This window comes from Rousettus aegyptiacus, unplaced genomic scaffold (genome assembly GCF_014176215.1).
Source record: "Rousettus aegyptiacus isolate mRouAeg1 unplaced genomic scaffold, mRouAeg1.p scaffold_m13_p_14, whole genome shotgun sequence".
NCBI classification, from domain to species: domain Eukaryota; kingdom Metazoa; phylum Chordata; class Mammalia; order Chiroptera; family Pteropodidae; genus Rousettus; species Rousettus aegyptiacus.
Genome location: NW_023416289.1, coordinates 27,168,034 through 27,308,381, shown reverse-complemented (window position 1 = coordinate 27,308,381; position 140,348 = coordinate 27,168,034). Strand labels below are relative to the sequence as shown.

General features: G+C 47.4%; 3 protein-coding genes, 1 long non-coding RNA gene and 1 other non-coding gene across 9 annotated transcripts; 3 read left to right on the top strand and 2 right to left on the bottom strand.

The window, feature by feature from the left end:
- Positions 1-18,912: 18,912 nt before the first annotated feature.
- CIBAR2 (CBY1 interacting BAR domain containing 2) lies at positions 18,913-30,473 on the top strand. Of its 2 annotated transcripts, XM_016165974.2 has the most exons (9): positions 18,915-19,537; positions 21,247-21,481; positions 23,216-23,284; positions 23,377-23,478; positions 23,590-23,595; positions 24,314-24,418; positions 27,261-27,374; positions 28,674-28,775; positions 29,636-30,469. In XM_016165974.2, exons 1-9 carry the CDS (start codon positions 19,518-19,520, stop codon positions 29,777-29,779), a joined length of 897 nt encoding a protein of 298 aa, XP_016021460.1. In that variant the 5' UTR covers positions 18,915-19,517; the 3' UTR covers positions 29,780-30,469. The 2 variants fall into 2 exon arrangements, with proteins under 2 accessions (XP_016021462.1, XP_016021460.1); XM_016165976.2 differs by lacking the exons at positions 23,377-23,478; positions 23,590-23,595 and having other exon boundaries at positions 18,913-19,537; positions 29,636-30,473.
- A 2,239-nt stretch (positions 30,474-32,712) lies between these two features.
- KIAA0513 (KIAA0513 ortholog) lies at positions 32,713-89,961 on the bottom strand. 3 transcript variants are annotated; one of them, XM_036231529.1, is made up of 14 exons: positions 89,836-89,933; positions 87,128-87,185; positions 55,672-56,159; positions 53,453-53,552; positions 52,464-52,537; positions 49,641-49,711; positions 47,769-47,976; positions 46,910-46,950; positions 46,345-46,423; positions 44,346-44,423; positions 43,064-43,093; positions 39,979-40,059; positions 39,448-39,542; positions 32,713-38,365 (listed from the first exon to the last, which is right to left on the bottom strand). In XM_036231529.1, the coding sequence occupies exons 3-14, from the start codon at positions 55,998-56,000 to the stop codon at positions 38,316-38,318; spliced, it is 1,236 nt and encodes a 411-aa protein (XP_036087422.1). In that variant the 5' UTR covers positions 56,001-56,159; positions 87,128-87,185; positions 89,836-89,933; the 3' UTR covers positions 32,713-38,315. The 3 variants fall into 3 exon arrangements, with proteins under 3 accessions (XP_036087422.1, XP_016021408.1, XP_016021409.1); XM_016165922.2 differs by lacking the exon at positions 87,128-87,185 and having other exon boundaries at positions 89,836-89,961; XM_016165923.2 differs by lacking the exons at positions 43,064-43,093; positions 87,128-87,185 and having other exon boundaries at positions 89,836-89,960.
- Positions 89,962-93,742: 3,781 nt separating this feature from the next.
- On the bottom strand, positions 93,743-99,052 carry LOC118611357. The gene is made up of 2 exons (XR_004954255.1): positions 97,475-99,052; positions 93,743-94,203 (listed from the first exon to the last, which is right to left on the bottom strand). It is a non-coding gene; the product is annotated as an uncharacterized LOC118611357 (long non-coding RNA).
- Positions 99,053-99,097: 45 nt separating this feature from the next.
- ZDHHC7 (zinc finger DHHC-type palmitoyltransferase 7) lies at positions 99,098-126,344 on the top strand. 2 transcript variants are annotated; one of them, XM_016165942.2, is made up of 9 exons: positions 99,098-99,333; positions 104,426-104,560; positions 112,490-112,575; positions 115,591-115,922; positions 121,561-121,685; positions 121,921-122,017; positions 122,596-122,677; positions 123,461-123,591; positions 124,211-126,344. In XM_016165942.2, the coding sequence occupies exons 4-9, from the start codon at positions 115,608-115,610 to the stop codon at positions 124,385-124,387; spliced, it is 927 nt and encodes a 308-aa protein (XP_016021428.1). In that variant the 5' UTR covers positions 99,098-99,333; positions 104,426-104,560; positions 112,490-112,575; positions 115,591-115,607; the 3' UTR covers positions 124,388-126,344. The 2 variants fall into 2 exon arrangements, with proteins under 2 accessions (XP_016021428.1, XP_016021430.1); XM_016165944.2 differs by lacking the exon at positions 104,426-104,560.
- On the top strand, positions 122,289-122,407 carry LOC118611617. Its single transcript, XR_004954531.1, has one exon. It is a non-coding gene; the product is annotated as a 5S ribosomal RNA (ribosomal RNA).
- Positions 126,345-140,348: the final 14,004 nt, after the last annotated feature.

Sequence of the window (140,348 nt, the reverse complement as noted above, 5' to 3'; positions counted from 1 at the left end):
GGGGTGCTTATGTGGCCTAACATGGTGGACCAATCAAAATCCTTCCCTGAGATTTTTCTAGCTTCACGGAGGTAGAAGAAAGTGCCTCTCTGGGTGTCAGAACTTGTGAGAAACAACACTGGTAATATGTTCCTGGTCACCTAAACTACTGCACAGACAAGGAGATTGGGAGTCCAGAGCTCACACAGCAAGTTGGTGGTAGGGCAGGAAGGGCTCCAGAGGGCTCTCAGCAGTGATGCTTCTAGTCCCTCTTGGTGGCCCCCACGTTGGCTCCTTAGACAGCATTTGGGTAGAGGAATGGAAGAACCATACTGAGTGGGTGACCCACTGACCTTGAATGTTAGAGCACCATAAAATTGCAGCAAAAATGGAAGGAGGTGTGTGGGCGGCTTCAGCTATGTGCAGGGGTGAGGAGAGGGACTATCCCATGGGGTCCTGCAGGAGGAGGACTGCTTTTACTTGAAAACGTAGCCAACCCAGCCAACTCAGGTCCTGGCAAAGTGGCTAAAGTGACTGGGCAGCAGAGGGGTTAAATGCGGGTAGTCCTGAGCAGCCAGTTTGGGACAGGAAGTGGGGCCAAACTCTGGCCAGACCCTGGAGGAAATGGAGGATTCTTTCCCTCAATCCTCAAACTGACCTTTTGGGATGGCCTGAATCTTTTTCCTTTTTTAAAGATATGTATGAACACCAAAAAGCACTCGATTTCAGAATGATAGCTTATCCACTCCTTGCAACAGCCCTGTGAGGTAGAAACCATGTGTCACTCACTTTCTGGATGAGGAAACTGAGGGTCAGAGTGGTAATGTATCTTCCCAGGAACACAACTGCTAATAATTGGCAGGGCCGAGGCTGAGATCCCACTCTCCCGGCCCCCAGGCAAGGGCTCGTTCCTTGGCAGCACAGTAGCTCCTACCGATAGGGCTTTGCTGGGGGTGGGTGGAAGTGACCCACCTCCAAGCCCTGTGGACCCCCAAGGAGCCATTCCTTCCCTCCCTTTGCCCTTCACTTGTGTAACTCATAAACTCGCCCCACCCCCCATCTCATGGCTTGACCGTGGTCTCTGCCTCCCTTCACCCTTCTCCTTCTGCGCCCTCCTGCCCACAGCCAGGCTCTGCAGAGCCATCTATCCACCAGACATAAATGGTCCCCTACACACACACTCACACACACATTCACACACATATACACACACACCAGGGTCTATTCTGGAGAAACTTTAGAAGGAAGCAACACAACTGTTTCTGGTCTCCCTCGTAAGAACTGCCATTTGGGCCAAGTCCACTTGACTTTCTGGTCCATTCTGGGTATTTTTTGGATGTTGCTGGAACCAGGAGTTGGCAGGGTTGGGAGGCGGGGGTGGTGGGGAATGTTCTCTCCAATTCGAACATGGTCGCGGGCACCTCTACCAGGCGGGAGATTCACGGAGGCAGCCTGAGCGGGAGGGTGAAACTCGCCGAATCCCGGGGTTTACAGCACTTCCGTCCGCAGGGTGTTAGAACGCTTGGACCTTTCCTCTTTGGAGGCAGATTTTGTCCCCAGCCCTCCTGCCCCTGGTTAATTTAGTTGTGCGACCTCATCAAGTTACTCGACCTCTCAGAGCCTCAGTTTCCCCATCTGTGATGTGGGGACAAGGACTTGTCTGTCCGAGGACTGCCGAGCACAGCCTGAGTGAGTGGATGTGGAGAGCATGTGCATACTGGCTATTACTCCCCACCCCCCGAGTGTGACAACTGAGTCAGATGCTCAGAGACATCTGCCTCCCTGTTCTGTCACCTCCTTGGGGGCCGAGGCCTCCAGCCCCATGTCCCTGAGAGGCCGGGGGTGGTGGCGGGCACAAAATGGAGCAGCCCTGCCAGCAGGGTGGGGGCCGGGAAGAGAAGGGGTGGCCACAGGAAAGGTGTGGCCGGAACCCCTGGAGCCAGCAGCTGGAAGGAAGGAGTCGCCAGGTGGGCCCCACCCTCTGCGAGCAAAGCCAGGCAGGCAGAAGGCCAGGGCACTTGGCAGGTCTCGTCCAGCCTCCGGAGACCCCGGGATGTCCTTCAGGACTGAGGGCCAAGCATTGTCCCTGATTACAGGAGGTTCTAGCCAGTGGCTTTCACACGGTTCATTGTGTCCTGAGGCCTGTGGGAACTGGCTCCTGCTTCCTGGGCTTAGCGGGGTTTCAGATTGTGGCCCCTCCATCTGCCACCATCCTTGAGCTCAGCACTGCCAGATATAGACAAGAAGGAGTGAGGGGAGGGGAGTGTGGACTTAGCTTTCATTCATACAATCATTCATTCGATCTGAATTAACGAAGGCCCACTTTGTGCCAGGCCCTGTGCTAGCACTGGGGAGAGAGTGATACCAACTCCATATACGCTTGGCCTCCTCTAGTCCTTCCTTTTTGACCCATCACTGTCCTTTGTCATCAGTGGTTAGAAGCTGGAGTCGAGGGTGGGTGGGGGGGACCAAATCCCAAGCCAGTTAAGCCATGAGATACACCTGGGTGGTACCCAGGCCCTGGAAAGGCAGCCCAAGTTCAAACCTGCTTAGTCATCAGGGCCGCTGTGTTCAGTTGTTTAGGTTGCATACTGCACAAGACGCCACATCCCAGGGGATGCCAATCACACTGTGGACGTCTTCATTATTTAAAAAACATTTTCGTACTTTTATTATAGCTTTATTGATGCTAAAGATGGGCCGTTTGTACATCAATTATGTCAACTTTCTGTCAGATGGCTACAAAGTGGCTCGGTCTTACAAAATCAGTGTAATGCAATTGTCTCAATTATTCCTCATGGCTATTATTAAATTTTTGAAATCCTCATTTTGTGTTCAATAGTTTATACAGAATACCTTGACAATCGGTATACTGTTGTTGTTGAGAAATTAATAAGAGTATAACTCTAAAATATTTATCGGGGAAAGAGGCAGCTGTTTCTAAGGAGCCTGGGCAGACTGTCTGACTGAGAATCAGCCATCTGTCTCGTGGGCCTAATGGCCCGTGCCTTGCAGGGTGAGCTGAGGATGCAGGGAATGAATTAGAAGTCTGTGGTGCACCGTGGGTGCTCGGCAAGTGGTCCTTGTGGTTATTCCCTCCGACACGCAGCTCTTCTGGAGACTTGCCCTGTACAGCGAAGGCACCATGGTGCCTCAATTTACCCACTGAGAAACAGAAGCAGCCCTCCCCCAAAATGACTGACGAAAGAGACTGCTCTGCCTTTGCAGAGTTCTGTTCCGCCGGGGCTGAACTTCCCACCTCTGAGTTTCTCCAAATTTGGTCTTGCCCAGACTCTCGACCCTGTTTCCTGTCCCCCGCCCTCAACACTGCCCCCTCGGTGCTGGCTGTCATTGATGGAGGCCCTCCCTAGAGCCCCCAGAAGCTGCCCGAAGAGGAAATCCTCTTCCTCCTCTTACAGGCTGGAAGCTACAGAATGTTTCTTTTGGAATTTTTTGGCTTCCACGTTGTAGAATGTCCTAGCCTGTCAGCCACGCCCCCACCCCTTTCCTCTCGGCCTGCAATTCTTTGGCCAAAGACGTGCTTGGACCTTACCTCCCATCTCCCCCACTGCCATCCATTCTTATATGTTTGTTGCAAGGGAAACAAAATATGCCAAGGAGCCCAGAAGAACTGACTGGAAATTATCCAAATTTGCCTACAGCTGATGGTTTTCTAGACTAAAGTCTCCGGGGTGGCAGGAACATGCATTTGTGGCCCCAGCATGATGAAGGGAGGGAGGACAGGGGGAAATCCTAAGGGCTAGATCAGATCCTGCCTTGGCCTTTGAAAAGAAAAATCCAGCTCTTTATTCATTTAGCTCCAAACCCTCCCCTCTTGGCAGCAGAATAATTAAATATTCATGCATTTTCTCCTTCTCCTAAAAAAGTGATAAGTCAGATTTCTGTACACACAGAAAAAATGCCCCAAGGCGAAGGGTTGGAGCCCAATTTCAGTTGAAGACAAAGCCTCCACTTCAATTTACGAATGAAAACACCCTTCACCTTTGCTGCTGTGAATTTCCTAGATACACATGGTCAAGACAATCTGAGAATTATGAGGCTCCAGGACCAATTAGGGCTGTTTGTGTTGACGTCAAGTCTGGGGGAATTTTTTTTCTTCCCCTTGCAAGTATTTATGATACTGACAGATGCAACAGGAGAAAAAAAAAAAAAAATCCCAGACCAGGAATAAGACTGTGGGGCCACGTGGATAAGGAATCAATGTGAAAAGCAGTCCCCGGTTTTGTTTAAACTGCCAGACCTGTCTGTGCCCCAGCTCTGCCACTGCCAGCGTGAGGACAGGGAAAAAGAGCAATTACTGAGCACCTACTGTGTGCCAACACGCTCCAAGCATGTTACAAAGAGTAGGCAGTTGAAGCCACACAACACACCTGAGGGCGAGATGTTACCATTTTTTCAGATGAGGATATCGAGGTGATTTTTTCAAGGTGGCAAGGCCAGGGAGTGGGGTCTGAACACTGGCCCTTCCAGCTGCAGAAACTACTACACTGAGCCTCCCCTTCCTACAAGTGGCCACCCTACAGTGGGAGCTAAGGCTGGCAGCCTTGGGATTCCTCTCTCACAAGGAAAGTTGGGGGAAGCAATGGAGGGAGTGAGGGTCTCCCGGTCAGGCTGAGGGTCTGACCACTCCTCACCAGGAGTGGTGTCCCAGCTGCCTCTCCCAAAACTGCTTGGAGAGGGGCAGGGTCACTGGCGAGCTTTACGCACCCACAACCCTCAGACAGGCACGTATTCAGCACCTACTACGTGCACAGGCACAGTGCGCAGTGTGAGACCTCCTCCACCTGGAGCCCTGGACAAGTGGTTGATCCCTCTGCCCTCGGTGTCCCATCCGGAAAATGGAGACGAGAGAAACCCCTAGCAGCTCTGCTGTGCGGGCCCCCCGAGATGAGGCAGCACAGGGTCCCCGTAGGTTTATGCAGCCAGAGGCCTGGGTTCAAAACCTGCCTCTGGCACCCACTGCGTGGTCTCAGGCCTGCAACTTCCCTTCCCCACATCTCAGTTTCCTCATCTGGAAAATGGGATGGTAAGAGTGCTGCTGCACGGGGCTTCTGTGAGGGTTAAAAGTGTTTGTGATTTGTCAGACATCACATATATATTTTATGCAGTTTTCTGTATACACGTTTGCTTCATAAAATATTGCGTGTGATGGGGAAAGAAGCATCGCACACGAAATCCCTTAGCACAGTCTGGGCTGGGCACGGTGACTGGTTAGAAAATGTGAGTGCTATTATTATTATTATTATTATTATTATTATTATTATCATCATCATCATCATCCTGTTGATCAATGGGAGCCATGGAAGTCTCAGAGTGGGGGAGTCACACTCAGCAAAGTTCTGCGTTAGGCATAATAGCGGTAAAGACACAGGAGCCAGACACCTCCCCATGCAATGCCATTGTGTGACAAAAAAATGCGTGACGAAAAATGCCCCGGTTGGGCGATGAAGCCCAGTGCCGGGGCACATGGCTTGTTTGTTGGACAGAGCCAGGTGATCTCACAGAGTGGACAACCCGCCCGACAGCACCCAGCAGCCCTGATTGGGAGAAAAGAATGGCGTGGTTGGTAATCAGTCTCTTCCTCTGCATGTCTTTGCTTCTGTGGCTCAGCTCCCCCAGCCCCTCCGCAGAGCGGGCAGCCCTGTGACTGGAAGCCCACGCAGCAGATGGAAAGGCTCCCCAGCTGGCATGTGTGGGGGTGGGGGGGAGAGGGGGCGGGCGTAGCCATTTCCTGTGCCCCAATCCCAGCTTGCTCATTCTGACCACGTTTTTCCAACTCACTTTTTTCCTTATAATGTGCTCACACGTCTTAAGATCTAGATTTTTTTTTTTTTGTGAATGGAATGTAATGTGAGAGCTGGAACGTCTCGGCGAGGCTGTGCAGATGGAGAAGGTGCCCTCTCCATGTGAAAGGCAAGCCGGGCGGCCCGCAGCCGGCAAGACAGACAAGGCCAGGTGGAGAGGTCACGATGCTGGCAAGGCAGAAACAGGAGAGGCCAGGACATGCCCCCGCACCCCCCGCCCCCGCCCCTGCCCGGCAGAGTTTTCTGGGCTTTGTGCTGATCAACACCAGTGCAAGACCACCCACGAGACCCTGACCTCTGCCCAGGATGGGGCACGCGGGGGCTGTGGCCTCTTCTACAAGGGGTCTGGTGACTTCCAGGGGCCCATCCTGCAGTTTCAGCCCAGTCCTTGTCACTAAGTAGGACTCATTCATTGGTTCAAAAATTATGAATGCGTGCTTTCTATGTGCCGCTGCTGTGGACGAGAGCTGAGCCCCCCGCCCTCATAGGCTGATGCGGAAAAACAGCCAACATGCGGTTCTGAACGCTGACAGGAACTAGGGTTTCTGTGCACGTGTTAAGCACTTTCGCATGTGTTAATCCCTGCAGCAACTCTAGCAGGATATTGTTACTGCCCATCTTACAGATGAGAAAATCAGGGCCTAGAGACATGACAGCGTACACAAGAACAGAGCCAGCAAGGCGGAAAGCAGGTCCTGCTGCTCCCCAGCCTGAGTGGCTATCCACTGCGCTTCTGAAAGCTAAGATCAACTGCAGACAGGCTGCCGGCCCCAGGCGAGGGGCGACCTGGGATGGAGAACTCCCAGCTCCTCCCAGTGGTCGGGCAGGGTCTGCTTTGCAGGAAGCCCTGCTCCTGCCAGAGTTACACCTTTCCCAATGCAACTATAAAAGGAGCGTGAGTTGGGGGAAGCATGAAACGTCCCAAGGCTCAAACTGAGGATAACTGTCACCAAAAGTTGAGTGCGAGGTAAACAAAGTTCATCATAGGTAAAGTTTTGGGCGTATAGTAAATATTCAATTAAGTGTTGCTTGCGCAGTGAACAACCTACCCAACAGTACCTGGCGGTGTCCTCTCCGCTCTCTTTCATTAAGAGGCTATACACTTAAACTGAGAGGGTCTAGCAAGGGCTGGTCTAAAGGGATGAAGGATTTGGATGGCATTTGGAGCAACAAAAAGGTGGCCATCTCAGACCTCCCTGCTGATTCCAACATGCCTGTCTTTGGTGAGCATTTACTGTGCTCAAAATGCACCAGCACCTTCCCCGGACAGCCCAGGCTACGGAAATAACCCCCCAGCAAGAAGATCTTGACGAGGAGGCTACAGTTATTGGCTTCGAAAGCAGAGGAAGTTTTAAAGGAATGAGCATTGCATATACTTTCCAGAACTTTCAGTGAAGAGATCCCTGAAAGAGTGAAAGGCCTCATTTCCTAGCCCTTCTCTCTGCTTCTTAAAAAATGTTGAGATAGGATTCACACACCATAAACTCCACAGTTTTAAAGTGCACAATTCATCAGTTTCTAATATATCCGCAAAGGCGCACAACAATCACCAGTATGTAACTCCAGAACATTCTCATCATCCCCAAAAAGAAACCCTGTGCCGCCCCCATTCTTCTTCCCTTAGCTCCTGGCAACCACTAATTTCCTTTCCGTCTCTGTGAATGTTCCTCTTCTTGACGTTTCCTATACATGGAATCGCACACCACGTGGGTCTTCGGGATTGGTTTCTTTCGTCTAGCATGTTCTCAGTGCTCACTCATGTCATAACCTGAATCGCTGTTCTCGTTCCTTCTTACAGCTCGACAACATCCCACTGTGTGGCTAGAGCACAATTTGTTTTTCCATTCATCAGTAGATGGACATCTGGGTCGTTTCCACTTTTTGGCTCTCGTGAATAATGCTGCTATGAACGTTCGCGTACAAGTTTTTGTGTGGATGTTTTCGTTTCTCTCGGGTGGATAGTTAGGAGTGGAATGACTGAGTCACGTGGTGACTCTATCTTTAACCTTTTGAGGAGCTGCCAAGCTGTTTCCCACAGCGGCCGCCCCGTTTTCCAGTCCCACCAGCAGCGCACGAAGGTCCTGATGTCTCTGGCCAATGCTCGTTCTTGTCCATTGTTTGGTTCTTGCCATCGTGGTGCGGGTGACACAGCTTCTCTCTACTCCTAACTCTCCCTCTTCTACCAGGTCTTCTGGACATAGCCCTTCCCGCTCATGGAACTAACGTGCTCTTGCTTAATTGGGGGCTCCCTCTAGATCGAGACTCGAGGACGGCAGGGTGCCCACCTATCTTGTCCACCGTGGTCCCCTAGGGCTCAGCCCGGAGCCATTGCTCAATAAAGATTGTACTGAATGAATGACTCAATGGCTTTATGACAATCCTAAAGCATCAGCATGAGAACACGAATCCTGACCTCATATTGCTTTGAGTTCTACAGATTATTTTTTTATCGTTTAGCAGTCCAAGGAACCATACCCAAATTGGCATTCTGTGGCAATTTCCAAATTCTCATTAAATTTTTCTCAGGCAACTCGTCGTCACTTTAGGCCTGGGAGGGGCTCTGTCTGGGGGAGGGGGTGACTTAGCAGGCCCCAGGGCTGTAGTTTCCCTTCTGGATGGTGCCCTGGCCTGGTCGGGCCCAACCCCCACGTCTTGGCCTCTGAGGTGGTCATGTCAGCCAAAAGTGGCAGGCTGTCAACTCATCGGAGCGGATGTGCCGATGCGGCCCTCTGAGAGGAAACACGAGCGCTCGGCGCTTATTGTTTAAAGAAAAAAGTCCTGCACAGTCTCGAGGATGATGCCGTGAGGTGTCCTTGTGGAATCAGGGAGCCAGGGAGCCTTTGTTCCCTCTGACAGAGGCGGCTTGGACGACGGCCGGGCTTCAGCAGAACCCTGAAGTCAGCAGAGTTGATCTTGGGTGCCTTCCCACTTTCCTTGCTCATGCTCCCCATCCTCCCCTCTCTGCCAGAGAGCTCCTGCACCAAGGCCAGCCAGTCCTCCTGCTCTAAGACCAGGAATAGAAATAGAACAGCCATCACCTACGGAACCCTTATTATGCGTCAGACCCTGTCAAAGCACTGTGTTCTTGTTTATTCCCATGAGGAAAGAGGCTGTCTTACTATTTCCATTTCACGGATGAGGACGCTGAGGCTTACAGCAGGTCAAAACTGGTCCACAGTTGCACAGCTGCGAGGTGAAGGAGCTAAGATTCAAGCAGGTGGGCTAGGGGTCGGTGAGGACCTAGGTCAGTGTTGTCAGGAGTTCAAAACAGGAGCAAAATAAGGACTCTGAGCATTTAGAATATATCAATCTGAGGGAGTGGCAGCTAACCTCTGTTCTGTGGTCATCTCTCTCTCTCTCTCTCTCTCTCTCTCTCTCTCTCTCTCTCTCTCTCTCTTTTGTGTTACAGAATTCTTTCTTTCAATAAATGCTGTGATAGAGAGACTTCAGTTTAGGGGCATTTAAAAAATGTTTCTGGCTTGGCCAAATAAAAAGTTGTTAAGCCTGTATCAGTTTCTCCCAGGTTACTATTTTCAAATTTTCTTGACAGATGAAATCAGGATGAGGCGTGGAGAGAAGTCCTCGGCTTTCTTACTCAGCTCTAATCTTCTCTGGCATAGAACACAAACCATTTGGTGCCTCAGTTTTCTTATTTGGAGAACTGGGATAAAGGTGCCATGTCCCAGGGGACTGTATCCCTGGACACCCTGAGCACTGCTTTCTCATTTCCTGTGCTGATCTTGAGGGCTCACCTGTCTCCCAGGTGAACCTGCCCCTCCCCCTTGAGACCTGGGGCCCCTGGACAATAAAACAGGCCAGACGGTAAGAAACTCAAACTTCAGATTGGATGGCAGGAGGGAGTCACCAGGACATAACGCAGACCTTGGCCAGTTTCGTCCTCTGTGCGTGCATGAGATGAACCAGATGGTGGTTCCCAGCTTTTAGATGTCATAGGTTATTAATTCTCCTTTTTTCTCAATTTTAGGGACCAACATAAGGTTACCAACTTTTCATCTTGCCAAGGACAGTTCTTAAAACACCACTTACAACTTCTGCCATTTTGCACCAAACAAGACACACGTGACCACCAAAAGCAAAGGAAGTCAATCAACAGTCTTGGGATTTTTGAAAAATGGGATGAGCCTTGCTTTGTGAGAACATTTTTCCATTTCCCATGTTCCTCTTTGTGTGCTCCCTTTGGACTGTAGAAATGTCAGCCAGGCCCACATTTGGGGACTGCTGGGCTGGACTCCCCTGTGGTGGCATCCTCCTCACGGCCAGTGGCCGCTGAGGAGACATGGCAAGAGAAAGCCTGGGACCGCGCTCTGCTGGTTTCCCGCTGGCTGGGGGCTGTCCTGAAGAGTCCATCTCACTGAGGAACTGGGCCCCGAACTGATGGGTAAAAGTCCTCGTAGACACCTCTCCTTTATCCCAAAGGCACCCTTGAGCTCCCAGGCATGGCTTTTGCAGTGATGAAAATTTAGCTTCGCCCGCTGGCCATTAGCTCCTTGCATTTCCGAGGGTCCTGCACTAGATGCCCACAGGGCAAGCATAGAGCTGTTTGCTCCTGGACATGCCCCCCCCCCCCCGTGCCCAGGAGGCTTCGAGGCACAGAGTAGACTCTTGAAGAATACTTGTTTTGTAATTGGACATGTACCAAGTCCAAGTACATGGACTCTCATGGACTATTACACAAGCATTAAAAATAAAGTTAATTTACAATAGTTGGACTTAGGTGGTGGGTATACAAATTGTATTTCCTGTTTTTTTTTTCCCATTGTTCTATATGTTTGAAATCTTTCTTAATGAAAAAGTGGAAAAAAATAGTGGAGATTATACCAGAGTTTATAAGAAACAACATGAGGATGCCTGTGATATATGGAAATTATAAAACCGTAAAAATTGTTTACCAAAGAGATCGTAAAGAAATGTACTCAAATGCTACTCATGGATATCTCTGGACGTAGATTATGGGCTTTTCATTCTGTACTTTCTACTTATGTTCCTGGATTTTCTGTAGAAGAAGAAGAGCTGTCAGGAAAAAATATGAGTCAGATGCGTCTTAGGGTTTCAGTTTCCCCATTTTCCTTCCCTTTCTCTCTTCTCCCGGGGAGCTGCTAATTGTTCCTAAATTGCCCTCTCTTTGCCTAGGACAGATCAAGGCTTTCCTGTCCCGTGGAAATGTTTGTGCTGCCACAAATCTAGCAGGAGAGAAAAGAGAGGAGAGAGGCCCCTTCACGTGGAACTGGGGCCGGGCTTGCAGGAGCCCGGGGCTCCCGGGACAGCACCCAGCCGTGAGCTGAGGCCTCTCTGCTCAACAAAAAGCGACACAGGGTTTAGAGCACAGGGCGCCCCGGGATGTGAGAGAGACCCCCCCCCCCCCCCAGAGCAGCGGAGACGGAGGACACTTGGTCCCACCCTCTCATGAAACAGAAAAGAACATGAGATTCAAAGAGGAAAAGTGACCTGCCCAAGGTCACACAAAAGGCTGTGGCCAGGGAGGGACTTGACCCCAAGCCTGCTGAGCCCTGTGCTTCAGGGCCGGCCTCTCCGTTCTCCAGGGCCTCCTCCCCACTGGGCTCCTGGATTTTTCCCTCTGGTGAACCCGAATAGCAACTACTCCAACCCTTTCCTGACTTCCGGCATCACCGGGTTTTGAGATCATCCCTGAGTTTTCCAAGGAAAATATGTTTTGGTTTTTCTTTCTTTTTTTGTCTGCTCATCTGAGGAAATCCAAGAGCCCTTTCCAATCGTTCGGTTAAGACTACAGACAGTGAGACATGCCGCAAACACAATCCTGAGTCCAGGGAACCCGAGGCCACTACTGGCCTCGAGAAAGATGGGACATCAGACCCGTCGCTGGTGCTTGCTCAGCACAGACGCCCACAGGAACGCGGGGTGTTTGCCACCTTCCCCAGATCCACGACGCTGGGCCCCTATAGGGAGAGACCGAGGGCGTCTACAGGGAGCTGCCCTTGGTGGAGGCTTTAGCTACTATGAGCGCTGAGTCCATGGGGAGATGCTGGATGTGGGCCCTGCCGGAAGTCAGGCCCTGCAGCCCAGGCTGCACTTTCTAAGCTCCTTTGCGGCTGTGAAGTTGCAGGTGTGGCTGTGTGACTAAGTTCTGGTCAACGGGTGTGAGCACAAAGTGCTGTATTCAACTTAAGAAGGGGGCATTCCTTTCTTAGCTTCTCCCTTCTTCTTACTGACTACACGATAGATGTGATGGCTGGAGTTCCAGCAGCCGTTTTGGGCCATGAGGTAACTCTAGGAATAGAAGCCCGTGGGAAAAGATGGGAAGAAACCATGGCCCTGACATCACGCAGGTCAAAAATAGATTTGCATCTTCTTAAAGCCATGGTTATCTGGGGTTTCCCTTTACTTGTGGCCAATAGTATTCCTAAGTAACACGCGATCTTTCAGTTTTGGGTGTGAAGTTGCAGTCATTTCCAGCGGGGCTCTCGGGGACCCGCTATGCGTGAGAGGCTGGGGCAAGCTCTGAGACAGAACGGGTGGTTATTAGCCATAATAATAACTGCGAGATTTATCAGTGTGTTTGTGCACAGCGCTGAGCCCAGGGCCTGGTGCCGAGTGAGAGCCCAGCAAACGCCACAGTGGCTCCCGCTCACCTGCGGTCCGCGTTGCGTGGCTTCAGTCACCCGCGGTCGACCTCGGCCCAAAAACAGTAAGCGGGAAAGTCCAGAAGTAAACAATTCGTAAGTCTTAAACTGTGCGCAGTTCTGAGCAGCGTGGTGACATCTCACGCCATCTGCCACACCCCCCCGGGGTGCGAGTCGCCTCTCTGTCCAGCGCATCCACACTGTGTACACCACCTGCCCTCTAGTCGCTTAGTAGCCTACTGGGTTATCAGATTGACTGTCGCAGTACCACAGTGCTTAATGTTCGAGGAATCCTTATTTTACTTAAAAATGACCCGAAAGCACAAGAATAATGATGCTGACAACTCAGATACACCAAAGAGAAGCTGTAAGCTTTACCATAGTTTAAGATACAGCATATATGGGGTTCAGCACTATCCACGGTTTCAGGCATCCATCCACTGGGGGGCTTGGAACATTCCCCTGTGGACAACTGTATGGGTGCTGAAGCCTCGTACCTTGGTGTGTGGATTACGAAGGCTGTCCAGGGTCAGAGGGAAGAGCCCAGGTGGAGGGGGCATTTGAACATGGCCCTACAGGTGGGAACCAGACTAGACTGGCTAAGCGGTGACATCATTAGGCGCTGTGACAGAGAGCTTCTTGGACATTATTGCACATAATGCTTCACATACTGACCCCAGTAGAGCAAACACATTCCATCTCCCTGTAAGGGTGAGAAAACCAAGCCACCCCCAGCCACCCTGCAGAACCGGATTTGCACTCTGTGCTCCGGCTCCACCATGGCCCTTCCTGAGCATCTGCAGGCTGAGGACTGTAGCTCAGGCAATGGGAAGGGCGGGAGCAAAGGCTGCCAAGAGCACACCAGGGGAGTCTGGAGCTCAGGTCCATGCCCAGAGTGAGAGAGGCCCGCGAGGGAGGTGGGGGTGCCCCAGTGAAGCAGCCCACTGGGCCCCCAGGGTTCGAATTACTTCTGTGTCCTCTGCGGCCAGCCCCAGAGAGGGGATGAATGGCCCAGCTTTGAATTAAAAAGGAGTTTCCTGTGGCTTCTACAGCAAATGAACCCAAACTTAGTGGCTTAAAACAACACACATTTATTACCTCATGTCCTGGGGCACAGAAGTCAGATCAGGAGGCAGTCTGAGGGGGGAAGGGGCAGGCAGGAGGAGACCCTTGCCTTCTGGGGCTGCCCACTGTGTGGAGTGGGGACACTTTGACAATGTGAGGCCCAGGGGTAGGGAAGCACCCTATTCACTTGCTCACGTCCCCCGCCCCTCCAGCTACACCCCTCCCCTGGCTGGCCTAATGCTCCCCAGTGCAGCTCACTGAGGACGAGGACAAAGCCATTCCTGGGGCCAGACCTCCCCGCTGCTTTCACAGACCCAGCTAGGAGCTCTGTGTGACCCCAGTTCCATTGGGTCCTCTCAGCATGTCCCCCAAGCTGGACTCGGAATCAGAAAAAAGACCAGGGCTGATTGTGGGGTCTGTAGCATGGCTGAGTCGAGCCCCTGCCTGAGTTCATGTACTGGCCTGCCAGCGCAGTGTGATCTGCTGGTAAAAGCAAACCTAACTTCAAATTTGGCTGCATTCAAAAGGTCAGGAGCTGGATACTGGGCGGGAAGAGCTCCCAAGCCCGGCATTGTGAGACCCACGTGGGACTGGGCACTGGTAGGCCCTCCGCCCGTTGGCCCTTTCAGCCCCATCCCACCCAGAGGCACTGTAGCCGGACACCGAGGGGGCCCTTCCCAGCACCATCACATTTCCTTCCTGAGGTGACTCCATAAGTGTAGACAATCACTGTTCCCACCACAGATGAGGAAACCGAGACTCAGAGGAGTCCTGGCTTGCCCAGGGCCCAGCTGGGGGCGGGAGCTGGACTCAGCCTCCTGAGCAGAAAACTCCAGGCAGCAGGGACCTGCCAGCCCGCAGAGGGCCGTGTCCCCCAGCAGCCCAGGACCGGGGTGGAGGAGACGCTCAGCAAACATCTCATGGTAGGTGGAGAATGGACTGAGCCCAGACATTCTTCAGAGGGGGCAGGTAGAGACAGGGCTGGAAATGGCGAGGGTAGGGGGTTGCTTAACCTGGGAGGAAGACAGTCTTAAAACAGGTGCAGGACCCAGGACCACCTCTGAGTGCTCCTGCCTAAGTGTTAAACCTGAATCAATGTTCTAGGAAACAGCAAACCTAAATGGAGGGATATTCTCCAATGCAACTGGCCCAGAGTCCACAAAAACATCAGCCGTGTGCCAGCTGAAGGCAGCAGATGACCCTGGACAGGATGCTGGACCAGGAGAAAACTGTTCATTTACTAAAATGACATTAGTGGGGCAAGAGTGAAGTCTGAAAATCTGAATAAAATCTGTAGATTAGGTAATAGAATACACAAATATATACCAGTGTTCATTGTCTGATTTGATATTTGTACTGTGGCAATGTAAGAGATGGGTCCTGCTCTAAGGAAATGAATGAAATATTTGGGTAAAAGTGCACGGGCTCCCCGACTGCTCAGAAGATAAACTACACAGACAGAAAGAAAGAGAGAATGATAAAGAGGACTATATTAACAATTGGGGAATTTGAGTGAAGGAGTTCTTGTCTTATTTCCATACAACTGAGATTCTTTCAAAATAAAAAGTTACATAGAAAGGAAAGTCAATGTGCTGGGGGAAAAAAAGCTGGGGAGCAGTTCCCAGTTCAAGGATCCATTGACACAATGCATCCCGACAACTGACCAGCTGTCAGTGACATTAGTGGGACAGCCGGGGAAACGTGATTTGGGAGAGAGGAAGGGCATCTGCATCTGCGTTAAGTTTCTGAGCGCGACGGTCACATTAGGCCTTGCAGGAGAATGTCCTTGCTCTTCTGAGGTGCACACTAGATTCTGGGCAAAAGGTCAGGATGTCTGCAACCCTCTCTCAAGTGATTCGGCAAAAATACATTTATAGGAAAGAGAGAATGAGAAAGCCCCTGTACTCTAATCGCGGAGTACACAGAAACTCAGGCAGTTTTTCTCAAGGACACGGACCTGCTCGCCCCTGCAGCCAGGGGTGGTGAAGGGGTCTGAGGTGGGCGAGGCGGCTGGGAAGGGGCCTCCCTCTCCCCACCCCCAGCCTCTGCATCCTCCGGTTCTGTTGCTTTCTCTGTCTGGCCACAAGATGTCTCTATGGGGCCCTACCAGAAGGCAGTTTTCATTTGTTTGAGTTCCTTACAGTTGATAAGATGTGAATTAAACTGTTGCCCTTTCTCTCTGACTTGCTGCTCTTCTTACATCCTGTGTGGAGACAGATTTTCCTCACATGTGCTTCCTCGGGTATGATTGTTTCCTGGGGGCTCGTCCATTCCACCTTTCCCCTCCACCCCGGAATCCCTCATTAGGAGGTCTCTGCTGCCCTCTGGTGGCCATTGCCTATAACAGGGACCACCACCCTCCCTGAGTGGCAGAAACCTGAAAAGGCTTTGCAGCTTCTCCTTGTCCTAGAAGAGTTGGGGTCTCTGGAGAAACAGAACCAATCAGATACACGAGATTTATTTTAAGAAATAGGCTCATATGTTTTGGGGGGCTGGTAAGTTTGAAATCCATAGAGTGGGCTGGAACCTCGCTGACCTACAATTTCTTCCTCTCTAGAAAACCTCAGTTTTGCTTTTAAGACTGTCTACTGATTAGGTGAGGCCCACCCCATTATCAAGGGTCACCTCCTCTTAAAGCCAACTACTGATTGTAGGTGTGACCACGCCTGCCAGATGCCTTCACGGAGACTCAGATTCGTGTCGGATGAACTGATCGGGTGCTATAACATAGCAGAGTCGACACGGAAAACTGATCATCGCAGTCGGTTAACTGAAAAGATGACATTTTAGAGGGGAATTTCATGGATCCAGTTATGCTTTTCTGCTGATTTCCAACTCCTGCTTTAAAAAAAAAAAAATCTTTGCTAAAAAAAGGAGCCTGTCGTCGCTCCTGAGTGTGAGGAGTGAAGGAGGACACAGACAAGCAAGGCTCTCATGGGGCTGTCACAGGGCTGTCGGGAGCCTGGCCCCGTAGATGTTAGTAATTATTGTCATTATAATGGAAATTACTGTGCGAGTTGTTAATGAAGTTGGAGAAAGGGAGAAACAGGGGGAGGGAGGGAGAGCCGTACATGTACATTCGGGATAGAATCGAGGCTGGGGGTCACATTATTGCTTTTCTCCAAATAGGCAGGAAGCGAGGAACACAACGTATGAGGACCGCTGTTTAAGCTCTGGCGTGAGCAGGGATGTAACGGTGAGGCGAGGGGAAATGGAGCCGAGCGTGTTCGGGGCCCCTTGCTGATGCTAAATTCCACTTCTGGTTTTCAGGCCTGCGAGGGTCCTGGTGGCCTGTCCGGCAGGCAGTGAGCATTTGCAGAGAGGCCCGGGGAACTGTGATCTGGGAGAGGGCAGCACCTCTACCCCCTGTAGGACGGGGAAGAGAGGGCTCAAGAAGGTGTGACTGGCCTAGATGCTGGGGTGGGGAGGGAGCAGGACTGAGAAGGGGCGTGGATTTAGCCCCTGGAGATGGCGTGGTGACTCTAGAGGCAGTGGATGGAAAAGCAAATGGGAGGGAAGAGAGAGCGAGGAGAGCAAAGGGCCCACATTTGCAAAGTTCTTGTTGGAACTTTGGGGAAGGGGCGTAGAGAGGAGGAGGGATGAGGGAATTTGGGGGGAGAATTTCTCCCTGGGAGGTTGCTTATGTTGAATCTGCCGTGAGGAGCGGGTAGGAACGAAGAGACCTAGCAGAGATATTTGTTGGAGCAAGGACCTGAGATGGTGCCAGGGGTGAGATCCGGAACCCCCGCCCCAAGCGGCAGGGCACCTCCTTGTTATTGGAGGAGACTCGGCGAGGCTTGCGCATGAGGAATTATTCAACCAACGGGGTAATCAGCAGTATAAGGCACAATCCTTTCTCTCCAGGAGCTAGCCTTTGAATCGGGAAATTAGAACACCACCCTCGAGGAAGGACAAGGGAAGCCCGGCGGAGTGTTTCTGGTAAGTGGGCACAGGGGAGGGATGGGGTGCGGGAAGCTGAGGCATTGGAGGAGAGCGGGAGAGGAGAGGGCGTGGGTGGGCAGTCTGAGGGCTGGGAGGAGGAGGGCGGGGCGGCCCCCCGCGGGGAGAGTACAAAGTGCAGGGAGAACATCATGGAGCGTGGGCAGTCTGCTCCCTTTGAGCCCTGCGTGGGTGTCCTGGGGCTGCCACAACAAATTGCCACGAACTGGAGTTTTAAAACAGCAGAGACTTCTCCTCTCCCAGTTCTGGAGGACAGCAATTTAAAATCCAGGTGTGGGCAGAGTCGTGTTCCCTCTGAGGGCTCTAGGGGAAGATGCTTCCTGCCTCCTCCAACTCCTAGGGGATCCAGGTGTCCCTTGGCTTGTGGCCACATCCCTCCAGCCTCTGCCCTTGTCATCACATGGCCATCCTCCATGTGTCTGCGTCCTCCTCCGTAAGGGCCCCATTGGACTAGCGCTCTTCCTACTCCCATATGACTCAGCTCAGCTAATCACATCTACAAAGACCCCATTTCCAAATTAGGTAGCTTTCTGAGGTGGACATGTATTTGGGGGATACAGCCGAGAACATGAGAAGGGTTTGACTGGAGGCAGGAACAGGGCGCTGCACAGAACAGGGCACAGGAGCCTCTCCCCGTGACACGGGAAGAGCCGCGGAATGACCGGCAGACCCTCAGGGGGCCGGGGCTGATCAGGGCCACCCTGTGGGAAGGCAGGGGAGGTGGCATGCCCCAAACAAAGCCACGGCAGCAGGAAGAAGCTGAGTTATGTCTATACATTATTCAGTGCCTGTGGGGAGCACCAGGTGCAGAGAACTGTGGGGATGGGGACCGGCAACCAGCACAGGACGGTGAAGCACCTGGGACCAGCCACTGGGGAGCCGCCACCCCCACCCTGGGTCCACGTGCAGGGAATAGCAGTGCCGTCTGGCCCCTGCCCTGTCCTTTTACCCTCACACCAGGGACTTATTTCTCCTAACAACAAGGCAAGTAGATATTGCCATGATGCCATTTATAGGAGAAGACTAATGCCCAGAGAGGCCAAGTGACTTACCCAAGGTCACACAGCAGGGCTAAGGTCTGGGATTCGAACCCGTGTTTATCTGACTCTAAAGTCTTTGCTTTTCTATATGCTTAAAATAAGAGGCTCTTCATTATAAAAACCTCCAGACATACGCGGAGTGAACAGAAGCGTAGAGTCCCACGCAGCAACGGTCACTACCTTCCTGCTCTTCTTGTCTCCCCCACCCAGCCCCTCCTCCCTCAATCTCCTATCATTGTTGCGGTTATTAGTTTCTTATTTCTTTAAGTAAAATGTAGATACACAGAAATGCATAAATCTTGCAATTAGTAAAACTTATACAGTTTTATATGTGTTACAGTTTTTGTTTTTTGTTATTATTTTCTTACTTTTCTAACAATGAGCAGGTGTTTTTATAACAAGGAGGAAAAAACATTAAAATGATGATTTAAATGTTTAAGATGGTCCTTTGGGCTGGTGCTCTGTCCCCTCCATTCAGCTATAAGGCTTCCAGACCTCCCAAATAAGCACTCTATGCTTTTTCACACAACTCTCCTAAGTAACCAGGTCTCCTAGGACCCTGCTAGCCTGCCCCAGACCCCTGGGGAAGGCCTGGTGGCCTGCCCGCAGGAGGAGAGACCCCAGCACACACACAACTCACAAATACAGCTGGGCCCCGGTCAAGTTGCTCTAAATCCAATCCCTGTTACATCCTGGGGAACTACAACATTACCCCGTTCCACAAGAACCTCCACTTTCAAGAGGAGAGTGGGAGCCTCTCTGGGATTCTCCAGAGCTAATGCAAGGCTGGACAGGCCCTCCTAACCCTCTGGGAGAGGCTGGCCTGGGGAGAGGTTGCCAGGCAACCAGCTGAGGCTCCTCCCAGGGTGGCTGTGGGTGGCATGTTGCCGGGCAACCAGGTGGCAGCGTCCCTTGAGCCAGGACCAGGCAGCTGCGCCCAGCCCTGTGTGGCTTCTGCTGGGCCTGCAGGACCCCTGGGGCCCTGTCCTTATTCCTTAAGACCAGGGTAGCTGGTATCTCTGGTCACAATGAACATTGTTCTCTTCAGGTGAGTGCCCGAGGCTGGGAGGGAGGGGCGAGCCAGGTTCTCAGGGCCTGATGCACCAAGACAGGGGCAGCCGCACCTGCTGGGTGGGGGTTGGAGTGATGAGGGTGAGCTCCCTCCCATAATGCACCCACTTACGGTCAAAAGAAGACGGGCCTCAGGACCACAGAGGCTTCCAGAATCCGGCCTCTGCTTCTCCAGCATTATCGCCCACAGCTCTGGCGTAGCCAAATTACCGAGGTCCACTTTTAATTTCCCTCACTCGCTTCTACATAGAAAACCCCTCTTCACGCGTCAGAGCCCCAGCTGGCGTCACCCCTGCTGCGGGATCGTCCTGACCGCACTGCCTCCAGGCTCTTTCTAGGACTGCTCTCCCGCAACTCGCTGGGCTAGGCCCTCACCGGGCTCTTTCTAAGCCTGGTTCCTCTGAGGGTGGCAAACTCAAGGGTGTCTCTGCAGCCCCTGGGCCTGGCTCACCGGGATTCTGGGTCACACGTCTGGGCCGGGGGCCCGGGAAATTGCATGCTTAACTTGTGCTGCAAGTGATTCTTCTGGGGGGAAATCCTAAGACCCCCACCTGGAGGAACTGATACTACAGGTGGCTGCGTGACCTTGAGCAAGATGCTTCCCTTCTCTGGTCCTGTTTACTTGTTTTAAAATGGTGAGAGGAACAGAGTCTTACTTACCAGGCAATAAATGTGGAATATTTTGCGAACTGGACAAAGCACCCTCCTCAGAGCTTTAGGGATGTGACTGGAGGGTCATATAGGGGACTTTGCAAATGGAGAAACGCAGGGAGGGAGGCAGGAGCCGGTGCAGAGAGGGCCCCGGAGGGGGTGAGCGCCCGAGGCTGTTGAGGGCAGACTAAATCCAGCAGGTCCTCCTCTCCCTCCGCACTGGACCAGCACAGGCTGGCCGCACAGAAAGGTGAAGGAAGACGCTCTCACTCCAGGACGCGGAGGGCGACAGGAAGTGATGAGGGCCATCCATGCAAGGAGGACAAACTGGAACTTCGGGGTTGGGAGGAGGGATGAATGGGCGGAGCGCAGGATTTGGGGGGCAGTGAAACTGCTCCGTATGACCCTGTGGCAGGGGGTACGGGGCACCAGGCTTTTGTCGAAACTCGCAGCATGTGCAGCACCAAGTGAAACCCTCGGTATTGGCCCATCTTTTGTCACAAATGTCCCCAGGGAATGCAAGGTGTTACTCGCCGGGCAGTGTGTGCTCAGGGAGGGGCACGTGGGCACTCTCTCTCTGCACAGCACACTCAGTTTTCTGTAAACCTAAAACTGGCCCCCAGAAAGTTCGTTAATTTGAAAAAAAGCTGAGGGGGGAAGCTTCAGGGTTCGGACAAGGGAGGGAATTTTGACAGTCCGGGGAAAAGCTAGAATCAGGGGAATGTCAAAGAGGCCACAGCAGTGAGAGAATGAAGAATAACTAACTGCCAGGGAGACAAATGCCCCTTGGAAGGGCTCCAGCGGGGAGAAGGCCGGCTTTGGGGCCACACCCCTGCTGGCATTCTGGCCTGGCCACCGGCCAGCTCTGTGACCTGGCTGGTCTCCCGCACCTGCTCTGATGGGCTGACACCCAACCTTGAGTTTGGTCTTAGGGGCCAGATGCCCAGCATGGTGCTTGCCGCCTAGGAGGACGGCAGTGGGCAGGTGAGCCCCATGTCACTGTCTGGACAACCCCTGAGGCCCCCACCTCCCCAGGGACAGCCGGGTGAGGGTGATGGAGACCACGGTGACCAATGCCGAGAAGTACTTCGGCCAGTTCTGCTCGCTGCTGGCTGCCTACACCCGCAAGACGGCCCGGCTACGGGACAAGGCTGACCAGCTGGTCAAGCAGCTCATCGACTTTGCCAACACCGAGAACCCCGAGATGCGGGCTGCCATGAGGAACTTCGCTGAGGACCTGGCCAAAGTACAGGATTACCGGCAGGCCCAGGTGCGTGGGGCTGCCGGGGCCTCAGGCCCATCGCCGGGGGCGGATCCGAGGGCTGGAGCTGCCCACAGGGGCCACGGCCAATGGACATCTCCTCCCAGGTGCCCCCCCCCCCGAGGCTGGATACTTACACACTCCCTCCCTGGGTGTGTGTGTTGGGGGGTGGGGTCATACCTCCATTTACAGGACTGAAAGCCAGAAGGGTTTGCAGAGTTGGAGGGGTGGGCAAGGCAAGGAGACCCAGAAAGCCAGTCCTGAGGGCTGCTCCTGTGGGCTCCCCACGGCCCCGGCAGGGGGCACATTCCCAGGGTTCAGAGGACCTGTAGAAGGGACAGACATCTTAGGAGGCTGCAGCATGTTAGGAAATAGTTAAAAATTAAAATCTCCTGCCAGCCCAGAAACCTCTCAATGACTGTGGAAAAGAGCCAAGCGGCTTTTCTGCTGAATGAACATTAAACCAGACCATCATGCGTGTTGCAGGTGATCTGATTAGTGATGGCAAAGACAGACAGAAACCTCACTCCCTAAACAGCCAGGCCGAGAGAACCCCCCACATGCACGTTCTCCAGACGGGTGGTAACTTGTCCTTAAGTAAGGAGACAGCACCGTCTGTCACGCTGGACTTGGCAGCCACCTATATTAGCTAATCATCTTTATCCAAAGGAAAAGTAAAATTTCTCACATCTCTGTGACAAGCAGGTGGTTATAGCTTGGAGCCAGGCGCCGGGGTGAAGCTCCGGAGACACCGTTACCTTGATCTTTACCTTTCAAAAACACGAGTGCCATTCCTGGGTCGTAAAACTGGCAAGAGGTTTCTTTAGCTTTTAAAAAGGTTTCGATGCATCTAGAGAATAGATAGACACACAGTGGCAAGTTTTCTAAAAGAAATGCTTTAAGGGAGGGAGGGAAAGGTCCCTTTCCCTTCTGGCGCCTGGGAAAATGAACTATTTTTAGATCTATGTTCACCTTTCAAGGGTCATAAGCCTTGAGGAAGGAGAAAGGACTGGCCAGGTGGGGTGTGCGGCTCCCCTGGCCCGTCTGGTGAGTCAGATTTCGGGGGGCCCATCCTCCAGGCATGAGCCTCACCTGGGAACTTGTTAGAAATGCAAATTTGGGGGCCATACCTCGGACCTGCTGAGTTACAACCTCTCGGGTGGCACCCCCACAATCAGGGTTTTCAGGAGCTCTTGGGCGGCACCCCAACGCCTCCTCTCATGTGACACGTTCTGAATAGTGCTGGGTGAGGGGTAAGCACTCGCTCAATGTTAGCTTTAATTGTGATTGTTATTACTATTACTGGCATTGTTTATTGGAGTGTCTAGTATTAGGCTTGGCGCGTAGGCACTGTCTCAGGGGTGTGAGGTGTCCCCTTCACCCCCTGCTGCGAATCCCAGGCTGTTCCATGCTCTAAGCGGGTCTATCTAGCCTCCCAGTGAGATCCTAAGGCAGTCTGGAGAACCGAAATAGTGATGCATCCCATGGACCTGTCATGATCCCTGGGTGGGCACAGGCATTTTACAGGTGAGAAAACAAGGCTCATCAAGATGAAACCTATTGCCCAAGCCGCTAGGAGGCAGAGCCCTGAGCTCGGCTGGCACTGTCTACCCTAAGGGGTGAGGGAGGGTGTTCGGGGCCCCCCGCCCAGCCTCTGCAGACTCCTGCCGTCCAGCTCTGCGGGCTCCAGGCATCTCCCGGGCTGTGTCCACTCTGATTCTCTGTGTGTCTGTGCTCCCCCAGGTTGAGAGGCTGGAGACCAAGGTCATCAACCCTCTGAAGCTCTATGGGACGCAGATAAAGCAGACGCGGGTGAGTGGGCGTGCTGTGCGGTGTGGCGCGGTGGGCCGTGTCTGCGGCCGGCCGCGCTGGATCCCCAGGAAACGGCCCCCTGCTTCCTTTAGGCCGAGATCAAGAAATTCAAACGTGTCCGGAATAACGAGATCAAACAACTGGAAAAGCTGGAGAAAATGAGGCAGAAGTCGCCTTTGGATAGGCAAATGATTGTATCCTTCCTCGAAGCTGGGCCTAAGGCTGCTGAACCAGGGTGGCCCTTTGTCACGGGCACCCTCTGGTGGGGGGGGGCTAGTTTACTTGACTCCTTAACAGCACCTCAGTCCCAGGTGAGGGCCACATGTCTGTCTGGGGAAGGTAGAATTGCATGCAGGTAATGAATGACCTCCGTTGGGGGCCAGGAACCCTGGGTTCTGTTCCACCATTGACACTATTTGACAGGTCAGCATTCACCTCCACTCCTTCTCAGGTTACCTATGTAACATCACACCAGGTAGGCACTTCTAGATAAGGAAACCCAGGCTAAGGAAGGTGACTTGCCCAAGGCCACACAGGGAGTTAACAGGGCAAACCTGGAACTCAGCCGAGGTCATCCGACTCTAAAAGTCAGGTTTCAGTGTGCCTGTGTAAAGTCGGGTCATACTGATGTCGATCAAAGGAACGAAGAAATTAATTACCTAAGAACATTCCACATGCTGGAATGAATTATTGTCTAATGTAGAGCACCTGTTATAATAATAGCTCAGCAGGTGCCCATTGTTTAATTGTTACAACCCTATAAAGCAGGTCTTATTATTGTCCCCTGTTTACAGTCAGGGAAGTTGAGGCTCAGAGAGGTTAAGTGATTTGCTCCTAGTCACACAGCTAGCAAGCAAGTCTGTCTAAGCAGCACCTGCCCCTTTAGCCATGGTCCAATTGGCCATTCCTTTGATGTCCAAATTGGCAAAAGAAACCCAAGAGTAAGGAGAACTGGCCCACAGGCAGGGCGAGGAGACAGAGAATGATCCAGAATGGATGCACTCCTGACACTTTCTATCTCCGGGGCAGGCAGAGACCAGCGTGCAGAGGGCCTCGGTGGACGCCAGCCACACCACCCAGCAGCTAGAGGAGACAGTCGACGCCTTCCAGAAGCAGAAGCTAAAGGACCTGCAGGTAGGGGCGGTGGGCCCTGTGTGAGAGGTACTGGGGGCCACCTCGTACATGCCTGTGTGTGTGTGCACTTGTGTGTGAGTGCATGTGTGCCTCCTGCATGAGGGTGTGTGCGTGTGCATGTGACTGTGCATCTGAGCTTGTACCTTCTCCGCTCCTGGCACAGTTAATCCCGGCCTAACCCTGGCCACGGGGGTAAGAGGCCGGCTGCTCGGGGCAGCTGCCCGCTCAGCTGGCGTCCTGCGAATCTAGCACTCGGCGGCCCTGCCCTCTCAACACCCAGGCCCAGCTCCCCACCAGGAGAACTTGGCAGTTTGTTTCCCCAGCCCCCTTCCTTTCCACACAAGGAACCCACAGGACTTGCCCTGACTTCCCACGTCCTCCCTCCTCCATGAAGCTCCAAATGCACGGGCCCCTCCCACCTTCTAGCCAGACACCACCCCAACACAGCCCAGGGCCCTGGGCCCAGAGCCCAGCTCTTAAGAGAGGGCCTCAGCGCATTGGGGTCTTGAAAAACAAGCTGATCTCACAGACCCCTACACCCACACGATCCCCCATCTAGTCCACTTTCCAAATTATAGCCCCAAGGATCTCATAAAAGGCGGCTCCAATATGTCACTCCTGAGTTTCGCACACTCCCATGGCTTTAGTACCAAGGATAAAGGCCAAAGTCCTCCTCAAGCCTCCCAAAACTCCAGATCAGCCCTCCAGCCTCATTGTGGACGTGCCACTCCAAGCTCAAGTGCCCCTTGGTACCTCCGGGCCTTTGCACAGGCTGTGCCTTCTGCCAGGAAGGCTCCTTGGTACCTCCGGGCCTTTGCACAGGCTGTGCCTTCTGCCAGGAAGGCTCCTTGGTACCTCCGGGCCTTTGCACAGGCTGTGCCTTCTGCCAGGAAGGCTCTGCCCTTACTTTATATTGCGTTAACACCCTTCATCCCTCACGTGGACCCCCAGACCGGTCAAGCCCCATTGTTGATACAATCTTCTCTCTTCCCTCTGGGGGCAGTTGTATCTTTAACTCACTTGTTAATCTAACAAATGTTGACTATACACCTACTATGTGCCAGGAGCTATGCCTGAGGCCGAGAACATCACAGCCCGCAAGGCAAGCTCCCTATCAAGGAGTTGACCCCTCAAGGAGCTGCCACAGGCCCCTGCCATGCTGTCCGCCATTTGTCAGGGCATGAGGAGCTCGCTGTTCCATGGTTGCCTCCCACACTGCACGTCCACAGGGCAGGCACCCTGCCTGTCATGTCCCCTGCTAGGTCCTGGGCACCAGGTCCAGGGCCTGGCACTTAACGAACTCAGTAAATATTTGGGAAATGCACAAATAACTGAAGAAATGCACCAGTGAGCGAGACAGTGGTAATCAGTACGCGAGCATCTGTGCTGCAGGCAGGATCCACAACCACCAGGTGACTTTTATTAAGCACCTGACGCTTATGAGGCCGGAATGCAGGGCTCTGTGGGGTGCCAGCAAGAAAGAGCATGCGAGATTTTCAGCCTCTCCATGGTCAGGGTCCAGCAGAAGCACGCCGTTTAAAGTGGGCATCTTTTCAACTTCTGGGGTTAACTCTGTAAGAGACACTTATCCAAACCATCCCTAAAAAGCCCTTCGAATTTTAAGCGATAAAAACCATAACTTAAAATAATGATTACCACCATATTGGTTTTAGGTCACACTTCTAATAAAATGATCGTATTTCCAAAATAGTTCCATAAAAGAATGCAAATAATGCTTTTATACCGGGGTTCACCCAGCTGAGCTTGCATCAGAAGTCACCCTGGAGGGCTCTTTAACATGCAGATTGATGGGCCTGCCCTGGATTCCCATTTGGCAGGTCTGGGTGGGCTGGAGAATTGGCATTTCTGACAAGCTCCTGGGTGGGGCTGGTGCTGATGCAGGGAGCACAGACCGAGAGCTAACTGAATCTTGTGGGGCTCTGAACTGGGGCCACCTGTCCCTCTGGTGCAGATGAATAAATTGAGGCTGAAGACGATAAGTCATTCCTCAGGCCCTGTGCCAGTAATGGCAGGATGAGGCCTTTGACCCCACCTCCGGACTCACAGCTGCTCTCACCGGCCCTGCCCCCCAGGCGCAGCAGAGGGGGAGGCTGAAGGCCAGTGTTCCTTCAGTCTTGGGCCATTCTCCTCTTTCTTCTCCCAGGCTGCCTGTGGCCCACCTCCCCCAGGTGCTTCTCATTTACCTGAAGTAGTGTGTTTTCAAACTGCAAGCTCCTCCCCCGAAACTGAGCCTGTGTAGTACCACACCTCTGCACACAGTAGTAGCTTGTGCTAGCCACCCCCCTCCCACACACACACAGTAGGAGCCCCCACTGGGGCCGAACATGCAGCTTTATGAGCCAAGCCTAAACATCTGATCAATAGAAGCCAACATCTCTGTCACTAATTACGTTTTGACAAGCTAACTCATCAGGATGCAGGGCCTCTCAGCAGAGCGATGTCCACCAACGGCAACCCCTCCCTCTCTCAGAAGAGTCACTCACAGCCCGTGGGTGACAGAGGCTGAAGGTTTGTAGCCATCAACCTGCAAACACCTGCAGACATTCCTCCAAATGAAAGAAGTGAAGGCTGCGTGGATGAGAAAGTCCTTGCTGAAAAACAAATCTGCGTTTCTGGAACAATCCCTGGGCAAAACAGCTTTTGAATGGAAATGTATTATCTGTTCAAATAGATATAAATTAAAAATAAGATATTGACCTAGGACCTGTCCCCATAAGGACAGCTGAGCCTCTCACCCGGCCCCCTAATTTGTCCTCATGGGAGGTGACCCCAGGACTCTCCTTCTGACAGTGTTATGTGCTTCGGGCTTCTCTCCATACAGAAAATTTTTTCGGACTTTGTAACCATTGAGATGGTCTTCCACGCCAAAGCAGTGGAGGTGTATTCTAGTGCCTTCCAGACCCTGGAGAACTACGACCTGGAAGGAGACCTGGAGGTAGGTCACAAACGCCCCTTCTTCTGTTTGGTGCTGACGTGGGGCCGAATTCGATTAAGGTTCTGTCTTGATAGAAGCAGTTTTTGTTGGCAACATTTTGCAATTTTTATAATGTTGAAGTCTCATTCCGATGCGCCATTTTAAACATCTGTCCCTGGGTGCCTAACCCAGAGCTGGGGAATTTCTGAACACTATCTCTGTGTCTATGATCACTCTGGTGTTTAAAAACAAACAAATGAATCAACAACCACAACAGGCCTCCCCAGGCTGATGTTTGCTACTGTTTGGTTGTAGACCAGGTGCTTGTTACGCCATCTGAGCTGATGAAATTCTAGCGTGCATCGAGTGACCTCTAACACAGTGCCACACCTAGTGGTGCAATACACCAGTAACTTGTCCCAATTACCTTTTGTGGCTCTGGAGTTGATAGGATCAGCTGCATGGTCCTCCCTCGGGTCTTTGATTGGTTTTCGGTGAGCCAGTAGCTGGGGCTGGCTTCCTCACTTTTGCAGATGATGGCTGTCATTTAGGTACAGCACAGGCCATGCGATCTGCAGAGCTCAGTGTAAAGTGAAAATGAGGGCCCACTGTTCAGCAGTTATCAAGAATTTCACGACAGCGACAGAGGGTTCCTTTTGAACTCGGAGCCCTGGACAACTGCAGGAAGAGACACACGCCCACAAAGCCCACCCTCGGTGGAGTCGGCAGCCCAAATACCTACCCGTGGCCTCTCTGTGTGGCATGGGCCGCCTCACAGAATGTCTGCTGGTCCGAGAGGGAGCATCTGAGACAGAGCCAGGCAGAAACGGTATCACCTTTTCTGACCTAACCTTAGAAGTAACTCAGTGTCATTGCTTCTACTGCATTCTATGGAATGTACACTAAGGCTACACTCAAGGGGAGGAGTATATTCCAGCTCCTGATGAGAAAAGTGTCAAAGAATTTGTAGATAAACTTTAAAGCTACCATACAGCGTTAGAGGCAGATGGGATGGGCTCCTGGGCATTCACTCATCTTTGTGATATTCCTTTAGGGTTAAGAGTGGTCTCTAATTTTCCTGTGTAACTATAGACGTGTTACCTTGCCTCATTGGGCCTCAGTTTCCCTATCTGTAAACAGGACGATAATGCCTACTTACTGTGCTGTTAAAAAGAACAGGAGCCTCCCAGGTAGGTCGGTGCAGGTGGAGGCTCCGGCAGTGTGAGCTCAACACGGGCCTGCTTGTCCCTCCATCTTCCCTTCCCACTCCTAGTTTTGTTTCCCGATTGACTCTAACCCACCTGAATCTCTTTTCGTCAGGATTTTAGAGCCAAGATGCGTGGAGTTTATGGGCATTACGAGGCTCGGCCCCTCACTGATACCACCCCCTCCACGGCTCTCCCATGGTCTCTCCCCTACCAGGTGAGCACTGGGAGTGGGGCCTCCAAATCTGTGGCAAAGTGAAGTGAGCCCGGGGGAGGGCATCAAGAGCATGGCTTTGAGAGGAGACGCTGAGAAGGCGGCGCTGCCAGGGGAGTGTGGAGGGCTGCTGGCGAGTCTGACCTGGACTCTCCCGGAAGAGCGTTCAGTAAACCTCGGAACGCAGCGGTGCGGCCGCCGTGTGTCCCGAGCGCCCCCTAGAGGAATCCTGCAGTATGTCCACTAGAGAAGCCAGGGCTCTGCCCCTCGCTCTCCTGCCTTCCAGCCCTCTTCCAGTGGGTTTCAGAAGTCAACATTCCTGACTTTAGGAAAATAATACGGTCTTTATACTACATGTGACCTCATGAGCCCAGCGAGGCCTGTGATCAGGCACATTTATATTTCCGCAGGGAAAACTCTGAGTATTTAATCAAGTAGCATAAATAAAGATTCTAAGCAGTCTCATGTCAATAGGATGGGTACGTCAGCCATTGGGGGTGGGAAAGGGGGGACCTTGCCCCACAGTGTGTGAAGGGGGCAGGGAGTGTCTCTTAGCTTTCTGAATAATTCTCTCTAAAGGCAGCAGAGGAAGTATGACCCCCCCAGCCAGGCTGCCTGAGTCCAAACCCACTGCTCCCAAGCTGGGTGACCTTGGGAAAATTCCTTAATCTCTCTGTGCCTTAGATTCCTCACCTGCAAAGCGGGGTTAGTAACAGTACCCCCCTCATGGGGTTGTGGTGAGTATTAGGTGAACAGATCTACACGAAACACTTAGAAAATGCTCAATACTTATGGCTGTTATTATTATCACTGATATCGTTGCTATGATGATGATGATAATAATGATGATAATGATTATTTAGAGTGCTCAGAGCACCATACGGAGCCAGAGGAAAGAAGAGGAGGCGAGTGAGGACGATTCTGCTGAAGAGGACCCCGTGGAGGACCTCAGGAGACAGGGCAGGGACTCCAGCAATAGGATGAGAACTGCCCAGTCAGAAAAATAGGAGCCGACCTTATACACTCAGGGGTCTCCGCTGTGTATCCCCAGAAATCACATGTCCTTTGAGCCTCAGTTTTCTCACCTGTACAACAGGGACTATATCACTCACCTCCCAGGTTCCTCTGGGGATCAACGTGCCTACAACGGTGTCTGGTACATAATCGGTGCTCAATAAACATGGGGCTGTACCCCAACTTGACTTGCGCTGGCTCTCACTTCCTACCTGTGACACTCAGGTGTTTAAACCCCGTGTGCATGTCAGTATCCAAATTCTCTCTTTTCATTAGGACATCAGCCCCGTTGGTGTTGGGATCTACCCTATCCAGTACAACCCATCCTAACTGATTACATTTGCAAAGACTCTATTTCTAAATAAAGCCACGTTCTAAGGCCCTGGGAGTTAGGACTTCAACATATAAGTCTGGCAGAGGGGCATGATTCACACCATAACACATGATATTCAGGGATGACCTTGGGAACAGGGACACATTATAGACATCCAGGGAGGTGAAGGGGTGATGCAGGTGAAGGAAAGGGTGGGTACATCATTTTCTGAACAGCAAAGTGAAGAACACAAAACTTTCCTCATGGGACCATGGTAGGATTAATGTCCTCACCACAGTGATTTTTATTACCCCAAATCCAGCTCCATGGCACCTCCTCAGGCAAGCCCACCCTGATTCCACCTGGGAGGACACTCCAAAAATAACTAAAACATTCTATATTTTCCGTAATAATAACATAATAACATAAAGGAACATATTCATAAATCGCCTTATATATTAGTCACATTTTAAACTATTTTCTTATACTTTAAACTGTAGGCATATATAGGTATATGTGCACACGCGTGCGTGCACACACACACACAATGTACTACTTTTTTAAAACCTCAGCTATATCCCAACCCCATTGCTAGTTCCTAAAGGAAAATGACCTTATTCTTCTGGTGGTCCTGGAGCATGCTGATGCCTGGCACATAGTAGGTGCTCATTAAATGTAAGTTAACTGCAAATGTAAGTTGACTCCCTTTCTCTTCTGGCCCCAGTGTACCCAGAGACCAATTGTTCCTAGGTACAGAGTTGGACAGTTGGCCAAGAGCCTTCTTTATCACTCTCTCCTTGGGGAGGGGGGAGGGGTGGGAGTGGGCGGTCACTTGAAAAGTGGTAACGAAGTTTCTAACTTCTCTCTTTTCGGCCCCCGGGCAGGAGGTGGGGTAGGCAGGGATGGAGGGAGCATGACTTTCAGTCTCTCTGAGCCATTGGATTGATGGTCTTCCTCCCTGTGCATCCCTTGCTTTTGCCCTCATAGTTCCTGAGGGCGAACTCACCCCACTGCTCCCCGAGCAATCTGTGCAGATACCTAAATACGGGAGAAAAGAGAGCGTCACAGTCCCTTCTCGTGATGTTAAAAAAATGGCTTAACGAGTAAGAAGACCCTTGTCCCAAATATGAGAAGAGGTGAGATGCTTTAGGGGATCAGGGCATTTCTGGCACTGTGGCAGGAGAGCGCCTAGTGGCACGTTACAGACAGGAGTGTGCAGCAAATTTAAGGGGAAAAATCGTCACTCAGGGTATTCCAGAAGTATTCGTGCAATTTTAAGCTTTGATGAGGCCAGAAGAGGTTGTACAACTTGCAGAGAAACGCCATTTAAAAGCTTATTTAAATTTCTTTTATATTGAGTGAATTTCAAATAATATTTAAAATTTGTTCCTGTAAAATTTAAAAGGAAAACTTAGGTTCTTTCTCTTTTTTCTTTAATGGGTAGGACCCTTCCTATGGGTACATGTCTCTGAGTTTATTCCTCATCTGGAAAATGAGAGAATGGACAGTGATAAGCACATCTCTGCCATTTGCAAAGTCCGTCTGCATATATTGTATTTGATTCTCACAGGAGCCATCTAGGGTAGGGGATGATTTCCTTCCCATTTTACAGATGAAAAAACTGAGGCTCAGAACATGATTTGGTGAAAGGCATACATACAGTCAGTGATGAGGGAGGCAGAACCCCCTGCACCGCAATGTTTCACTGCCCATCGGAGGGGTCCTCCCCTCTTCCTTGAGTTGCCTCTGAATCTAGTCCTGGGCTGCTAGTGAGATCCTCCTAGCACCAGAGAAACTGTCCAGATGTGACGTCCCAGAGCTGGGGGCGCCCTTCCTTGTTTGGGTCCTCAAACTAGGTGGGAAAGCTGGAGACTTGGAGGTCGGGCCCCCACCCCACTGAGCACAGAGTGTGGATCAGCCCATCTCAGGCAGCGGGGGTGGGAGGCGGGTGGTACCCTGCATGCATCTTCCTTCCCGCCTGCTGCTCGGGGCCTGAGGACTCTTTTTCCAGGCCCTTCACTGCTCCTCAGCTTCACCTTCCAGATCTGTTTAGGCCACAGTATTAGAATGTGGCTACTGACTTATAATCAGGAAAAGAGAAAGCCTAAACATTTTATAAAATGCGTCTGTCGAACCAAGTTGGAAAGGACTGATAAAGGCATCCTGTTTGTATTAGGTAGAAGCTGTAATCAATTTCCACCTCACTCCCATACCCCCAAATGCAAGAAGTGAGCAGCTTGGGTTCAGAGGAAAAGTAGGATCAGGATTCCAGCTGGAAGTGGTTCAAGGCGTCCTGGAGGCCAGGGCTGAAATCCAGTCCTGGGTGGGGACCACTCCATTCACTAAGACGTACTTCCCAGTGCCAAAACCAACAGTTCTGGGCTCCCGACTCCTTACCATTCAGAGGAATGCTCCCTTTCTTAGCATTTCCCAAGACAGACAGACACACACACACACGCACACACCCTGGACAAGACCCAAACACTCACCCTAAATGGCAAAAACGTCTATTTGACCCCAGAAAATTTTCTTCTGAAAAGCCACTGATGTCACCGAAAAGATGGCAAATTCCATAAAAAGTTTTCACAGATATGTGAAAACAAAGAGACTGACTTTTTTTCTTTAAAGATAATTTATTTCAGTTTCCACCTTCTGACAATCTGAGGTGTGATATACAGACGTTTGTTTTTCTTCACAGAAAACAGCTTGATTTTAGCACTGTTCTGAGATCCTCAACCTTGAAACTTTCTCAACCTTAAAATATAGTTTGTAGAATATCACCTAGTGGGACACAAAATTACATAACTGTAACACACAGAAGACCTGCACCACTGAACTCTACTTTTGGGCTACTAAAGGTGACGTCTGGATGTGGCGATGGCAAGTTTAGGTCTGAGATGAGCTGGGGTGAAAGGGAAACGGAATGCACGCAAGTAAACCATCCCCGAAAACCCTGACAGGGGCCACAGTTCATTAAAAAAGAAAGGCAGCTGACTGACCATGTTCCATGTATTTTAAGGGGATCTACGTCTGTTTGAATTTCTGGCATTTTTCCTAGTGTTCAAATGTTTGGCTTGTCTTTCTCAAGGCATCCATGGGAAGTGAGAGCCCCAGGCTTGTTTACAACCTCACGGGCAGGGGCACCCTAAGCCTCGGTCTCCATCCAGCCTGGGAGAGATCGGGCCCCCACCGGGTCGGGACTCCGTGTGGAGATGGTGTCTGATGTGCGCTTCCCTCTTCTCTTTTCAGGAGCACATGGCCCCAGGAGAGAACAGGCACAGTCCCCCATTTGAGGACTGACCCATAGGTCAAAGGTGATTTGCCAGCAGGAGTTCTCTTTCTAGTTAAAGTGCAAACACTGCTCAGGGAACTCTAGATGGCAGTGGGCTCCAGCCTGACTTCGCTTTGTCAAAGCCTGGAGTCTGCAGGTCAAGCCAGGATCCAGGTTCTCCCTTGTGGCACCAAAGTCCTGCGGGAGCTGTGTGTGAAAGCAACCAGAAGATGGGCAAATCCAGACCATCCTGACTCTCTCTCCTGGAAATGGTGAGACTCCCCCTTTCCAACAGTAACCAAGGCACTGGGAGCCCTGCCCCAGATGAACCCTGGGGACCTAGCTAGGGCTGGGGTTCCACTCCCCAGCTCTCCATTCATCTCACTGCTCAGAGCTCAGACTGGCCAACTTGGGAACACAGCCTAATGCCAGGTGCCCAGAGGATGAAGCAGGCTGGCCCTCGAGGTGTTCCCTCCATCCCTCCCCAGGGGCATAAGACACATGAGCCCAGGGATAGCAAGAGAGACCCAGGTCCAGAATGAGGTGCCCCCCCAGAGCCTGCCTTGGTCATAGCATTGAGTATATTCACTGGATGTGAACAATCTGGAAATGCTTTATCCATTTGTTATCTGGAGAACCTATTCCTGCCATGTGGTGACAAGGACGGCTGGGATGTATGGCCATGTGGCTTGAGTAAGCCCTAGTCCTGTCCGGGGTCTGAACATTGCACATTAGTCAGTCAGGGGCACTTCCAGCCAATACAATTTCCCTTTACTGTGACACTTGGCTGAAAACTTTTCAAGTAAAACTCATCCCCAAGAATCATAAAAAGGAATAAATGATTTATAGGAAAGCAGGCCGAGATGGTTGAGTCGTAAGAGCAATGATTTAGGAGAACTAAAAGAACTTAAAAAATGGGGGTGGGGAGGGAGCAAGAGCAACCCTCGGAGCGAAGGGGCTCAGGGGACCCTCACCCAGCGGCTTCGACAGTTGAGGAAGACGAGAGGACACGAGCCTGAGGCCGGGCTGGGCATGGCGGGAGGGGGCTCACTGCACCCTTCTCCAGAGGTTGGGGCTGGGGCTGGAGCCCTCCTGCCTTCTCCCCCCACCCCCCTTTCCAAGCCCCCACATTTTGGGCACAGGACTCAGCCCCGTCGTACAGCTGTCTGAAATTTTAGGTAATTTGGCAACCAAGCTGACCTAACCATGGGTCTTCCAGGATTCTCCCTAATTAAAAAGCCAAAAGTTAGGGTGCTGTCACGCTCAAGAAGGCCAGGCTTGCAGCCTGTGGCCCTGACTTCTGGTTATGGTCGCCTGGCTTAGTCAAAAGCTCTTACAAACTCCTCTGCAGAGTGAACGCTGAACTTCTCACGACAGGAGGCTGGAACACCAGGCGCTCTGGGAGATCACACACACACAACAGTCCGCGGAAGAGCAAACCGCAGCCTGTTGCCTTGTTGCCAGGACAATAAACCCATTGTCCCCCTGGGCCTGGAGAGGTGAGAACAGGATCCACTGGCACAGGTGCCTCTGCTTATCGCCCTGGCCTCTGTCCTAAACCCAGCACCGTGGGCTCGCAGCGTTAACCCGAGCACCCCAGGTTTTCATTGGGGTACAGGATTCAGGAAGTGGATTCTTGTTCTAATCCTCCTTTCGATAAGTCCTAATAGGCCCACTCTTTTCTTTTGGCAATAGGAAGATCATAGTCTACTCCATCTCACCGTACAAATAACTCACGATATCAGAATTTGGTTCTCCTGCCTTTGGTTGAATGCACACATGCACACACACATAGCAGATGCAGTGTGAATACTAACATGGCCCCTCTTAAACATCCATCGATATTGCTAAAATTACAACGAAGGCGAAAATCATACAAGGCCACATCTCAGCATCATCCTGTTTTTCTAAGCAGGAGACTTTTTCACTTGAGAGAATTAACTGTCTTTTGGCTCACTATGATTCACATAGCCCTGAGGGACAGACAACATAAAGTCTAAAATGCCACTGCCAGTGACAGGCCTTCAAAGCTCCTGGTTTGGAACACTCTACCTGCTGGGACTGGAAGCGCTCTTCTTGGACACGATCTGTCACTTCCTGCACTGAGTCTAAGATTCCTGAGTTGACAGGAAGGGCTACCAGAGCTCTCTTTGCCCAGTGTCCTGTGTGTCCGCCAGGGTCAGACAGCTCCACACGCTGGGACCTCTGAGAGTGCGTTCTGTGTCTGCCACCACCAGAGCCCACTCACGTCGGCTCTGGCCACGTCCCAGAGGGAAGAGGCTACGTCACAGGGAGGAGACAGGAAGTATCAGTGAGGCAAGCTTCCAGGGACACCATGCTCCTCCAGGTGACACTGGCCAGAGGCACTCTAAAGTGAAATGCTCAGCCAAAGGCAGCTGTCGACAGGAGACAGGGTGGCCTCCGATCCCCTTGGCACCAGTCTCAGCAAGGTGGGCTCGTCTCTGCCAGGATCCCCTTGTGGGGCTGAGCATGACAGGCAGCCGCCCTGGGGTCAGACTTACTCCACTCTGAGGAGCTGGGTCTATGAGAACAAGGAGCGAGGGGAAAAACCAAAGCGACCCTCGCTTCCACCAACTGCTATCTCGAGGCCTATTAAAAAAAAAGTCTCCAGGTCACTGGTGAAGTTAAAGTGCTTGGAAAAGCCCAAAGAAGTTGAAGCTGCATCTCCTTCCAAAGGCTGTGTGCTCCTGCCCCCCAGAAAGTCTCTGAATCCACTTTTCTTTCTCTAGGAATCAGACCGAACCAAAACTTCTACACAAAAAATCTTATATATACGAGGATAGATCTTTCGGGCACCTTGAAGTCTTAATGCATTTCAACTAACTACTAAGAAATGACTAAGGAAGCCGCCGAGGGCAAGGCAAAGGCAGGGCCTCCACGGCAGCCCTGCGGGAGCCTCCGACAAGCCACTCGGTGTGGCCGATTCTACAGAAGGGGAAAGGGAGCCAGCGCATCCGGGGGCGTGGCTGAATGTTTAAGGGGGTGCATTATCTGAAGGAGGCATCGGAAAAGGGGGTGCCCAAAGACCCGTTGATTTGACATTGTTTCTCTGAAATGCACTCAGTAGAGAGACATGCACCCTCACTGGGGCTCAACAATGGGGTTGGGGGCACACTACAGCCTGTGTGACGGGTCCTGGCACGCGGCAAGCAGACCGGCAACACAGCCGTGCTTTGTTTATTGTGACATCGCCACATAGCCTGACGTGTCTCTCTCTCTCTCTCTCTCTCTCTCTCTCTCTCACACACACACACACACACACACACTCTCTCACTGTCATCGAAAAACGAACAGGGTTTCCGAAGCCCCGCTCCACAGCTCTCCTGCTGACAACAGTTCACACCGTGCACTGAGGCTGCACCGTTTCATGGCGCCTCCCTTGACTGCTCAGATGGGCACTCAGTGGCTCAACCAACACCTGTTCTTCTCTGGAACATTCCAGGGAGGCAGTCCACCAGGGAACCCTTTCAAGCACTGGTTGGATAAGTGACTATCAGGCATGTATTTGCTATGCTCAAGAGGAGACAGTAATGTAATGTGATTGCAAGTTGGAGAAGGGGAAACAGGGCGGGAGAATGAAGGAAGAAGAGAGCCCCACGGGCCTATTTCAAGGTCAGCGCCCAAGAGCATGGGCGATGGGCGGGAGGCAGAGGGAACCAGGTGAAATATTCATACCAGAGGAGCCAGCATGCTGGATGCTTGGGGATCAGACTTCAGTGCCCTGGGGGCTGGTCTCCCTGGTAACAAATCAGGGAGAAAAGCCAGGCCTCCCAGGCACCGGATGAGAGACAAGGGGGTATCTGTGGAGTCTGCAGTAAAGAGCTCAAAGGGCTTGGGCTGTGGAAGGTAAAGGTGTCATCCTGAGGCTGCTGGGTGGTGGAGGCCCAAAGCCACTCCGCTAAAGAGCCTCGCACAACTGCCACCAGAAGCCACCTGTGCCCAGCTGTCTATAATACCGGCACAGATTTTTCTGTCTTTTTCAAAATAAAGAGCAGCACTGTTTGCTTTGCAAAAGGACGGTTGTCCTGCAGCTACTGAAGAAACTTCTTTTCTGTGCTGCTTCCGGGGATACCCAGCCCGATGCTACTCCCAGGGAATGAGTGGTGGGAATTTTTCTGCTTCAGGAGGAAGCTTCCAGCTGACTAGGAACATTTCAGAGGGTCTGACAGAGACACCTCGGTGCCCGATGTGACTCTAATACAGAGATGTCTTCAGGGCATGCCACACCCAACTGCGGCCAGGCCTTCTGCCTCCAGGGAGGAATGTCCTCTGTGCCAGTCTCCTTCCCTAAAATAGGAGGCATCTCTCCTCCTCAAGGTTCCTGTGACTCCAGTTCCTGTCACATGGAGGTGGGGAGCCAGGAAAAAGCCAGCACCAGCCGTGGACCAACACCGAGAGGGCCACCGCCACCTCTGCACACCGCCACTCAGCAGGAGCCCCGACTGTGGGAGTCTGCCCGTCCCGAGCCTGAAGCAGAGGGCCCCAAATCATCACCCGCGACTGCCTGTGTCATCGACGTGTGCCCTTATCTACATTCTCATGAGCACACCGCCCTCTCTCTCCTGCGGGAGGCTGTGGGCAGATGGTGCCCTGAGCCCACCCTGGCCGGGGCCTCCTTCCCCCTTTCCCTTCAGTCCCATGTCACAGGCCTGATACTTGGGGGTATGGACAGTCACCTCATTTTAGCCATGTAATCCCAGGGACACTTTGGCATGTGGATGGGGGAGCAGACACAGGCAGAGGGGAGATGGGGAGAAAAGGCAACCGGAGTCTTCTAACTGCTAGTTCTGAGGCAGCGTGGAGAGGCTCTAGGTGCTGCCGGTGTCATGCAGGGTCATCGGGTGGGGTCGCGGCCAATCGCTGGTGAAGGAGAGCTGCGTGCACCCTCGGTCCTCCATGGGGTGCCTCAGGCGCCCTCCCGTGCCTACTCAGTGGCCATCTGCTCGATGTGGTCGCTCAGCAGCTTGTATTGCTCTGGAAGAGAGAGCAAGGCTAGGTCAGGGAAGAAAGGTGGCGGCATGGACCGGCAGCTCCTGCTCTGAGACAATGACAAGTCAGGACTTCATCAGGGCCAGCGGCTGCGGTGTGTGATGAGGACACGGAGCCCTTGGCCACCAGCACGCTGTGTGTCATGCACAAATGTGCACCCAGAAGTGGGCTCCTTAGAACTGGGGAGCCTCTTCCCAAGGAAGTGATGCTCTGCGGGCGGGGCAGGGGGCGGGGGGTCCCGACCCTGCAGGCAGGCCCTATGGGAAGACCGCACGAGGCACAGGGTTGGCAGAGCCCGGGTCCTGGAGACTGCACAGGAGCCACGGGGCGCGAGAGGGGACAGCGTCCCTGCCCTTGCTAGCGTGGTGGGGCTGGTGACCACATGTGAGATCATCTAGCGGCGCCTCTAACTCTCTCTCCCCTCCCGAGGCCACTCGTCTGCGGCTCCTTTAATGTGGAGCAGAATGAGGTTTTTAAAAAAAGAACACTGGTCAGTCCAAACACACACTGAAGTGGAGGGCGGCGGGGGCTGTGAGGAAGAGCTGCGTGCGGCAGGCGGGCAACGCGGGAAGGTGGGCCCGGCCAGCGATCAGGGGAGCGGACGCGGCAACTCAGTTTCTTCTGTTAAAGAAGCCGGAACCTCTGAAAGAACCTCCAGACCCCCTCTCCACCCACCCTGTCACCCCCGTACCTCTCATGGCAGTGAGTTTCAAGAAACGAAGGGAGGCCACACGGTGGCCGTTTAGGAGAGGCAGATCGTGGCCAGCATTTGACCATCCTCTAGCCCTGAGCACCACGTTACGGCTTCACCTTTGGCCCTGACTGTGAACACGGAGCTGGCAGGCCTCCCCCGCTGCCAGCAAGCCCTGCCTAGCAGAAGGGGATTTCCAACTGGAATGAGAAGCATCCCATCCATTTAGGTAGACAGAAACAGGAGGGGTGACAACCAGATAGTTTAAGTACTTCTCATTAAAATGGGGCTCATCCTTCCAGCCCGGTGGGAAATTCTCGTCTGCAGAGCATCTGATCCTAACACTCCAGCCCGTCCCGCCTCTGGCGTGACTCACCTTCGTCCAGGTTGCCGATCACCGCCTGCTTCTTCAGGAAGTCATTGCACAGCTTCTTGTTCAGACCAAATGCCAGCATGTTGTGGGTGAACGTGCTGGAGGGAAAAACACCCATGAGCCAGCACCCCTCCCGCCTCCCCGGGGAGAGGGCCCTGGGCCCTGGGCCCTTCTCTCCTGGAGGCCAAACATCCAGGCCACCTGGAATTGGCAGACAAAAGTAAAAATAAATCGTTCCTTTGTCAGCCAGCCAACAAAGCTGCGAAGCTGCCCGCCACCAGGTGTGCTGACAGGATGGATTAGGAGCTGGAATCCAGGCCAAACCTAATGAATCATAAGCTTTTGAGCTGTTAAAGACCGAGGTGTTGCACTGACATTGTGTCATGGGCGTGTGACACCGTGAGGAGGGGCGCTCCCCTCCAGACCCCCCAGGCTGACGTGTCCCAGGGGGCCCCCTCCTCGCCGGTCTGGCCCCTGACTCGCCCCTCCCTCTAGGTCAGCGGTGGCGGGGGCTTCAGCCCCCAGCGCGCTTACCCCAGCTGCCCGAAGGTGATGTTCTCGTTGAATCGCAGGCTGTCGTCACGCTCCTCCTGGGTCATGTGGCACCACTTCTCCCTGCAAGCACAGGAGGTGACAGGAGAGGGTGTTCAGAGTGCTGCTGCGCCCCCAGCCACTCGCCCCTCCTCTGCCCGGACCTAGAGGTGTCGGCGGCACCCAAGCACGGCCTCCCTGACAGAGGAGCTGCTCGCTTTGCTTTCACACGGAGCCCGCCAGAGTCCCGACACTCTGCCTGGGGGCCCCAAATACAAACTGACTTAAATCGTCCTTCCTAAGATGAGATCCAAAGCTCATGTGCTACTGACCGGGGATGGCACATGCCTGGTGGTTGCCTAGAACATTCTCTAGGAGACAAGAATGCCATCCCCCATGTCCTCTCTCTGTTCAAGAACGGCCCCAATTCATGGGCAGAGAGACCTGCAGAGGAAAGGACCCCACCAGCATCCCGACCCCGGCCAGGAGGCTCTTGGACTCGAGCTACGTCCCCAGACCTCACCAGCTTTGGTGGCTCTACTCTGTCAGTGAGGGCATGGGCCACTGGGGAAGCCCGGGGAGCAGGGAGGCTGAAGGGCTCTGCTGCCCCCGCTGTCTGGTCAGGCAGCCTTGTCTCTGCTAAAAGTCGTTTTTTCCCCTTGGCTTTCTCAGAGCCGATGCTGACTCTGCGCCCCTCCCAGGGCATGTGGACCAGACCCAAGTTCTTCCCTTGGGCCCCTTAGGACATATGGTGACCTGTGTCCACCATGAAGGTGGTACAGAGCCTCTAGCACAAAATGCAAAACCTCGATGAGAAAGGACGTCGGTCTGTGTGTGGCTTCACAAGTGGGACTGAAGACTCTGCCCGCCAGTTCTTTGTGGAGAAACAGTAGCGAGCACAGGGCTTGGGGAGGCGAGTGATTCTCTGTCCCCGTGTGAAGCCATCTCGCCCTCCCCTCGCTGCAGAGCACCCTTGTCCCAAGGGGAGGGGGGACCGTCCCGCTCCCGCATTCTTCCACCCCAACGTGTCCCCCAGGGGGTAAAGGGCAGACAGTGTCTGTCTAGAAGTGTAGACGGTGAGGATAAGCGCGTTTTGGCCTATTTCCCCTTAAAAATTAAACTCTGGATAATGAGTCTGACTAAAACAAGGTTAAGAGAAAGATCAAAGAAAAGGGCGAGAGGAGGCAGTATGAGGGACGAGGGGTCGGGATAATGGAGAAGCCAGAGAAAGAGAAACAGAACCAAGGACATCAACATTTCGCCTCCCCACCCTCCTGGCCCAGCTGCGGCAGCTCAGTGGGAGGCCGCAGTCCGCAGGGGCGGACAGAGGCGAGGGGAAGTGCGGCTCCGGCTCCTCGTGCCGATGACAGGACACCCGGGAAGTGCCTCCCAGGACACGCTTCCAGCTGCTATGTCGATCCCGTCCCACTGTGCTTCCCTCCCTCCTCCTCCCACCGGCCACCCTCGGGCTTGTCCGGGCACGCAGGTCCCCACACCACCACCAGGCCTGCACTCCGCACATCCCCGGATCACGTGGGAACGGCTCCCTTAGAGTCGTGAAGCGCAGCAGCCCCGACCTCCCCTCTTCCTGACTCCTGGCTAGGAGTAGAACTGGGACCTTTAACCTGATCTCTGAAGAAAGACGCTGAAGGTCATTAGCAATCAGAAGATCAGGTGATGCCTAAGAGGAAACTGATTTCTTTAAACTGAGTCCAACACCCAGTACCAGGTGAGATCTGACACTGCACCAAGGGTGGAACGTGCGTCTGGCTTGCTGCGGCGGGAATCTGGATGTGACCTACGGCCTGCAGAATGGGAGGCCTCTGCAAAGGAGCCAGGCCTGCCTCTGAGAAGAGAGGATGCTAACGGCGTTGTCAGCAGAGTTTACCAAAGAGGAGAAATGACGTTGGCGGCACGAGGTCGCCCCTATTCACAGCAAACCCTCCTGCCCTGAATCTCAAAGCAACACCTGCTCCTCCTTCTGGGTGAGGCCTGGGCACGTTTGGGTGTCCCAGGGGGCAGGTCCAAGATGTGCATGGTCATAACACATCTGCTCTGGTGGGAAGGCCTCTGCTCGTGGGCTCGGCACCGACCGCTGGGAGGCCACGATGCTCCCGCCCTCTTGGGCTTTGGCTGTGGTGTTAAGTAGCATTGCCCCAGGAATTCTGGGTAATCACACTCACCCAGAGAGACTGTGGGAACTCCGGGGCTTTCTATTAAAGGAGATAGCGGTTATGCCGAAATACTCCTTTTAGAGCCATCATAAGGCTGCATAAGAAACAAAATTTCTCATAAAACAATAGGCACTAAAAATACATCACTGAATAAAGGAAGCGTGCTTTGGGAAATTTCCATGGGGGAAAAAAATCATATCAGAATTGATATGTTGAATAGACAGGGCTTTAACTCTAAAAATATATCACAAAAGATGTCTAACAAATACAAAGTTCAAACAATTAGAATCAGACCCCACTGTGGGCTCAAAGGAAACAGCCTCATTCGAGGCCTTTCTCTTCAGGGGACCTCCGCACACCACAGGGCCCCCATCAGGCTGGGAAAGAGAGAGCAGTCGTCACTTCTCTATAACGCCTCAAATCTGCTGAAATGGGAGAGGGTCTGGCAGACCCCTGCGCACCTCTGAGTGTGTGACCGCAGGCAGACAGATCCGGTGACCCACCCATGACTTCTAACCCGGGATTCCGAGCGTGACGCGAGTGAAGCCGCAGGTGTGGTTTCAAGGTCTCCCTGGAGGGGACTGGAGCCCCCAGTGGAGAGCTCGACTGGCTCAGAATCGAAGCCGACTTTCTGGGCTTCGCTGCTCTCTCCTCTCTGAACTCCTGCGGGGCCTTCTGAGAGGTCTTAGGGTGTCTTATTTGCTGCCTAACTATTTCGAGGTACTCTGTCCTTGGCAAGCTCTCACCCGTCACCGGCCTGTCCCAGCGCTGGGCTTGCCTCCCAGGAACGCCCTTGCCACCAGCAACTGGTGCTGAGTTGCACCTGTGTCTGGGCTCGGCCCTCCCCCGCCCTGAGGTGGCTCTGGAAGGGACCCCCAGCACTGTAACATGAACAAAGTCACGTGGACACACACCTCTTCTTCTCCTCCTCTCCAGCATCCCCTCTGGAGCGGCAGCAGAAACAGGTCAACAGAGGAACATGTCAAAGTCATGCAAGATATGTGAATGGAAAAAGAGAACAAGCGAAAGAAGGAGGGTTATTACAGGCAGAAATGGAGAAGGACAGAGAGAGACAGGTACTCGAGGAAAATCCGTTTCCTAGGAGTTTGAGCGCTAAGCAACAAGAGGAACCCATTCACCTGTGAGCATCTAAGCATTTCTCAGTTTCGTCTCCTGGCAGAGCATAGAGTCCTCTCTCTAGAGTCCTTGGGAAGAGTGTCAGTGTCCCCTCCCACCAGGTGCTCCCTCTGCCTCCCCAGGAAACGCAGACACAGTAGACTGCTGCGGGGTACAGGCAGACCATCTTGTCCCCATTAGGGTTTAGCTGTCCCCCAATAGAAAGATTCCACCTAAGATTCACCCACGTGCTAGTGGACTGAAGTCTTATACAGCAGGATCTGCTCTCTGTCCTGCCAGGGACAAAGGTTAAGGGGTCTCTCCAGTGTTAGAGAAGAGGGGATTCGTTTTGTTAATGAGGAGAGGTTCAGAGGCTTCACAGTCCCAGGACTGGTGGGGCCAGCGCGGGGGGCCCAGGACTGGAAGGGCTGCTGTCCTCGTCCTGCCCAGTGCTGAGGGCAGCGGGCAGCAACCTTCGCCTGCTGTGGCCAGAGAGAGAACTGAGCACCAGCCCCACAGCATCAGCACCAGCCGCTCGCCGCCACGTGCTCTGTGGAACGGTTTACCGAAGGGGTCTTCGGAAGTGGCAAGTTCACCCTCAGCGAAGCTGCAGAGCTAAGTTCAGGCTGCAGCCAGAGGAGTAAGTTGAAAGCAGCAATTGCATTTCTCTGATGTGAGAGCAAAGTCTAGGCGTGACGGCCAACCCTGCACCCCAGGATCCTGCACCAGTGGTTCGTGCTCAGGATTCTGACTCGGTACGGCCAATAGGCAGAGTGGCTCTGAGGGGGGCCTGACGGTTTCATTCAGTGGGAGTCTGCATTTCTTAGGAGGGTCAGACCAAGTCATGCCAGAGCCCCAGGACAGGAAGCGCTCATGCAAGCCGAGTACCCCCGCCCACCCATGAAGCTGTGCACCCCAGACCCTTCAGGCAGCTTGCAGGGCACTGAGCCACACAGGGTTGAAGGAGGAACACAGACGCCTGGACTCAGCCATTCTTCTGTACTCCTCTTCAGAAACGGGAAAAGAAAGTGCTCCCAGGTCCTCTTCCCCGAGGAGAGCAGGCCCAGACTTTGCCCCTACCTGGTTGTGGGGGACCGCTTTCTCCTCTCACAGTGGACAGCATCGAAAAAGGCTGCGTTCCAGAACCTCAGCGTGTGCCTGCGAGACAGAGACATGCATCAGCTCTCTCCACGCGAGACTGGGGAGGCGGCTCCCGGCCCACTCCAAGAACGAGGAAGCGGAGTTTCCTGCCTCCTCTGGATGAGCTTCTGAAAGTCTCAGGGAGGTAACGCTTGGAAGAGAAAATGCAATAAATATGCCTTTATCCTAAATCAGGTGTCTCCCTGGGGCTCCCGGCCAAGCATCATGAACATATCTGAACATTCCTCTCAAGGTGAAAAAGCGTCACAGGTTAAGATTCAGGAAGGTGAGGTGGAGCAGGTAACCCTGGATTTGTCAGGTCAAAGCTGAAGCCGGCAGGGCAGGATGTAGACGGAGGCCATTTCCCACGTTTCCCATTGAGGCTCCTGAGAGGAAGCGGGGGGTTCGGGGAGACGTGCTTTTCTAGAATAGGTGCTAGTAACATAAATGGGAGCGTGGCAAGGACAGGCCATGTGCAGAGAGCAAACGTTTACAGGGACGCACAGTAAGAAACACTTGAAGAAGACCAGGGGTCTGCAAAGTACCGATTTGGTGGGTGGGCCAAATCCAGCAGCTGCCTGTTTGTGTCCATCGAGGTTTATGGGCACACAGCCCTGCCCATTCACTTACATATTGTTTAATAGCAGAGTCGAATAGTTGCCTGCAAAACCTACAATATCCATCACCCAGCCCTTAAGGGCTGTTGCCCTGTTGCAGAGGATAGGACAGCCCCCAAGTCGAGGCCCAGAGGGGCTGAGCGAATATCACTGGACAGGTGTGACCAGGGCCGGTCAGCTTCCCTCTTCGCTCTTTCCTCTTGGACCTGCCCCAGCTCAGGTGGGGCCTCCCCACAGAGGCTTCTGAATGCTCCAGTTCAGCCTCTTCTGACCACATTCCTCACATGGGCATTGTTCTGTTGTGGCCAAGTCGCCCCAGGGCTAGACCATAATCTGGAGAGAGGGACAGTTTGACACCTTTTGGGTTCCAGGTGCTGGTACACTGCCGACCGTGAGTGAAAAAAATGTGGCGATGGAGAGGCCTTGGAGGCCTAAGAGCAGCACATGCGGCCAGCCACAGAGCAAGGCAGAGGGCGGGACTTTCCCTGACCACTGGCCTCTCACTTCAACCACGACCTTCATATATAGAATATGGTTTACTGGGATATAATTCATATAACCATAAAATTCACTCTTTTAAAGTATGCAATTCAGTGGTTTTTAGTATATTCACAGAGTTGTGCAACTATTACCACTATTTCCAAAACACTCTTATCACCCCATAGAGACACCCCATACCCCCTGGCAGTCACCCCTCATTCCCCATCGCCCCAGCCCCTGGCAGCCACTAACTGATTTTGTCACCAGGGATTCGCCTATCCCGAACGTTTCATATGGAATCATGGAATCGCCCTGTGTGGTGGTCTTTGGTCTGCTTCTTTCCCTGAGTTAAACATGTTCCAGGCTCACCCGTGCCGCAACGGGTCTCGGTGCCTCGTTCCTGTATGTGACGGATGCTATTCCATGGCATGGATCTATTGCATTGTGTGTCCATACGTCCAATGTCCATGTAGACGGATATTGGAGTTGTTTCTACCTTTGGCTGTGATGAATAATGCTATTATGAACATACATGCACAAGCTTTTGCTCAAGTACCTATTTCCAATTGTTCTGAGTACATTTGTAGGAGTAGAATTGCTGGGTCATAAGTAACTCTCTGTTTAACTTTCTGAGGAACAGCCAGACTGTTTTCCCAAGTGGCTGCCCCCTTCGACAACCCCACCAGCAGTGTGTGAGGGTTCCGATTTCCCCACATCCACACAACCCTTGCTCTCGTTCATCTGTTTTATTTTGGCTATCCTGGTGGGTGTGAGTGACCTTTGTCTCCGATGCAGATGACGGTGCAGCGACTGCTGCCCCACAGGTAGGAGGGTGGCCTTACCAGATGGGCTGCTGCTTCAGGTGTGTGTACAGGTAGATCTTCTCCCCCTTCCTCTCCTCCTCTGGGCTGCACACGGTCACTGTGGGAGGGTGAGAGAGGCTGAGCGTGGCTCTGGTTACACCCACGTGTGGGCAAACCCCATGGCGACGCTCCTGACAGCCACTGCATCTCCCCAGAGGCCACAGAAATATCTTCACAGTTGAAATTGCATGACAGCTCGTGTCCTGCTCACAATGACACCCTTCACACCTGGCAATGAGGACCTCTTCTAAGGGGGGGTTCCCTGAGAGGATCCCACACCCCTGCAATACTTCCATTACCTTCTCTGGGATAAGGAGCTTGGTCCTGTGCCCTCCCCCAAGAGAAGGAAGCTCAGTAGAGAACAGCCTGGGGCTGAGAGCAACTGGGGAGTCATCTGTGGCAGTGCCTTGTACCACAGAGGCTGTGAGGCTCCAGGATGGTTAGGGACCTGACCCGCTTGCTGGTGCTGCTAGTTAAGGTGGGCTGGTCTAAGTTCCCCGCGAGGACCTGGGTCACCAGGGCTGGAGAGCTGGGAGGCACTCACCAGTCTTCTGCGGCTTGTCCTTGGGCTTGCTCTCATCCTCCCTGGGGGAGAGAAACCACAGCAGTGACGATGTGACCCCCATACTCTTTCAAAGAAACCATTTTACACTGCTGACACGGGATTCGGTCTCATAAGCAATGTGTACATTTAATGTGGCTTTCTCTAAAAAATGTGTTAAATCGCTACATTTGTCACTTGCTGGTCTTTGAAAATTAAGGCTTCTTTGTGCCATTTTCTCTACTTCTGAACTATATGGACCAGAAGAAGAATAAAGCCAAGTCAGCTGGTTGTAACCAAGCCATCGGAGGTGACCTCAGGATGGCTGGCACTGGCACTGGGCCCAGGGCTCCTTTGCTGACACGTCCCCTCTCTTCGCAGAAGTTTTAGCTTCTGCACGCCTGTTACAAGGTTCCCGAGTTTCAGCGGGGGAACTGCTATCCTGGGGCCAGTGGTGTCTCCTGAGCCTACTTCGTGCCTTCAATACAAACTCTTGCCGCAGTTAGGCGAGGAAGGAGAAGGGAGGGTTTGTAATTTCCCTCCTGTTAACTGACAACTTCCATATGTTCTTCCTCTGTCCTAGAAAACATGGACCCTCAGGGGACATCCCCGCACCTCAGCAAACAGAACGGCATTTGGAAACCCTAGAAAACTCTGGGGGGCATGGGGTCAAGCTGCGCTGGCAGCTGTGCTTTCTGGGAACGGCTCTTGGGCCCCAAAGATCGCCGGGGTGAACAGATTCTTCTGTTCCCAGGCAAAGGCCTCCTCGTCATTCCAGGCTTAATGTGGCCTCTGCCATTTGTCATACCTGTGTGCCTGGCCCTCCCCAGTCAGACAGGAATGCACACCAGATGACACTTACTCATTTTTCTTGACCATGGGTCCCTTCAGCTTGGTCTCCAGCCCCCCAAAGAAACCCTTGACGTTCTCCGTCTTGGCCGATGTGTTCTTCAGCAGCCGCTCGGCAATGTCCTTCTTCTCCGCCAACCAGCTGTTGGCAGACTTCAAGTAGGAGTCGATGCTCCCTGCGGGCTTCTCCTTGGATTCTGAGGGGAGCAGGTGTGGTTTACCTACAGACAGAGAGAAGAGAGAGCTGGAATAAGAGCCGTACTGTGTAGTAGCAACAACAGAGGGCAGAAAGGAACTCCTTTAAACTCCTGGAGCTGCTGGGGTCGTGGGAAGATCTCCTTTTGCAATAGCTGGACATGGCGGTGAGAAGTGAAAGGCTTAGAGGTCCCCAGGAGAAGACAGGGGCCTGGGCACCTCCTCCCTCTAGGCAGTCACTAAGCACTGATTGTATGCAAGAAGTCAGCCGGGTGTCACGGGGGGCTAAAGAAGAAACAGGCAAGGATCTAGCCCCAAAGAAGCACACAGTCCAGAAAGGAGGTGAGCAATGTGTATACACACAGAGCAAGAGCATAAGACAGAAGAAAGCAATAACGTGGTGGTGAGGCCAAGGGCTGGGGGACGACAGGTTGTGGGAGGCATGCGGATTCCAGACAGGCTTGATGGCACCTGGGCGGGACCTGAAACACAGGATGTTGGACACGGGGGATGGCAGGAAGAGGGCGCCCTGAGAGGAGGGGGAGTGTGAGCGGAGGCGGCGCAAGGGGTGAACCTTTCTAAGGGCAGCGTACAGACCTTCAGGCCAAGACACTCCTACAGGCCAAGGAGCTCTCTATAGGTCAGGTCACCTCCTTATTGGTCAAGGCACCTGCTGCAGATCAAAGGTGCCCTCCTCAGGCAAGATGCCCCCTACAGGTGGAAGGGCTCTCTATAGGTGAAGGTGCTGAGAGTCTCCTACTAATTTAAGCTGCTCTGCACACACATCTGACGCAGATGAGCAGCGCTGAGCTGTTCTTTGAGAAGGCAGAGCTGCGGGTTGGACGAGGGGTTCCCAGCTGACCCAAAGGCAGCCAGTGAGTGGCCTGGCATTGAGGACCTGCCCAGTGGTGGCCCGGCCAAGCTAAGGCCGTCAAAACAGCTACTGCCAAGAGAACTGAGGGGTGTGAAGAGGGTGGGCTGCTGGGAGTGAGGGGAGGCCAAAGCCGAGTTGCAGGGCTGGGGACACACCGCCAAGAGCAAACCTGTGGATCACAGAAAGGGTGGACAGGGAGGCTAGTGCGGGCCCCACCCCGACCCTGCTCAAGGCCATGTGCAGGCCCCCAGCAGCCTTCTCCTCATGGATACCCGAAGGGGATGGCTGTAACAGCTTAACGCAGGGAGCCCTCAAGCTCCAATGTACCAGAAAGTTCCACTGGAATGAGCCAGAAGAGCTGTCAGAGCCTCAGCATAGAGAACAATCTGCACTCCTCATGAAGCCTCTCCAGCCCATACCCGGGAACGCGCTCCCGCCTGAGACCTCACTGCTCCTCACGCCTCCCTTCAGCAGCCAGCCCCGTGTCATGTTCTGCTAAAACCTCAAACTGATGTCCTCACGTCTAGCAGCTCCTGTCTATGAAACGTCCTGCTGGATGCGCTTATCGTCTTACTTTCCGGCAGCTGGGTGGCTTCCTCTGTACCGTGCCTTCTCCTGTTTTAGGAATCTCCCTCCTTGCTCATTCCCTCCCTAACATCGGTTTTCATTGTTTCCTGGAAGCCTCACAATTTTGCCTTTAATTGGGAGGAAATCCTCATTGGATGCCATGTCAGAAGTTGACGAGTCTTGAGTTTTCAAGTTTGCCTTCCACAGGCGGCACCCACCCCCTACCACCACCACCGCCCCTTGTCTTACCAATGTGGTAGTAAGTGAAGCACATGGTCATGAGGTTCTTGGCAGGCCCAAAGTCATCCATCTGATGACACCTGAAATAAGAAGCAAGGTCGATCGGCTAAAGAATGGTTCCACTCAAATTTCTCACTGCCTGTTCATGAAACTAGACCAAAATACTTTACGAACATGTCTAAATTAATACCTCACTCCCCAGATGCTACGCAGGAGAAGCAACAAAAGTGATCCCCCTTGTTTCAATTAGGTGAGGGACCCACAAGCATACGGCGAGGATTGGGTCTCATTCTGGGCAGAAAGCAGTTCACGTCCGTCAGTCTGGCCTCCTTCGCTTTTAAGGTAGAACAGCCCAGGCCTCAGATGCTCAACCCTATGCACAGGAGTGTCTTAGGTCGAAGCCAGTGGCCCTCTCGCCCCTACTTCTCAGGAATTAATGAGTTAGATGCTACACTCCAGTCAGTGGTCCTTGGACTTGAGCAGCATCAGAATCACCTTGAGGGCATGGTGAGAGGGGGATTGCTGGGCCCACCCCAGGGTCTGTGGTTTGGTAGGCCTGAGAATGTTCATTTCTAACAAACTCCCTTGTGAAGCCAATGCTTGGATGCTCCTGGCCCAGGGATGGTACTCTAAAAACCACCAGGAATATGTAGACCTTCCTACCCTATGTCACTTGCTGAAGATCAAAGTATTGCATACCAGAACCTTTAATACACTAAAAAAAGTTCTAGAAATGTAAAGAATTATACTGACTATCTTACATCATATTTTCGATATTAAGATTATGAGACACTCATAGATCCATTCAACTTAGCTAACAAAAAAAGAGGGGGAAACTTCAAAAATAGGGCCTGTCTGCCACCAGGAATTTGTACTGTTATAGACACAAACGCTATAATGATATCTACTGCAGCACGATGAATTAGAGAAGAAAATGAAGGGCAATAACCTAAACGCCATCGAAAGGGCATGAGTCAAATAAATTATGGTACACGGATGTTTCAGAATACTACACAGCCATTACACATGCAGAATTGTATGTAAATGTAATTTTTTTTTGAAAAAAATATATATTTGCTGATATGTGCATCATTAACAGTAGTTTTCACTGGGAGATGGATCCAGTGTGAGAGAAAAGGGTGTGTGAAAAAGGCTTTCCTTTTCGTTTCAGGCTTCTGTACTTTTGCATCCTGTCCCTTTTTGCATTTTTCTCTCCTATTTAGTTTTTAACCTTGGACAAACATTACTTAAAGACAAAAGTCAAACAGACATGATCTAGATAGTAGATTAGGGCCATTTTTGTTTACCTTTTAAAATAAAGATGATTTAATACATTAAAGAACTAAACTATTAATAAAACCCTAAAAGACTAAATCAAAGTAAAAGCTAAAATTACTAATCAACTAAAAATGATAAAACTCATGTTTTAAAAATTAATGACTTTCAAAATATTTACAAAGTTTTCTTTTTTTGCGAGCCATCAAAAATACGTATGCTCACAAAGTAATGGGAAGATTTTGTGTTTTGGCAGGGTCAAAACTTGAATTTAATTTTTCTCCCAATTTTATTTACCTAAGGAAAAAAATCAAAGAAAAATTGAGAATTAGATAAGTTATATTACCACGGGGGACAAGCGCGATCTACACAAACGACCTGCGCAGATGAAAATTCCTGCAGATGTGGCTGCGCAGAAGCTGGAGGAACTTCAGGGCCCGAGAGCGTCTTGCGCGTAAGACAACCTGGGGGCTGCTTTACGTGGGCTCCCGAAGTGCTCCCGGCAGAGGGGGCACACCCAGATCCCCCCATTGTGAGTGTATCCTGAACTTGGGATAATCTGAGCGAGTGCAGGGCACACACTGATTTTCTGTTCTTTTGGTCACTTTCCTCCAGTACGTGCCCCAGGTTCGTGGCAGGCTTGAGAAAGGTTAGGAGACACCGAGACACAGAGGCATTAAAACTGAAGGGAAGAGCTACATTTCTGTTGGGATAAGAAGGGGAAGGACAAAACGGACACAGGGACGGTGGGCACGTCCATGGCATACGCCATGGGACGAGGGCCTGCTTTGAGGCTACACTGAGGAGGTGGGGCAAGGGGGGCGCAGTGACGGTCGGATCGGGGCTTCCCTCCGCACCTTCTTTTCTCACCCACGATCTGCCCCCTCTCCTGGATCATTAAAGCCACTGCTTGGTTCCCCCCAAGCAAAGATGTGTCCCCTAGATTCATATCTGGAGGACATGTCACCCACTCTGATGCAAGCTAGAGACGTCTGAAGCGGGTCTGGCAGTCCTACAGCCACAGGGCGTCTGGCGGAGAGCCCCATGACTCCCATGGCCTGCCTCCCACGGCCACACGGGGCAGAGGGGCCCCATCCACCACCCCACTTTATCTGTGAATGCCTGTGTGATGAAGGGCTCCAGTAGTGCCAAGTTTGTACTCAGGGCAGGCTACGCCATCCAATCATGTCATTAAGTGGGCGGTTACTTAGTTTGAAGTACTTCACAACAGGAAATCAAGACAACTCCAGATCTCTGCTGGAGGAGGGTAAGGCCGACCGTGTATAATCACAGCCTGTCCCGGGAACCTGAGTGGAGGAATTTACTCACACCCAGCTGTGTTCCTCTAATCGCTAGGCGCGGGAAGGACCGCTTGCTAACTCCCTTCCGTGAGATGCTGGTCACGACTTCTCCCTTTAGCTACTGCCGGGTGTATCACAGCAACTGCGAGCTGATGACTCGTGCTGGCTGTTACTCACAACCAGGTTATTGTGGGGCAGGGGAGGGAGGGAAGACAAGCTCCACAGGACGAAAGCTTTGAGCAACAGCATTACTTACTCAAACAGGACCACTGCAAAAGACTGCACCAGGCGGTAGAAGGTCGGCTCTGAGACACACTTGGAATTGCAGCGCTGTCCAGGAAGAGAGCAGACACGTCACCGGGGCAACCAGGTGGCAGAGGGATGCTGCGGCTCAGAGAGGCCGTGGGCTTACCACGCCGAGCATCTCCCAACAGCTGGGATGCGAGCTCAGGACCGTAGCAGCCTCCCCTGCTCTACAGAAACCAGGACCCCAGCAGGGTGCTGGCACCTGGCACACAACCCTCACTTGGCAGAGCACAGGCAGACATTTTCCTGCGTCTCGAGATTTTAAAAACCAGGAACTTCTCACTCTCACCCACACATGGAACTGTATGGAGGGACAAAACCCCAAGATGACAACACTGGCTATTTCTGGATTGTGGATTTATGAGTAGTTTTTCTATTTTTGCTATCTGCATTTTCTAATTTTTCCTTGAAGAATAAATTGTGACAAAAATACTTTAAAAACTAGGAATTTAAGCCACTTTATAGAAAAAAAAATCAACTGGATATTTATAAAACAATTCTTTTCTGAACTTACATGGCTGTCATCTTCAATACATTATCTTTACAAAAACTGAACATTGTGGGTTATTTAATAAAAATGTGCATGGATATAGCCCACAGGTTCACCTTTAAAAAAAACCTAACTTTTCTGGAACTTCATGTGATCGACAGGCCAGTTTGCTCACTTATTCTTTTCCAGTGGGGCATACAAATAAACTCCTTCCCACTTCCCACTATTCTAAGTAGGCCTTTTCAGAACATCTTTAGATAAGTGTTATTTTTTTTCTACCGGGTCACTGCCCTTGACTTTTTCTCCAGAGTGGAGTAATTAAAGAGGGAGAAAGGATGCAACTTGTCACGAGCCCATCCCCGTTACCTGGGCAAGCCTATCCACCCTTACCTGGGTACTCCCCCATCACCTCCCTTTACCTGAGCATTTCTCCCAGCACCTGCCCTTACCTGGGCGCTCACATATCGAGCAAACCACTCCCGGCCTTTGCCACTCTCACTGCTGCAATACTCGCCAAACTTGGCTTTCTCCTCCTGGTCCAAGTCCTCCCTGAACGAAAGAACAAGGGGGTTAGACAACAACTTTCAATCTTCTGCAACTAAAAAGGTTACAGTAGGGGGAAGAGGAAAGAGGAGAACTAATAGGAATTGTACCCCAGCCAAGTACAGAGCCTGACTTACATCAGCTCAGCTCACCCTCTCGACAACACCATGAAGAAACAGTTATTACTTCTATTTCGTAGATAAGGAGACAAGCTCAGAGGGGCAGATACAGCTGGGGAGCTGCGAATGAGGACTCAGTCCAGACTTCCTGGCTCCAGAGCCCACGTTCCTTCCCCTTTGTCCTCCAGCCTCCAGTGAAGTTCCAGAACTAGTAAGAGTGACAAAACCTAACCCTCTAAACCCCTGGGGGTTTGGTTCTCCCGGTTGTCCAACTCTCACTAATCTGCACTTGCTGCAGGCAGCATGGATCTTCCCACTGAATTCAAGTCAGCTGGACACACAGCTCTGGCGACACCTCCCACTAATCAGGAGGGCATGGCTGCTTATTCCTCTGAGTTTGTGAAAATCCAGTCTGCTCATCTAATCTCGCTGTGTGTGTGAGGGGTAGAGACGGGGGACCCCAGAAGGTCACCACCTCCAGGGTGGACAAAGTGCTCACTGGTCTCAAACCGCTTCTGATCACTCTTCGTGGGGGGCACTACTCTACTCCAAATTCAATGATGACAAAAATGGAGCAAGGCGCTTAAGATTGATTGGCTCATGCAATATTTCATTTATTTAATGTTCTGTAGAAAACATGTTGGTTTCATTTATCTGCAAATACCAACACCAGATGAAATATGAGAATTTGACAGCCGTTCACAGTGATTTTTTGGAATGCTCTTGGAAATGCATTCGATTCAGCTGTCCGTGTTCCATACTGCCAACAGTCTGCTGCAAATATGGACCTGCCTTCCTGGCAAATTAGCAAGCTTCTGGGCTTTGTCCCCTCTTCATTAACTGTGTGTGCTCAAAGAAAGCTGACTAATTTCAGTGTTAGTCAAACAAAATAAGTAGGAAGCTCCATCTACTGCTCCCCCAGAATGCATTCAAAATCAAACATAAACACATGTTTTGGACAAATATTTGGCTTATCATTGAACTTATCCTTTTTTTAACTTCATAGAAAATTGAGGCACACCTGAAAAAGGCAGACACTAACCTTGCCAGTTTACAAACGAGAGACCTAAATCATGATAGAAAATAATGTACTGTGCAAAGTAACAAAAGTCAGAAATTCTTATTGCTTTAATGAAATTATAACATTTCCCCTTCATCTAGAGTGCCTCGGATCGTGTGTGCAAAGAGTCTAGAGGCCTTATTAAAAGACAAATTCAGACTCACTGGGGCGGGATGGGGCCCAAGACTGTATTTCTAACAAGCACCCTGTAATGCTGATGTGTCGGGCCCACAGACGATGGTCTGAGCAGCAAGACCTACAACCTGAACGTGCTGCTGTGAATGACGCAAGGCCACCAGTCAACAGCTACACCCAGGAATTAGGGTTTGCTCCCCTCCCCTTGCCCCTGTTGAGATATTAACACATGAGGACAGAAGAGCTAGAAGCCTGTCCACAGATTCCCTGCTTCTCTATCTACACTCTAACACCCACTTCTGCTTCCTGTTGCTCCAATTGTAACTGCTCCTTACCTACCCCTTCAAGAACTGTGAAAGAAAGACAGGAAGAGCTGAGAGGAAGGGTCCCCATCCTGGCAGCTGCTTAAGGCCCGTCTTCCCGTGAGAATCACGAGGAGCATGGGTCACTGAAACCTCGTCTCATATTGCACCTAAATTTAATGTCAGCTGGTAATTGTGGCCCCCTAGTGAAGTATGGCCCTGACATCGAACGCCAGCGAGGAGCGAACCTGAGAGTGCTCACATACTGGGAAAGCAAAACTAGTGTCCTCTTGGATTCTGCCACGGGGAGGGCAGGGTGTCAGTGCAGTGGTCGATGCACTGGGTGGGAGGGACGAAGGGGTGGAATTCCCCAAGTGGTCCTATCTGCAGCCCAGGATGGGGTCGAAAGCCACCAGGGAGGCCCATCGCTGGCTGCTGAGGGACTGGAGGCCCTGGCCTTGGAACAGCCTGCTCAGGGACAGAGCTGAGAGCAGGGCCCAGGGGCTCACCCCCCGGAGAAGATCTTCTCCACGTAGCTGCGCATGAACTCCCTGAGCTCCAGGGCCTCCTCGTCCTTGGCTGACTCAGTGCTCTGGTTGGAGGAGAAGGACTCGTTGGAGGAGGAGCGGCGGTACTGGCTCCAGGACGGGTGTGAGGGCGACTCGCCCATGTCGTTCTCACTGTCTGCTGACTCCGTGGTCTCACTCTCCGAAGCACCGTCTCCCTGGGAGCTGTCCCCATCCTGCAGCTTTGGTGGCAGCGTCTCCAGAGGTGAGGAGGCAGATGGCTCGGTCCCGAAGTCAATCAGCGAGCCCACGGGGACCTCCGGGGCCTCCATGGCTTGGGCGGGCTGCCGAGGAGGACGCCAGGTGGGGAGGCTGGTGGACTGGGCTCCCAGGAGCGTCAGTGAGAGCCCACCCAGCACATGTGAGTTGCTTGGCAGCTGCTGGCCACCAGGAGTGTATCCTCTGAGGCAGCTCACGTGGCCCTAAGGCATCTAGGACAGAAGCACATAAACAGATCAGCAGGAGAGCAACTCCTTGTATAAAAGGAATTCAGCACCAAGAATCCAGACTTAAAAGAATGAATTAGGTCTCCAAATCTTCCAGAGTTTGGGACATCTCTACACTGCCATCATTCTCCTCCTCTCCGCTGTACTGTTAAGACACCTGGTATGTACTGGTGGGCACTCGATAAATATTTGTTGAGTAAAAGAACAAATAAACACCAACAATCAGGATTCCTCCAAACTAAGCAAATAGATTTCAAGAAGGTGGCATCTGCCAGCCGTCTCCCAACTCTGGCCTACCAGACTGAGGCCAGTAAGTAAAAAGGCTGCCTGCAGGCTGGAATCGGAAAATCGCCAGAGACACACCTGCCATATGCTGTCGGGATCAACAGCTTTGGAAGTTGAGCGTCAGGAGGTGTTTCAGGAAAAGCAGCTTCTGCTAAGCATACAGGCCCCTCACCTCCTGGGATCACATCTCTTCCTTCTTAGGCTCCTTCTTTTTAACATTTTTCCACTCAAGACCCAGAACCTTCCCAGGCTTCAGACATGTGTTCTTTCTCACCGTTCCTCCCAAAACCTCTGAAGGTTTCTAAGCAGCACTGGCGGCTTGGACCGAGCCTCTCCATCCTGGACGACAGCTGCCCCGGATGACAGCATTCCGGTGCCTGCTCCTTCTGCTCCTTAGGCTGGGCGGTGCTATCTGTGCTCGTCCCCACCTGGGAATCTCTCCATCCCTCAAGGCTTGGCTTAGTACCAGGCCTGAGAAACTTCCCTCCACTCCTATTCAAAACAATTTACCGAGTCCTCCATGGCCCCTGGTATTAATTTACACTCACTTATAATTCTGCTTATTTGAAGGGTAGATATTAGTATTGCTGTTTATCCTACCAAAGTATAACCCCTGGAGGCTAGGCCATGCCTTAGCCACCTTCGGAGCAATCCGGGTGCCCAGTGCACAGTCTTGACTAAATAGGTGTGCACTGTATGTTTACTGAATGATAAACGGACCTGATCGTGAACGCGCCCTAAGAGTCGGGGAGTCGGCGATGCAGGGTACACAGCAGCAGAGCTGGGAACAGAACCTTCATTTCTAAACCAGGTCTCCTGTCAGCCAGTTCAGGAGTCACCTGCCGGTTCTGAGGCCCTTCCTTCTTAGGGACGAGTGGCAGACAGTGAAGCAGGAAGGAGAAGCCCTCTGGACGCTTTGGCTCCTCCAGGCTGGAGCACATCCAGAGCCTGAGCCATGTCCCTCTCTTCCCCTGTTATAGATCCAAATATCTAGGACAACACCTGGCACATTGTGGCCGCCGATATCGATAAACTTATGCATCTTCCAAGGGTAATTCAATATCAAATCTGTATCTAGTGCCTGTTAAGAGGTTAATGTTCACGAATCGATGATGGGTTCCTCCAAATTCTCCTTCCCAGGGTTATTTTTAAGTGCCCAAAGTCAGAAATATGGAATGGCTGGCTCTTTGTCAATGGAGCGGCAACGGCACACCTCCAGTGGAGTCCTACGAAGCTTGCCTTGGGCCAAAAAAGCATAAACCTTGGCACAAAAGAACTTTCCAGGCCTGGAGAGCATCAGGGGCTGGGACAGCTATACACTGCCACTCAGAGGGCTCGAATTTAAGGAGTGGTGGGCCAGCCTGGGGCAGCCCTGGCCACCCCCTCGCCGGCTGAGGCAGTGAGCAGTGGCTTCTGCTCTCTGGGCCGGGGTCGCCCTGTCTGAGAAATCAAGGTCAGGTTAGATCTCTAAGGTCCTTCTGGCAATCATGTTCTCAGACTCCCCAAAGAAGAGAACGTCACACCTGTAATAACAAATCTGACAGTAAAATGGAAAATTACATACTAGAAAAATGTTTGCAGTCACTATGATAGGAAAATTGAGTCAGTTAATTCAGATTATAAATTCACCCAATCTACTTAAAACTCTATATTCTAATAGATATGCAAACTACTCAGATAGGTAAGGCACACAAGAAGAAATGCCATTATTTAATGCTTAGACAATTCTTTGACCCATACTAATAACCACACAAAGAGATGGGCAAATTAAAAACAATTAGGTACCATCTTATACTACTAAATTAGCAAAACTTTAAAAATTATAATCCAAATGCTGATGAGGTTATGGTAAAACTAATATTCTCAAACAATCTTGATAATAGGGATAAATAAGACATTAGAAAGCAATTTCTGCAATTCTTATTTTTCTCTCTCTGATCCAGGGATTTATATGCTTAGAATTCATCCTAAGAAAATAATTCAAAACACTCAAAAACAGTCATGTGGAGAGAAATGCTTATTGCAATAGTATTTCTAATCCTGATAAATTGGGAAGAATATCTAAATATAGTAAAATGGCAAATAAATTCTAACAATTTGATGCAATAATAATCAGTGTATATGTAATTAGAAAAGTTAGAACATCAGTGAATGATATTCACTTACAGTTAAGTAAACAAAGTATTCTACGGCCAACAAATAATTACTAATCCTACTGCATGCCATCCTCTGTTCTGGGTGCCGGGAATACCAAAGTTAATGAATTTTAATTTTATTATAATTACGATTATGTATACATATTGAAAAAGGACTACAAAATAGAAGTGTATTATAGGGCTAGCACTGAAGTAATTTCCTTTTAAATTTTGTTCTTTACTATAACAATGCAGTTTGTATTAAATAAAAATTCAGAGGGAAAAAGAAACAAGTATCTCGAAACATTTCAAGTGTTTGGAAGGGCTATATCTATTTACCAAAGCAGAACCCCCACAGCACAGGAGGTTCAAGATCAGACCAAATTATTATGGCTATTTCTGGTTTAGCCTGAGGCTGGAAATTCTGAGAGGACATGAGTCATCCCTTCCCAGAATCCTCCTCCCTAAACTCAGGAAGGAGGGGACAATGTGACAGGGAGAAGTACAAAGCAAAGGCCCAGCCCTGGGCAGTGTGCAGTGTGGGCTGCAGTGTGCGGCCCAGGGCACCTGTGCACTGTCATCTCATGCCACTGCCCATGTCCCACATCCCACCCTCGGGGCCGCCTCAGCCCAGGGATCTTGTCTCTCAGGAGAGAAGGCCGGGGCGCCAAGCCAATTCATGGGACAAACAGCAAGGTGAAGAAGCCGTTTGTGCTGGGGGCCTGGGAGAAATGTAATTACAGGCCTCTGTGCAGGTCAGGGCTAGCACGCCAGGATCACACACCTCACGTGGCTACCTGTGTTGGGCCAGCCAGAGGACACAGATGAAGTGGGCCCAGCAGGGACTGAATTCACTGTTCCTGCTGAGGACCAGCCAGGTGTTGCCATGTAGGATCTTGGGCCCAGCAGTATCAGGTCTAAAGAGCTTTCCAAAGAATGCGGAAATCTGCAACATAAAATCTTCCAGTTTCTTGAACACTGGCAACTATAAATTTATTTCAAAATACACTGTGGGCCAAAGAAAACATATCTGTAGACTGCGCCCCAATCCATTTGCTTTGTTTTGCACACAAGGAGGCTCCCAGACCCACTGTAGATCCAGACTCCGAGACTCGCGGTTTTAAATCACAGCAAAATTTTTGCAACTACAGAGCATGAATATTAAAAATGCTTTTCTAAAGACCCAAAGCAGAGCAACCTTCCCACAATTGCACTTCTACAATTCATTTCCTAAACCGATGGTAGAAGTTTCTACTAATCAAATTAGGCTAAAATTCTAAGTCAACCTATAACTTCCAACGTCAGTCAGCAAATAATTTTTGAGCAGCTACTTTGCATCAAGTACTATGCAAAGAGCTAGGGATACAGCCATAAATAAGGCTGTATAAAGCATCTGATCGCACGTGTGCGTGTGTGTGTGTGTGTTGGATGGCAGCGGAAGAGTAAGAGACAGTTCATAAAATGAAAACCTAGAGACGTATCAAGGCGACGTATCTGAGCACTGAGTTGGGGCTTCTTTGGACTCAGGGGTCAGGGAGGCAGACATCTCAGCTGAGACAGAAGGAAGATTCGAGGGTTTGCTGAGCAGAGTATGATGCTCTGGGCCGAGGCAACAGCCTGCACACAGGCCCTAAGCAATGATAACTTTGGAAAGTTCAGGAACTGGGAAAGCTAACAAAGTGGAGAGCAGCTGCTCCAGATGGGGCTGGCTGCGTGGGATGGGCCAGTTGTGCAGGGAGGGCTTGTCGGCCACGGTTGGAGCCTGGAATGTGTTCTAGGCGTGCTGGGCGGCCACAGGAAGAGAGCAGGTGGCCTTGGAGAACAGGATGAGAGCAAAGGAGCCAGTGGTCATGTTCTAGTGGGAGGTTTCCTGACCTCCTGCAGCCACCTCCTTCCCCCCAGCCTTTTCCCGCCACAGTAGCCTGGCTGCTGAAGGAACGGGGAAGGCAATCGCCTTCCTGTGGCTGTTCAGCCACATCCCCACGGGTTTTGCTCAAACTCTGATTTCTCCAACACCCCAGAGCAACCAGAGGTAGGACTTCGCTAGCAAGCTGACATTGAGCAATTAGACGAGGTTCCCTGGGGAGAATCCGGAACTTTCTGTAACTCTGCCCCTTGCCATAGACCTCAGGCAGCTCTCTCTTTTTTACTGTCCCCAAAAACTATTAGACATGTTTCTCCTCCCACAAAAAGAGACTGGAAAACCTTGCTGGACCAGCACACATAACATGCATGGCTCACGTTCATGCCCACCTAGCTCGTCTGTCATCTCACACCAGTAAACCTGGGATTGGAGAGGTTCAGCAGGGCGCCCTGCACTCAGCTGGGAGGTGATGAATCACAGAATGCGAAAGCAGGTCACCTTGCAAAGCCCATGCTGTTCCTACAGCCACCTCCCTCTTGCTCCCCAGAGGACACATTACTAGAAGTGGAGTTGCTGGGTCAGAGGTTTTTGCACACTATGAAGGCTTTGATGATATTGCCAAATTACCTTCCCCAGAGTCTGTACCGTGGAGATCTATACTTTGTGGGTTCTATATCTGTACAGTTTGTTTCAACTGTAAGGTCAAAACACCACCTAACCTCAAATTCAGAACTCTGATCTGTTTGTTTCGCTCTCAGTTTAAGTGTAGGGCACTGAACAAGGAGGGGCAGGTTCAGTTTGCAGATGAAGGAACTGGGATCTGTGAGGCCTGCCGTGTCTCTGGGGGGCCAGAATACCCTCTCACCCCCAGCCTTTGTCCAAGGGATCTGGTGTGATTACTTTGCCTGATAACCAGTCCAAACAAAGAAAAACTAGCCTCTTTTTCCTTGAAATTCAGCTCCACTCAGTCAGCCAGGGAACATCATTTCAATCCATATCAGTTTCCTATTTTGGAAAACATGAATTTGAATTTGTCTGCCCTAATCATTTGGATTATTACTAAGATAAATGAGATCACGCACAGCACGTCTTAGAAGCAGCACCACAGGGAGATGTGCTGGCCCCTTTCGGCTCGTGGTGGGGAAGCTGAAGAAGACCCCCTGGGACAACGAGAGACAGCTGAGAAAAGAAATCAAGGATGATATTATCAGAGCAGTTGATACTTTGCAAGGCACAAGAATATGTAAAAATCGAGGTTCATTCTTGACCAGTCCATCAAGCTGCTGGGGCAGTATTGCGTTTTTACCTCCACTTTGGAGGTGAGAAGGCTGGAGCTGGAGGAGGGAGGTGTGTGGCTATGTGGGGGTCACCTGGTAGGTGGGTGCAGAGCATGACCACCTACTGTTTGGGACTAACGGGCAAAGGTCCCTTTAGATGCTGCCTGAGCTTCTACAATATTTTGACCTCTCTCTGACCACAACTTGAAAGTCATCTGCTGGAGCCTCAGTAGAGCAGTGAGTTAACCTCCCCATAGAAAACCCACCTTATTTTGCCTAAATGTGGTAGAGGGCCAGTGAAAACTACGAAGCAGGATGGCATGTAGATTATACTAAAAGACCCTCTACTCTGAGACCCCAGTTCATAAGACTGTCAACCCTGCCTGCCCCGTGCAAAGGTTTTGTCTGAACAGAGAGAAGGTGAGAGTCTTGGGTAGGAAACAGTATTAATAAGTTTCCCCCCAACAGTCACCAGACTTATGCTAACACTGGGATTTAACCCTTGAAGGATGGCTTACTCCCTAGATGTGGGCACCCTACTTCATTCATGTCGCTTTCTTGGACTAAAGTAGTTACTGGTCGATTGAGTGCCCTCCCACAGCTTTTCAATAAATGTCCTTCCGGAAACATGCCCAAAGAACCCTGTGTGCTTGTGATCAGAGGGCGTCCCGAAGAGACCGACTCTGCATGACCTGTGATGGAAGGGAAGGGTCAGTGCGACTAGCTAAGGAGGCCGATGAGCCTTAGCCCACCCAGGAATGGGGCCGGAGCTCAGTCAGGAACAGACTTCAGGTCTGATGACACCTTCTCAGCTTGACATCTTAGCTGGATGCAGCTCAGGACTAGAGGAGACAGCCTGGCCAAGGGGGAACGCCCAATTCTAACCAAATATGGCCCGGCCCAAGGAGCTAAGTGGGCATGCTTTGCACCCCTGACCCCTGAGCAAAGTCACAGGGATACCGTGGAATATTTCAATTTTTGAGCGAAACACAGGAATAATTTGATACCTGCCGGACACAAAGCAAACTACTAATTTGAAGTAGTTCAGTTTCTCCATTAGATCACACTATATTCCTGTCAATGACATATCTTTGTGAAGCCAGATATTCAGCAGTTTACCGTGATGCACAAACATCAACGTGGGACATGAAAAGAGAGTGGTCACGTCCAATCTTATCCCAAGCATTAGAAGTTGTGCTGAACCCAACAGGTGCGCATGTTCTGTTAGTAAGTAATTGTGGCTGTTTAGGAATGAAATTAAAAATATTTTTTTCAAATGGTGTGGTAGGCTGAATAGTACCCCTTCACAAATGTCCAGGTCCTAAGACTGTCACTTTACATGGCAAAAGGGACTTTGCAGATATGATTAAGCTCAGTTCCTTGAGATGGGGAGATGATCCTGGATCATCTAGGTGGATTGACATAATCACAAGGGTCCTTAGAAGAGGGAAGCAGGAGGATCAGAATGGGGGTGGGGGTGGCGGCGCCAATGCTTTGAAGGTGGAGGGAGGGGCACAGCCCAAGGATGTGGGTGGCCCCTAAAAGGTGGAAAAGGCAAGGGGATGAGATTCTCCCCTTGGGGCCTTCAGAAGGAATCAGCCCTACTGACACCCTGACTTTAGCTCAGTAAGACTGATTTTGAACTTCTGCCCTCCAGAACTGTAAGACAGTAAATATGTTCTAAACCACTGAGTTTATGGTAATGTGTTAAAGGAGCCACAGGAAATGAATACAAACAGACAGTAGTAAGCTGTTAGGACATAAATTCTTAAGTTGTTCAGACTATTAGGTATTTGTTTTAGCCTAGGATGCCAGGAAAAAATGACCAAGACACTAAGGTGCTGTGAAAGTTTGGGAACCTCTGACCTAGAAGGGAGGTCCGGGGCCCATGGCCAACAAGTCTCTTCTCTGCCACTTATGCATCCAACCTGATGTAGGTTCTCACATTGATTCATGTCAAACGGATTCTTCTCAGCACTCAGTCAAGCTTGTGGAGATCATTTAGTTTTTATTTCCTTTTATTATAAACATGTCATCAGAGGAAGGCTTAGAAATAGAAAACAAGAGGAAAAACCTCTTGATCCCGTAATTCCTCTAGTCTTTGCCAAGAGGCAAACTTTTTTTTAACCATTTCAATTCCAAGAGAAATCTGAGTGTTTGCTTTGCATCTAGCCAGTGGCTACTCCTCTTGTGACATCTACAAACATGCAGGTGACCCACTAAATGGTGTTCTCTGGTTCTCAGAAGAGTATTATATTTCAAACTGACCTAATATTGGTCTACAGTCAGACTGGGTTTGGCTGTAGTTATTAAGGGAGACAGACCCCTGGCTTAGATTTCTGGCCTCTGAGGCTGTCTTGAGATAAGTGAACTTGATCCATTATTAGATTACTGTTATCTGCTTTTGTTCAGCGATTAAGTGACATGATAATGAAGGTTTTCAGGAAAATCATGCCTCACTGAAACAGCTGGAGGAGAGGAGAGGGAAAAGAAGGAAGAGACTTTCAACACACTGCTACGTGCAAATCACGGGGTCAGGAAACTGCTGTGAACACAATGAAAACGTAAATCGTCGAGGTACCGCAGAACCCTCCTCCGCTGCCCTGCGCACCAGTCTCTGCCCTGGCGCAGCCTCGAATCACAGGGCATGAGCATTCCACCTTCCCAGCCCCCTCCCTCCCCTCCCAGCCAGCAGGCTACAAATAACTGGCCTCAGCAACAGTGGCAGCAGCTCCGCCTGCAATTGTTTAACACAGCTGCTCCCTCAGGTGCCCCTCTCCCTTTGCAGTCACAAATCAGAGGGCTCCAGTGGCCTGGCCTGGGCAGGCTATAGGGAGGGCGCCCCAAGATCCCCACTGCACAGCTGGCCTCTTCAGCACCTCGGCCAGACCGCAGCTGCGAGGCCTCGTAAAAACACGCTTCCTGTTGCTCAGAACCTCGCACACTCTGAGACCACAAGGACTTCCATCTGCCTCTGCCAGGGGCTGAAGAGCTCCTAAAGCTTTTGACAAATAAATGTGCTCATCATCTTCCGGCTGGCTAATGACTGACTTTGCCTTGGAATCTGAAGAGACTTTTGGGCAGTTGGGGCCATGCAGGCATAGTTGTTCCGATGAATGAATACATGTCAAATAAGAAGAACTGTCACTGATGTCTTTTTAGCTGTTCAGACATAGATTTATATGCAGTCAGTGTGGATCTAGGGCTACTTACAGGCCAGCGGAATCAAAGAAACCCATTACTGCAATTGGGCGATAAATATGGTGGCATCTGCTGGCAGTCAGAGCAAACACGGGAATCATACTGGGTCATGAAATTCTTTTCATTCTGACAAATTCATCTGTAGGGTAACTTTTTCCAGAAACTGAATTTAAAAATGAACTTGTCAATAAGGTCCTGATATGAAAAGATACTAATGATTATAATGAAAGTCTCTAACAAGGTCCTATAAAAGATACAGAGATGTTGGAACATACATTTTTAAAAATAATTCTCCAAAAATCTGAAGGCATCCATTAAATTAATTCATTACAGGTATTTGGCTGGAACGTGCTGCTAGGTGAAGATAAGATCTCCCTGGTAATATAGGGATGGAGCGCCACACACCTGGAGACGTCATATTTAACATGCCCATGAGGGTCTCTCTCCCTCAAATACCAGATGTCCCTAAGGGCTGTTGGCAAGCACTGGAGCACAAACTGTTCGTGGCTGATTTCTCTGAGGAGCGCCTGAAGTGCCAACATTCTGATTTAATAATCAAAACAGGATCTATGTGCAGACGTTCCCAGCAGGAAAGGACTGCCATTCTGCTGTGAACCTTGAAGAGGCTGACTTATTCCCCAGGATACAGACAGAAGCAGCCTCTGAGGCAGCTGCAGGGGTACTCTTGTGGGGAGTGTTGCCCAGTGAGGATGAGGACAGTGGCAGCTCCACCCTAGTCCTCCACAGCCCTGTGCAGGCACACCTGGGACCCCCAGAACGACCTACCTACTGGCAGCTGGCTTGACAGAGTGACCCTCTACAAGGGAGCACGTCTGAAATGGTGACTGACAGGAGGACTCTACTCCGAAGTGTCGGGGCTGCTCTCCAGTTGGTTGCACCTCTTTATGGCCTAGGATTAATGACCCTAGGACTGTGCTCCCCCAACAGGAGTTCCCTGGGAGTCAGTAGCCTTGCCTGTTTCCTCCACTATGGGATTCTCACAGTCGGAACAGTGCCAGGCACATAAGAGTTACCTGTTGTTCAACACTCACAGCTCAGGGTTCAAAGGTGATCTGCGTGGCCACAGGCTGCTTCCCCCACCCAGCATTAGTGTGTAAAGTGGCTGGCCCGCCCTGGCCTAATCACCACCACACACTTCCTCCCACTGCTCTTTCACTCCAAGAGGGAGAAAGCGGCTTAAGAAAGACTGTCAGGAAAATGCCATGCTGCCGATGTATTTATAGCCAAACAGAAAAAGCTACAAGATCACTTCTTGATCTTTCAGTTCGTGAAGGTTATAAGCCCTGCCACGAAGCCATTCTGCTAGGCTGCATGAGAAACCACCACACAATTCCTGACCTAAATGGGCTCCCAATATAGCCCACAAGAAAAAAAGAAAAATCGTTCAACAATTCGACTGAAACACAAACCTGTTTTTGGCACAGGTGCTTTGCGAAGCACTATAGATCCAATCTTTAAAAAGCGCACACCTAGTAAGAAGAATAAGACAAGTAAGTGAGTAATTGTGCGATCAGGCAGAGGGCACCAGCAAACAAGGTACCAGTGCTGGAGGAGATGGTGGCTCAGAAAATGCAAGATCACACCCACAGGCAAGGAAATTGTCAGGGAAGACTGCCTGAGCTACATCTCTCTGAAGGCTGGGTCAATTCCTGCTAAGTCAGGGCCGGAAGGAAGAGAGGCACCCTCAGAGAGTGGCCCGTGTCAACAAAGTCCGGACATTTCCCACAAGGTGGGCTGTGAAACGGCCTGCATCTCACTTTGGTTTGTGGAATGTAATGAGCTACCACTGCAGTGTGGCCGTGGGATAACGTTATTATTCTGTCTCCAATCAGGGAGACATTTAAAAAGATTTCTGACAGCATTTAAAATGTTGAGAAGTGGTCCCAGCAATGGGCTTTTCTAATGTGTCTCTGACCAGAAGAAGCCCAGGATGGGAGGTTGGTGGCGGGACCAGGTGCCTGTGGAAGTTCAGGATCCACATTCAGGACCCTCATGCCATCCATCGCAACATTCCCTAGCTCCCTGAGTTCAAGGTGCCTGCTGGGACATACTTGCACGTGGACAGGTGAAGCCAATTAGCCATAGCTCCCAAGATAGACCAGGTTAACACGGATTTGGACATCATGAACCAGAAGCATATGCTAAACACAGGACCACTTAGAGGGCAGAGAAGGGTTAAACTACACTGTTAATAGTGAGAGCTAGGGAAGCAAGGAAGGGACACAGGTCAGTGTGGGAATTACAGGGAAGCTGCTCTCAGGAGAGTGAGCACAGATCACCCCAAATCCCTGCACACAGGCACCGCGCTGGGGGTTTGAACAGGGCAGAGAGCCCCAGCCGGTCAAAGAGACGAACTGAGCACAGAGCTGCTGCAGCGATCGAGAATTAAGAAAGACCCACAGCTTTGACAGGGGAAGTCTCCGAATCACTGTCTCTCATCTCTGAGGAAGCGAAGATAACAGGTGGGGAGAAGTGAGAAAGGGTAAACCTCATTTCAAAGAGGAAGACAGCAGACTCTGTGCAGTTGATTGAGGGAGATAGCCATGTCAGGGAATCCCTAGAAAGAGGTTACTAGCAGGATGGCTCTGAGGGCACCACGGAAGGTAGCGGTGAGGACTGAGGTCAGAACGTGATGCCAAACTATATTCTAGCTCTGCCGTGTGTTTCTTACAGACTCATATATCAAGGGACACTGTGGAAGGAATGCACTGGTGTTAGCGCGGTACTCCACAAATGCATTACAGCTTTGAGGACAAGACACAAAAATTTGGCCCTGCATGTTGTATAATTAGGTAGATTTATAGAGACTGGATTTCTTTATACTATAGTATACTTTTCTGTGTCCCCACCCCCACCCCGCGCCTCCCCCCTCCGCTTTTTTTTTTTTTGCATTTTAAGATCTCTAAAATCAAATGTGTTTTATCATTGTTTTTAGCCAGGCCCATTATGATACAGTAGTCATTGTCTGGAGACAAGAGTGGACCCTATTTTCTTTTTAAAGCCATCAAAAAATGAGTTCAAAAGTACATAAATCATAATTATATTGCTGAATGAATTCCCTTGAAGTGACTTTCCCACGAACCACCTCCCACCTCGGGGAGCAGAACATGCCCCTCCCTCTGGGCCCAGCTCCTAGTGCTCCCCTCCTCCCCAAAGGGAAATGGATGGAGCACTCTATAAAGAGCATGTTGATGGCAGAGCAGATGGTATTTTATAGAAATCCATGGACTTTCATGGCTCTGGGACAACTTCAAAAGAACGGGCTTCTGAACATGGACAAGTTTTAGAAATCCTTGAACTGATTTATTTTGCTAATACTTTATTATGGACAAGGCTGATGCTTGATAATAATCTATGTCTAAGTAATTCTAAAGAAGTTCTTTCAGTAAGGACAGAATAAAAATTCTAAGCGAAAACAAAGCATTGTGTGATAGTTTAAATGGCGGTGTTTTAATCTTTCTTCATAGTGCATAAAATAATAGCCAATCTTACAACTGGTGAGGTCTTCAATTCGATGAAATGTGGTGATTGAGCCACTTTATCCAATCGACTTAGAAAGATATCTCTGTCGCTAATGGGCGAAGGACTCCAGTCCAGGCTCTATCCTACATCTTCATTAATTACTCAGATCTCAATGCAAATAACATGTTAATGAAGAACGTGGGGGACATAGAGCCAGAGGGATAGTTAACTCAGAGATTGATACAGCTGGGACCCAAAGAGATTTTGGCAGACTTCAGTGGTGGGCTCAGTCTAAAAGATGCCTCCTCAAAACCACAATGAGATATCACTTCACATCTATTAGCATGGCTATTATCGAGAAGACAAGAGATAACAAATATTGGCAAGGATATACCGAAAAGGGAACCCTGTACACTGTTGGTGGGAATGTAAACTGGTGCAGCCGCTACGGAAAACAGTATGGAGGTCTCTCAAAAGATTAAAAATAGAACTACCATATGACCCAGCAATTCCAATTCTGGGTATTTATCCAAAGGAAATGAAATCACTATTTTGAAGGGTTATCTTCACCCCGTGTTCACTGCAGCATTGTTTAAAATAGCCAAGACATGAAAACAACCTATGTGTCCACTGACTGATAAATGGATAAAGAAAATGTGGCACGTGTACGCACACACATGTGTGCGCACACACCCACACACATACATAATGGAACATTATTCGGCCATAAAAAAAATCCTGCCATTTGTGACATGGATAAAACTTGAGGGCATTATACTAAGTGAAATAAATCAAATAGAGAAAAACAAATACCGTATGATTATATGCGGAATCTAAAAAACCAAAGTCATAGAAACAGAGATCGAATTTGTGGTTGCCAGAGGCAGGGTGTGGGGTAAATGGGTGAAAGCGGTAAAAAGGTAGAAACTTCCAGCTATAAGATTAATAATAAGTTCTGAAGATGCACAGCCTAGTGACTAATTTCGTGTTGTATATTCGAAAGTTGCTAAAGAGTAGATCTTAAAAGCTCTCATTTCAAAACAAAAAGATTTGTAACTATGTAAGATGGATGTTAACTTGTGTGATCATTTCACAAAATATACATATGTCAAATCATTATGTTGTACACCTTAAATGTACACAATGTTCTACATCACTATCTCATAAAACTGAAAAAATTAAAGGCACCTCTTCATAGGAAACTCATTTATTCACGGGACGTTTGTTGAGGGACTTCTGTGTGCGGGGCATTTGTGGGAGCAAAGAGGTGATGACAATATGGTTTCTGCCTTCGAATAACTCATAAATTATTAGTGAGAGAGTCTGACATTTTGACCTAAAATTATACAAGTCCAATACCGAGAGGCAATTCATTAGTTGACAGTATGTGCTCTGAGTCAATGCGTTTGATGCGAACAACAACAAAAGACTCTAAACTCTAAGCTGCACTGACAAAAGCTCCCGATCCAAAACAGGAGCCACGGTGTCACTCAACTCTGCTTCTGCCAGTCAGGCTGCTCCTAGCACATCCTGTCCAATCCACACCGTGAAAGGAACGATCGGCCTCTCTTGTGACATGTAAACACATGTGAGAACCCACGTGCACTGTCGTCCTCAACCGTTAAGTCCAAAGCAATCCATTGGGATGTATCATTTTGGAAAAAATAATAAATATTAAATTAAAAAATAATAAGGGGGAAGGCATTTTAATTTAATAAATGATCGTAAGACTTAAAAAAAAGAAAAATGAGAGAGCAATTGTGAATTTGAAAAGCATGCAATAAAATAAACATAAAAGCAAAAGCCAACATTATAATGGTGTCATCTGAGCAACGGTGAGAAAGTCAAGGACATTTACCATGGGGGTTAGCAACTTGGGACATAAGACGGTGGTCTTTGAATTTGCAAGGAGCGGCCACGTGACAGAGGGAGGACCGAGCCTAAGGGCGGAGCCCTGGCAGGGCAGCAGTCTCCACGCACCACACAGCCCCTCCCAAATCCCCTCTTCCGGGAAGCTGGAAGTGGAAGGTGGACATTTGCTGTTAGCAGGTTAGTAGCAGGAGAAGCTGTCAGACCTCTAGGGCTTCATGCGGTGTCCACCCCGAGATAACATCTTACGGTGCTCAATGAGGGCTTCTCTGCACTGCAGCTGTCATAATGGTTATACCCAACAATAATTCCTATATTATGACCTCCAGGAAGAAGGAAACATCTAAAATGTTCACAGTGCACAGGAAAAAGATAATGGACCATTTGCGGGTTCCCCAACACAGTGAGACAACAAGACAGCATAATTCTCCACAGACTTCCTAACAACACCATGACTTCACTGGGTCAATAGACGCTGGGACAGGGCCGAGCAAGAGACAAACTCCCTGCCTCACGGAGCATGCGGTCTGGTGACCCTGCCTCCCTTGGTTCAGCAACAGTGTGGAAGGCTCCAGAACAAACCCCAATGTACCACGGTGCCAAAAACCATACAGTCCGGAAGGTCAGGCAGCCTCCAGTGGATTAGAGAAGGAAAAATGATCTCTGATTACATGCCAACGGCTCCTCCACAATCCAAGCCTTTGAGGTTTCTCAGTTCTTCCCAAGTTGTACTAAGTCCCAACTCAAAAGCCACATCCCACAGGCACCTGGATGTACGCTTTACCCTTCACTAATATTTAACTCATCCTAGGAAATTCCTCAGGCAGACTGGTGGGCCCTCCAGTTCACAGCAACAAGGAGGGATTTACTGACAGTTATTTTCGTTTGTTTTATTAATTTTTGTTATTAACTTATCGAGTTGGTTCCCCTATAAGCAAATGTTAGAATTTACTACCAGCCATGCCCTGCTCTTTTGGTGAGCAGCTGTACCTCTTTAATAATAGAAGGACACAGCTAGCAATTCAGGGACAGCTGTGTTCAGTTTAGATATAGACCCCTTTCGCCTTCCATTCTTTTGAGTAATTTGGTAAACTAAGTGCATATTGCCCCAACCCCTGGCATGGAGATAGTGATACTCAATTATTGGATTGGATTAAGCTCCCTAAAGATCTGAGACTTGGTCCTTGGCCAAAGAATCCAATGGAAGGTAGGTTTGGGGCTCAACGAACGTCTATCCTCTTCCAGCTTGGTGCTTTGCTCCTGTTGGTCCAATAAAGGGCTAAAGCAAAGAGCTGTGCGCCCTGGATATCTGTGTCTCTGTGGGAGAAAAAGCTCTGGACGAATCCTCCTGGACGTGGGGATCACCTGGCAGCCTGTAATAAGCACTCTGCTTAAAAACTGGCAGCGTTCATCACCGTTTAGTCATGACACCCGTCATCTCTGGCTGGTGGTCAAGGTGCTCTGCAATCTGGAGGTGCTTGAGGCGGCCCACGCAGCTCTCCAAGGGCCACACACAGAGGTGAATGCTGCCACTATCCAAAAGCAACCTTACATAAGCATTTGGTTGTCGTTTCTTCAATACAGCACTTCTGCTTTAATCAGGCTAGTTTCCCCTCTCTCGGGTGCTCTCTCTCTTTCTGCCTTTGCTAATGCTTTCTTCATTTCCCTGTACACACTACCTGTACCTCCCTCTGACTAAATCTCTTAGCACATCCAAAGCCTGCTCAGCATGGAGAAATCTGAAAATTGTGATTGTGTTACCCTGGTGTTTTGTATAGGTTATTTGTGGTCTTTTGAAATCCCCCCTCATGCCAAAACATGTTTAACAATATTTTCAAAGTCTATTTAACCTGCCTTAAAGAAATAAGCCAAAACATGGCCAAAAAAAAACCTATATGCAGCATTATTTATAACAACAAAAGTTGAAAATAATCTAAATGCTCAAAAAGAAAATTATGTAAATTCTGTTACATTAATTATGGCACTTCACTGAAATATTATAGAGCAATAATAACATGGCTTCATGAAAACGCTTATGTTAAGTGAAAATGAAATGAAAAAATGAACAAACCAAGATGGGAAATTATACTTTCCACATTTACAACAATGTAAAAATAATAAAGGATAATGCCACAGCTATCCCGTGTATCTTACACTGTTGATACAAGGATCAAATGAGCTGATAAAGCAAAAAACGACGACAACAACAAAAAACTGTTAAATGGCTAAAGTAGTATACAAATTCCAAACAGTAATCACAGTAGGCATCTGAAGAATGTCCAGTACATGAATCAACAGGGCAAGAGAGACTTTAAAGATCACATCAGTATCAGGGGCCCTGGAGGAAGTGGCCACTTCAATCGTTCTGCTTTACGATGTCTAGATAGTCTTTGTTCTCATCCTGTCGACATGTGTCGATGGAAATTCAATGACAGATAGCGGTATCAGTGTTTCACTCATTCAGAAAGTCTTTTAACAAAGCAAGAGTTACTCCTGCAATAAAGGTGAATGAGTGAATGAGAGTAAGAGAGAGAAAGAGAAATCTACTCTAAGAGATTAACTTCTTTATCAAGCCCAGATCAGATTCTGCAGCATAAGCTATACACATCTGTGCCTACCTGGATATAAATACTAGATATCCTAGATTAAAGACTCTATTCTCAGAGACTCTTTCTCCACTTCTCTCTGTATACTTTCCCTAATGTTCCTGATAGACAGAAATAAAGCTCATTTGCTTACAGTCAAATAATTCGCTTCAACCCGGTGGCCTGAGTGGGTGCTGAGGAACTCCCCACTCTGCAAGGGCAGGTAAATAAAGATGAGGACGAGGAAATTTCAAGGGAAAGGATTTCATACATCCTTTAACCCCCGAGCCTAGGACCCTGGTCCGTGGCCAGTTAGGAACAGGGACGCACAGTAGGAAGGGAGCGGTGGGCAAGCGAGTGAAGCTTCATCTGTATTTGCAGACGCTCCCCAGTGCTAGCATCTCCGCCTCAGCTCCACTTCAGATCATCATCAGGCATTAGATTCTCATAGGGGCACCGGTCCCTGGTGCCAAAAAGGTTGGGGACCCCTGCTTTATGTGACCCTGCATAATAGGTATTTCTATCAACATCTACCTAATTTTTCAACTTTAATTTTCCTCTTTCCCTACACAAATCACAATATTCCTGAGCCAGATACATCCTGACTTCCTCATTTCTTCATTGAATGTCTCTGAAACACATGTCTTCTGGCTTCCTTGTGGCTCTGAGGAAGATGGAATGAGAACACTCCACCCTGTCCCACCCATTGAATGTGGCTATAAAACCTGGACACAATAAACAGAGCGGCTATTAAAGGTCTCAGAAAAGTAAACAGTAGCAGGTAGGTGAGGGAAGACAAATAGAACTTGAAGCACTAACAGAGTGGCGGTGATTTGCCATCTCCCCGCTCTAGGACCCCAGCCTGGACTACACACAACCTGATGCCAGACGCGAGCATCAGTGTGGATAGCAGAGCACTGAGAAAAGCACCCAGTCCTGGCTTGTGGAGCAGGAAAGATGTTGCCTAATTCTCAGAGACAGTGGCCAAATCCCAGGGTTTTTTCCTTTTTTTTTTTTAGGTCTCTGTCTTCTCAGCTCTCTCATTCTCAGTCCCCAGTGCTTTTGCATCAGCAGAGGGATCCACGGGCGCCCGAAACTCTGAGGGAGGAAATTTTCCTTTGCAGTTGGAGATACTGTGGTCTGATGAGGGTGAAAACTCATTGGATTTTCTCTCAATCCCCTTCTTGCTTAGTCATGGATGTGAGCTAAGGAAGAGTGTAGCAGAGCATACCCAAAGCCAGAGGGATAGTTAACTCAGAGAATGACACAACTGGGACCCAAAGAGATTTTGGCAGACTTCAGCAGTGGGCTGAGTTTAAAAGATGCCTCTTCAAAACCACAATGAGATATCACTTCACATCTATTAGAATGGCTATTATCCAGAAGACAAGTGATAACAAACACTGGCGAGGAATAAAGCTCCTGCTTTCTGGCTGAAGTACCAAAGACAGGAGGCCCCATGAACTGGAAAGTACTTTGGAGATTGCAAAAAGGGAAGAGCTCAAGAAAACAACCCCATTAAGCTGTTTATGAGCTCCTGGGCTCATCCCTGAGCTGAGCATATGCAGATATAATCCTAAATAGCATACTGTAGGCTCTCAAGTTCAGGAGAGACCAGTGCCCAGGACCTGCATGGCTATGGAGTGGCCCACGAGGGGCATGTCTGAAGAGCACTGTGAAGACCCTGAAAACGCAACTGGTACTGAAACCACAGAGGCTGGTAGGGACTTAGAATCCAAACTCAAATTGATCAAACTCATAACGTAATATTCAAAATGTTTAGAAGCAATCCAAGATTAGCCCCCCCCGCCCCCCCGCCACACACACACACACACACACACACACACACACACGTACACACGTAATCAGGAAAATCCTCAACTTGCACGGGAGAAGATACTCAATAGATGCCGGGGCTAAGATGACACGCGATTGGAATTAGCTAAGACTTCAGAGCGGTTATTATAAAAAATCCTCCATGAAGTAAGAGGAAACATTCTTGAAATGAAGGGGAAGATTTTAAAAGTCTCAACAAAGAAGAAGATAGAAAGAAGAATCAAATGGAAAATTTAGAACTAAAAAACAATCACTACATACGCTCAATAGCAAAATGAATATGACAAAGGAAAAAGTCAGTGAACATGAAAACAACAAGTGATAAATAAAAACAATCTAATCGAAATAATAGAGGGGGAAAAAAAGATTTAAAAAAATGAACAGAGCCTTAGAGGCCTGTGACTGAAACTGCTCAAGTTGGGGAAGGATATAAACCTACAGATTTGAAAGCTCAGTGAATATGAAAGAAGGATAGATCCAAAGAAATCCACACCCACACACCCATTGTAATAAAATTGCTGAAAACAAAAGACAACAATTTGAAAGCAACCAGAGGAAAATGATGCATTACTCATAGGGAAACAAAAATCCAACGATTGTAGATTTTTCAACATTTGTGGCCGACAGAAGGAAGTGAAATGACATTTTTTAAGGGCCAAAAGAAAAGAACTGATAGTCTCAAAATTTATATCTAGCAAAAAAAATTCCTTCAGGAATGAAAGGTAAAAACATTCTCAAGAGAATTTGTTGCTAGTAGGCCTGCTCTTTAAGAAGTTATAAAGAAATTTTTTTATATACAGAAGGCAAATAATACCAAAAAGAAACATGAAACATCGAGAATGAAATGAAGTATAAAAAAAAAGAGAAAAATCTGGGTAAACATAATAAACTATCCTCCTCTTCTTGAATCCTTTAAAATGTTAGATAGTTGAAAGCAAAAATCATAATAGTGGCTGATGAGGTTTTCAATGTAAATAGATATGATACATATGAAAACTACAACATAAAGAAGAGAGAATAAAGGGACCCGTAAGGTGGTAAGGCTTCTACTTTCCACTAGAAAATATTTGTAGCAAAATACTGACTCTAAGTAAACTGTAAAAAGTTAAGGGTGCATACTGTAATCCCTAGAGCAAACATTAAAAACAAAAACAAGAACAAAAAAAACTGCACATAAAGTAAAAACTCAATAGATCAATTAAAATGGAATGCTAAAACATATTTAAATAGTCCTAAAGAATACAGGAAAAGGGACACAGAGGAAAGAAAAATTGAGTGAATAAACAGAAAACAAAGAATATTCTTTTTAAGTGCATATGGAATATTCACCAAGACAATCCATATCATGGCTTGTAAAACAAACCTTTGAAAATTTAGAACAATTGAAATCACAAAAGTATCTTCTATGACCATAATGGAATTAGACTAGAAATCAATAACAGAAGTATATCTGGAAAATCTCCAAACATTTGGAAATTAAACAATAGTCACTGTTCTTGCCTCTCACATACTCGCAGGAGACATTCTGTCACACCTGAGTGTTGCCATGGTTCTTGGTGTTACACACTGTGTAGAAGGTCAAAGTCATTGCTTCCTACAGCTGCTTCTGTTCATGACAATGGTATGGGAAAGCATGATGGTTTGGGCTGTTCTTTTACACAACGCTAACCAATACTTTTAATAACCTAATGGTCAAAAAAGAAGTCTCAAGGAAAATTAGAAAATATATTGAACTGAATGAAACTAAAAATACAACATATTAAATCTTGTGAGATGCTACTAAACCAGTGCCTACAGAAATGCTTATATTAAAACAAAGGTCTTAAATTAATAATTTAAGCTTCCACCTTAAAAACTAGAAAAAAAGAGCAAAATAACCCAAAACAAGAAGGAACGAAATAATAAGCAGCAGAAATCAATGAGATTGAAAAACAGAAACAATAAAGAAAACTGATAAAACCAAAAACGTTCTTCAAGAAGACTATCAAACTTGATAAACCTCTAGCAAGACAGATCAAGAAAAAAAGACGATACAAATACTCAATATAAGGAAGAAAGAGGGGGATATCACTAGAGATCCTGTAGACATTAAAAGGATGATGAGGACAAACTACAGACAACTCCATACACATAAAGCCGACAAGTTAAATAAAATGGACCACTTTTTTGAAAATCACAAACTACCTAACCTCATCCAACACAAAATGGATAATCTAAATAATAACTATTAAATAAATTAACTTCATAGTTTAAAACCTTCCAAAAAGGAAGTCTACAGGCCTAGATGGATTCATGGGCAAATTCTATCAAACCTTTAAAGAAGAAATAATACTAATTCTACAAATTTCTTCTTGAAAATTTGATAGGATATAACATTTTCCAATTCGTTTTATGAGGCCAGTATTACTCTCTACCAAATCAAAGACAGTACAAGAAAATTACAAGCCAATATCCTTCATGAACGTAGGTGCAAATATCTTAAATATTAGAAAATAAACTACAGTAACACAGAAGAAGAATAATATACCATGAACATGTGGAGTTTATCCTGGGAGTGTACAGCAAAAAACAAACAATGTCACCTACTGTAACAACAGTCTAAAGAAGAAAAAACATGATCAAATCAATTGATGCAACAACAATGAAAAAGCGTGTGGCAAAATTCAATTCCCATTAAGGATGAAAGTGCAGAGCAAACTAGCAATAGAAGGGAACTTCCTCTGTCTGATAAAGAGCATCTGCAAAAACTCTATATCGAACATCACACTTAATGATGAAAGACTGAATACTTTTCCTGTAAGATTGGGGAGAAGGCAAGGATATCCTCTCTCACTACTCCTATTTAACATAGTATTGGAAGTCTTAGTTAGTGCAATAAGGCAAGAGAAAGATATTAAAAAACATTGGGAAAAAATATTGGAAGGCAGTCCACGGCCATCCCACCTTGAATGTGCCTAATCTCCTCTGATCTCAGAAGCTAAGCAGGGTTAGGCCTTGGATGGGAGACCACCTAGGAAGACCAGGTGTTATAGGCATTAAATATATATTAGAAAGAAGAAAATAAACCTGTTTCTAGTCACAGAATTTTATTGTCATAGCAAAATCCCAAGGAACCTTCTTTTAAAAATCCCTGGAACTAATAGATGACTTTAGCAAGAGTGCAAGATACAAGGTTAACAAAAAATTCAACCATATTTCCATATACCAGCAATGAACATTTATAAACTAAAGTTAAAAACTAAATGCCATTTACAATAACTTGAAAAAGTGAATATGTATAAATATGTATGTATAGGTATAAATCTAACAAAATATACATAGTATTTATATGCTGACGACTCGAAAACATTTATGAAACAAACAAAAAGACTTAATAAACGAGTTACATACCACTGTGTTTGAAGATTAAAAGACTCGACACAACAAAGACATCAATTCTCCCCAAACTGATCTACAGATTTTATGTAATTCCTATCCTAGAAGAATGTTTTAATAGATATAAACAAGTGTGTCCCAAAATTTATATGGAAAGACAAAGAAACTAGAACAGCTAAAACAAATGTGAAAGTGAAGAACAGAGTTGGGGGTCATATTTTCTGATTTTAAGACTTACTATATTAGCTATGGTAATCAAGATACTATGATATTGGTGGGTGACAGACACACAGATCAATGAAAAAGGACAGAGTCCAGAAATAGCCCTACACAAGTCTAGCCAACTGATTTTTGACAAATATCCAAAAGCAATTCAATGGAGCAATGATAGTCATTTCAATAACAGATGGTGTTGGAATAACTGGACATCTGCAGACAAATAAAAAATAGACAAAAAGAACCTTGATCTAACCATCACACCTTATACAAAAATTAACTCAAATGGATCAGACCAAATGTAAGACATAAAACTATATAACTTTTACACTAAAACAAGGCAAAGAATTCTTAGATATGGCATTAAAAGCACTACCTATAAAAGAAAAAGATATACTGGACTTAATAAAACTAAAATCTTTTGCTTTGAAAAATATTAAGGGAATAAAATGACAAGTTATATATATCAGATATCCAAGAATGGACTTGTATCCAGAATAAGGAAAGAACTCTTGAAACATAACAATTACAAAAAAGCCAACTTAACAATTGGAAAAAGAACAGACACACCACCAAAATGATATGAATGGTGAAGTAAGTACATAAAAAGATGCTCAACCTCATTACCCATTAGAGAAAGCACATGGAAGGAGATAGAGTGACAAAGAGACAGAGAGAGACAGTGACTGCTAAAGAGACACAGAGAGAGGGAAACAGAGAAAGACAGAGACACAGAGAGACACGCACCGACTCGTTGCTGGACAAGGGATCATCGATTCTACAAAGCGGTCTGAGATGTGAAATGAGGTCTTTTTATCAAACATTTTAAAGATTTTTATGTCGCCCATTATAGAAATTATATACGATCACATTTTCCTAATTTTTTCCCTCCTTGCAAATTCATATTTGAAAAAAAGGATGGCATTTTCAGACATCTCATAGCAGTCACACGTGACGTTCCGTCACACCGGGCTGCTGTTGTGGTCCCTGGTGTTAACACGCTCTGCAGAAGGTCAAAGCCACTGCTTCCGATTGTTGCTTCCGTGGCCGACAATGGTGTGAGAAAGCCACGAGCGATTGGGCAGCTCTTTTACACAATGGTAACTATTACTATGATTTAATATTTTTTGATAATCGAATGATAATTACAATTTTCATTGTATGTTCGCTGCACACCAGGCAGAGCTCATGCTCTCTCTATATTGATAACCTGATTTAATTCTCTAGCCATATCAGAGCTGGGTCTTTTCTTGTCCTCATTTTATGGCTGAAGAAACTTTAAGGCTTAGCTAGGTGCGATAGCTGTCTAAAGCCTTCTAGAAAAAGGAAGAGTCTAGATAAACACCCAGAGTCTGACTCCACAGCCTTGATATAATGCGAACAGGTAATTGCTTGCTAATTCAGGGTGTGGATAGACACTCCAAAGAGTTGTATAGACTGGTGTGGATTAATACTCCCTTACCAATCTCTACAGGAGAAGATTCCATTTTTATAGGTCTTCCCATTTGCAAGTGATGCAGGCAACACCTGACTTGGCAATTTAATATTTACTCCAAAGTATTTAAAAGTTTTCTAATTCCCATCTAGTAAAGATTGGTAAACAAGGAAGGCTTAGCACTTTTCACTCACAGATGCCAGGTTTTCATAGACTTTACTTGGTGCCTAAAAGAAAACACCGAATGATTTAAATATAATAATGAAAAATAAAAGAGATGCTTGCAAAGGAGTGGTAACAAAACAGCTTTGCACTAAGTAGTTCTAGACTTCATTTTACTCAAATAAAATTCTAGGGTCAGAAGAGACCGTAGATTTCTGGAAAATGGTGGGGCGGGGGAGGTTAGCAGACAGATAACACTGGGAGAAAGGGGTGGAAGTTCAAGGGGAAGACAAAAGACTCAAGGAAATAGCTTCAAGATGGGAAATTGAGATGCAGAGAAGTGAAGTGACAGGAATGACATTACGTGAACAAAGTCACAGGGTAGTCCACACAGAGCTGCGTCTAGAACCCACGATTTCTGTCCACATTGTCACCAACTGGTTAAAACAGAGAACTAGGGAAACTGCAAAGCCACTCTTGTCCCTAGATTGTCTGTCATGTCTCCGCTCAGTGTGAAGTTCTGGAACTTTACCACCTGAGGCCAAACAAAATCGCTGCTGCTTCTCTGATGGAGATAGCACCAGTGTAGGCAGATACAAGGTGCTATTCTGTAGAGCTCAGGTCATTTGTTTGACAAAGATTTATTAAGCCCTGACCATGTACTGGGAACTATGATAAGCCCTGGGGATACGAAAATGAATAAAATATGGGCCTTCTTTGCCAAATACAATCTAGGGAGAGATAGATATCTGTAAACAATTTTAGCAATGTGACAAGTGCTAATGATTCCAGGATAGGAAGTAAGAGTTCTCAGTTCCGCATGAGGAGACTTTAAAGGTGGTCTTCTTTGGGTGGAATCTGGCAGAAGCCTGCCAATCAGATATGGAAAGATATTGCAGACAGAGAAAACAACACAAAGTCTCAGCTGTGAAATAGTTTGCTATCCCCTCCCACACACACTAATTCAGACTTATTCAGATCTAGTTGGAGTTCAGAAGGATAAAAAACACCCTCAAGTCTAGCAAAACCTCAGTTTATATTTGAAAGTATTCCCCATAATCTTAAGATTGAAACATATATAATCGATCACTTTTCTATCCACAATAAGATAAAGAATCTTATATGACAAATAACAATGAAGAATAATATGATAAATTCTCTCATTTTGGGGGTCTCGATAGATAGCAATAATTAAAATACACATAATTCTGCACTCCAATCTTGCTTTGGAGTATAAACATGTGTTTTAAAGGCACAGTTGGTAGATGTTTACTAGCACAAAAGTGTGAAAAAATGGGTTTCTGCTGTTGCTTTGCTTTAAAAGAATCTAAGTAGCATCAGGGGGCTGCCTAAAGTGTATCGATCCAGTTCTCAGGCACAGTCTTCTCCAGATGTCTTCTCTGCAGAATTCTAATTCATGGTTTAAAAGTGGAGCCAATTTTCTTTCATTTCAAATGCTTTAGCTGGAGGCAGCTCTGGTTTGGTCTATCGTTTTAGGAAGAGAAACGATAGGTAGGAGGGTTTAAGCTGAGAGAGAGAAAAAGAAATGAAAAGATGAGCCTGGACACAACCTGTCAAGTTTCTGGATTCTAATAACCTTGCTGAGGTTTTCAGAGGCAATTCAGAAACGCAACAAATGGGAAGCCACGCTGATCTACACTTAGGCTGGATAACTCTTTGCAGTGTCGCTGTCCTGTGTGTGCGTCGTAAGATGCTTAGCAGCATTCCTGGCCCCTACCCACTAGATGACGGATGCTCCCCTCCGCCAGTCATGACAACCAAAAATGTCTCTAGATGTTGTCTCCAGTTGAAATCCCTGATCTAGATTAGCTCTGACCAGCAACCACGTTAAAGAATCTCAATCCTGTTAACTGCTTCCTATTGAAAACTCTTCTTTCATTTAGTATCATTGTCACCTCAAAAATTAACCCAATAAAGAGTAATCACAATGGCCCTTTGACAATGCACAAGTCCCTACCTTAAATAGTTAATATTTTTGGTCGCAGGGAAACTTGTGCATTGAATTCCTCTGATTAAAAAATTCCTCTGCTCCAAATGGCACTGGGCACTGGGCACTCAGTTGCCTCTGGAGTGGCAAGAGGATGGTTGTGCGCTTCATGTGTTCATTCTATCATTCAACAAACATTCTTGGGCATTTAGAGTGTGCCAGGTGTTGATCCAGGTAAACAAGAGAAGCAAAAGCCCAGCCCTCAGGAAGTTTATGTTCTAGTTAGAGAACAAAGAGGTAAACAACGCATCATTAGATTCCTTCCTAAGCGCTGTGAATAAAATAAAAACAGCTTCAGAGCTTCACAGTCCAGTACAGCAGTCAGTTGCCTGCGGCAAATGAGCCATGAAACGGACGCGTTCAGATTGAGACATGGTGAGCACATCGAATTTCCGACTCAGCGCAAAAAGAGATTATAAAATGTCTCTTTAATAATTTTTATATTGATTAGATGTGGAAACGATAATATTTTGGATATACTGGGTTAAATAAACTCTTCAATCAAAAAAATTGTGCCTGTTTCCTTTACTTGTTCAGTGTGGCCGCTAGAAACTTAAGGTGACGCATGTGGCTTACTACTGGCCAATGCTGGTCAGAGGAACCAGATGGAGGCAGGAGCTCCTTCAGCGTGAAACACGAGAGAAGGTCATTCCACTATCCAGAAGCCTGGCATCCCAGCTCAAGGAAACGGCAAATTCACAGGCTCTGCTGCGGGAATGACCCTGGCCGCTCGGAGCCACCGACAGGCACTGTGGCTCAGTGAGGGAAGCGAATGACGACAGGGAAGGAGCTGAGGCTGGCAGGGCCGCAGGCCACAGGCCAGGCATTTGTCAGGGCTCTAGAGGCCAAGTTTAGGAGTCGGGATTCTATCCCAGGAGCAACGGGAGAGCACTGGAGGGATGCGTCAGGGCAACACCATGATCTGATTTAGATTTTGCAAAGATGTTGCACACTGGCCGCCACGTGGAGAGAGGACTGGCATGCGAGCACAGAAGCAGGGCCCCGGGACAGGAGGCGTCAACCTCACGGGACACCTCCCAACAACCCCCAGCTTTTGGCTACTCCTGGTGACCTCAGAAGACATAGGAGACAAAGTCAGGGATGCTACCACTTCTCTCCCGCAGGATCCTGAGTCTTGTTAATTCACTTCACATTCAAATTTTGATTGTGCAGACTGCCTCTTTCCTCACAAGAGCAGACAAAGGAAATATTTATTATCCAAATTAAGCCTGCGATTCTGAGAGTGATCCTGCTGCTTCCTGAAGTTCCGCTTAATCTGCCTCCTCAGAGCAGACGGGGTATTAAACCAGCTTTCCTTTACTAACTGTTTCCTATTTCCTTTCTTCCACCATCACCACGCTAAGTTAAAGAAATGAAGGGGAGCGGTCATAGGTTTGTCGTTTTGACCTCATTTAATTCTTTTACATCAATGTTGCTATTTACAATTAACTCAAAAATTTGGTTTTCTTCTCTCACGAGGTTTCCACCCCTTCATACTGGGCCCTATTTTTGTATCTTAGCTTCCTGGGTTCGCCCTCAAACCCCCCTAACTCAAGTATGTCAGCTGAACAGCAGCCTTCTAAGCTCATTTATTCTAGCATTTTCCATTTACCATTTGCTCTGCTGTTTCTAGATTCTCATTTTCTCCCTAGCTCGTCGGTCATTTTTGCCACTGGTGAGTCATTTGCTCTGAGTCATGCTTGGCTGCGAGGCAAAGGCCAGGGAAATGCCTCAGAACACACCTGGTTTACAAAAGGATGTCACACAGGAATATGGTCTGCACCTAAGCATTCAGTAAATAGGAGGAAAAAAATAACCCCCTTTTCTTTTTTTTCCTCCAAAGTTACAATTTCTCTCGGTATTTGTTGGGGATTAGTCCTATGCTGGAATGAGACTTAGCCATTTGTTTAGGACTTTTCAGAAGCAGGAGCATGTTTCTGGAATGAGCTCAGAAGCCCCTGAGGATGAAAGCAGGCCTTCTTACATAAGGTTCTTTCTCCATTGTATGACGTGGACCTTCACGCACAGGCTACATTTGGCTCACTCTTCCTTTTGAGAGCTATGAAGATAGGATTTTACACAGGGACCACCCAACTATACACAAATCAGGGGGAAAAAACTGTCCCTGACCAGAGGAGACTGGGAAGATGACAAGTGAATGCAGTGTGGTACCCGGCCTGGATCCTGGAACAGAAAGACAAGCTGCCTAGGTCCGTGTGCCAGCTCTGCCCTTAACAGCTGTGTGACAGAAAGCAAATTACTCTGCTACTCCATGCCTCAGTTTTCTCACCTGTGAAACGCGGATGGTAACACTGTCCTCCCCATAATGTTTTTGTGAGGGTTCAAGTGACAACCTATAGAGCACATAGCACATTGCCGGGTGTGGCAGAGTAAACCCAGGAAGTGTGAGCTACAGTACCCCCCGACAGCCTTATCCGCTCCAGAACGTAACATCCACTGCCTTCCCACCTTCTTCCATGAGAGCTCTGTGCTTGCCTCCTTGTCAGGGCTAACCCTGAAGTTCAAGGAACTTGACCCTGAATACCGTCCCACAAATAAAAGCTCCTTCCACACAGTCTTGCCTCAAGGCCTCAGATCTTACCATTACAGACGCATTTTTTTCTGAGCACCTTCCTTCCAAAGATAAAACTCTTGGCAGAGACGCTGTCACCAGCTCTTGCCATGCAGGGACAAACCAGCCTGTCAGGTCGCCACAGAAAGGAGTTTGAAGAGGCAGGAGGAAGAATGGAAAATTGGGATGGAAGCACAGCTTTCATGGGGTGGGGGTGGCATTAAAGGACGTCAGGAAGAAGACACTAGAGAATGGCAGTGATCATGCCACTGGAGAGACAGCTGGGAAGCTGGAGGGGAAAGGAAGGCAGGGCCAGAAGTGACTTTTCCCTGGACATGTTTTTATATCATCTGACTCTTGTATCATCTGCATGTACATTATCACCTAGTAAAAATTAATCAAGTTAAATAAGGGAGGGGCATATTGGGTATCTGGGTAAGATAGAGCCAGAAATAAAAAGGTTTCTAATGGCGAAGGTGCGAGTCGTTTTGCTGGCGGCCGCCTTGCTCTCATCCACTCCCCTACTACCCTTCCCCCACCCAATCTCCTAATGAGAAAAGTTACTCTGTGAACTCTTAGATGGTTCAGTCTTAAAATATCAGTAATACTTATTTGGGGTAAAAATCAGAGACGATGAAACCCAGAACCCTCAAAAGCTTATGAGAAAACCCTTCGGAATCACTGGAAAAGCTCCACAAGGGAAAATGCAGCTTCTAATATCGTCTTCCATCAAAGCCTCTGTGTGAGGTCTAGCGCTGGAGCATCATGTTCGGCTATACCATTTGACATCAATGAGCTATTCTTCTACCACAAAGGCAGGGTCAGACAAAATAAGGAAATATTAAAGGAAATAATCCCCCTCCCCGGACCTCTGTGGAGCCATAAAAGAAACCCCACATCCCACCTTGGGCTTGTGCCACTAGTAAGACCAGCTCACCAGCAGGTGGGGAAGCGTATGAAGGCCTCTGGCTTTTTAATCAACATCCCTGCACTACCTTGGGCAAGTCACTCACTTGTCCTTCACCTTCCTCGTCCGTGACTCCTACAAGCTACTTACCACTTACCTTGCAAGTTGTAAAGATCATGGATGCTTTATGTGCAAATATCCAAATCCATGTTATTATCCCTAAAAATAACCCAGCACCTCCTGCCAGTTTTCTCTTTTAAAATGACAATCCTGCAGCTGGAAGGTGTTACACATTGAGTTGTGTCCACCTAAAAAGGTAATTGAAGTCCTAACTCCCGGAACCTATGAATGTGACATTTGGAAACAGGGTCTTTGCAGGTGTAATTAGTTAAATTAAGACAAAGTCCTAATGGAGTAGGGTACCCCCTAAGTCTAATTTGACTGGAATCCTTATATATACAGAGGGAAGGAAATGTAAAGGCACAAACGTGAGCCTGTGTAGGAGAAGGTCACGTGACCACAGTGGCAGAGACAGAAGCAATGCAGCTGACAGCCAAGGAAAACCAAAGATCGTTGGAAACCGAGCGGCTGGGAGAGAGGCATGAGCAGTTTCTCCCGCTGAGCCCCCAAGAAGGAACAAACTCTGCCGACACCCTGGAGATGGATTTCTGCTCACCCTAACTGTAAGAGCATAAATTTCCATTGTTTTAAGCCACCCAGTTTGTGGTACTTTGTTAGAGCAACTCCAAGAAACTAGCCAGCTTATGTATGGCTGTCTCTAATAAAACAAAAAAATAAAACAACAAAAAACCACAGTATCTACCGAGGAAGTAATCCTTCCCATCCATGAAAAGGTATGTTATAAATGTCAGTCAGTCAACAAAAATTTATTGAGCACCTACTATACGCTAGGTACTGTTTGGGGGCACTGTTGATCTACAGTGATAAATGGGGAGCAGGCAATAAAATCATTCTCAAAGAGGATCATTTCTGATATTATTATAAAGAAAATAAAGCAATGTAACAGGATAAAGTGAATGGGGTTCGAACCAGGAAGAAATTATTTTGATTATTAGTGAAGATCTCACTAAGGATGTGATATTAGAGCAGTGACTTAAATGACAGGGAGCCAGCTATGAGGAAATCTGGCAGGAGGAACAGCCAGTGCAAAGGCCGCGAGGCAGAGAAAACTAGGCATGCTCAAAGTACAGAAAGAAGGTGGGACCTCTGTGGGTGAGTGAGTGGTCACTGATAAAGCTGGAGAAACAAGCAAGGTCAGTTAGTACTCACAAACACCTCAGTAGACCAAGGTAATAATCTTTAATTTGATCCCATGAATACTGGGGAGAGACATGATTTGAGTCATAGTTTTTAAAAGATCACTCTGGCATAGTAAAGTTCTTAAAACTGAAGTCTTTCTCACTATAACTTATATCCTTTGGTTCTTGGGATCTTGAGTCCCTACAGAACAAGTTTAATAAATGACAGATCTGAACCTCTGTAACCCTGACTCCCCAGATCCTCCTGGCTTACCAGCTCTAAATCATTCACTGCTGTAGCAATTTCCAATAAATATGCTTGATTTTTTTTTCTATGTCCTTCATTAACTGTCATGTCCAGAAAAGAACACAATATTCTAAGTGTGGAGCAGATTGGAACTATCATCTTTCTCATTCCAGATCTATATTTCTATTGATGTACCCAAGATTGTCTTGGCTTTCAATTCTGTTTTGTACCACTGACCTGCTGAAATATATTTCCAATATCCTGCTGATGAAGTCCTTTTTTTTGATGCTTAGATCTAAAAAAAAGGAATTAAAGCTCATTATTCCCTGATACAAGCAGCTGTGCCATAGCTCAAACAATGACAAACACCATTACTCAAACAATGACACGTATTAAAAAACTGAATAAAATAAAACCACGGGGTTAACTCCTGCGGTTTCACAACCAGTGCATTTCTTTTCCGGATGGAGAACAGGGAAAACTATTATGGCAATTTTCCTTACAATTGCTTTGGTCTCTTGCATCACACAACTGAAGACATCTAGACTATTTGGAAACACTAAGCACTTGAGCAAAAGGCACTCCCGAAAATCATACTTCCTACTAGATTTCTTAAAGACTTACAAATAAATCTGAGTAGATGCAGACTATCTCAAGCTTGAGGTAGGGGGAAGTGGTGAAGGCACATCTACACCAGCAAGCTCAGCTAAGTTAGTCAGCAGGGCAAATAGTGGGAGAGAAGGATGCTCTGCTAATGAATGCTGGGAAAGCCCTGGGCCCCCGAGCATGTGCATATCATTTGCCTGGATCCTTCCTACATCCACTCCATATCTGGTGTCAGAGAGCTAGGTTTAATACTCTGCGCCACCCCTAGTACTTATGTGACCTTGAGCAAGTCACTTAACCTCAGTTTCCTCATCTTTGGCATGTGAGAACACCACCTATCACTCCAGTTTATTGTCAAGATCAAGTAAGATTTTGCATAGGAAAGTCCTTTGTAAAGTACTGTCATGTAAAAGTGAGGGGTTATTACCGGGGATAGGATTTTCACTCCTCCCATTTGCAGCTCTTTCTTGCTGCCAGCTGACTTTTCATGACTTTAAAAAAAAAAAAAATCTTCCAAGACTGCTTTTGATGTTTCTTTTAACCTGATTATTTTCTTTTTGGAGGGAGTGGGGAGAGTGGGAGAGAGAGGTTTAAAAGGAGAAAAGGAGAGAGAGAGAAAGAGAAGAGGCATGCAGCATAACTCGTCTCGCCTTAAACCTTTCCTCAATAGTGTCCTAAAAGAACTCCCTTCAGAGCCATTTGGGGTCACTATAATGCAATTTACTTCCGAAGAAGCAGTTATTGTCATGAAAAGAGAACCACGTCTACTTGCTGTGGTTATTCTCCACTTTGGAATTCTGTAGCAAGTTTAAAAGGTTGGTGATTTACTCAAGTCACTGAGCAGCTTTTCATTATCTTTAGTTGTTGCATTCTCAAATAATACAAACTATCTTTACATTAACTGACATGTCATACAAAAGATAAACACTGCAAAAAAAAAAAAAAAAAGAGTGCCTCTGTGTGCATCCTCAGCAGTCTTCATTTCTTTAATGGAAAAAGAAAACCTCATGAGTCAACTTTTTCATTGTGAGCCGATCCCAATAGCCTATCACCCTGCACTTCAAATACGTAAGCAGTCCTATTTCCGAACAAAGTGGAAATAAAAATGAGTGACCGCCGAAAGGAAGATTAAACAATGGGAAAACATACACTTCCAAAGAGAAACAGGAAAAGATGGGAAGGAGCACTCACACATAATACAATCTAAACCTCTTTTTTTTCTTTAATTCAGTGTTAAGCATCTTAGCTGCCCTGGCTTAGCTTTAGGGAGGGAGTGCCTCTAATGAAATGAATCTGAAACATTAGCATTAGGTGACAAGGGCCTGGATGGCAGCCTGGCTAAAGCAGCCTTGTCCCTGACAGCTGTCAGCTTGCCTTGAATACTGACTCACCACAGTGGCAACCTCCACGTCAGGGTGCCTCACCTGTGCCAGCTCAGAGGCAAGTTCCTGCTCATTCTGCAGGTCGGCACCCCTACCTAGCACTTGACCAGAGTTGGAAGAGTTGGCCAGTGCCCACTGCAAAGTCTTTTTCCTCCTCCCGGTTTCCCTCTCTGAAATCCAATTAACGTGCAACCTAGGGAAGCACGAACTCTATACAAGGGGGAAACGCTCCCAGCTCCAGGACCACATCCTGTCCTCTCAAAGACCTTGGACACTGGTTTAGTCCACCCCAAAACAGCGGTCCAACAATGAGCGTCTATCACTGCGTTTCTACTGCTGTGCCTCTGCAAACCTCCTCCTTGCTTACTGACACGTCCGGAGGAGAGGGGAGCCCCGGGAAGACACCGGCAGAGTTGACACGGCAGGAACCGTGCGTGTCCAGAGCCTTTTCTCCCTTGACCCCAAACCTCAGCCGTCTGCCACCCCAGGAGAAGAGAAGCAGTAAACTTAAAACCAAACACACTCGCACGACTTGGCAAACGTCTTTCCCATCGCGGTCCCAAGAACCCCCTCCTCAGCATGCCTTTCCAGGAGTCTGGGGGTTCTTCTTTCCCCCATGAGTGATGAATCGGCTTCGTCCCAAAGCCACCTGGCGACACCATCTGCCACCGGGACTGGAGACACCTTGTCCAGTTCTCCACACCATGGGATCCCCTTCCTATTTCCTCACCGCCCCCCCCACCCGCCCGCCCGCCCAGCATGCGCGGACCCTGCAGGAACCCCCGAGGCCCGAGGCCCCCGGCCCCGCGTCATCCCACTGCCCTTTCCGCCGGCCCCCGGAGAAGCCGGTGCCGTCGCTTCAGGCGCTCCAGCTGTCGCCCATCGGAGAGCACCTGCGCCGCCTGGAGACCCCGGGGTTCGCCCTCCCCCCACGGGCGCCAGCGGGGCCCCTCTCACCGCGGCGGGCGCCGGCCGGGGGGAGGGCTGGGTAGCGAGTGGGCGCCGGTGCGATCCACCGTGCGCGGCCCCTGGGCTGGCGGGAGAGCCGGGTCCTTCCGAGGCGCCGGCCGTGCCCGCCCCCGGTCCGGTCTGCGCAGGCGCCGGGGAGGCCCGCGAGAGGCGTCACTTGACGCGGCGGAGCTGCTACTATCGCCCGGCGCTCCCGAGGGTCTCCGCTCGGTCGGGGACGCTCCGGGCTTAGGTTGTCCGCGGCTCCAGGGAGCACGTTCGGAGACCTCCCATGGGTCGCTATTACGGAAGGTCCCGGGATCCTCGGTTCCTAGACCTGTTCAAAACTAGGGTGTTCTCTGAGGCGGTTAGATTTGGGTGGGGCAGGTCGTTCTGCGTCCAGACAAGTGGGCGATTTGGTGATTTTAGTAGTGGTGGTGGTGGGGAGCTCCGGCAGGGATCCTGGAACTATGGCCTGGTTCTGGTTGCTTCCCCGCCCTGAGTGTCCCCACCCTTAAAAGAGGGATGCCATTTGCTATTTCCTGCCCTCATTAACCAACGTACTTTTAAGTCAGGGCATTAACGAATATACTTTTAAAATAAGCCAGGCAAGGATGCATGGTATAGAAAGGCATTTTGAAGCCGATTTATTTTTTAAAAAGGGTCATCTTAAAGGCTGATGAGATACCAACTCATGCTCCAAAAGTTCTAGGCCAGGCTGCATCTTTTTTAGCAAATACAATGATATTACACAACTTCGAAGCCATCCTGTTCCACATCGCTTCAATTAAAAAGAACAAAAAAGTAAAAAATAGAAGTGTTTCCTATGGAAGCTTTTTACAGTTCTAGAGGAAGGAAATATAGAAACATAAACGGACACCCCTTCCCAATACATTTGGAATTATATGAAACTTGATTCCAGCGCCTAGCAAAATAATCCGATTCCAGAGTGTGGGCTCTGATACCTCAAGCTCTAAAGACATTTCCACCGCTACACAGCACAACTATAGCGCTCCTTCTGGTGGTTGCAGTGGGATCTGAAATAGGTCTGAATGTCAATATCAGAAAAATTGAATTCCCTGAAGTTCTACAAGTTTTGCAGGAGGAACTGGAGTTCTGCCACCTAGAAGAAAAAATGAATTCTGCATTGATGATCAAGTATTTTTCCCATGCCCCAAGCCTGGAGCTGTTGGTCCCTAGGAAGATGACCAACTGAACTTCAGACTTGCTGGAAAAAGTATAAGGGAACAACATGAAGGAAAAAAAGCTGGGATCTGCAGTCTCATAAGAGTTATGGAGCCTTCGGTGCCATAGCTACTTCAGATTTGCCTGACCAGCTCAGTGTGACCATCATGTGTGAGAAGCTGAATCTCTTGGGTCTTTCAAGCTTGGTTTGAACTCAGAAGGGAAGGAGTGTAAGGCAGCCTTCATCCCCACATGTATACACTACAGATAGGTGGGCATGCTGTTGGTCCTTGTAAGGTTCTGCCCTGTGTCCAGCAGAATATGAGCCCATTTTGAATAGTTGATGGGAACAGAGAATTGTATCTGCAACTGGAGGAAGTTTTCCTGTGGTTCAATGAATGAAACTAGCATAAGACCCCACCTCATGCACCCCTGACCTAATTCTGGTGATACTAACTATTCGGGGAAATCGAAAAGCATGAGCTCAAATCAGGGTCAGATTCCATTTGGGAAAATGTCATTTCTCTTCAAGAGATTCATATGGAACCTGTCTCTCCCTATCTCATAAGAGTTCTTACCTTGCCAGAGAGTTGAAGAAAGGCAGATGACATAGCCATTTAAAAAAAGGGGAAGAAAGCAAGTTCTACAAACCACAGATCAGTGAAGTTGACATTGGGCCTGGAATATATTCAAAACAGATTACTCACAAAAAAATATTTGTGCACCTCAGAAGAGGAAGCACCAATGAAAAGATCAAGTCATGCTAGGTTAGCCTTATTTCTGTTGTGAAATGTATAGACTGGTAAATCAAGGAAATATAGTAGAAGTAATATATCTGGACCTGGAAGGTGTATTTACTGGGCTTCTTTCAGTTGTAAATGACAGAACTTGATTCATACTGGTTTTTGAACAAGAGGGAATATATTGGCTCCCATAACTAAAAAGTTCTAGGATTGGCCCAGCAGGATCTAGGGGCTCAAATGATGTCTTCAGAAATTAGCCTCTTTCCCCTACCTGACTGCTTCCCTCTGAGGTGATTTTACACTCAGATTAGGTTCTTTCTGTAGAATGGTCTCTAGCAGCAACAGGCTTATATTCTCTCAACTTAGCATCCTCAGTGGAAAAAAAGTATTTTCGCTTTCAACATTTCCAGCAAAAGTCCCAGGATTTGGTCTGAGTGGACCAACATATCATGTGCTCACCCCCTTGAACCAATCTCTGAGGCCAGGTTGTTGAGATAAATAGATTGGCCACATCTGGATAGGAGTGAGGATCGGCCCCACCCAGCTACTTGGGTAGAGGGCAAGGGAAGGGTGGGACCCCAAAGAAAATTGAGGCGCTCTTGTGAACAGAAGGGAGACAGATTCTGGGGAAGCAACAGATATCTAGGCAAAGCATTTGCTAAGATATTTCATGATATTGTCTGTCTGAAGGGCAGGAAGAAAAGGAGGGAGAAATAATAAATTTACTGATGACTGAATTGATATTCAAAAATACTTTGATTAGAGAATGAGTCTAAAAAATAATTATACAAGATAAAGCTGGTGGTGTGATCTAGCATCAGTTCTGTTTTTGGTTGTCCGCTATGCTTACTTTCTCCTCCCTCTTTATAACATATTATCACAAACTTAGGGGCTTAAAATGATATGTATTTATTATCTTACAGTTTTGGAGGTTGTGTCCTAAAATTGAAGCATCAGCAGGGTTGATTCTTTCTGGAGGCTCTGAGAAAGAAGCATATCCTTGCCTTTTCCAGCTTCTAGAGGTCTCCTGATTCCTTGGCTCAAGGCCCCTTCTTCCTCCATTTTCAAATAGTTTAATCTGGAATAGTTCCCAGCTTTTCTTTGTCTTTCAAGACACTAATAGATATTAAGAGTACGGGCCAGTCGTTTTGCAGAATGTCTCTGTTTAGATTTCTCTGATTGCTTCCACACATTTTACACAGGAGTACTATATAACTGATGCGTGTCCTCAGTGCATTGCATCTGGAGGCACAACACATCAGTTTGTCTCATTATTGCTGATACTGTGTTTGACCAATGATTGAGATGGTCATATATTTCTCCATTATAAAAGGTCCTTTTTTTTTTTTTTTTTTTTTTTACTTCGTAAGTAATTAGTAATCTGTGGGGAAGATACTTTAAGACTATCTTAATATCCTATTTTCTAATGAACTTTCACCAGGTGGTTCAGCCTCCATTATTGATAATAATATGGTGGTTGCAAAATGTTGAGTGTTCTAATTCAATCGCTCCACTGATATTTATTAGTTGACTTTTCCCTGCATTTATCCTTGCCCTTCTCCAATATGTTCTCCGCAAAGCAGCTGGAATGACCTTCAAAACCCACAAATGTGATCACATCCTCCAGTGGCTTCCCACTGCCCCTCATATTCTGCCAGAATCCCTCACCTGGGTGTTAAGGCCCTGCACGAGGCCCCTTCCAAGCTCTCCAGGCTGGGCTCAAGCCACTCCCCTTTTGCCCTCTACACACTGGCCCCTTACAGAACTTCAATCCATGCTGCTTTCTACCAAACGGCCTCCACACCTACCGCTTTGCCTGGAACCCTCTCCCTCTACCCCCTGCACCTATTGCTTATCAAATACCCACGGGTCCTTTACATGTCACATCCTAAAGGAATCCCTCCATGTGACCCCCAGACTTTAACAGATTCCTGGGTATACCCTCTCACCACACAATGTCTTTTTCTTTTATAGAAACCCACAGTTTATTATTTTGCACTTATTTATTTGTTCGATTAGTCTCTGAGCTAATTAACAGGCAGGAACTTTGTCTGGTTTTGCTTACTCGTGTGTCTACAGCACCTAGCATAGTGCCAAGCACAGAGTAAATCATTAAATATTTGTTGAATGAACCAATATGAGTCTAAGACAAGGATGGGGGAGGGAGGAGGATGACAAGAGCACTGAGTTATTGGTTAGAAACTTGCTTCGAGGAGACTTGGTGGATCAGGTCGTGGTAGCAGGAATAGAGGAGCCATGTCACAGTCCAGCCCTCAGAGCTTGGTATAGAGCAGCACTGGTATAGAGCATAGCCTCCAGCTCCTCAGAGGGGTAGTGTGGTACAGTATAAAGAGCAGGATCTTCACAGCCAGACAGGAGGTTTGCAGGTGAGCTGCGCTTCTCCGCTTCTTCTGGGCAATCATTTAACTCTGAGCCTCGGTTTCCTCAGCTGTACAAAGAGATCATACGAATGTGAGGATGAAGTGAGTCTGTGAGGCAATATGACAGCAGCGAAAAGCAAGACATCTGGGTGTGAATCCTGGCTCTCCACTCCCAGTGACTTTGAGCAAACTGCTTAACCTCACTGGGCTTATTTCTCCATCTATGAAAGAGACCAACCATAGTGTGATCATTCATTCAGTGGCATTATTATTGAATGCCTACTTTTTGACAGGCACTGGGGAGACAATAGGAGACAAGACTAATAAAACTTCCTGTCTTTTGTGAGAATTGCACTGCAGTGAGGGATAGACAATGGGATAACAAAGTGAAAGATATAGGAAGTTAGCTGAGCTGTGACAAGGAGGAGCAAAGCTGGGAAAGGGGAAGTGAAATACTGCAAGAATGGATGGGAGAAATTTTAGAGGGGGGTTCCAGGGAGAAAGATGCCTTCCAAATCATGTGCCAAAGGTATTAGAGAACGAGCTTGGAATATCCAAGAGACACAGAGCATCAAACCCAGAACCTGACACTTAGCTCCATTCATGCTCACTAGCCATACATCCTCCCACCAGCAGGCTCTACCCACAGCTGGCAGTGCGGTGGCCCAGTGAAAAGGAATTCAGGAACATATCATACCACTCTGGGTTCTTTAGATTTCTTGGGTCTTGTCCAACACCAGGGGTAGTGGAGTTTCAGCCTTCTGGCTTCCCTAGTATGGCCATTGCATTAAAAACCACAAACTCAGAGGGAAAACTAAGAACCTAAAACACCCTTCTGGAACAAACCTGATTTTCTGCTGTACAACCTTTGTGACTCTCTCTCTTTCCCACTGTTTACTTGAAGTAGAGCATACAAATTGTAAGTGTGCATGGCTGGATGAATTTTTCCCAAGTGAGCACCCATAGAACCAGCACTCAGATCAAGAAATATTACTGGTACCCTAACATCCTCCCTCAATGGTAACCACTACCCTGCCCTGTCTTCCTATACCAAAGATCAGGTTTGCCTGACTTTGAACTTATTTTTATGTGAGCATATAGCATGCTCCCTTTTGTGTCTTGCTTCTTTTACTCAACACCATATTTGCGAGATTGATCTATATTGTTGTATTGTATACTTTCTTTCTGTATAGTATTTCATTGTATGACTATACTACAATTTATTTACTCATCCTGTGGTTCATGGACTTTCAGGTTGTTTCCAGTTTGGGGCTGTTATAGTGCTGTGTGAACATTCTAGCACACATCTTTTGGTGAACCTAGGTATGGCATGCTCAGCTTCAACAGATACTCCTAGCAGTTGCCCAAGGTGGTTTAACGATGACAAGTCCACCAGCAGTGTATGGAACTTCTAGGTGCTCCAATGCTTACCAACACTTGGTGTTTTGCATGTGAGCCATGCTGGTGGGTATTTCCTTGTGGTTTAAGTTTGCATTTCCCTAATGACTAATGAAAATGAGCACTTTTTCATGTTTTGGAAAGTCTCTTTGTGAAGTACTTGTTCAAGTGATCTGCCAATCGTTCTATTGGGTTGTCTCATTTACTTTTAATTACCTTTTTGTATATTTAAAAGTGAATGTGTGGTTAAAAATATAACAAATTACAGACTTGTTTCTTGTATATTTTTCCAGGAATATTCTATGTACATAAAAATATTCTCTACTCTTCTTTTTCATACAAATACACTGTTTTACACAAAAGACAATATATCTGGAGGGCCATCCATATTAACAAATAAAAATCTGCCTCATTCTCTTTTTATAATCACATAGCACAGTATTCCATTTATGTATACAACATACTTTATTTAATATATTGATGGGCACATAGGTTATGCCAGGTTTTTGCTTCTGCACACATGCTTTTGTAAATACTTGAGTACAAACATCCTTGTGCACATAGGTGAATCCATCTGTAGGATAAATTCCTAAGAGGGGAATTGCTGCGTCAAAGGGTATGTACACTTAAATTTTTGTGATTTGTATTGATATCTTGCTCTGCAAAGAGCTGAACAAATTCATGGCTGTATCAATTTGGTCTGCCTTGCCAACAGAGTATTAAAAAGCTTTTATCTTTATCAATCTATTAGATGAAAAATGGGATCTCCTCGTACTTTAAATTTGTATTCATTCCTTTTACTTTGCATGAGGCTGAGCATCTTTTCACATATTTGAATAGAGCCTCAACTTTAAAAAGTCCTGTTTCCTGGGAGTATTGGTTAGCTGGAAACTAGCTCCTGAGAAATAAAAAGAACTACCCCTGGAGATGAGATGTTATCACTCCTGCAAAGGCCACAAATGTTGGGAGGTTTTCTGCTCCCAAGGCCTCTGTAAAATTAGGGAGAGAAGAAAAGTTCTGTGTTGAACCACAGTCCTAAAACAGGAAGAAACCTTAGAAATCTAATCTCATGGTTTAGAGATTAAAAAAAAAAAAAAAAAAAAAGGCTGAAGCTTGGAGGAGGGAAATGACTTGCAGATCACATATCAATGCTGTTAAGAGATGAAAATCCTTGATAAGAGTTGAATTGTTTTTGTAATCTGCTGCCATCCCTGTTAAATATTTTCATGATACTATTATGCTATTTCCTTTAGCAAGGGTACAATTTTAAAGTTACAATAAACAATCTATACTAGTAATTAATAACAGGCAACATAAACAACTATGGGGGTCAGGAGACTCACGGAGTGAAAATCCCTCCCTCTGCATTTTTTGTGAAAGGATTTGAAATGAGTTGAAAAACTTATTGGGTGTCTTCAATGAACAACTAGGTGTCGTCTGGTATGCCCTTCTGTTATCTGGTTCTATGAGGTTTTTCCTTTTAAGATTTTATAACTCTATGGGTTGTAGAGAACTGATAGCAATGCAAGTGATCTTACCCACAGATACCAGACATACAAATGAATCTTTTTTTTTTTCACGAATAAATCTTGTAAAAGCTCAACTGACTTTTCTCCCTCACTGTAGAAAAAGCTAGTAGTGCATCTATTAAGCAAATTCATCTCCGCATTCCTAACTGCCTATATATGCGTCTGCCTTTTGGATTCATCTCTCAAATATTTGTCATCTTACCTACTTCCTCATTAATTAGTGAGCTAAATGGAATCTTTTACATGTATTTATATGTGTGTGAAAGTCAAGATTTAACCTTTTTTTAAAAAAAAATTATTTTAACATTGCTTGTAGTTTGTCTCAAGTACAGCAGGCACTTGGTGTTATAAAAGATAACCATCCTTTCTTTCAGCCTATGTGTAAAGAATTGACCATTAATTGGAAGCCTACCTCACTTTTCTTCTTTGCAGAAACAAAGATGCCAGGTGATAGGAGGCTGTAAGGAGTGACTGAATGCGTACAATGAACACAGAGGTACAAGATACTGTGGATGAAAACAAGGACCACTTACTAAATCTGAAAAGCTCAGGGGAGGCCAGCATGGTAGGCCCTACAAACTCAGAGACTGAAATAACAAGGAATGGTCTGGACATAAAAAATTCCTAACTAAAAGCAGGTCATGGCAGGTAGTCATGTCCCAGGACTGTGGCTTCCTTGACGAAGGTCCATCTTGTCTTAAATAAGACTTTTGTATTTTTGCATCTAAGATAATAAAATTTTTAAATGGCAGAGTAATCTTCTTTTCCAGACCCCTCAGGGCACAACCTCCCAGCAGAGCACAAGACTACTGAATGCTTCTTTGTTATCTTGTTCCCCACAGACCATCTCTTTGTGCTGTAAATGTTAATTATTAATTATCCTGTAGTCACTAATGTAAAAGAAATGTCTCATTATTTTTTTTTATCCAATCCCAGAGATTTCTCCGCTTTGCTTTCTCCCACTCTCTCAATCTAGTACCAATGGATTTCACATAACTCGCCTTCAGTCTCCTACTTTGATTCTAGTGTATAAAATAAGCTGCAAAACCGCCATTCTCTGGAGCATTTTCTCAATCCGTTGATACTTTGCTTTCTGGTCATTGCCATCAGTTTAGCTCAAATAAACTCAAAAATTCTGTACAGGTTTCAAAAATACACTACTAAAATTTTTAAAACCATTAAAGCTGAAATTCTGAAGATTAATACAATGTACACCTTACTTCCAAAAGTTTAGCTGGAATGTTTCTGGGAACAAGAATGATAAATAGTGACAAAGTGGCTTGTAGACGATGAGAGTCTGACGGATTCCGTAGCTGTAATTACGGCTTTCATCAATCTTAAAATTTAGTGACTACTCACCAATTTAGCAACAAAACAGTGAGCACCTACTTCCCAGCCCTGAGGAAGTGGTCCCGAGTATTATAGGAAACACAAATAACAAACAAAAAAAGTCTACCTTCCAAAAAAATACAGAACTTCTCGTCTGAAAGGAATCGTTGGGATCCTCTGATATCCAGGTCCCTCATAGAGGGAGATCGGAAGCTCAGCAGACCCCAAGAATAAGTACTGCAATCTCCAGTCCAGTACGCTTCCCCCTTTCCCCATGTGCTTCTGCCTCCGCCGTTTTCACTCCCGTCGTTTCCATTTCCCCATTTTCTGAGTTCTCATTCCCGTACACCGTACAAGCCACAGCTAAGGCGGACAGTTCCTTGAGAAGTCGCCGCGGCCTCAATCACCTAGGTAAGAATCTTCCATCGGGTGTGACAGCCAAACGGCGCGGCTTGAACCCCGCGGCAGCCCTTACCCCTATTCTTCCCATCCGGATCTCAGTTTGGAGGGATCCCTTTACTTCGGCGAGGGGAGCTTGTGACTAGAACCTGCCTTTCTCAAGGAACAGTCAGTCAGTCCTTACGAGACTGCGTTCCAGAGGAAGCCTAGCCAACAAGTCCCTATAAACTGCCTCACGCGCTCCTCTCGCCGCCAGCGGGGGCGGCCGGAACTGCGCAAGCGCAGCGCTGCTGACCTTGTGGGGTTCACTTCCGGGGGTCGCACCGCTCCGTTCCCCACGCAGGGCTCTGGGCTCCCGTGTGTGCGCGGCATCCACCTCCCTCCGATCGGCCCGGCGGGACCGAGCCGAGCCACGGGGCCCGCTCCGGCCCGGCCATGAGCGCAGCCGCATGATGCGTTCCTGCCTCGGCCGCTGCAGTCGCCGCCGCCGCCGCCGCCGGTCAGGAGGAGCCGCAGCGCCGGGCGACCCCGCCCGGGCCTCGGGTGAGTGGGGCTGGTTGGGCCGGGCTGGCTTCTCACTCCCAGGTTTCCCGGCCACTCCCTGCCCCCTGCTCTCTCTCCTCTACACTGCCGCGTATCTGCGACCTTCCCGAATTTCTTGGGGGGCACTTCTGTGCCTGCACCTGACTTTCCCAGGTGTCTTCTTGTCACTCCTTAGTTGATCTTTAGGGATAGGGCCCGAATAGTAGCCCTAGCTTTTTTCCTGACCTTGGGCGTGACAGCTCTCCTAGCCACTGTTTTCTTCTCTAATAACAGGGTGGTTGTTAGGGCTAGAAGAGAGGGTGGCTGTAAACCCTTCTGTAAAGTTGTTTATAGGCATATATTACAATAGGCTTTCTCCCACATTGTTCTTGGCTTCTTGAATGCTCTCGTTCGTCCCTTATAAGTCTTTTACTTTTCTCTTTTATTCTTTGCACATCTTTCTCATTCATTATCGACCCATAACCCTGTTAATGATCTTTGGGGGATTTCCTGACAGTCATTTGGTACAATCAGGTCAGCCTTCAGGGCAGTCAATGCCAGTATCTTTTCTTAGTGCAGCCAAGGCTCATCTCTCTTGAGGAGTCATTGCTGCTGGAACTGAGTCTCTTTTTGCTGAGTCTCTTTTAGCTCACCTGAGCCTTGGAGTTCAGAGTCTTTATTGGAGTTTCATTACATAGGCTTGATTGATTGATGGACGCCTTTCACTTAAGGGCAACCAGTTTATTATGCTAGTTAAACTAGAGTGTTAAGAACTGTTGATGCAGCTGCCTTGTAACTTCTTTTGCTGTCCAGATTGTATACGGTGCTCTCCAAGGTGATGCTACAGTGTTACATTTGCAATGTGCTTAGTGTATGTACTTAATGCACATATATTTATCTATTTTACTCTTACTGTCTCAGAAATTTAGCTCAGTATATTTTTCTTCTTAAATTCTTCACCTCACAGATGATGAATTTAAATTTTTTTGATATTGTCTTAAAACGTTTACTTATCTAAAGTCACCTTTTACAAAGTCACCTTGTTAAATTTGCTTGTCAAGAAGTTACAGCTTGGTTAAAGTGAATGGGTTATTTTAAACACAAGTGATAAACTTCATTTCTTGAACACTGGAAAATAGAAGGGTTAGATTTGAAGTTATTTGGATAATGTACTTTTTGGAGTCAGACTAGTAGGTTCACATTGACTTCAGTTGAGAGATGGAGAACAAGACCATCCGAAAGGTAATTTCCTAAGGAATTCATAATACAATAATTGGAACTCTTTGTGCAAATGTCTCATATCAAGGCAAAGTGGATAAATGTGTACAGAAGTGTTCTATTACCAATGACTCAGAGCCTGCCTCAGGTTGCAATGAGTGAACTGGAACTTTATAGCCAACCTAATCAATGCACTATGAAAGCAGAAATCCTCTTCTAGAGGACAAGTAGTCATGAGCCGCTTAACAGTGGGGATATGTTCTGAAAATGTGTTGTTAGACGATTCGATTGTGTGAACATCATATAGTGTGCTTATGCACACCTAGATAGTACAACCTACTCCACACCTAGGCTATGTGGTATAGCTATTGCTTCTAGACTACAAGCCGGTAGACCACGTTTATTGTACAAAACAACACAAGATTAAAAGCACAAGAGAAAGTAATGCAATCAAGAGACACGGTAAACGAGATTATATGAGGCTGCTGCCAATGTAACACAGCTTACTGTTTTAAAGCAAACTTTTTTTATAAGTAGAAAGAATGCACTCTAATGACAAGAATTATAGTAAATACATAAAGCAGTTGTTTATCATTATCAAGTATCAAATGTGTTATAATTTACATGCCTGACAGTGCAGCAGGATTGTTTACACCGTCATCACCAGAAGCTAAGTTGCACTAAGACATCATAGGCAATAGGACTTCTTCAGCTCCGTTTTAATGTTATAGGACCATCTATATATGCGGTCCATTTTTGACTGAAATGTCGTTATGTAGCATGTGACTATATTGGCATGTATAGAATGGCCCTCTCAGTGAGAGTCCTCAAAGGAACTTAATATAAGAACAGGCTTGATTCAGTAAAAAGTGTGGACATACTTTTACATTCTTTCTAAAACTTACTGTAGTCTTGGACTCTGGTGATATAAGTAATATAATCTTTTTCAATTTGAGGAAATGGGACTAGAAATAAGTTCACATATGAAGTTAACATTTGGGACAAATTAAGAAATACTTTTCCTGACGATTCTATAACTTCCCTGTTCCAGTTCATGCTGAACAGCTCTATGATTTTTTTTTGAAGCAGCTTTTTGCAGATAAACATAGTACATGCTTGCTTTATAAAAAATTCGAACACTGGAGCACAGCATAAAGTCTAAAACAGTCATTCTTACTCCTTCTTGTCCCAAAGCCAGTGTCCAGGGTCAGTGTTAACTTACTGTGTGACCCTTTAGCTGTAGTGCCTCAGAAGAGTTTAGGCCAACTGTGATAGTCAACTGCAAAGTTTAGAGGGAACGGTCCACACAAGACCACCTTCACTTCTGAATCCAGCTGCAATGTTTGGGTTTCCCCAAACCACCTAATGTTCAGATAGTAGCTAGAAGGACTCATAGCTCTCACTGAAAGCTATTATACTCACAGTTATGGTTTATTACAGGGAAGGGAAGATGCTCTTAGGACAGAGTCCAGGGAAGTATCAGAGGCGGGTCTTCCATTGTCCTCTTTCCATGGAGTCGGAACATGTTACTTTCCCAGCATTGATCGAAACAGTATGCACGGGGTATTGCCAACCAGGTTAGCTCACCTGAACCTTGGAGTTCAGAGTCTTTATTGGAGTTTCATTACATAGGCTTGATTGATTGATTGATCATGTGATTGATCTCAGTTTCCAGGTCAGCTCATATGGTATGACCCAAAGATCCACCCTGAATCGTATTGTCAGTCTTTCTGGTATGACCAGCCCCTACCCTAAGCCATTATCACCTGTGGACAAAGGCCAGACCTTCTGTGTAAAGTTAAATTCTTTACTACATAGCATTCTTCCTTTTCTCATGGTTTCTTCTTTCAAAATATACTTTTCTTTTGCTTTACCATTGACAAATAACTCCATTCTGGATCATGGAAGAGACAAAGGCCACCGAGAAAGTTCTTTCAAAGGTGATTCCTTCTTAGGTAAAATATCTCTGAATATCTATTAGTCTTTTTCTTTCACTTGCCTCTGAGGAAGAGAGAATCCCTCTTTCCCAATGTTAACTCCTATCTGTCCTTTAGTGCACCTGTTATGGACAGACATTTCGTCGTTTACTCTCACTTGCCCCTTTGATTGTCTTTTTCTCTGACTTCTTTGCCTCTTTCTACAAACATGTTCTTGTCTGGCTAATCTTAGCTTTGCTTATACTTCATTACATTCTTGAAAAACCTTCAGTAGAATCCTCTTGTCTTATAAAACCCAGACTCCTTATGGAGCCAAGATATTGCCTTATATTGGTACAGCACAGTATAGTTTTGAAAACACTTATGTTATCTTATAGTGCCTGGTATGTGGTGGGTGCTCGGTAAATGTTAGATTAATGAATAATTGGCTAGGCAGAGAATGAGAGTCTTCTAATTGGAGGGAACAGCAGGAGTAAAAGCACCAGGGTGCGAAAGGGCATGGCAAGGGGAGCCAGAAGGAGCACTGAGCCCAGAAAGGTAGGGAGAGCAGAGTCAGGGGAGCATTGAACGCCATGGCCCCGAGGTTTTGGACTGGCTTATGCTGTGATTTTGATGGTAATTCCTGCAGCCACATAGAGGGTGGTCGGAACCTGGCAACCCTTTGAGGTTAGGATACTTTAGAGGTTCAGACCAGAAGTGAGGGTGCCTGAACTTGGGTTGTGGGAAAGGTGAGAAGGAAAGGACCAGTTGGCGGGGAAAAGTGTCATCAGCATGGAGGAATGAAGGAGGAGGAGGAGTTGTGTGCCTAGAGATTAAAAGGTGTCTAATAAACACTGGTTGTGTGAGGAGTGTTGTCAGTAAAAGGAAGGAGAGGCCAGCTCTGTTAAGTTGGTGGTTTGGTTCATTCTGGGAAATGGTATCATTTATTTGCTGCACCCACTAAGCAGGGGCAGTTAGAAGAGAAGCTTCCAGTTTCTCTTGAGACAGGCTGTTACAGTATCATTTCTGTAAAATGTTTTGAATTCTTAGAGTTTCATGTTTCCAAAATTTAATTTTTTCATTACAGAAATGCATTTTCTAAAACCAAGTACTCTAGGAGGCAGTATATTTTAATGGAAGAACATAGGCTTTGGAGTCAGAACGGTCCTCCACCCTTTACTGGCTGTGAACTTGAGCAAGTTACTTCAGTTCTAAGGCTTAATGTCCTCTTCCCTAAAATGAGCTAATAATAGCACCTAGCTTTTAGGCTGGTGGCAGGGGTACATGTGGTAAGGTACATAATAAAGCTTCTGACACACAGCAGATGTTCAGTAGTAATGTACTGGCAGTCCCTTTAGCCTAATTTCTTACGTTGTCATTAACTTGCAACGGAGAGTTAAACCTACTGTTAGCATGTCAAATGTTCATGGTATTTTGGATTTGGGTGAGTCTGATGTTATAAAAATTCACTTAATATTAAACAAGGAAGCTCTGTTTAGGAAAACACAGAAAGAGGTTGGGATTCATCGACCTTATTCAGGTTCAGCTATTCCCTGGGATAGAAGGTGTAAAGAGGTTTAGAACTCTGGGGCTATTTATTTCTGGATTTAGAATTCTTGAGGGTTTACTTGCCATGTTGGGATTTTTAAAAATCACTGCTTCATTTGACATTCAGAGTCAGGCTGTGGCTCTGGTTTTGTGATAAAGGTGAAACCTTCAGTATGTGTGTGAGCATGCCTTTGAGACTGCCTCATCCAGCCTTCGTGCCCCAGGAAAACCCCTGCTAGTATGGGTTTTTCTCTTCCTTCCCTTCTCCCTCTCTCCCCTTAACCTTTGCACATTTCTCTCCTTCTCCTTGTCTCCAAGGCCCCCCACCTTGTGAGCTTCCTCCCCATGCCAGATCTGCCACTTGGATCCTTTTTCATATTCCTTTCATATTCCCATGAGCTTCATTTCTACTTTTTCTTGTCTTCCTCAAGCATGCTCCATGATTGTCTCATTCATTCACTGAACAAATATCTGTGGAGTGTGCCATGGGCGTGCTGGGGCTATTACGAGGAACATTCCGTTGACGTGGTGACAAAGGAAGAAGACATCCAGCAAGGGGGAATAAGGTAAGAGGTGAGGTCACCAGGCTCCAGGATGGGTAGGATTTTATAAGCCACAGGGAGGTCTCTGGTTTGCAGAGGCAGCCATGGGATGGTTTTAAGTGAGGGACTGACTCCATCTGATTTCCATCTGTAAAAACTTACTTTGGGTGCTGAATGGTGATGGATGGTAGAGGCAATGAGTGTAGAAACAGCATTGATTAGGAGGCGATCCGAGTCTGCCCAGGTGAGGGCTCGTGTGCCTTTATCTGGCTGAGTGGGAAGGTAGAAGAGAGGGTCAGATTTGGGTCGCTTTGGAGGTAGAGCCTACAAGACTCGATGATGGTTAGATGTGGAGGTGGCGGAAAGAGTCAAATGAAGGATGAGTCTTGTGTTTTAACCTTGGTAGCTAGATGATGGTGCCATTTATTGAGATGGGAAAAATGGGGTCATAACAGTTTGGGGTGCGTGTGTGTGTGTGTGTGTGTGTGTGTGTGTGTGTATTGGGGGGGATGTTTCTGTGGAGTTGTCGAGGATTCAGTTGGATATATTCAGTGATGCATTGTTAGTTTGAGACTTTCCCAGATAAACATTTTTAACTACATTGGACTGAGATCCTGAGACAATTTAGAGCAGCAGTCCCCAGCCTCTTTGGCACCAGGGATGGGTGCTCCTATGAGAATCTAAGGCTAGCTGATCTGAGGTGCAGCTGAGGTGGTGATGCTGGCGCTGGGGAGCAGCTGCAAACAGATGAAGCTTTGCTTGCCTACTGCTTACCTCCTATATGACCCGGTTCCTGACAGGCCGTGGACCGGTACCAGTTCACCGCCCAGGGGTTGGGGGCCCCTGATATAGATAAAGGGGAACACCCAGGACTGAGCCAGGGCACTCTCAATATTTAAGTGTCTACGGAGGGGAGGGACCTAGTAAGAGACCAAAGTGTGGCTGATGAGAAAAGAGAAAAACTCAGTGTTGTCTCTACCCCGCCCCCAACTTTCGTCTCCTAGGCCCGTGGCTTCTTGGTGTGTTTCCCAGTTTGCCATCTTTTTGATCTGCAGTGTCTGAGTGCTGTTTTGGAGCGATTAAGTATTTTGGTATAAAAGATCTTTCTAGAAAGATTAAGGAACTTTTCTGTTCACAGTAAGGTTAATGTGCCAGCATATTTTTGAAACCTGTCTTTAGTTAGCTTAATATTCTGTTTTTGTTCTGTTCTTTAGAGTCAGTAATTTGAGGAAAAAAAGTTTCAGTAGGGTTCGAAAGCACAAACTACATATTTCATGGTTGTAAACTGATGGAAAGAACATTTAGAACATGATTGCAGTAAATACATTGTAGTAGATTACCTGAATGCTCCATTCTTTTACCAGGTTCAGTGAGGATTCTGACTTGCTTGGTAGTGTAACCTCCCCTAACTCAGGCCCCATCCTGGTTCACTTATCATTCAAGTTGTCAGCATACCTGGAGCATAAGTGCTTGAAATTCTGCCTTCAATCCCCTTCTGTGTAGTAACCTGTTTGCATGGCTGCATATGAGATCTTATCCTTATCCTGAATGGTGCCACCTCTGAATTCTTTATTTTTTTAATCACCTAAGAGCTTGTTAAAATACAGGCTTTGGTTCCGCAGGCCTGAAGTAGGGCCTGAGACTCTACATTTCTAAGCAGCTCTCAAGTGAAGCCTATACCGCTGGTCCTGGGACCACACTCTGAGGTGCAAGGCCATCATGGGCCTCTGTGAGAATTCATTATAGGTTGCTGCGTCACAGGATATGCGCTGATCCGATCTGATAAATATTGCCCATCTGCTCTCCAGTCTGGCTACACCACCTTTCCCCATATAGCAGAGGAGAGTGGAAGGTGTGTATTTCTGCGGAGAAGGGATCCTCTGAATTCTTAAAATTCACTCTGCCGACCCAGCCTCATCCCACCCTGGTTACCTTGTCACTTCCTCCAAACCTAATTCTCAGCATCGCCAGGACCTCCAGTTCCTTGATGTTTTCTGTTACCTGGCTTATTAGGCCTTCACCCTACATTCCGTGGTTAATCATTTAAGCCCAAGTCTTGCCTTTGATACCCTGGTTTTCTATCGTCCTCTTTGCTAATCTCCGACCCCACAGAAGCCTTTGTAGTGCTGGGCCAGACTTTTGAGAAAAGGGTTCGTCGTTCCCATCACTTGATCAGAAACTGGAAGTTTCCAGCACTGTCTGCACTCACAGTGTCGCGTTTCAGTCCTTTTTTGTCCCCAGCTTCTTTTTTCCAGTTTCAATAGCTATGCTTAAGTTTTCACCATTTCTTTTTTTTTCCTTTTTCTTTTCCTTTCGTTTTTAATACCCAAAGCCTACCTCCTTCCTATTTGTTCAGAAAACAGCGTTATGGAATGTGAACCTCTTTAGCTTCGGTCCGTTTTCTCTGTAGCCTACCCTCATCCTCTAGGGAAGAAGGGTCATTCTGCTTTGTCAGCTGTCATCTCCTTGAGTTTGCAAATTTGGACCCCCATTCTTTAAAAAAAGGGGGGGCCTATATTGCTTTTATAGTTGCAAGAAAAGTTTAAATAGTACAACATGAAAAATAAAAAAGAAATGAGAATAAACATGGCAGGACCTCTCAGCTTATTTTCTCTTCTTAGTCAGATAGCCTAATCAGCTTTCCTAGGCATATATTCCTCATTCTCTTTACATTCTGTTGTTTTGGGGGCTATTCTAGGCTTTTTTAAAGTGTAGCATGGTCAGATCAAGACGCAGCACGGAGTCCCAGGGACTATGACTTTGGGTGGATACTTAAACCCTGTGGGTCCAAGGTAAAATGGGGAAACCAAGTACTTCTTTAAAATCACCATAGCTTCAAGTGAGATAATATGTAAGAGGAGAAATTAAAAAAAAAAAATTCTTCCACTTTTACTTCTAGCTACATATGTCCTTCACTTAACTGCATTTTAAAAAAATTTTGCTTCTTTAATTTTCTCACCACCCTCTCTCTGAACTCTTGGCTCTGCACTGAAACCGAATCTGCTTGGCCTCTCCTGGCACCCCGTCCGGTGTGTTCACCGTTCCCGCCTTCCTTCCTGGCTTCCGTTCCTGGCTCTTTTCACCTCTTTCTCTCCTTTCATGCCCGTGTTCCCGTGGTTTAGCCTCATACTTTTGTGGCCTTTTGGCTGATCACATCCATTCCCACTTCACTGGTTTCTTCTCTGCTGGAGTCTCATTCTGTATCTCTAGGTTGAGGGCTGGAGGTCAGATACTAATTGTCTGCTGATCAGCTCTGCCGGCTCATCCTTCAGGCACCTCAGATTCATTGAGCCCAAATCTCAGCGCTCTCTCCCCGAGTCTGCCGCTTCCCTGTTCCAAGGGCGGGTCAGCCATGGCAGTCATGCCTCCGAGTCCCTTTTATTTTCCAGTACTGTGCCCTGTCCATTCCGTCCTGTTGGTCCCTGCTATGCTTTTTCTTGTTGTGACTGTCTCTCAGACAGCCGCCTTCAGGCCCCTGCTCCCCTCTTGGCCTCCATCATTCCTGCTCCGGGGCACAGCAGCAGCCTGCTGGTTGCCTGTCTTCCTTCTTCCATCTTCTCACTTTGTTGCGTCTTTTTAAAACATCTGTTTACCTAAATTCTGATGCTCCCCATTCCACCAGAGTGGACGTGCAGACTCCAGACTCCTCAGCGTGGCATTTAGAGTGCTCTGCTTTGGACTCCAGTCTGTCCTTGGACACATTTCCCTTCCCTCCTTTGCCCTGAGCGTGAGGCCCTTGGGCACACTGTACTCCCTTTCCTTTCTCTGTGCCTTCTCACACTGTTTCCTCCTGTCCTTATCTTGCTTGTCCATCAGGGCCCACCATGCTGTCTTCTTTACTGACACTTTCCGGTCTCTCCAGACAGAATTAGCTGTTGTCATCTCTCGCTGTCATCACACTTTGCTCCTAATTTGGGGATGACACTTAGCACATTATTTACAAGGCTGATTCCCAACTCTGCCTGTTTGTGAGCTCCTGTGAGAAGAAGGTCATGTCTGTGGTCGCACATCCTCGGGCCTTGCAGAGTATGGTGCTTGGAGTGCCCTTGCCCCCATGTTTGAATTAAATGGATCTCACACAGCTAGTGTTTGCTTCATATGCTGCCTCTGTGCCTGAAGCAGAGATTTGCTGATTTCTGTGTTTTATAGGCCATCACTGGGTGTGTGAATAGTAAAACAACGATGAGTTTAACCAGTACTTCAATATAAACACGAATACCAGACTCTAGGGTAGACTCTCTTTTCATTGTCATAGTGAAATAATTGTATCTTGATTCTTTTTTGTAGTAACTGTTCACCAAAGAGAGAATACAGACGTCTTTTTGTTTACTTACTTGTTTTCAGTTTGTGAGAAATACATTTTCTGTTTATAGCCAAGGAAAAGGTAAAGGGAAGAGATTAAGACACTTAACCGAAGATACAGTTAAAAGTAAATTGAAGGCAGGGCCTTGACTCCTGAATGCAGTTCCTCTAGGAAAGAAGCCGTTTGAGCAGCTTAGGCTTTCACACCTGCCACACGGACTTGTGCTGGTTATTTTTTCTCTGATTCATTTTGTTGTTGTTGTTGAGGCTTCATTATACAATGAAGCGCACAATTTTAAGTGTGTAGTTCATTGCTTTGTTTTTTTTTTTTTAAAAAAACAGCACATTGAACTTTGCTTTGACAAACGCACATATGCCTGTATAGCCCACTTTCCCATCTGGATATAGGGCATTTCCATCAATTCAGAAAGTACCTTGGGCTCTTGTCACTTATTCCTCCTTGTGTTCAAAATCCTGTTCTGTTTCTTTGAAAACAGTTTTGCCTGGTTTAGGGTGCCACATACGTGCATTCATACTGCACATCTTCTGCATCTGGTTTCTGTTGCTTAGCATATCTTTGTGATTTATCTATGTTATTGCATGTATTGGTAATTTTTTTTTTTTTTGCCATTTTTTTGCTGAGAAGTGTGCCATTGTATGAATATACCATAGTTTGTTTATTCATCTCCTGGTGATGGATATTTGGGTTTCTGGTTTGGGGACTATTATGAATAGAGCTTCCGTGATCAGTTTTATACTTGTGTTGTGTTCATATTCATTTTTCTTGTGTAAATACCTAGAAGTAGAATTGCTGAGTCATAGGATAGGTGTTTGTTTAACTTGGAGAGAAGGCACCAGACTGCCTTCTGAACTGGTTGTTGTGTTGAGTACTTTTTAAAATTTATAAACATATTTGGGATTTAGTCGCATTATAGAGATTCCACTGCAGAGCTAGTACCTGCAACTGGCAGTCCTGTACTTTGCAAGGCCAGTTTTATTTTAAAATATTGCTAACGTAACCTCATTTGAAAATAGTCAAAATATTCAAAATGAATGTGAATAAAATGTTGAAGATATTAAGCCATAATTAAATATTAGTTCAGAATCTCATATGGCATTTAAAGTGGTTGGCTATTGCATAGATATCTGAATAAAGTTACTATATATAAATACCATATGTAAAAAGTCACCACTATTAGTTTAAGCAGCTTGACATTCAAGGTCACGTTTGTTATTAAGGGACTCAGAGCTGGAAATATGTTAGGGTGGTACTGAGGATGGAGCGGGAGGCTGTCCGGGTAAGTGCAGAGGGAGAGCCGAGTCCCGAGGAGACCTGCAGTGGTGGGGTGGGCAGGAGACGCCGACAGCAGAGCCTGGCTTAGGCGGAGGTGCAGCGAGCCTGAGACAGGAAACACTGAGCACCTCTGGGTTACCGAGAGGAACACCAGAATCTGTTGGGTGGCAGAGACCAGGGAAATGTACCCTCCATGCCTCTTGGTCCCCCTGCCCCCTATCCCTTCACCCTCTTCCACGCCGGCCTCCTGGTGTCTGAGTCAAGGGTCTTGGTTTCAGAAAACAGATACCAGATGTTTGTTTCCAATGAAAGAATGGGCAGAGGACCTGAACAGATATTTTCCTAAGAAGACATATAGCTGGCCAACAGATACATGAAAAGATGATCAGCTTCACTAGCTGTAAGGGAAATGCATATCAAAACCACAAGGAGATACCACTTCATACCTATTAGAATGGCTGTTTCAATAAGATAAGAAATAACAGGTGTTAGGTTGTGAAGAAAGGGGAATCCTCATACACTGCTGGTGGCCATGCGGCCACTGTGCAAAACAGTATGGAGGTTTCTCAAAAAGTTAAGAATAGAGCTATCATATGACCTGGCAATCCCTCTCCTGGGTATCCACCTGAAAATTTTGAAAATACTTTTTTGTAAAGATCTATGTACCCGTATGTTCATTGTAGCTAGCATTAATCATAATAGCCACACCTAAGTGTCCTTGGACAGGTAATTGGATAAAGATGTAGTACATATCACAATGTAATATCACTGAGCCATAAAAAGATGAAATATTGACTATTTGTAACAACATGATGGGTCTTGAGAATATCATGCTAAGGTGCAATGTCAGAAAAGGACAAAAACCATATGATTTCACTCATATGTGAGATATAAAATAAAATAAAAATAAAACAAACTCATAGTTTGGTTATCAGAGGGGAAGAGAGTTGGGGGAAAATGAAGAGGGTAAAGGAGTCGAATATATGGTGATGGAAGGAGACTAGACTTTGGGTGGTGAGTACATAATGCAATATATAGATAATATGTTATAGAATTGTACACCTGAACTTATGTTATTAAGCAATGTCACCCCAATAAATTTTAAAAAAAGAAAAAAAAAAGGAAAACACAGACACCAACTGAGAATTTGCTTAAGCAGAAAGATAATCTATATTGGAAAGATAGGATAACAACAGGATGGACAGGCACCAGGCAGCAGAATGGAAGCCAAGCTCAGCAGGAAGTATGTTTGTTCAGAGGCTGCCTCCGCCAGACCTCCTTTTGTTTGGGGGATGGACCTCCCTGTTTGGAGGATGGACCTCCCGGACTGGTCCTCTAATCTTGCTTTATTTTCTCTTCTGCCCTTCAGTTCTCCTTTCTGGGAGATTTCCCCACTCTCTCATCCATTCCTATTTTTAAGATTTCAACATTCTACTGTCATATTTTTATTTTTCAGTAACTAGGAAGTCTTCATAATGTTCCTCTTTTTGTTTCACAGACCCAATTTCTTACTTCTTTTTAAGTTCTCTGTGTATCGTGCTTCCTCTGAATTTCTTCCCCCTCCCCCCACTTCTTTTTGAGGCTTTGTCCTTCATAGGACCTGTTTTGGGCTTTCTTCAGAACACCTGAGTATTGGCTGTTCTTTCATATTTAAGAATGAGATGTGCCAAGCACTCAGAGCCTCTGTGTCCATGGTAGGGTGTCCTCTGGTGGCCCTCGTCTTAGGAAAATGTCGCAGTGTATCTGACCTCTTTGTTGGGGTTTCCCTACATCTTGGTATCTTTTCTCTCGGGCCAGATGAGCGCTTCTAGAGAGGCTGTCTCTTCACCCACCTGCCAGCGAGCCAGGTAGGAGATGCGGACTGGGACTTTCTTCGTTCAGCGGGTGGCCCTCCCTCCCACCACGTTCCCGCAGGGAACTTGCTCCCTCGGTCTAGCACCTCTCACCCCTCCTCCTCCCCTTCTCCCTCTTCTCTGTTATTCCTTTCCTGTGGCTAGTAAAATGGTTGTTGACTGTTGAAATGCAGGCTGGTCGGATTTGGTCTGGATTATCCCCCAGGGATCTTTCTCCAGGGATTTTGGTTTAAAGATTTGTATTTAACACTGTGGCTAAAATAGCAGAAGGATAAAATGGACAGACTTAAATTCCTTAAATTTCAGGACTGTCAGTCAGTTTACTAGTAATGAAAACTTAGAGGAGTAATGATTCATAGTTAAGGATAGTTCTCAATAACAACTTTATGTGTAAAATGTTATTTTGGCTTTATATGCTCCAAAAATTAATCATACTCTAAGAAATTACATGCTTTTGTATCATAAAATAAGTAACTTGTCTAATCGACTTTTATTGGCTTTCAGATCCTATCACATAGGACAGTATGCATCTTAAGATCCTGAGGAAAAGGCGCAAAATGTTCAAGTAATGTTTCAAAATAATTTGTGAGGTAAGAGTGTGGTTCTTTGGGTGTATAATCACTGTTTTTTTCTGACAGCTGGCACCAGTGGTATACTCTTGAAAAGGCACTACAGGCAGTATGAACGGTTGACAGTGACATGGAAATCATCCCTCTTGTTGTCGCTGGTTTACTTACCCACCCCTCCAATAAGGGGAGTGGACCTCGGGAGGGGGAGGCCAGGAAGTGGACTGGTAAGCCATTAGCAAGTATTACAAGATAAGGTGAATGCTCAAGTGTAAGTGTAATGGAAATGGAAAGTTTTTGCTTGTGTGGTTGTCCCTTTTAATGAGATCTGCAGTGTAGCTTTTAGTATTCTGGGAAACGGGGCTTTATTTAACATAAGGACAAACAGCTTAGGTTCAGGAGCGTAGACAAAAATCCCATTAAATCAACCATTAAAGTAGGAAAATGATGATGCGACATCTGCTTGGCCATCAGTCAATGTGTGGTGCTTTCAGGTTTCTCCCAGAAATGATCTTCAGGAGTATTAAATCAATAGCAATTTTGGTGTTAGTGTAGCGTAAGATTGCAGCCTCACCCTAACAAGTGTGTTCAGTTTAGTACTGCATCACGAATCGCCTTGCCATTGCTCTCATGTTTCTAGTATTTTTAGATCAGCACAATGTAAAGGAATTGTTTCTTCATTTCCTCCCCTCCCTTCCTGTTGCATTAATGAAGTGTAAATACAGTGACTCAGAGAAATGCTTGTGCATTTTATGACAGATAACCGAATGCATCCAGCCTAACCTTGCTGTGTCCATTGATGGCTTTCTTGAAAATAAAGTGACTTCTGGGTATCAGATGGTTTCCCTTTGTCTTCTAGTGGATTTTACGAATTTGGCTCAAAAGCCCGTGAGCATTATGCACCTGCATCCTAATATGCACTTCTAGGAGCATCCTGCCATGCCAGTGTTAGGTGCTCTTCCTGCACAAACAGACCTGCCGCCTGTAGCCGCAGCAGAGGCGTACCACCACAGGGCCACGCTCTGGCAGTTCTCGCCAGTACCATGACCGGAAGGTCACGTGTGCCTTTAGAAGATGTTCAGGGTCCTTTAGAAAATGTTCAGGATAGAACTCAGACTACACAAGCGTTGTGCTCTGACAAAAGGCTAGTCTGTCTATGGACATGTGGCTATGCCGCTGGTTATCTTCCCAGGAAGCAAGTACCCATTTCTCGTAGAAAGTATCCTACTGAGGAATTACCATAAAGCAAAGGGATTCTGGTTGGAGGAAATGTTCAGTTTAAAGTTTTGACGTACAGTTATGGTTCACTTAAAATGCTTAAGGAAATCACTAGGAAACTGTTTGAATCTGAGAGAGGTACCAGTTTCTCTTTGTTGCATTTGCCTGTAAACAAACGTGCACTTACCAATGGCATGCGGGCACCAAAGGGAACACAGGGAGAAGTGACCTGGACCCTCTATATGGGGGGCTGGCAGTCAGGGAGGGAAGACAGAAGCTCGCTCATGGTAGGAGGTGGTAAGTACACTGCAAGTAGAACTTATCAGTGTGCCCCGACTGTTCAGAAGTAGAGAAGCTTCCAGATACGTCTCAGCCCCCTGACGGAATCAGGTTTTACAGCAGTGTGTGTGGCCAGAACCAGTTTGCGCCATCCTCTCCAGGTAGTCATGTCTGATGTGCAGAGACCCTTTTCAGAGCACACCTCAGAGGAAGGAGAACTATCTTCCTGGGATGACTTGCTTGGAAGAGAGAGTTAGGCCCTACAGGGTGAGTGGGGTTGTATGGTGAGAATGGACTCAGCAGAGGTGTTTGCAGGGGAGTTGGGCAGACGGATCTGGATGATGTAGCATTCAGTAAATGCTAGCTGAAAGCATGGCTGGCTAAGGTCTGCCCAAATTCTTTAAGTTTCTTCTATTTCACTTAAAAAATTTTTAAGCTGTTTTGTCTGATCTAAGGGCAAAATTATTTTACTGGCCATAAGGAACAATTTCAGTTCTCTCTTGTATCAGTCAGTATTTTTATATCAACAGGGAATTCTGCAAAATATGAACTCGAGTCAGATTCATCGATTCACTAAATGTTTTTGTAATCACGATGTTTCAGTTGCATTTAGGAAAAAAAGAACGCAGATTCGAAACACGGTACTGGTAACCACTTGCAGCAGACCTGGTTCCGGCATTCATGCTCACCACTCCCACCCCCGCACCTCGGGAGGGTCTCCGGCCCTGTGTGTGTTTGCAAAATGAGCAGCACGCCTGCACTGAGAAAGCGCTTGGATCGTTTGATAAAACCATCGGTGGTTTTCTATCCCTTGAACACTAACGTCAGATGAACTCTGACTTTATTTCCCTCGTCTTTATCATAAGTATTACTGCTCATTTCAAATACTGATAAGAGAAGCAGCCAAACAAGTTACTAGGACAAGTGCAAGGTTGTTTGTTCGTTTCATTGGATCCCATTGTATTCTGAGGTATTGGGACTTTAGAAAATATAGGAAAGATGTCAAAAGAATGGACTGATAAATGAACTAAACTTTAAAAGATTAAAATAGAGAGGAAGGGCATTCTAGAAACTGTATAGAGTTCAAGAAGATAGAGATAAAAATGGGAGCCTGCGTCAAAAACATGATCACATGTTATCCGAGTTAAAATGGAGAAGTGAAAGTAAACTGAAAATCAAATTGAGAAAACCCAAGTTAGAACTATAAGCTCGATGTGTAGTGGGCCAGCATGAAAATGAGTAGAGATGTAGTCATTTGTCACCAGTCCATCATGCTGGCAGGCCTGTCTGTGCAAGAGCTATAAGGTGAACCGCGCACCCAGGCAGAGCAGGCCGCACGGGGCTCGATGGCGTAGGCGGGGGCCGGCAGCAGTGGTGAAGCTTTCTGTCCACTGTGGCTTGGGAATTTGAGTGCTGCGATTCTGCATCTGGCTTTTTTTTCTATTTTTCCCATTACCTTTGTCTGTCCAGGCTGTAGCTGGCTAGGTGACAGCATGTAGTGTACCCTGTGAGCCTCATCAGCTGTGTCCATTCTCCTTCTAGGGTGCGTCGGGGAAATCATGCCGTCATCAGGACACCGGCTCCGCGATGTCGAACACCATCCCCTCCTGACTGATAATGACAATTATGACTCTTCGTCCTCCTCTTCTTCCGAGGCCGATGTGGCAGACAGAGTCTGGTTCATCCGTGACAGCTGTGGCATGATCTGTGCTGTCATGACGTGGCTTCTGGTTGTCTATGCAGACTTTGTGGTGACGTTTGTCATGCTGCTGCCTTCCAAAGACTTCTGGTACTCCGTGGTCAACGGAGTCATTTTTAACTGCTTAGCGGTGCTCGCCCTGTCTTCTCACCTGAGAACCATGCTCACCGACCCCGTAAGTGCTCGCTGTCTTACTGGATTTTTCTCTTGCGTCTGGTCTAGTGTGACACCATAGACCATGTGGCGAAGGGCCTCTTGCTCCTGTAACCTGTTTTTATTAATTCCTCGATATCAGCTTGTAGCATTTTTTATGTCTTAATTGGAGAATAAGCATCACATAGAAGCGATATCATGGTATGTTTATGAGATATATTCCCATTGCGCTGTTTATTCAAATGAAGTGATTGTACTCAGTAACTTCTAAAATCTTAGTTGAAATATTTTGTACTCTAAAAAATGAAGTGAAAACTGAGAGATCTGGGATCTAGATTTCACCACTGTACTAATCTTTTAATTGCCTTTTGTAAGCAACTAATTTAACTTCTTTGAGCTAAAGGTTAGTTATTATATCTAAGTTCTAACTTTATAATTCTCTTATTTTTAAGTCTCAGCTAAAATCTGAAGCAGTTGTCTCATTCTAGCCGGTGAAAGGTCAAAGTTCAGCCTGTCTGGAAAGCAGAGGAAGGGCTCACCAATTACTGGTTCCGTCAAGTGTGGGTTGTGACTTTGGGTGAAGTAATTGCTAAGTAGAGGTCAGGTCCAGTGCACAGTGAGATATATGAAAACAAGGGCGGAGTAATGGGCTTATCTCCGGAGCAGTGGCCATGAATATAAAGATGGGCCATGTCCCGCACAGCGAACTGCCTTTACTTCCTGATGTCTTGAATGCCTCTCGATTCAGAGCCTCCACACTGGATGTGAGGCTGTTTCTCTGTACCCTTTAGTCATCACTACCCAGACCCCAAATCCCCTAGTCCTAGGCAACCACTAATCTCTCTATATCTGTGGATTTGCCTGTTTAGAATGTTCGCAGAAACTGAACCATGTAATATGTGGCCTTTTATGTCTGGCCTCCTTTACCCAGCACAGGGCTTTCAGGGTGCATCCATGGATAGCATGTGTCAGTACTTCATTCCTTTTTATGGCTGAATCATGTTCCATTGCATGGCTAGACCCCATTTTCTTTATAAACATTATTAGTTGATAGACATTTTTGTTGTTTCCACTTTAGGCTATTAAGGATATTGCTGCCATGAACATTTGTGTGCAGGTTTTTTGTGTGGACCTGTTTCATTTCTCTTAGGTAGATACCTAGGAGTAGAATTGCTGGGTTATATGTAACTCTGAATTGAACTTTTCGAGGGACTGCCGGACTGTTTTCCACAGCGGCTGCACCAGTTTATGTTCCCATGAGCAGAGCACGAGGGTCCAGTTTCTCCATCTCCTCATGTTATAGTTCATCTTTTTTTTTTTTTACCATAGCCATCCTAATGGGTGTGAAGCAGGATCTCACTGTGGTTTTGATTTGCATTTCCCTAATGACTAATGGTGCCGAGCATCTTTTCTCGTGCTGCTTGGCCATTCTGATGTCTCTGGACAGCCATCCATTCAAGTCCTTTGTCCATTTAGATGTCACTGTTTCAGCCATGCTACATATTAAGACAATGATGGCAAGTTACTTCTGGGAGTCAGTATAAATAAAACTGAGGAACCCAAGGCAAGAATCCTGCCAAGAACCCCGCAGGCTGCAGAACTGGGATGTGGACGCTGTTAGAGAGGTAGACCGAGGGGAGAGCTGGACAGGCCCCTCAGGCTTTCTCTGTTCCTTGGGCGTCCTGTCTTGCTCAGCATCCTGGCTCTGCCTGCTGCCTAGTGAAGAAGCGCAGCCCCACTGACTGGACCAGACGGGGTTAGAATTGTTAAGTTCCAAATCCGCATTCCTGAAGGAGAGACTGCGTGGCCCAGCGGGGTCAGGTGTATTCACTCTTTGTCCTCTCATCGGGGAGTTTGCTTTACCATCCCCGGGTCCAGTGTGGGCTCAGCTAGAACCATCACACCAGCCTGGGGTGGAGCAGATACCCCACTGGGACTTCATGTCATTTTACTAAACTACAAGTCAGTCTTTGCTAGCATTGGCTTTTGTTTGTTATTTGAGAAAAGTCATTGAGTTTGGTCATTGAGCAAAAAGCCCCGCTGTTGGAAGATGAGACTTTCACCAGCCTTAACATTCAGAAACACACTGAGAACTTAAAATTGTGAGAGGACATTGAATGATTAAAAAAGGGCCGTTCCCTACCCCAGAGCCCACGGACCCTCCCCCAGAGCCTGCCGTCCTAAATCCCCAGCCTTTTTTTAACGAGCATCAGCCTTCTCAGTGGGCATTTGCCGAGTGCCCGACGAAGGGCTCCTTTGAGGGAGCCATAGGTCCTGTTCCAGGCGCCCTGCCAAAGGCATTCTGTCATTAATCCGCCGGCACCTGGAAGAGCTGGGTGGTAAATCCACAGCTGAAAACGAGACCCCACAGCTAGTAAGAGATGAAGCCGGCATTCGAAAAAGATTTGTCTGTCTCCAAAGCCCCCGCTTTTTATTAAATTCTTACAGACATTTCAAACATACGTGGAAGTAGAGAGAAAACAGTGTCGTGAACCCCAGTTAGCACTTCATGGTCAGCCTGGTGTCAGCGATACCCTTACCTAACTCCCTCTCTTCCCCGCCCTAGAATATCTGGAAGTAAATCTCAGACACTATAAAATTTTATTTGTAAATATTTGGGTGTAGCTTGAAAAAATAAGGGCTCTTCTTCATTAAAGCCTAGCTGCAATGTCAGTAGCTCATGTGGAGCAACCGAATAATTCCTTAACCAACTGTGCAGTTAGAGTTCAGAGTTTGTCAGTTCTTTTACACTGTTGTTTGAATAAGGCTCCAAATCAGGTCTATACCTTGGAGTTGACACATCAAATGTGTCTCTTTTAATCCGTGTAGTCCCTTTTCTCTTTTTTTTTCTTGAGATTTTTAAATTGAAAAATAGTCTTTATCTCTTAGCTTTCCTCCTTCTCTGGAATTTTCAGCATATTTTAACATGTTCCTCATCCTGTGTTCCTCATAAATTAGTAGGGAGATCCAGGGGAAAGCCCGTGCTTACCTCCCCTTTGGTTAGGTCCCAGGGATCCAGAACGCATGACAGGGAGTTGGGGGTCAAGAAGGAACTATATGGAAAAAAAAGTATGCTCTTCAAAGCCTAACTTCCCTGGACATTTGACTTTTCCTAAGTGTGGGTGTCTGCTGTCCTTCTGTGTGGTGGGTTAGAGGTGGATGAGGGCAGGGTGTGAGGTCAGGTGCCAGAAGAGACAGCAGTAAATCAAAAAGCCGTTCGGAGAGCTTTGTGCAGAAGGGGAGCAGTAGGACCATTTAGGGTAGGAAGCAGCCCAGAGACATGGCTGTGGCCTGGTCCCGGGATCACAGCCCTGGGGAGATGGGTATGAAACATGCAAAATGCATTTTCAAGGAAAACATCCTCTGAAAGTGGTTAAAATAGAAATGTGAGCTTGAGGAATGTGCCTCAGCTGTTTGGAAGGTTCTTTTGATGGAATGAAGAGTGGTCCCCACTGGTGCGGAGGAAACAGGCGCTGTGCTGGAGGTGGACCGTGGATGGAGCCGGCAGCTGGTGTGAGCCGAGCGCAGGGGCCGGCTCTCCTGCTGCGTGTCCGGCCTGCGAAAGCACGCCTCAGAAGACTCAGAATCACGGCGTAGGTCATGGGGCTATGGGAGAATCATCTTGAATTCCTTGAGGAGCTTCATTGCCTGACCAGGGTCCCGAGCAGCAAAAATGAACGCCTGGAACCAGGAAATGCCTTAGACTCCAGTCTCTAGTTGCTAAGTATCACCTAACGATTATCTGGCTACCCCTTTGTGGGTACAGCATAAGCTGTTTTCTAAAAAAAAAAAAAAATGGGTAGTGTTGGAGTGCTCTGCTACCAGAGGGTGTTCGGTCACATTTGTTTTTTACTATGGAAAATTACGCACGTGTCTCATAAAAATTAAGGTGTGTGGTGTTTTAAAGCTCATTCATTTTCTCTTGTTAGCAAATGTGTGACGCTGTCACCAGGAACATGATTACAACGTTGTGGTATATATTTATAAAATCGTAACAGTGTTAAGGCTGGATTGGTGGAGGAAATTTGAAAGACTCCAAATTGTGGTTTATAAATTAAGTAAAATGTTGTGCCCAACATTCTGATTTCAAAATTTCAAAATTTCAAAATAAGAGTTTAAACCCTTACCTTTAAGAAATGCTAGGAATTTGACCAAAACAGCTTCCCCACATTAGGATGATGAAACTGACTGATGCTTGTTTGGAGGGAAGTCAACTATGGTAAAGGGTTTGGCAAGAAACACTCGTATTGTGCCCGAAGTCCCCGGGGCACCTCCTGGAGGCCTTACTTCCTCCTGGTGACAGGGCGCGGGGCCCTCTGCCTGGCTCACCAGGGGCCGTGAAGCCGGTGGTCATCAGTCTCCAGATGATGACACACTAGCCTGCTGAGCTTTTTCACTTGGGTGTCAGCCCCTCCCCCACAGAGGTTGGGATCTGTCCAGCCCGCACATCTAGGCTTTAAATAGTGCCAGCGCCGCTCCTGCTGGTGCTGACCAGTAGGACTCCACTGGAGTCCCTAACCGTCCCCTTCCCCTCTTCCACCTCAGGCTTCCCAGGGCCATTCGCGCCCAACCTTCCATCTTCTTGTGCTGCTTTTCCTCGTGCCCCTTTAGTACCACACCCCTGGCCTGCTGGACCCAGTGGCTCAGTGGGGCTTATTCTCTAGAATTGTGCATTTCTGCATGAAGTACAGGCTCCGAGGGGTAAGAAATGGGATTCAGACCGTAGTTCCTGCATTTAGATATTTCAAACACCCCCACCCACTCTGGTCAGAATGCTTGTCTTAGTCCACCCTGCCACCACACCCAGACTCATGTTCCAGACACGTTTTTCCTTACGTCTCACCACTACCCGAAGATCAGGCCCTCGCTGCCCACTGCGCGGGCCTCGCTTCCACGCGTCTGGCCTCCAGCCTGCATGGTTCTGTGGGGACGGCTCCTGGCCGTCAGCTTTTGGCCTCTTGCCATCAGTTCACATTTCCCTAACTCGTCTTCCTGTCGCTTCCCTATTGCTTATCTTTCTCCAGCTCCGCTAGCACGTGGGGCATGGGCAGTGCGCTGTTAACAGCCCCTGACCCCATGGCCAGGCTCGGAGTTGGGTCAGGTACTCAGGCCACACTTTCCAGGTTTGAGTGTGAGTGCTCTTGATTAGGTTGACAGATACAGATGCATTACATATAAAAACACGAGATAAAGTCCTGCGTGAGATTGTTTTGTTCAATGTTCCCCTCCTGCAGCTGATAGGAAACTGTGGGCAGCGTTATCAGGCCAAGCCCATGAGAATGGGGTGATAAGGAAAAGTGTGACCGAACTGACTGGCACCCTTGGGGACAATCAGCTGTCCTTAAGCTGCCCTTTGCTTAATAAACAAACCTTGCCTCTGGTGTATCTTGCATTAGCTAGAAAAAAATACAAGTGACTTACAAGTTTATGAAGGGATAATAAGGATTTTAGTTCATTTTAATGCATGTTATTTTTTATGGAAAAAAAACTTCTGGTCCTGCCTAATGGACATTTTTCATATTAATATGCTTTAAGTGGCATCTACAGCAATATTAGTATTTTATGATACATAAAATCTAACACTAATTCCTACATTTATATATCGTCTATTTTTAACCTTCCTTTCTCTCCAACTAAAACACATTCTTATTAAACTGTAGGGGGCAGTACCCAAAGGAAATGCTACTAAGGAATACATGGAGAGTTTGCAGCTGAAGCCGGGAGAAGTGATCTACAAGTGCCCAAAGTGCTGCTGTATCAAGCCCGAGCGTGCCCACCACTGCAGGTACCACGGCCCCTCCCTGAGGCCGGCCCTAGTGCCCACCACCGCAGGTACCATGGCCCCTCCCTGAGGCCGGACCGAGCACCCACCATCACAGGTACCACGGCCCCCTTTCCTAGAGCAGGAGGACCCCTCGGCAGCCTCTGACCAGCATTACAGTTCCGTGTATTGGACACATGTCCTGGGGTTGTGTCCCCTCGGAGCAGGGAATACTGAAAATCAAACCTGTCTCTTTCAGTATTTGCAAAAGATGTATTCGGAAAATGGATCATCACTGCCCGTGGGTGAACAATTGTGTAGGAGAAAAGAATCAGAGATTTTTTGTGCTCTTCACTGTGAGTAGAAATATTTATGTAGTGACATATTAAGTTTTAAATTCTTTAACTAGAATCTTGCCTGGAGCAGGTAAATTTATTCTATCAGACCGGTTTCTCCAACCTTTTCTCCAAGATTCAAATTATAATACTGTGCTGAGATTGGTAGTCCATCAGATAAATACATGTTGCTGGTATTATTTAGGTGTTTTACTGTCATTTAATTCTCTCTCTGATACCCTGAGTCATTTCTTAATAGCATCTTGCTGAAGTGGATTAGAACTTACTTCTTGTCTACAGCCATGCCACCCTGAGCACGCCCGATCCCATCTGATTTCGGAAGCTAAGCAGGGTCGGGCCTGGTTAGTACTTGGATGGGAGACCACCTAGGAAGACCAGGCGCTGTAGGTGTTAAAAAAAAAAACAAAAAAACAAAAAAAAACATCCTTACTGCAGATGTCATCTACTGCAATCAATTCCTTCCCTTGTTAATTTTTACTGACAAATGAAATGGAGGAGTCAGCACAAGATTAAGCGGTCTTCGGTTCTAGAAATACGTCATTGTTCACCAGTCGTAACCAGTTTCTCCCTCGTTCCAGATGTACATAGCTCTGTCTTCAGTCCACGCTCTGATTCTCTGTGGACTTCAGTTCATTTCCTGCGTCCGAGGGCAGTGGACTGGTAAGCTCACACTGTGTGTGTCTTTCTTGGAAGTCATGCTGTTGGGTGAAGAGGGGAAAACTTTAAAGGAAGAACTGATTTTCCAGTTTTGAAAGAAATCCTCACGATTATTTTAGGAGATTTTTTTATGATAAGTTTTCACATTGCCTTTCTGCTAGTACGATGAAGCCATAAATATAACTTTTCTTCCGTAGTCAATAATTTCTGCTAAATAGTTTCATTTACATCGTGTAGACATTGAGATTTTATGGAAGTTAGTAGTATTTCCACCAAAGCTGGCGTGTGTTTTCTGATGAGCTAGCAAGGCCTCATGTGGCCTTGCATGACTGAATGTGAGTGCAGTACAGACGGGCCTAACGTGCCCAGCTCTGGACATGCAGGCGGCTCAGACAGACGCCCCTCCCCAGGGTGGGCGAGAACAGCCCGCGTGTACTTCCCGTGTGTAGGTGCACATGCCTCTCTTCTTCTCCGGCTTTAGTTGCATTTTAATAAGCACGTTAATACACAAATATAGTCTTAATGGAAACTTCGGGTAATATGGACTCTTTAGAAACTGGTGACCAGGAAATGGCGGTGTGAATTTTTGCTTGAAAGGGCTGACCTCCTCTTCCCCTTGGTGAACAGTGAACGTGCCTGTTACAAAAGGAGCACTTCCTCCTGGAAGTCGGCCAGGGGCTGGCACTGTGAGGATCCTTTTGTGAGCGAAACATGCTGATATCCTGCTGTTTGAGGAATTCGTTGTGCTCTGATGTCCAGTGTCAACCCACTTTCTCTTGTTCACAGAATGCAGTGATTTTTCACCTCCAATCACTGTCATCCTGTTGATCTTCCTGTGCCTTGAGGGTCTCCTGTTTTTCACTTTCACTGCAGTTATGTTTGGCACCCAGATCCACTCAATATGCAATGATGAAACGGTATGCTTTGTTCTTGGCTGTATTTGCTTAATATTTGGTGAAAGCTTGAGTAAATGGGAAATCGTAATGTCAACAGCAGGTGCACGTATATTAACGCAGGAGATTAATTGGGCAGCCTTCATAAGCTCCGACAGGTTCGCTGTGTTTGTTCATCCTGTCATCATGCGCAGTGCATATTTCAGGGATCAGTGTGATTTGAGAGTCAACAGAGCCGGGCAGATTCCCATTTTCTAGGAGACTCAGCCCCCTGGAATAGCTGGGCGAGTTGCAAGGAATTGATTGTAGCTCTAGAGCAGGCACTTGATAAATATTTGTAATGAATGAATGAAGGGCTGTCCCCTGGCCCTGAGGACCAGCTCTCTCCTGCACCACTGTGGCTGCCGGGGCTGTCCACTTAACTGGTGGCCGCTGTCTGATGTTGGTCTGGCCAGCCTGGCTATGCTGAGGGAGGCCGTGGGGGCCGGCGCCAGGAAGGAAAGCCCACGCTTCACCTGACTGCCTCATCCTCAAGTGCAGGGGAATCGTAAAGTTTGCTGTTATTTTCCGCTGACGTAACCACTGGATGTGTTGGGGGGTTTTCCTGGCACTGCCACCCACTTGCTTATCTGTCTGCTTCCAGGAGATCGAGAGACTGAAAAGTGAGAAGCCCACCTGGGAGCGGAGGCTACGATGGGAAGGGATGAAGTCTGTCTTTGGGGGGCCTCCCTCACTCCTCTGGATGAATCCCTTCGTCGGCTTCCGATTTAGGCGACTACAACTGAGACCTAGAAAAGGAAGCCCAGAGTTCTCAGTTTGAGGCCCCTCTCATCACACCAGAACTGGTGAACCAACTTTATTTACCTGGGGTCTGAAAGGGTATCGACAGCTCATCTGTGACCAAGGGCAAATGGAACCGACCCAAACCAGTTGCTTGCAGCAAGCAGGGTTTTATAGATTTAGTCACCGACTGCAGATTCTCCAAACGAGTACCTGGATGCTGCTCTCATCAGTTCTCACCTGTACGACTAATGCGAGGGATGTGGCCGCACGAAGAAGCCAAATGCCATTCTCCTCCTGCGCAGTTAGGATTTTCGTTAAGAGTACTTTCATTTTCTAAGAAGCTGTGTGGGTTGTTACATAGGTTATGAAAATCCTGTGTACTGAGCTGCTTTTTTCAATCATGAAGAAAAACAGTCAATCCAGTGAACAAGAATTCTCCGACAAGCGCTTTCGGGAGTTCCTGCCGGCCCCGAGCAGCAGAGCTCTCCCTCGATGGGCAGGGGCGTTTACACAGAAGTCAATGTTGGTCTCCATTAGCTCTGACACTTTGCACTGAATTTGCGAAGGATCTGTGCACTGAAAGGCGAAGGCGGCTTCAGGTACACTTCCACCGCCCAGAAGAGGCATTCTCTGACCCTGCAGCAAGTCTGCGCGTGTGCGTCTGCGTCTGTGTGTACGTGTGCGTGTGTGTGTGTGCGCGTGCATGCGTGTTTTAAAATTGACAGTGTTGTGTAGGCGATGTATCGTTTAACGGTTGTGTGCAGCAAACAAGCTATTTTTTAGAAACCGACGTTTCAGGGAAGCGGGGAGAGTGGCCCGGGATCCTCCTCCCGTGGCCTCACTATGAATGTATTGCAACCTGGAGAATATCTTGATCCAAAGAACAGTCATTCCTGTGCGGTCCTCTGTTGCCCTCCTGTTTTCATTTTATCTTCAAAATCTTCAGTGCGTGGGGGCCTTGGAACCGACTTTTTTTGTTCCAGCCAAAGTGGCAGTGTGCGAACGGCACCTCAGTGAGAGAAGAGCAGCGTCTTGCGGCGGCCTTCACCTTGTGCGCCTTGTCACTCGTGCGGCTTGGTGGGTGTGAAGAAGGAGGGGCAGACGTGGCAGCAACGAAACAGAGAGACGGGCGTTGGCCTTTGGGCGTCACTGAGAAGGTGAGGGGACTGCAAGGCAACGAGCCCTGGATTCTGTGTCCAGAGAATATTCAGGATGGCAACAGCTTGTTTGATTTTTTGGGGGTGGGGTGGGGTGGGGGTGTCATTTATGTTTCTCTAACCATGTCACAAGTGATAAAATAAGACCATTGGTGCAGAGCTTCAAATTATGTCAGAAAGCAAATAGCTCCCCTCCTTGGGGACTCGCCTTAAACCTGCCTGGTCTGTCCATGTCGTGCGGGACTCACAAGGAAGCCATCTGTGACAGTCCGAGGGTCCCTTCTGAGCCTGCCTCCCACGCCGAGAACTGCTGGAGTTTCCCTCCTGGTCTTCACTCCTTTCTGTTCATCTGTGAACCGTTTTGTTTTTGTTTTTAATTAATGTGTACCCTATCCTAATCAGGGCTTCTACCACTGCTGATGCAAAACCACAAAGGGACCTACTTGAGACACAATCATAGCCAAGTGAACAAAGCTATAGGATGTTCTTGAAATGGACTAAGTCACTGCAGAAATGTGTGAGCTATTAGGGGATGGACTGTGTCACAGCCAGAGGGACAAAACACGTGTAGTGGGTGATCCAGGAGACTGAGTTTCCAGAGATTGTCTTGCATATTCATTTGCACATTTGTTGTCTGGGTTGGACATGTATACTGGGCTTCGATGTGAGGCTTTTAATATGTATATCCTGTTTATCAATTTAAAAAAATTATCGAAGTGGTTGAATCCTGTGAGACTTGGCAAGTATGTACAAATCAAGTATACTTGACTTTTCAACCTCTTCTTTCATTGTAACTTTTATATGAAATAAAGTCATCAATTGACAGTTCTCAATTTATTACGTGGTATAGTTCTTGGTGGGTTGTCAGTGTGCTCAGTGGCTGGCTTCTCCGTAGCTCATTAACCAGCACCCAGGCTGCCACAGTCACTCCTGTACTGTTTCCAAAGCCGCAGGTAAGAGCCCTCACCACCTTGCCGTCCACACATAACATCGTACTCTTAAATTGACACACGTCATCCTACTTAGCTTTATGCTAAACATTCCTGTAATCTTTTTAAAAAAATATCTCTTCAACCCAGAATCTCCACTACTTAAAGCTTCAGCAAGTTTGTCTGATATCTCTGCTTGAGGGACCCAGAGATGTGTGAAGAGAGAGAGGTAGGGAAGATGGGCAGCCGCATGAATGGATGACTCACTGTGCATGCCACAGAGATGCTGCATGCACACTGTTCCAGGAGGCACTTGCTGGCTTTTCAGACGTGCAGAAACAAAGGATCCTAGACATGGAGACATCCCTGAGCCTGGACACCAGGCCAGCAGCAACTCTTGGGTTTGTATTTGTGGCTCTGCAGAATTTTGCTGCGACATATTTGTATTCCTATTAGGATGTCATGTAGGCTCATTACAGAGAAGTATGATATTTGCATTAAAATGGAAAATGAAAATGCTATCCAAACAGGAAGGTGGCTAAATCTTCTATTATATATAATTTCAGTTTGGGTGCTTAAGCAGAAAAAAATATCCTGAAAAATAGCCTAGGAGAAGCCCATAGAATCCACGTTGATTACAAAGTAGCGTGCAGGTGCTTCGATGAAAGGGTAAACTACCTACAGTATTGACAGGATCAGATTTAAAACTACATTGTTCCTTATCCATCCAACTGACAATTTATACAAAGACAGCCCAAAGACGACAGAAGATAAAGCTTGGTTCAGTTAGCCGAAAGCTGAGCCAGTTTTGATGTATAAGAGAAAAGCTTGGCTTCCAGGCCCAAGGGAAAGATTGAGAAAATTACAGAAGAAGGTTCTATGCACAATGCATTTTCAATCCAGAGAACACGTGGTTTCCCAGAGCTGCTGGAATCCCAGAGTGGGGATTCCCCTCCCCACTCACCCAGTGCATTTACATCCCATGTTTGTTCATTATACAGTTTAAATTATGATGACTAAATATTTTATTGTTAAACCAAGTAGGGTCCTATGATGTATAGCTTTTCACTTTTTCCCAGAGATAAAACTGCCTCATGTGTGCCCTGTATACCCATCATTTGGTCTTCCTCCACCACCACAGCCTCTCTGGTGATGGGGTAGTTCCTGCCCGGCCTCCCAGCTTTCTGCTCCTGCTCCTGGCCACCCTGGCTTCTCAGAATGTGCTGTGCAGCTGTCTTCATGAGACTCCTGTGCTCAGTCTCTGGCTTCCTGGCTTCTGATCTTCCTGGCTTCTGCATTCTTCAATGGGTACAATACACACATTCCTCAGTACCTTGAGAAGAGACTTGTTACTAAAGTTTTCAAAACAGCCTGTCCAAAAAATGCCTTATTCGACCCTCACCTTTGGTTGATGGTTTAGCGTGACTGGATTCTCTGTTCAGTATTTTTCATTCAGCATGTTGGAGACACCACTCCTGGTCATCATCCACCTCCCAGGGTGGCCATTGAGAGGATCCAAGTGCTGGTTTCTATTTATGTGACCTAGTTTTTGTTTTATTTGTTTGTTTGTTTAATTTCAGAAAGCCTTTAATATCTTCTTTTTAGTCTTTAATTCCTCATGTTTAACAGTGATCTGCCTTGGTGCCCTGTAGTAATGGATGGTGGCCCCTTTCTACCTGAGAGATGTGATTTTTGGTTCTGGGAAATATGCTGTTTCATCTTTGAGAAGTTCGCCCTCCGCCTTCTTATTTTTTTTAACTCTTACAGACTGAACATTGTACTTCCTGAACCAAACCTCTCCTTTTTTCTCTTATCGTCTGTTTTCTGGAACATATCCTTAACTCAGTCTTCTAGCTCTTCTACTGGGTATTTTATTCAGGCTACAATAACGTTAATTTCCAAGAGCTTTTAATTGTTCCTTTGTCCTTTTCAAAAAAAAAGATAATTTTTTTTCAGAGCAGTTTAAGGTTCACAGCAAAATTGGGAGGTCCGGAGATTTCTCATTTACCTTTTGTCCTCACATATGCACAGCCTCCCCCACTGTCGCTGTCCTCACCACAGCGGTACCTTAGTTACAACTGATGGACCTACATGGACACAGCATAACCACTCGAAGCCCACGGTTGACACTACGGTTCATTTTTGGTGTACGTTCCATGGGTTGGAGACATGTATAATGAGTGGCATGCATCCACCATTACAGCATCAAACAGTATTTTCACTGCCCTAAAAATCCTCTGTGCTCCGCTTGTTCGTCCCTGCCCCTCCACCGGCAACCACTGACCTCTCTACTGTCTTCATAGTTTTGCCTTTTCCAGAATGTCATAGAGTTGGAATCACACAGTATTGTAGCCTTTTCAGACTGGCTTCTTTCACTGAGCTTTTAAGTTTTCTCCATGTCTCATCATGGCTTGATAGCTCATTGCTTTTCAGTGCAGAATGCTATTCCGTTGTCTGGAGGGACCACAGTTTATTTATCCATTCACCTACTTAATGGCATCTTGGGTGCATCTAAGTTTTCGCAGTTATGAATAAAGCTGCTGTGCGTGGATTTTTGTGTGGACATAAGTTTTCAACTACCATGTATTCTGCTAGGAGTTTTATGGTTTCAGATCTATTTAAGTTTAATCCATTTTGAGTTGATTCTGTGTGGTGTCATTCTTTTGCATGTGGATATCATTTCCCAGCACCATTTACTGAAAAGACTATCCTATCCCCATTGTGTATTTTTGACACCCTTCTTGAATATCAGTTAACCATATAAGCATGGGTTTATTTCTGGGCTGTCTATTGTCTTACTCTTCCAAAAAAACTGAAAAGGAGGAAACAGTTCCAAACTCATTTTATGAGGCTAACATTACCCTGATACCAAACCCAGACAAAAACACCACAACAAAACTATAGGCCAATATTCCTGATGAACATAGATATAAGAATTCTAAACAAAATACTAGCAAACTGAATCCAACAGCACATTAAAAGAATCCTACACCACGACCAAGAGATACTTATCCTTACATGGGTTTATTTCTGGGCTGTCATTTGTCTGTTGTCTTTATACCAGTAACATACTGTTTTGATTAATGTAGCTTTGTAATATATTTTGAAATCAGGAAGGGTGATATTTCTAGCTTCGTTCATATTTCTAAAGACTAATTTGACAATCTGTGGTCTTTTGTGGTTTCATATAAATTTTAGAATTTTTTTTCTATTTTTGTAAATGCCATTGGGATTTTGATAGGGATGGCATTGAACCTGTAGACAGATTTGGGTAGTATGGACATTTTAACAATATTAAGTCTTTCAGTCCATGAACATGAGATATCTTTACATTTGTGTCTTCTTTAATCTATCATTTGTAGTTTGAGGTATATGTCTTTCACCTCCCTAGTCAAGTTTATTCCTAAGTATTTTGTTCTTTTTGGTGCTAATGTAAAGGGGATTGCTTTCCTTATTTCCTTTCCAGATAGTTTGTTGTTTGTGTATAGAAATGCAATTTATTTATTTATTTATTTTTGCGCAGCTGATTTTTTTTTTTTTTTTTTTGCATGTTGATTCTATTCTGCAATTTTACTGAATTTATCAGTTTTAACAGGTTTTTTTGGGGGGAGGGTGGAGTCTTTAGAGTTCAAGATATAAGATTATGTTGTCTGCAAACGGGGACAATTTTATTTCTTCCTTTTTAATTTGGGTGCCTTTTACTTCTTTTTCTTGCCTATTGCTCTGGGTAGGACTTGTATTATTCTGTTGAATAGAAGTGACAAGAGTGGTCATCCTTGCCTTGTTTCTGAAGTTAGGGGAAAAGCTTTCAGTTTTTTAAAGGTTGAATGTGATGTTAATTGTGGGGTTTTCATATGTGGCCTTTATTATGTTGAGTTACTTTTCTTTCCTTTTAAAATATTTTTTATTTTTCAATTACAGTTGACATCGAATATTATTAGGTTCAGGTGTACAGCATAGTGGTTAGGCATTTATATACCTTATGATGTGATCCCCCTGATATATCTAGTACCCAACTGACACCATACATAGTCATTAAAATATTATTGACTATATTCCGTATGCTGTACTTTACAACCTCATGACTATTTTATAACTGCCAGTTTATACTTCCTAATCCCTTCGCCTTTTTTACCCAGCCCCACAACCCCCACTCTCAAATGGCAGAGGTCTTTTCTTTCTATTCCTAGTTTGTTGAGAGTTTTTATCATGAAAGGTGTTGAATTTTGTCCAACACTTTTTCTACATCTATTGAGATGATCATATGATTTTTATCCTTTACGTGGTTAATGTCGTGTATCACGTTGATTTTCATTTATTGAACTATCCTTGCATTCCAAGGATAAGTATCTCTTGGTCGTGGTGTAGGATTCTTTTAATGTGCTGTTGGATTCAGTTTGCTAGTATTTTGTTTAGAATTCTTATATCTATGTTCATCAGGAATATTGGCCTATAGTTTTGTTGTGGTGTTTTTGTCTGGGTTTGGTATCAGGGTAATGTTAGCCTCATAAAATGAGTTTGGAACTGTTTCCTCCTTTTCAGTTTTTTTGGAAGAGTTTGAGAAAGATTGGCATTAATTCTTCCTTAAATGTTTGGTAGAATTCATGAGTGAAGCCATCTGGTCCTGGGCATTTTTTGGTTGGGAGGTCGTTGATTACAATTTAATCTCCATATTAGGCGTAAGTCTGTGAAGACTTAATAAAAACAGAAATGAAATAGGAAACATTGCAACTGATGCCTCAGAAAGAAAAACAATCATAAAAGATGACTATGAACTATTACACCAAACTTGATAACCTAGATGAAGAGGATGTATTCTTAGAAACATAAACCTACCACAACAAAGTCATGAAGAAACAGCATACCACTTAAAAAGAAAAAGAAAAACTCAACTGAGATGAGTGCTATGGGAGGGTTTTGCAAAGAGTTCTACATTAATATCCTAGGGAATGAAAATGTAAGAGTTAGTAGCATATACTTTGTGTTGAGGAAGATTTTTTTGCGGGGGGAGGAGGGACTCGACCTCAAATTGATAAGCCACATCTAAATAAAATGAAATGTTTGGGGTTTAATTTACTTCCTCTCTTATTGCATTGCCTCGTTATGATCGTCATCCTTGAGAACATCATGTGGAACATGCTAAGAAGGAAGAAATGCAAGCTTCTACCCAGTCCAGAATCAAGGGAACCATTTGGGGACAAGTTCTCTGAAACAGGCATGTTCACAAGCCTGCTACAGGACAGATGAACCTCCCAGAGCTTTATAGACAAAGACTACCAAAATGCTTGCATGCTCACAGGAGTGAAGCGAACTTGGTCGCTGCACATTTACCAAATAACACAAACACAGCAACTCCAGGTAAGACAAAACAACTGCACAAACCAGTGATGGCATCATTTTCATTCTGGAAGAGGAAATTTGATACTGCCACTGTTACATGCCATCTCCCTACCTGTGACCATCAGCCCATAGTTCTTAAAAGTATCCGGCCCACTTTGCGGCCATCTATCTCTGGATCGAGCCGGGCAGTAGATGCTTTGCTGCATAGATTCTTTTTTTAGTACTGAAACATTCCCAAGAAACATGACTTTGAAGGTTGACTGGAGATGAGATGAGAACATCACTTACATTTACTCAGGAACCTAGAGTCCCTCAGATTTTTCTGCACCATACTCCCACACGTGGAAATCCACAAACGTGACTATCCCGCAAGGCCCTGTTCTCGTAAGGACATCACCTTGTCATCCAGAGGTCTCCCATTCAAATACATCCAGTGTTTTACAAACCGTGAACTAGTGCTCTTAAACTGTGATGTACACACAAGTTCCGGGGCATCTTGGTAAAATTTAGATTCTGATTCGGCACGTCTGGGGCATGGTCCGAGATTCTATGTCCTTAATGGACTCCTGGTGACGCTGATGCTGCTGACCCATGGAGCACACTTTGAGTAACAAAGTCTAAATGCCAGCCGATGCGGGAAGAGTTAATTAACCTATGGTGGCCACGCAATCAAAGTATTAAACAACCATTTGTCAATATTGAAACATACTGGTATAAGCGAAGGAGAGAATCCTCACACGCCTCTGTCAAGGTTACACGCACACAGACGCACGTCTATATAAAGTCAGAGAAAAAAGAAAAACAGGAAAATGAAAGCACTGGGACTTATCAAGGTGACAAGCCTTTTGGAGAATTTCACTTCTTAAAGTCATCATATGTTTGTGGAATAAGCACTTTTTAAGAAGTACATGTTCCGGAAAGCAGGCTGTTGAGTTGAGCTGTTTACAATCTACTCTAAAAGGACGTTTCAGATCTCACTCATTTTGAGAACTGTTTATGGCTTAATAAGAAAAGCCTGTAAGAAGTGTGGCTGTGGGAAAAAGCAGCTCTTACATTTAATCAGGAAACAATTCAGTCAGTGGAGGGTGGTCTCCTCCAGTGATGTCATTTAGGGGGTGAGAATCATTTTCCTCCAGATCCAGTGACCCAGCTGCTCTCAGATTTGGTCATAGCTCTGTTCTCGCGGGCATTCTGTCATGGAATGTCCCCAACCCCAGCCATCCTGAAGAGGGAAGTCACTGAGCAATGAAGTCCCTTAAGTTGCAGGAGTGTTTTAAGCCCCAGAGGCATCATCAAATCAACAGGGAGATTCCTGGGGGACCCCTTCTAAGGGGGGGACATGGTTCTTTGGATGCAGAAGCTCTAGCTTATTAATGACACAGTGTCATCTTGACTTTATCGTTAGGCATTGCTGTGTCATGGGCAAGACCTGCAAGCTAGCACACCTGCTCTAAAATTCTCTCTCCTGCCAGGTGCCTGACACAGGATAGCTGAGCTCAACATGCCATCTGGCCACAGGTAGACATTCACGCGTGTGTGAGTAAACCGAGGCTACTATGCAACAACCAGCCCTCTCACAAAACCGCTCCAAGTGCAAGGTTAAAAACGATGATCACCAGGCATCATTTGGACATTTCCAGTGTCCAAAGTGCCCTCCTATACCTGATCCGATTATATCGTCGCTGTCACATTTTGAAGCAGATAACAATGTACAACAAGTCCTCACCTAACGTCGCCAATAGGGTCTCGGAAACTGCGACTTTGAGTGAAACGACACACGACAAAACCAGCTTTACACCAGGCTGATTGCTCTAAACAAGAGCTAAGTTCCCAAGGCGTATTTCTGGTCACAAAAACTTCACCAAATTTCTAAATAAGGACCCAAAGTGCTTCTAATATCAAACATTGAAACAAATGTAAGCTATACATATATGTAAGAGAGATTAATAAACACAAGTCAGATCGTTAATTTCCAATCCACTTCCAGTTCAGGATCACTGGTGGTTGGAGCCAATCCCAGCAGCTCAGGGCACAAGATGGGACCCCACCCTGGACAGGACGCCCGTCCATCACAGGGCACACTCACCCCCACACTCACTCAGACTGGGGTGATGGAGACACACTGATTCCCCTCACATGCACCTCTTTGGGATGTGGGAGGAAACCTGAGTCCCCAGGGAAAACCCACAGGGGAGAATGAGCAGATTCCATACAGACGGTGTCCCTAGACAGGAGTCTTTTTTAAATTGGTGTTATAACAAAATATCGAACGAAACACATTATTTGAGGACCTTCTGTGCCCATTTTATAGACCAAAAGACTGAGGTTTATGGAGGTTACATGAAGTGCCCAGGTTCCCACAGGTAGAGAAAGAGGAGGGAGTCCACGTATACATTCTGACTAAAAACGCTTTTTGTAATGTAGCTTAACATTCCCTGGCTCAGAATATAAACCTTTCCCCGTGAGCTTTAATGCAAATCCCAGTGTGCTGAGCTGGGTTGCTGACTGGGGTTTGCTCATCACTGTCTCCATCAAAAGCCTGGAAGAACTAGCTGCTTAGGGCACTTGGCAGGGAGGGGAGGAATTGGGCCCTGAGGGACCCGGGGGAGGTTGCTCAGGGACCCATATGTGGCACACAGTGATCATTTAATGTTTAGCATTATGAACGTTAGCTATTCAGTAATAGAGTCACGTGCCACAGAATGATATTTTGGTCAACGGTAGACCACATATACGATGGTGGTCCCATGAGACTCTAATGGAACTGAAAGATTCCTATGGCCTAGTGACATCACCGCTGTCATAATGTCCTAGAAGGACACATCACTCACATGTTTGTGGTGATCCTGCTGTAAACAGACCTACTGCACCGCCAGTTGTATAAAATAGTAGCACAGACACAGCAGTAAGCTATACCACCTAGGTGTGTGTACCTGCACGCTGTGACGCTTGCACAGCAAATCACCTAATGGCACATTTCTCGAAGCGTATCCTGGTTGTTAAACCATTACATGGCTGTATTACCCAGTCTATGACTCTAATGGCAATGTTACTAATAATAATGACAATAATAATAATAATGTGAGGAGGTAGCTGACCTCCAACTCACCTGGTCATCCACAAGCAGCTCACAGAACTCCAGGAGTACCAATTTTTGCTACTTCGTGGACTTGCACATGTCACCGATGTGGCCACACCTTGGTAGCCAGGTCCCAGGAGGCGTGAGGCTGGGCTACCAGTGCTGCAGGGAGAGAAAGGGGTAGGCCCTCAGCCTGGCATCTGCACCGAGTCCACCAGAGGGCGCCACAAGACAGCAAATGCTCATACTTGTTCATGCCACAAAAACAAATTCCTCTGTTGGCTCATCTAGCCGGTAGGTCCACAAATATTTATTCAACACCTACTGTGTGCTAGTGAGGCCTCTGCCCTCAGTAGACACAAATGCAAGAAATTAAATTATAACTCTGTACTGTGATATGTGCTATAAAAGAACAGAGCAGCGAGGAGAGAGAAGGAACCATAGGGTGGACAGCACTGAGAGTGAAGAATCTGGGAAGGGTAGGGGGTGGGGTGGGGAGGGAAGAGCTGTGCAAAAGCCCTGGGGCAGAGAAGGGCTGGGAGATGGGCAGTGAGTTTCAGCACTGAACATCACCTTTGACTTGGAGCTGGTTAAAACCAGAGAATTCTGGGGTTAGTTCATGACTCATGCTACCAGGTTCAGAGAAGGTGCTGAAAGGTTCTCTCTCTCTCTCTCTCTCTCTCTCTCTCTCTCTGTCTCTCTCTCTCTCTCTCTCTCTCTCTCTCACACACACACACACACACACACACACACACACACACACACACACACACACACATTCTCTCTCTCTCTCTCTCTCTCAGGGTGGGGCAGAGACTCATCTGAAGATTTCTTAGAGAAGGGGCTAGCCGGCTCTTCCAAAGGCCAGGAGCAGAGCAGACAGACTTTTGAAGATCAGTGACTTCAAAGGCATTTCCCTTCTGAGTGGGTTGTTAGGGGTCCTGGGGTAGGAGCACTGAGGCCGGTGAGAGGAGGCACAGCATCTGCCACGCACGGCCTTTCCCTGGCCTCGGCCTAGGTGAGGCCCAGCCATCTGGGCACCAGGCGATAGTTGCGTGCTGGGTAGCCTTGAAGGCCATCTGGCAAGGGGTTCTGCTTGTACTCCAGAAAGCTCAGTGACCAGGTGGCCTCCATGAGGGCTGCTCTGTGGGCAGGTTTGGCTCTCACTCTGAGTGGCCATGAGATATGGTTGAAAGAGGCAGACAGACATGGCTACGATTCCCCTCCCTGCTACCTCCCAGCTGTGTGACCTGGAGCAAGTGCCTTCATCTCTCTGTGCCTCAGTTCCCTCATCTGAAAAATGACACAAGAACAGCTCCAGCCTCTTACAGCCGCCGGGAAGATTCTGAACCATCACGGACTGACCGGCATGCCTGGCACATATCAGGCACTCAAGAAATGGTAGTGACTATTACGGCCTAGTCTGGGGAAGGACTTTGCAGCCAAGGCAAGACCTCAAGCCAGACCCGACATGCAGCGCGTGGTTAGATTCTTCATCCATCTTGTTTGTTCTTTTCTTGGTTTTTCTGGACTAACACGGTGTTCTCAGTTAAGACGGTCTTGCAGGATTTTTTTTAAAAAACCAAATAACAACGTAACCAACTAAACAAAACTAAGTCCATTTATAACAAAGCCCCACCAGGGCAAACATTTGCAATGCCCTCAGAAAGCGTTTATCCGCAGCGAGAGGCCTGTGAAATTTTAAAAGGCCGGAGCTCGTGTCTTTGAAAACCACCGGTATCTTCATGTTTGTCTGGCCCTTCCTTCCTGCTGGGAGGTACTTTTCCATCTGTCCTACTTTCCCCCAGAAAAGCCCAAGGAGGTGGGGGTGACTGTCCAGGTGCTCGGACCAAGGGTGGACACTCTGTCCCTGGCCACCTTGGACAGAGGCTGCGAGCTGGTGGCCATGACCTGGATCTGGCTCCCACAGCGTTGGCAAAACACCTACAGTCAGCCCCTCCCATCTACAAGTCAGGAGACTTCACCTAGAAACGCAAATTCGCGACCTCCCTGGGGCCCGGGTCTTACTGGATCAAACTGCCTAGATGTATGTTCACCTAGGATGGCATCTGAGTTGTTTCTCTTTTTAAATGATTTATTGATGTGAGATTCACAAAACATAAACCTAACCATTTTAATACAGACAGATGTGGCTACAACTCCTCTCCCTGCTACCCCCCAGCTGTGTGACCCAGTGGCATTTAGTGTTCACAGTGTTTGTCGTTCAACCACCACCTCCACCTAGTTTCAAAACATTTCTATCGTCTCCCCAGAAGCCCTGCACCCATTGGTAGTCACTCCCCGTACCCTCCCTGCAGCGCCTGGAAGCCACTCAGCTACTTTCTGTCTCTCGGAATTTGCCTCTTCTGGGCATTTCTCATGGATGGAATCATGCAACATGTGACTGGCTCTTCTATCTGGCATGTCTTCGAGGTTTATCCACGTTGTAGCATGTATCAGAACTCCATTCTTTTGCACGACTAAATAGCATTCCATCACATGTTTGTATATATATATTGCGTGCATCTACCACGGTATCACACAGCGGCAGGGTGGGCCTTGTCTGCTCCTTCTGGGCCTTGTTCCTTTCCCCACCAGGCCTGGCTGGCTCTCTGCAACCCTGTGGGCCACTCACTCAGATTATCAGCAAACATCCTCCCCAGGAGCATGGTCTCAGATGAGGGGCTTCCGAGTGATTTATTGGCCGGCTCCTGCCCACCCACGCACATATATTCACACACGTAATATGTATGCTCACATATGTATCTGCAGCGTAACGCTGTTTGGCACTTTGCTGTTTTTACTTCATTTATCTTAGAGATCACTCCACGTCGGCACATAGAGAGACGCTGCTTTTCTTGCATCCTGCCGCGTACTCTTCCACCACGTGGTAGTGACATACCTAATGGAGTGAGGCCCCTGGGCCCCTTTGGCTCTGTGACCCTCAGGCACGGGCGGCCCTGCCAGCACTTCCACACCCAGCCTGGCCAAGCCCTGAGCCCTGTGCTGGCCTAGAAAGTAAGGTCAAAGATGCCCTCTACGTTGCCCTGGACTCAAACCTCCCAGGGCCGACACTTTATGTGCCTTTGTTTTCTAACACCTGACACAGCATTTATACTTTGTAGATGTGAAGTAGATGCCTGTTAATCAAACGAATGAAAAAATGAATGGGTACTTTTCGCTCATTGTTTAGGCCTGGCTCAGTCACACATCTCCTCCAGGAAGCCTTCCCTGCTTACCCTAGGTGGGGTTAGGCCCCTCCTCAGAGCCCATAGGCCTCGTAACCTCATCACAGCACTAAGCTCCCTGGTTGTGACGGACAGGTGCAGAGTTGGCAGCCACCGCATCAGCCTCTCTTCCTGCTGGTATCTCCCGGAGCTGTCAGGACACCTAACACAGAGTGGTGAATGGACAGCAGACAAGCGGCTCACAGCAGGGGAAAGGATGGACAGCCACCCTCATCACTGTCGTCGCCAGCGCCACATCTAAAGTGCGCCTGATGGTTTCAGATTCCACAGAGCCTTGCAAGGTGGGGAGGTAGATGTGCTCACACCCATTTTACGGAGGAGGGAGCTGAGGCTCTGAGAGATTCAGTACCTTACCCGAGGCCTCATGGGGGGTCAGCTGACCCCAGGCTGACCCCATAGCTCCAGCTCTTCCCCACCCAGAACCTCGGTCCCATCCTCCCCTCAGGGCTGGAGGCCGAAGTGCAGGAGCAGCCCTTAGGGAGCGGGATAAGGCTCTGGGGGAGAGAAGGGGTGAGGCTGAGGCGATGGGAAACAGCTCCCTGTCCTGCCGCTCTCAGGGATGCCAGCCTGGAGGGTGAGGACCAGGGGGGGAGAAAGAGCAACCCTCTGGTGGACTTCTACTTGAACACACACTGTGTAAGCACCATGACTGGGGACCCGCCAAGGCCCTTTGACAATGAGAGGAAAGAGGCTGAAGAAAGAGCCATCTGCTGAAGAAGACCCCCGACTCGACCCTCCCAAAGCAGGGACTAACCCCCCCCCCCAAATACCTCCTACTCCTGCCCTTCCCAAGGTTGGGGGCCGCCATGTTGGTCTGGCCACAAAGTTTGGGTTACAATTTGTCCTCTCTCATTGATCTTTGGGGAGAGTAGGAGGGAGAAAAGAAAACATTTACTAAGGGGGAACTCCTAAAGGTGTTAGGGGGGCTTCAGTTAGAAGAGGATAAGCCATTGGAAGGCAAGGAGAGCTGGTGGCTAGACGGCGACCCACACGTGTGAATACACTTAGGTAATGGGCCCCCACCAACTGAAGCATGTTCTGTCTTCGCCTGCTCAGCCTCCTCTGCGTCTGCTTTACAATAGGAGTTCTGTTTTCTCCAGACTGCTTCCATGTTTAGGCAGAGTTGGGGAATACGTAAGTGGGAACAGGACCTCCAGAGGCAGGAGAACCCCAGTGGGGATGCTCCCCTCACTGTGAGAATCTAGATTCTAGATGAGCCCATGAGACTACAAGCAAAACTGGGGAGAGGAGGGGGCAAGAGGCACAAATGAAAGCTGGATTTTGGGGTGAGGTCTGGGGTGAATGCCTGGGGAGTTCTGAAGTCATAGCAGGAAAGAGCGAAGCTAGGAGGAGAGCAGGAGGATATTAAGAAATGTAATCGTGGGTTAAAGAGTGGATCCCTTTCAATGTTTTAGAGAAAGGCAAGTCAAAAGCCGAATTCCTTCCTTGCCCTTTCTGGTGGCTAGAGTTCTTGGCAACACCATCTCGACTGGACTTTGGAACTCTGGTTCATGTCAGAATTCCATGAGCAGAGCACATCTTACGACCAGGAAGCGAGTTAATCCTCAGCAAGACTCAGAGAGGGTGGGGCAGTCCCGACCCCACATTAAAGATGAGGAAACTGAGGCACGAAGAGCTCATGTGAGTTGCCAAGGTCCCAGAGCTAGAAAGGGGCCAAGCCCGGACAACCCCGTGTTTTCCTGTCTACAAACCCCAGCCTCTTCTCCCTATCCAGCTCTGCCCCCGCGGAAGGATCCTGTGACATTGAATCGTCTCTTTTTCAGAGTTTAATATTTCAGGCCAAATCTGAGCGAGGTTTGCCATTTCCTCAGAGGAGTTTGGCCTGACCTCAGGGCACTGCTGCCGGGCCACTGGCCGGAGTCCCGAGCTGGCGGTGACCGGCTAGTGGGCAGGCTGCTCTGGGCACGATTCAATGGAAACTCAGATAACTCGGGGGGAAAAAAAACAACACCCTTATTTACCTTTGTGGTCAAAACACACAGGACAAGTTACAGATGTCATATTTGATAATGCCCGTTGTTGGCATGGATGGGGGTCATGCACCACTAGTCTATTAGTGGAAGTTTAAATCCGCACAACAACTTTCTGGAGAGCAATTTGGCACTATGTGTCAAAGGTCTTAAAAATGCAAAGCCTTTGCTTTAGCAACTCCACCTCTAGGAACATAGCCCAAGGAAATAATCCCGCACAACACAATTGTTCTCATTCACACAGCAACCTGCTT

Coding starts and splice junctions, on each gene's coding strand:
- ZDHHC7 (XM_016165944.2), top strand. CDS start 115,608: ATGCCGTCATCAGGACACCGGCTCCGCGATGTCGAACACCATCCCCTC. Junction 122,018..122,595: donor GATTTTTTGTGCTCTTCACT/GTGAGTAGAAAT, acceptor CCCTCGTTCCAG/ATGTACATAGCTCTGTCTTC. Junction 122,678..123,460: donor CGTCCGAGGGCAGTGGACTG/GTAAGCTCACAC, acceptor TCTTGTTCACAG/AATGCAGTGATTTTTCACCT.
- KIAA0513 (XM_016165922.2), bottom strand. CDS start 56,000: ATGGAGGCCCCGGAGGTCCCCGTGGGCTCGCTGATTGACTTCGGGACC. Junction 46,424..46,909: donor GGACAAGCCGCAGAAGACTG/GTGAGTGCCTCC, acceptor ACCCTCCCACAG/TGACCGTGTGCAGCCCAGAG. Junction 43,094..44,345: donor AAGCGGTCCCCCACAACCAG/GTAGGGGCAAAG, acceptor CTGCCGCTCCAG/AGGGGATGCTGGAGAGGAGG.
- CIBAR2 (XM_016165974.2), top strand. CDS start 19,518: ATGAACATTGTTCTCTTCAG. Junction 23,285..23,376: donor CGCAGATAAAGCAGACGCGG/GTGAGTGGGCGT, acceptor TGCTTCCTTTAG/GCCGAGATCAAGAAATTCAA. Junction 24,419..27,260: donor AGAAGCTAAAGGACCTGCAG/GTAGGGGCGGTG, acceptor CTCTCCATACAG/AAAATTTTTTCGGACTTTGT.